The sequence below is a fragment of the Hemitrygon akajei genome, chromosome 2 (assembly GCF_048418815.1).
Source record: "Hemitrygon akajei chromosome 2, sHemAka1.3, whole genome shotgun sequence".
NCBI classification, from domain to species: domain Eukaryota; kingdom Metazoa; phylum Chordata; class Chondrichthyes; order Myliobatiformes; family Dasyatidae; genus Hemitrygon; species Hemitrygon akajei.
Genome location: NC_133125.1, coordinates 194472886 through 194594781, shown reverse-complemented (window position 1 = coordinate 194594781; position 121896 = coordinate 194472886). Strand labels below are relative to the sequence as shown.

The window sequence follows — 121896 nt, the reverse complement described above, 5'->3', positions numbered from 1 at the left end:
CTTGATGGCTAGCAGACTGGTGGGCTGAATGGCCTCTTTCTAGGTTGTACACTCAAATGTGAATTGAGGTCTCTATTGAAACATAGAAAGCATCAACGTCCAGCCTGCAAGATACAATCACATACAAAACTCCCAGCATAATCATGAAGTGGGTCCTGTAACCTGTTGGAAAGGTCTTTGAGTTTAGTGTTTGACTCATCAGTCAAGTACTCAGACATCAAAGGAGGAGCTGAAGGAGCCTAGACATTCCTCTCAGCCAGTAGCATGCTGAACACCATCTGGGAATGCTCCATGCTCCTGCCCGTCACCAGTAGGAGGCAAGGTTGATCAAAATCTTCAGAGCCATGGAGAAGCAGGGTATTTGTCCGATGGTGTAGGCCAGTGACCTGGTGGGAGCCTTCAGGGCGAACAGGTAGGCTACACTGTGGACCGCCCTGGCCAGGAAGAAAATGCGGAAGTGGATCCTCGCAATGGATGGGCTGGGTTCCAACAGGCAGTACATGACACCCAGGAAAAGGAACGGGTAGATGCACTCCATGTCATTACGGTGAGCTCTGTGGGAATTACAAATGGGTGAGTTAGTCATCAGAGAGGTTAAGGTACTTGTTCCAAGGCCCTGGCAAGAAGGGAATGTGTCGGTATGAATTAAACCATAAGATTATAAGATGTAGCAGCAAATTAGGCCATTCAGCCCTTCAAGTTTGCTGATTTATCATGGATGATTTATATTCTCTATCAACCCCATTCTCCTGTCTTCTCCCCATAAACTTCAACCAAGAACCTATCAACCTCTGCTTTAAATATACCTTATGATGGCCTCCACAGCCACCTGTGGCAATTAATTTAACAGATTCACAACCATATTTCATTTCATTTTCATTTGGAAAGAGGTGAAATCATCGGACAAAGTCAGTATGGACTTGTGAAAGGAAAGTCATGTCTGACGAATCTAATAGAATTTTTTGAAGATGCAACTAGTAGAGTGGATAGGGGAGAGCCAGTGGATGTGGTATATTTAGATTTTCAAAAGGCTTTTGACAAGGTCCCACACAGGAGATTAGTGTGCAAACTTAAAGCAGACGGTATTGGGGGTATGGTATTGATTGGCAGACAGGAAGCAAAGAGTGGGAGTAAACGGGACCTTTTCAGAATGGCAGGCAGTGACTAGTGGGGTACCGCAAGGCTCAGTGCTGGGACCCCAGTTGTTTACAATATATATTAATGATTTAGACGAGGGAATTAAATGCAGCATCTCCAAGTTTGCGGATGACAAGAAGCTGGGCGGTGGTGTTAGCTGTGAGGAGGATGCTAAAAGGATGCAGGGTGACTTGGATAGGTTAGGTGAGTGGGCAAATTCATGGCAAATGCAATTTAATGTGGATAAATGTGAGGTTATCCACTTTGGTTGCAAGAACAGGAAAACAGATTATTATCTGAACGGTGGCCGATTAGGAAAGGGGAGATGCAACGAGACCTGGGTGTCATTGTACACCAGTCATTGAAGGTGGGCATGCAGGTACAGCAGGCGGTGAAAAAGGCAAATGGTATGTTGGCATTCATAGCAAAAGGATTTGAGTACAGGAGCAGGGAGGTTCTACTGCAGTTGTACAAGGCCTTGGTGAGACCGCACCTAGGATATTGTGTGCAGTTTTGGTCCCCTAATCTGAGGAAAGACATTCTTGCCATAGAGGGAGTACAGAGAAGGTTCACCAGATTGATTCCTGGGATGTCAGGACTTTCATATGAAGAAAGACTGGATCGACTAGGCTTATATTCACTGGAATTTAGAAGATTGAGGGGGGATCTTATTGAAACGTATAAAATTCTAAAGCGATTGGACAGGCTAGATGCAGGAAGATTGTTTCCGATGTTGGGGAAGTCCAGAACGAGGGGTCACAGTTTAAGGATAAAGAGGAAGCCTTTTAGGACCGAGATGAGGAAAAACTTCTTCACATAGAGAGTGGTGAAACTGTGGAATTCTCTGCCACAGGAAACAGTTGAGGCCGGTTCATTGGCTATATTTAAGAGGAAGTTAGATATGGCCCTTGTGGCTAAAGGGATCGGGGGTATGGAGAGAAAGCAGGTACAGGGTTTTGAGTTGGATGATCAGCCATGATCATACTGAATGGCGGTGCAGGCTCGAAGGGCCGAATGGCCTACTCCTGCACCTATTTTCTATGTTTCTATGTGGCTAAAAATCTCCTGCTAATATCTGGTTTTAAAAAGATGTTGTATTCTGAGGCTGTGCCTCTGGTCCTGGACTCTTGCACTATAGGAAACTTTTCTCCACATGCACTCTACATAGGCCTTTCAATATTTGACAAGCTTTTCAACCCTATTCTCCTGTCTTCTCCCAGTATCCATTAACCCAGTTTCTAAGCAAGAACCTGTCAATGTCTGCCTTAAATACACTCAACAATTTCGCCTTCGTAGCCTTCTGCAGCAAAGAATTCCACAGATTCACCACCATCTGGTTGAAGAATTTCCTCATCTCCCTTTATTTTGACACTGTGCCATCAGATCCTAGTCTCTTGCACCAAAGGAAAAACGCCCTCTATGGATTCGATGAAGGTTCTTAGCTGTCTATTCCTTTCCATAGATGCTCCCTGATTAGTTGAGTTCCTCCAGCACTTTGCTCAGGATTTTCAGCATCTGCAAAACCTCCAATGTTTATCCTCTCCATGTCCAGTTCTATTTCAAACCTTGAGATTCCAGTAGGATTCAATGACACACCCCACCCTCCCCTACTCTTTCTGATCTCTATGAAGCACAGGTCCAGAGACATCAAAAGCTCCACAGTCCACAACTTCTGATACAACTGAAGTTATATAAGACATTGCTGAGGCCTAATTTGGAGTACTGTGTGAAGTTTTGGACATCTACCTATAGGAAAGATGTAAATAAGATTGATAGAGTACAGCAAAATTTTCCAATGAGGAACTGAGTTATAAGAAAAAAATTGAATAGGTTAGAACTTTATTTCCCGTAACGTAGAACAGTGAGGGGAGATCTGACCGAGGTTTACAAAATTATGAGGGGTATAGACAGGGTAAATGCAAGCAGGCTTTTTTCACTGAAGTTGGGTGGGATCATGAGTTAAGGGTGAAAGGTGAAATATTTAAGGGGAAGATCACACTCCCGACCCTCTGAACTTACTTGCTCAGAGGGTCGTGGGAGTCTGGAATGAGCTGCCAACACAAGTTGTGGAAGCACTTTCGATTTCAACATTTATGAAATGTTTGGATAGGTACATTGATGGTAGGGGTGTGGGTCAATGTGAGCATGCATTTAAAGTGGTTCAGTGTAGACTAAATGGGCTGAAGGTCCTGTTTCTCTGCTGTAGTTTTCCATGACTCTATATCTGAGAATGAAAAGTTTAAAGTATTACTCTAGTCTCGGGTGAAACACAGCAGAACACAAGGTCGGGAGTGTGTGGACACATCCTGCCACTGTGTTCATTAGTTCCCCTGGGGAACACTGGAATAATGCCATTAGCATTGCCCTTGAACTGCTGGGTGACAGCTGAACTAGTTCTGGAGCTATGTAGAGGCCCAAGCTGGCAAACTTCAAAGCAGTGTCAGAGCATTAAGCACACTACCACGGCCACCACGCCCTCGCACCTCACCTCCGACAGCGCTCCACGTTTGCATCGGTCCGGCAGAACTTCAAGCCTCCGTGTCTCAAGGAGTCTTCGGGATTGGCAAAAGCCTGCGGGAGAGAGTGGGGATAATTCGGTCAGATATGAGGCTGTGCCCTTCCAAAGGTAACTGACCCCTCTCTCCTCTCCACTTCTGGAGGTCAACACAGTTGGAGCAGTGCTGAGATCCAGGAATCAAGTCACAGCGAGGACACCGAGTGGACAGTTTCAACAAACATTAACCGCAAATAACAGTAACCACCCAGTTGAAGTGTTCATTAATGTGCATGATACGGGAATTTTCCGGGAACACACTTGTCAAGAAACAGCATACATTGTTTGAATGCAGTTCCTATGAGGTACAAAGGAAACACCTAATTGTGAAATTGAGATCTTTGGGACAGACACAATTTAACATGGAAGGTTTGTTAGGAGGTCACCCCTATTGTAATATATATAAACGTGTATTTGACTTTCTGAAAAGCATTAGAGTTTTTCATATTATTTCAATTTTTAGGTGGAATTTAGTGGGTATACTTCCTGTCTCTTTGCTCCACACTCTGACTCAGTACATGGGGGTAGTGCACCTTATGTTGGTCTCCCTCCCACCATAAAAATTTACAGCAAGAACAACCCATTTCAGGGGTGGGTGCACTTCCTTGTGAGAGGGGCAGCAGTGTGGGAGGGCCGCACCGCAGGAGAAGTACTGAATGAGTGTTACTGTGAGAGGGGCGGACCGAAGAAGTGCCACAGAGAGGGCAGTACTGAGGGAGAGCCACTGGGAGAGGGGTTACCATTGGTGCGCTGCCCTGTAACAGGGGCAGTACTGAGGGTACATCACCCTGTGGGAGAGGCAGTACTGAGGGTACATCACCCTATGGGAGGGGCATTACTGAGGGTACGTCACCCTGTGGGAGAGGCAGTTCTGAGGGCACACCGCCCTGTGGGAGAGGCAGTTCTGAGGGTACACCACCCTGTGGAAGGGGCATTACTGAGGGTACATCACCCTGTGGGAGAGGCAGTTCTGAGGGTAGGCCGCCCTTTGGCAGGAGCAATATTGAGGGTATGACGTTCCAAAGTTTGGTGTAACTGTGATGCCGTCTGCAAGAGGTTCGTACAGTCTCCCCGTGTAGGGTTGTCTGGGTGCCCTGATTTCCTCGCACAATCCAGTGCGTAGCGGTTAGTAAATTGCCCTGCAATTAGGCTGGTGTTATATCACTGGGGTGCTGGCTGGTGTGGTTCGTTGGGCTGGAAGAGCCTGTTCTATATGTTTCTCTGAATCAAATAAGACAAATAATTAGAAAGTAAGTCAGCGTCGAACCAGTGACCAGGGCCCAGCACCGGCCAAGACACTGAGGAATCTGTTCTGTCCTAGTACGGCTCACCGAGAGACCCACCTAACAGGAGGCAGCACTGACGATGGAGGTCTCTCTCAGCTGGGTGCTGCCCCTGACGATGGATGCCCGGCGCTCTTGCCTGGGGCACGAATTTACAAATTTCTGACGTGCAGGAACTAAGGGGTTAGCAATTTGTGCCCGAGCGCCCATGGAGAGAGATGTTCTGGGACTGCTAGGCACCACGGGAGTTAAATTGTAACTTAGATGAGGCTGGGGATATTTCAATTCAGGAACAAATGCGATTCTGCAGATGCCTGAAATCCAAAGTAACGCACACAAAATGCTGGAGGAACTCAGCAGTTCAGGCGGCGTCCATGGATATGAATAAACTGTCTATGTTTTGGGCTGAGTCCCCTCATCAGGATGGGAAAGGGAGAGGGATGATGCATCACTGACATGCTGGAACTAAGGGGCTAGAAATTCGGCCGTGCTAGGCAGCACTCAGTGCACAACTCAGTTCTCGCCTAGCCGCCTGCACCGGAAATTAGATCCTAGCAAAATCACCGGGACCAGAACGTTTAACCACTCATGACAGACACCAGGGATAATATTTAGGCGTGAAAACATTCCCGTTACAAAGAGTTATTCCCTTTTTGCGAAGCCTGAGCTGCCCCGTGAGTATCGCCACGGCGAACATCTTCAGGAGCAGGAGCACGGAGTAGAAAACGTAAGAACAAAAGGCTTCATTCTGCGTTCAGAATCATCTTGGCTGAAGATTGCTGGGGGTATGGAGAGAATGCAGGTACAGGGTTCTAAGTTGGATGTTCAGCCATGATCATACTGAATGGCGGTGCAGGCTTGAAGGGCCAAATGGCCTACTCCTGCATCTGTTTTCTATGTTTCTAATCTCCATTCTAAAAGGACACCACTCTATTCTGAGGCTCTGTCCTCTGGTCCTAGGCTATCACACCATTGGAAACATCCACTCTATCAAGTCCTTTGACCATTCAATAGATTTCTATTAGGTTACCCCTCATTCATCTGAATTCCAGTGAACACAGGCTCTTCATATGACAAGCAGTATAATCCCGGAATCATTTTCATAAACCTCCTTTGGACCCTCTCCAATTTCAGCACATTTTTTTCTAGGATAAGGACCCCAAAACTGCTCACAATACTCCAGGCAAGGCCTCGCCAATTCTTGATAAAGTCTCAACATTACATCTTTGCTTTTATAATCTAGTCCTCTTGAAATGAATGCTAACATTGCATTTGCCTTCCTCACTACAGACTCATTGCATGACCCTTTGCACCTCAGTAATTTCTATTTTCTCTCTATTTAGAAAATAGTCAGCCCTTTAATTTCTTCTACCAGAGTGCATGACCATACACTTTGTGACACTGTATTCCATCCACCATTTCGTTGCTCATTCTCCTTATCTGTCTAAGTCCTTCTGCAGCCTCTCTACTGCCTCAAAATTACCTGCCCCTCCACCTATCTTCATTCATTGTAAACAGCCATCAATTCCATCATCCTAATCATTGACATATAACATAAGAAGAACCGATCCCAACACAGATCCCCGTGGAGCAGCACTAGCCACCAGCAACCAGGCAGGAAAGGTTCCCTTTATTCCCACTCTTTGCCTCCTGCCAATGAGCCACTGCTTTATCCATGCTAGAATCGGGGATATATGTACTTGGTCCTCAAGATCCCATTGCATGTTGATGCTATTGAGGTGCCAGTCATTAACTGTATACTTTCCCTTTGCATTTGATGTCCCAAAGCACAATTCCACACACTTTACTGGATTTAACTCCTTCTTCCATTTTTATCCTCCACTGTCTGTCTCTGCTATATCCTTTGGCAATTTTGTACACTGTCCACAATGGCGTCTTTTTCCAATCCCATCCTAAACTTCTTGCCACCTTCTCTGCGGTGAAAATAGCCACAGCCTCTCCAGATCAACCCATTATCCATGCAATCATTCCTCCTGTGCCTAATAAAGTGACAACTGAGTATGTGTTCAGGGTCTTCTGCTGCTGTAGCCCATCCAGCTCAAGCTTTGATGTGCTGTGCATTCAGAGACACTCTTCTGCACGTTATTGTTGTAACATGTGGTTATTTGAGTTACTGTTGCCTTCCTCTCAGCTTGAACCGGTCTGGCCATTTATTCGGACCTCTCTTATTCACAAGACGTTTTCACGGACAGAACTGTTGGTCACTGGATGTTTTTGTTTGTTCTTTGAACCATCTTCTGTAAACTCTAGAGGCTGGTGCATGTGAAAATCCCAGGGGACTAGCAATTTCTGAGATACTCAAACCACCCCATCTGACACCAACAATCATTCCACGGTCTAAGTCACTTAGATCACATTTCTTCCCCATTCTGATGTTTGGTTTGAATAACAACTGAACCTTTTAACCATGTCTGCATGTTTTTATGCACTGAGCTACTGCCACATGATTGGCTTATTAGATACTTACATTAACAGGCAGGTGTACAAGTGTACCTAATAAAATGGCCACAGAGTTTATCTTTCTGGGACCTAAACACCCTTCTAAAAATGTTGGGCCCAGCACTGAATACCAGCAGCAATGAAACAAGTGGTCAATAGTTTCCAAAACTTAATTTATTAATCATTAAAACATAATAATACAATCTTACATTTTATAGTCAACCTTTGCTAATACATATTAATAACAATAAATAATATCAAATATTTCTGGAATGACACAGAGACAATGTGTTTATCAAAAAGTCAATAACATAATAACATTAGCTGAATACAGTTGAAACACAGTGACTGCGGTGCCTGTCGTGACTACAAGTGAACTTATTTCCTGCTGGGCTGGAAAGAACCAATTTACTAGGTTTTTTGGTGCTAATTCCACCCAGCTCTTGTGTTACTATCTTTAGGAATCAGGAAACATTAAAGTTGTTGACTAAAACAGCTCCATTGTTTCTTTTTTCCAGATTATCTGGGATTCCCAGTTCAGGTTCCTGTGGGCTGTGCTACAACGGGGCGTGATCTCCATTGAGTTGGACAGCCATATCAAGAAAATAAACTATGAAACCAAAGGGGGAGGGTTAAATATCCACTTATTTAGATTCTCCTATTGCCCAGTATGTATCAACTGCCCCGCGTCTTCAGCTAGTTGCTCATCGAGATTTATAAATCCTCCTTAAACTTCTCCACCTCTGAGAAAACAGCAAAAATGTGCGCTTATTTTTTTGAAGGTAAAAGGTTATATAAAAATATCCTTGCTACCCAGAACCCCAAGAAGTAGCTGCACTGGAGATCCAGTAGAAGTTGCCAGCGATGGAATCTTACAGTTACGAGGACAGACGGGGTTGGCTGGGAGGAGGCAGTAGTGAGAGAAGCAGTTAACATTTCCGATGGGTACCTTCATCAAAACCCAGCACGATCAATCTGAAACATTGACACTGTTTCTCTTCCCACAGATGCAGCCTAACCTGCTGAGTATTTTCCAGCATTTTCTGATTCTGCTCCAGATTTCCAGCATCCACAGCCTTCGTTTAGACTTTCACCGGCTAGGTTGTGTTTGTTTTTTTTCCCTCCTCAGGGTGGAAGAGACAGGTGGTTGGGATTTGTTGGACGGATGAACATTTATCAGGGTTATGGACAGGATGGTGAGGACTATTTCCCTGAGCTGCGGCCTTTATCATCAGAAGTCATTGGTTTAGGGCAAGGAGGCATAGAGAGGACCTTGAAGATGAATATAGAACAGTACGGGATAGGAACAATGTTGTGCTGAGCCTAATAAATATATAGCCAAATGGTCAACTAAACTAATCCCTCCTGCCTACACAATTTTCATATCCCTCCATTCTCACTCGCTTTCAGGTGCCTATCTATACATTTTTTAAAAGTCCCTAATGTATCTGGCTATACCACCACCCCAAGCAGTGCATTCCAAGCACCCACCTCATCCTGTGTAAAAAAAACTTGCCTCTAACAACTCGTTTAAAATTATCCCCTCTCGCCTTAAACACAGTTCAACCTTGGGAAAAGATGCTGTCTGACTACTCTTGAAGAAAACCTTTGCCACCTGCAGGGTGGTTGAATTCTGGATCACACCAACTGAGGGGAGATTAAGGCAGAGATGCCCTCAAAGTTTAGATAAACACCTGAAACAGCAAGCTGATAACTGGAAAATGGACTACTTGGGTACTTGATGGCTAGCAGACTGGTGGGCTGAATGGCCTGTTTCTAGGTTGTACACTCAAATGTGAATTGAGGTCTCTATTGAAACATAGAAAGCATCAACGTCCAGCCTGCAAGATACAATCACATACAAAACTCCCAGCATAATCATGAAGTGGGTCCTGCAACCTGTTGGAAAAGTCTTTGAGTTTAGTGTTTGACTCATCAGTCAAGTACTCAGACATCAAAGGAGGAGCTGAAGGAGCCTAGACATTCCTCTCAGCCAGTAGCATGCTGAACACCATCTGGGAATGCTCCATGCTCCTGCCTGTCACCAGTAGGAGGCAAGGTTGATCAAAATCTTCAGAGCCATAGAGAAGCAGGGTATTTGTCCGATGGTGTAGGCCAGTGACCTGGTGGGAGCCTTCAGGGCGAACAGGTAGGCCACACTGTGGACCGCCCTGGCCAGGAAGAAAATGCGGAAGTGGATCCTCGCAATGGATGGGCTGGGTTCCAACAGGCAGTACATGACACCCAGGAAAAGGAACGGGTAGATGCACTCCATGTCATTACGGTGAGCTCTGTGGGAATTACAAATGGGTGAGTTAGTCATCAGATAGGTTAAGGTACTTGTTCCAAGGCCCTGGCAAGAAGGGAATGTGTCAGTATGAATTAAACCATAAGATCATAAGATATAGCAGCAAATTAGGCCATTCAGCCCTTCAAGTTTGCTGATTTATCATGGATGATTTATATTCTCTATCAACCCCATTCTCCTGTCTTCTCCCCATAAACTTCAACCAAGAACCTATCAACCTCTGCTTTAAATATACCTTATGATGGCCTCCACAGCCACCTGTGGCAATTAATTTAACAGATTCACAACCATATTTCATTTCATTTTCATTTGGAAAGAGGTGAAATCATCGGACAAAGTCAGTATGGACTTGTGAAAGGAAAGTCATGTCTGACGAATCTAATAGAATTTTTTGAAGATGCAACTAGTAGAGTGGATAGGGGAGAGCCAGTGGATGTGGTATATTTAGATTTTCAAAAGGCTTTTGACAAGGTCCCACACAGGAGATTAGTGTGCAAACTTAAAGCAGACAGTATTCGGGGTATGGTATTGACGTGGATAGAGAATTGGTTGGCAGCCAGGAAGCAAAGAGTGGGAGTAAACGGGACCTTTTCAGAATGGCAGGCAGTGACTAGTGGGGTACCGCAAGGCTCAGTGCTGGGACCCCAGTTGTTTACAATATATATTAATGATTTAGACGAGGGAATTAAATGCAGCATCTCCAAGTTTGCGGATGACAAGAAGCTGGGCGGTGGTGTTAGCTGTGAGGAGGATGCTAAAAGGATGCAGGGTGACTTGGATAGGTTAGTTGAGTGGGCAAATTCTTGGCAGATGCAATTTAATGTGGATAAATGTGAAGTTATCCACTTTGGTTGCAAGAACAGGAAAACAGATTATTATCTGAACGGTGGCCGATTAGGAAAAGGGGAGATGCAACGAGACCTGGGTGTCATTGTACACCAGTTATTGAAGGTGGGCATGCAGGTACAGCAGGCGGTGAAAAAGGCAAATGGTATGTTGGCATTCATAGCAAAAGGATTTGAGTACAGGAGCAGGGAGGTTCTACTGCAGTTGTACAAGGCCTTGGTGAGACCGCACCTAGGATATTGTGTGCAGTTTTGGTCCCCTAATCTGAGGAAAGACATTCTTGCCATAGAGGGAATACAGAGAAGGTTCACCAGATTGATTCCTGGGATGTCAGGACTTTCATATGAAGAAAGACTGGATCGACTAGGCTTATACTCACTGGAATTTAGAAGATTGAGGGGGGATCTTATTGAAACGTATAAAATTCTAAAGCGATTGGACAGGCTAGATGCAGGAAGATTGTTTCCGATGTTGGGGAAGTCCAGAACAAGGGGTCACAGTTTAAGGATAAAGGGGAAGCCTTTTAGGACCGAAATGAGGAAAAACTTCTTCACACAGAGAGTGGTGAATCTGTGGAATTCTCTGCCACAGGAAACAGTTGAGGCCGGTTCATTGGCTATATTTAAGAGGAAGTTAGATATGGCCCTTGTGGCTAAAGGGATCAGGGGGTATGGAGAGAAAGCAGGTACAGGGTTTTGAGTTGGATGATCAGCCATGATCATACTGAATGGCGGTGCAGGCTCGACGGGCCGAATGGCCTACTCCTGCACCTATTTTCGATGTTTCTATGTTTCTATATGGCTAAAAATCTCCTGCTAATATCTGGTTTTAAAAAGATGTTGTATTCTGAGGCTGTGCCTCTGGTCCTGGACTCTTGCACTATAGGAAACTTTTCTCCACATGCACTCTACATAGGCCTTTCAATATTTGACAAGCTTTTCAACCCTATTCTCCTGTCTTCTCCCAGTATCCATTAACCCAGTTTCTAAGCAAGAACCTGTCAATGTCTGCCTTAAATACACTCAACAGTTTCGCCTTCATACTCTTCTGCAGCAAAGAATTCCACAGATTCACCACCATCTGGTTGAAGAATTTCCTCATCTCCCTTTATTTTGACACTGTGTCATCAGATCCTAGTCTCTTGCACCAAAGGAAAAACGCCCTCTATGGATTTGATGAAGGTTCTTAGCTGTCTATTCCTTTCCATAGATGCTCCCTGATTAGTTGAGTTCCTCCAGCACTTTGCTCAGGATTTTCAGCATCTGCAAAACCTCCAATGTTCATCCTCTCCCTGTCCAGTTCTATTTCAAACCTTGAGATTCCAGTAGGATTCAATGACACACCCCACCCTCCCCTACTCTTTCTGATCTCTATGAAACACAGGTCCAGAGACATCAAAAGCTCCACAGTCCACAACTTCTGATACAACTGAAGTTATATAAGACATTGCTGAGGCCTAATTTGGAGTACTGTGTGAAGTTTTGGACATCTACCTATAGGAAAGATGTAAATAAGATTGATAGAGTACAGCAAAATTTTCCAATGAGGAACTGAGTTATAAGAAAAAAATTGAATAGGTTAGAACTTTATTTCCCGTAACGTAGAACAGTGAGGGGAGATCTGACCGAGGTTTACAAAATTATGAGGGGTATAGACAGGGTAAATGCAAGCAGGCTTTTTTCACTGAAGTTGGGTGGGATCATGAGTTAAGGGTAAAAGGTGAAATATTTAAGGGGAAGATCACACTCCCAACCCTCTGAACTTACTTGCTCAGAGGGTCGTGGGAATCTGGAATGAGCTGCCAACACAAGTTGTGGAAGCACTTTCGATTTCAACATTTATGAAATGTTTGGATAGGTACATTGATGGTAGGGGTGTGGGTCAATGTGAGCATGCATTTAAAGTGGTTCAGTGTAGACTAAGTGGGCTGAAGGTCCTGTTTCTCTGCTGTAGTTTTCCATGACTCTGTATCTGGGAATGAAAAGTTTAAAGTATTACTCTAGTCTCGGGTGAAACACAGCAGAACACAAGGTCGGGAGTGTGTGGACACATCCTGCCACTGTGTTCATTAGTTCCCCTGGGGAACACTGGAATAACGCCATTAGCATTGCCCTTGAACTGCCGGGTGACAGCTGAACTAGTTCTGGAGCTATGTAGAGGCCCAAGCTGGCAAACTTCAAAGCAGTGTCAGAGCATTAAGCACACTACCACGGCCACCACGCCCTCGCACCTCACCTCCGACAGCGCTCCACGTTTGCATCGGTCCGGCAGAACTTCAAGCCTCCGTGTCTCAAGGAGTCTTCGGGATTGGCAAAAGCCTGCGGGAGAGAGTGGGGATAATTCGGTCAGATATGAGGCTGTGCCCTTCCAAAGGTAACTGACCCCTCTCTCCTCTCCACTTCTGGAGGTCAACACAGTTGGAGCAGTGCTGAGATCCAGGAATCAAGTCACAGCGAGGACACCGAGTGGACAGTTTCAACAAACATTAACCGCAAATAACAGTAACCACCCAGTTGAAGTGTTCATTAATGTGCATGATACGGGCATTTTCAGGCAACGCACTTGTCAAGAAACAGCATACATTGTTTGAATGCAGTTCCTATGAGGTACAAAGGAAACACCTAATTGTGAAATTGAGATCTTTGGGACAGACACAATTTAACATGGAAGGTTTGTTAGGAGGTCACCCCTATTGTAATATATATAAATGTGTATTTGACTTTCTGAAAAGCATTAGAGTTTTTCATATTATTTCAATTTTTAGGTGGAATTTAGTGGGTATACTTCCTGTCTCTTTGCTCCACACTCTGACTCAGTACATGGGGGTAGTGCACCTTATGTTGGTCTCCCTCCCACCATAAAAATTTACAGCAAGAACAACCCATTTCAGGGGTGGGTGCACTTCCTTGTGAGAGGGGCAGCAGTGTGGGAGGGCTGCACCGCAGGAGAAGTACTGAATGAGTGTTACTGTGAGAGGGGCGGACCGAAGAAGTGCCACAGAGAGGGCAGTACTGAGGGAGAGCCACTGGGAGAGGGGTTACCATTGGTGCGCTGCCCTGTAACTGGGGCAGTACTGAGGGTACATCACCCTGTGGGAGAGGCAGTTCTGAGGGCACACCGCCCTGTGGGAGAGGCAGTTCTGAGGGTACACCACCCTGTGGAAGGGGCATTACTGAGGGTATACCACCCTGTGGGAGAGGCAGTTCTGAGGGTAGGCCGCCCTTTGGCAGGAGCAATATTGAGGGTATGACGTTCCAAAGTTTGGTGTAACTGTGACGCCGTCTGCAAGAGGTTCGTACAGTCTCCCCGTGTAGGGTTGTCTGGGTGCCCTGATTTCCTCGCACAATCCAGTGCGTAGCGGTTAGTAAATTGCCCTGCGATTAGGCTGGTGTTATATCACTGGGGTGCTGGCCGGTGTGGTTCGTTGGGCTGGAAGAGCCTGTTCTATATGTTTCTCTAAATCAAATAAGACAAATAATTAGAAAGTAAGTCAGCGTCGAACCAGTGACCAGGGCCCAGCACCGGCCAAGACACTGAGAAATCTGTTCTGTCCTAGTACGGCTCACCGAGAGACCCACCTAACAGGAGGCAGCACTGACGATGGAGGTCTCTCTCAGCTGGGTGCTGCCCCTGACGATGGATGCCCGGCGCTCTTGCCTGGGGCACGAACTTATGAATTTCTGACGTGCAGGAACTAAAGGGTTAGCAATTCGTGCCCGAGCGCCCATGGAGAGAGATGTTCTGGGACTGCTAGGCACCACGGGAGTTAAATTGTAGCTTAGATGAGGCTGGGGATATTTCAATTCAGGAACAAATGCGATTCTGCAGATGCCTGAAATCCAAAGTAACGCACACAAAATGCTGGAGGAACTCAGCAGTTCAGGCGGCGTCCATGGATATGAATAAACTGTCTATGTTTTGGGCTGAGTCCCCTCATCAGGATGGGAAAGGGAGAGGGATGATGCATCACTGACATGCTGGAACTAAGGGGCTAGAAATTCGGCCGTGCTAGGCAGCACTCAGTGCACGCCTCAGTTCTCGCCTAGCCGCCTGCACCGGAAATTAGATCCTAGCAAAATCACCGGGACCAGAACGTTTAACCCCTCATGACTGACACCGGGGATAATATTTAGGCGTGAAAACATTCCCATTACAAAGAGTTATTACCTTTTTGCGAAGCCTGAGCTGCCCCGTGAGTATCGCCACGGCGAACATCTTCAGGAGCAGGAGCACGGAGTAGAAAACGTAAGAACAAAAGGCTTCATTCTGCGTTCAGAATCGTCTTGGCTGAAGATTGCTGGGGGTATGGAGAGAATGCAGGTACAAGGTTCTAAGTTGGATGTTCAGCCATGATCATACTGAATGGCGGTGCAGGCTTGAAGGGCCAAATGGCCTACTCCTGCATCTGTTTTCTATGTTTCTAATCTCCATTCTAAAAGGACACCACTCTATTCTGAGGCTCTGTCCTCTGGTCCTAGGCTATCCCACCATTGGAAACATCCACTCTATCAAGTCCTTTGACCATTCAATAGATTTCTATTAGGTTACCCCTCATTCATCTGAATTCCAGTGAACACAGGCTCTTCATATGACAAGCTGTATAATCCCGGAATCATTTTCATAAACCTCCTTTGGACCCTCGCCAGTTTCAGCACATTTTTTCTAGGATAAGGACCCCAAAACTGCTCACAATACTCCAGGCAAGGCCTCGCCAATTCTTGATAAAGTCTCAACATTACATCTTTGCTTTTATAATCTAGTCCTCTTGAAATGAATGCTAACATTGCATTTGCCTTCCTCACTACAGACTCATTGCATGTCCCATTGCACCTCAGTAATTTCTATTTTCTCTCTATTTAGAAAATAGTCAGCCCTTTAATTTCTTCTACCAGAGTGCATGACCATACACTTTGTGACACTGTATTCCATCCACCATTTCGTTGCTCATTCTCCTTATCTGTCTAAGTCCTTCTGGAGCCTCTGTACTACCTCAAAATTACCTGCCCCTCCACCTATCTTCATTCATTGTAAACAGCCATCAATTCCATCATCCTAATCATTGACATATAACATAAGAAGAACCGATCCCAACACAGATCCCTGTGGAGCAGCACTAGCCACCAGCAACCGGGCAGGAAAGGTTCCCTTCATTCCCACTCTTTGCCTCCTGCCAATGAGCCACTGCTTTATCCATGCTAGAATCGGGGATATATGTGCTTGGTCCTCAAGATCCCATTGCATGTTGATGCTATAGAGGTGCCAGTATACTTTATACTTTATACACTGTATACTTTCCCTTTGCATTTGATGTCCCAAAGCACAATTCCACACACTTTACTGGATTCAACTCCTTCTTCCATTTTTATCCTCCACTGTCTGTCTCTGCTATATCCTTTGGCAATTTTGTACACTGTCCACAATGGCGTCTTTTTCCAATCCCATCCTGAACTTCTTGCCACCTTCTCTGTGGTGAAAATAGCCACAGCCTCTCCAGATCAACCCATTATCCATGCAATCATTCCTCCTGTGCCTAATAAAGTGACAACTAAGTATGTGTTCAGGGTCTTCTGCTGCTGTAGCCCATCCACCTCAAGCTTTGATGTGCTGTGCATTTAGAGACACTCTTCTGCACATTATTGTTGTAACATGTGGTTATTTGAGTTACTGTTGCCTTCCTCTCAGCTTGAACCAGTCTGGCCATTTATTCAGACCTCTCTTATTCACAAGACGTTTTCATTGTCAGAACTGCTGGTCACTGGATGTTTTTGTTTGTTCTTTGAACCATCTTCTGTAAACTCTAGAGGCTGGTGCATGTGAAAATCCCAGGGGACTAGCAATTTCTGAGATACTCAAACCACCCCATCTGACACCAACAATCATTCCACGGTCTAAGTCACTTAGATCACATTTCTTCCCCATTCTGATGTTTGGTTTGAATAACAACTGAACCTTTTAACCATGTCTGCATGTTTTTATGCACTGAGTTACTGCCACATGATTGGCTTATTAGATACTTACATTAACAGGCAGGTGTACAAGTGTACCTAATAAAATGGCCACAGAGTTTATCTTTCTGGGACCTAAACACCCTTCTAAAAATGTTGGGCCCAGCACTGAATACCAGCAGCAATGAAACAAGTGGTCAATAGTTTCCAAAACTTAATTTATTAATCATTAAAACATAATAATACAATCTTACATTTTATAGTCAACCTTTGCTAATACATATTAATAACAATAAATAATATCAAATATTTCTGGAATGACACAGAGACAATGTGTTTATCAAAAAGTCAATAACATAATAACATTAACTGAATACAGTTGAAATACAGTGACTGCGGTGCCTGTCGTGACTACAAGTGAACTTAATTCCTGCTGGGCTAGAAAGAACCAATTTACTAGGTTTTTTTGGTGCTAATTCCACCCAGCTCTTGTGTTACTATCTTTAGGAATCAGGAAACATTAAAGTTGTTGACTAAAACAGCTCCATTGTTTCTTTTTTCCAGATTATCTGGGATTCCCAGTTCAGGTTCCTGTGGGCTGTGCTACAACGGGGCGTGATCTCCATTGAGTTGGACAGCCATATCAAGAAAATAAACTATGAAACCAAAGGGGGAGGGTTAAATATCCACTTATTTAGATTCTCCTGTTGCCCGCGTCTTCAGCTAGTTGCTCACCGAGATTTATAAATCCTCCTTAAACTTCTCCACCTCTGAGAAAACAGCAAAAATGTGCGCTTATTTTTTTGAAGGTAAAAGGTTATATAAAAATATCCTTGCTACCCAGAACCCCAAGAAGTAGCTGCACTGGAGATCCAGTAGAAGTTGTCAGCGATGGAATCTTACAGTTACGAGGACAGACGGGGTTGGCTGGGAGGAGGCAGTAGTGAGAGAAGCAGTTAACATTTCCGATGGGTACCTTCATCAAAACCCAGCACGATCAATCTGAAACATTGACACTGTTACTCTTCCCACAGATGCAGCCTAACCTGCTGAGTATTTTCCAGCATTTTCTGATTCTGCTCCAGATTTCCAGCATCCACAGCCTTCGTTTAGACTTTCACCGGCTAGGTTGTGTTTGTTTTTTTTCCCTCCTCAGGGTGGAAGAGACAGGTGGTTGGGATTTGTTGGACGGATGAACATTTATCAGGGTTATGGACAGGATGGTGAGGACTATTTCCCTGAGCTGCGGCCTTTATCACCAGGTCATTGGTTTAGGGCAAGGAGGCATAGAGAGGACCTTGAAGATGAATATAGAACAGTACGGGATAGGAACAATGTTGTGCTGAGCCTAATAAATATATAGCCAAATGGTCAACTAAACTAATCCCTCCTGCCTACACAGTTTTCATATCCCTCCATTCTCACTTGCTTTCAGGTGCCTATCTATACATTTTTTAAACATCCCTAATGTATCTGGCTATACCAGCACCCCAAGCAGTGCATTCCAAGCACCCACCTCATCCTGTGTAAAAAAAACTTGCCTCTAACAACTCGTTTAAAATTATCCCCTCTCGCCTTAAACACAGTTCAACCTTGGGAAAAGATGCTGTCTGACTACTCTTGAAGAAAACCTTTGCCACCTGCAGGGTGGTTGAATTCTGGAGCACACCAACTGAGGGGAGATGAAGGCAGAGATGCCCTCAAAGTTTAGATAAACACCTGAAACAGCAAGCTGATAACTGGAAAATGGACTACTTGGGTACTTGATGGCTAGCAGACTGGTGGGCTGAATGGCCTGTTTCTAGGTTGTACACTCAAATGTGAATTGAGGTCTCTATTGAAACATAGAAAGCATCAACGTCCAGCCTGCAAGATACAATCACATACAAAACTCCCAGCATAATCATGAAGTGGGTCCTGTAACCTGTTGGAAAGGTCTTTGAGTTTAGTGTTTGATTCATCAGTCAAGTACTCAGACATCAAAGGAGGAGCTGAAGGAGCCTAGACATTCCTCTCAGCCAGTAGCATGCTGAATACCATCTGGGAATGCTCCATGCTCCTGCCTGTCACCAGTAGGAGGCAAGGTTGATCAAAATCTTCAGAGCCATGGAGAAGCAGGGTATTTGTCCGATGGTGTAGGCCAGTGACCTGGTGGGAGCCTTCAGGGCGAACAGGTAGGCCACACTGTGGACCGCCCTGGCCAGGAAGAAAATGCGGAAGTGGATCCTCGCAATGGATGGGCTGGGTTCCAACAGGCAGTACATGACACCCAGGAAAAGGAACGGGTAGATGCACTCCATGTCATTACGGTGAGCTCTGTGGGAATTACAAATGGGTGAGTTAGTCATCAGAGAGGTTAAGGTACTTGTTCCAAGGCCCTGGCAAGAAGGGAATGTGTCAGTATGAATTAAACCATAAGATCATAAGATATAGCAGCAAATTAGGCCATTCAGCCCTTCAAGTTTGCTGATTTATCATGGATGATTTATATTCTCTATCAACCCCATTCTCCTGTCTTCTCCCCATAAACTTCAACCAAGAACCTATCAACCTCTGCTTTAAATATACCTTATGATGGCCTCCACAGCCACCTGTGGCAATTAATTTAACAGATTCACAACCATATTTCATTTCATTTTCATTTGGAAAGAGGTGAAATCATCGGACAAAGTCAGTATGGACTTGTGAAAGGAAAGTCATGTCTGACGAATCTAATAGAATTTTTTGAAGATGCAACTAGTAGAGTGGATAGGGGAGAGCCAGTGGATGTGGTATATTTAGATTTTAAAAAGGCTTTTGACAAGGTCCCACACAGGAGATTAGTGTGCAAACTTAAAGCACACAGTATTTGGGGTATGGTATTGACGTGGATAGAGAATTGGTTGGCAGACAGGAAGCAAAGAGTGGGAGTAAACGGGACCTTTTCAGAATGGCAGGCAGTGACTAGTGGGGTACCGCAAGGCTCAGTGCTGGGACCCCAGTTGTTTACAATACATATTAATGATTTAGACGAGGGAATTAAATGCAGCATCTCCAAGTTTGCAGATGACACGAAGCTGGGCGGTGGTGTTAGCTGTGAGGAGGATGCTAAAAGGATGCAGGGTGACTTGGATAGGTTAGTTGAGTGGGCAAATTCTTGGCAGATGCAATTTAATGTGGATAAATGTGAAGTTATCCACTTTGGTTGCAAGAACAGGAAAACAGATTATTATCTGAATGGTGGCCGATTAGGAAAAGGGGAGATGCAACGAGACCTGGGTGTCATTGTACACCAGTTATTGAAGGTGGGCATGCAGGTACAGCAGGCGGTGAAAAAGGCAAATGGTATGTTGGCATTCATAGCAAAAGGATTTGAGTACAGGAGCAGAGAGGTTCTACTGCAGTTGTACAAGGCCTTGGTGAGACCGCACCTAGGATATTGTGTGCAGTTTTGGTCCCCTAATCTGAGGAAAGACATTCTTGCCATAGAGGGAGTACAGAGAAGGTTCACCAGATTGATTCCTGGGATGTCAGGACTTTCATATGAAGAAAGACTGGATTGACTAGGCTTATACTCACTGGAATTTAGAAGATTGAGGGGGGATCTTATTGAAACGTATAAAATTCTAAAGCGATTGGACAGGCTAGATGCAGGAAGATTGTTTCCGATGTTGGGGAAGTCCAGAACAAGGGGTCACAGTTTAAGGATAAAGGGGAAGCCTTTTAGGACCGAGATGAGGAAAAACTTCTTCACACAGAGAGTGGTGAAACTGTGGAATTCTCTGCCACAGGAAACAGTTGAGGCCGGTTCATTGGCTATATTTAAGAGGAAGTTAGATATGGCCCTTGTGGCTAAAGGGATCAGGGGGTATGGAGAGAAAGCAGGTACAGGGTTTTGAGTTGGATGATCAGCCATGATCATACTGAATGGCGGTGCAGGCTCGACGGGCCGAATGGCCTACTCCTGCACCTATTTTCTATGTTTCTATGTTTCTATATGGCTAAAAATCTCCTGCTAATATCTGGTTTTAAAAAGATGTTGTATTCTGAGGCTGTGCCTCTGGTCCTGGACTCTTGCACTATAGGAAACTTTTCTCCACATGCACTCTACATAGGCCTTTCAATATTTGACAAGCTTTTCAACCCTATTCTCCTGTCTTCTCCCAGTATCCATTAACCCAGTTTCTAAGCAAGAACCTGTCAATGTCTGCCTTAAATACACTCAACAGTTTCGCCTTCATAGCCTTCTGCAGCAAATAATTCCACAGATTCACCACCATCTGGTTGAAGAATTTCCTCATCTCCCTTTATTTTGACACTGTGCCATCAGATCCTAGTCTCTTGCACCAAAGGAAAAACGCCCTCTATGGATTTGATGAAGGTTCTTAGCTGTCTATTCCTTTCCATAGATGCTCCCTGATTAGTTGAGTTCCTCCAGCACTTTGCTCAGGATTTTCAGCATCTGCAAAACCTCCAATGTTCATCCTCTCCCTGTCCAGTTCTATTTCAAACCTTGAGATTCCAGTAGGATTCAATGACACACCCCACCCTCCCCTACTCTTTCTGATCTCTATGAAGCACAGGTCCAGAGACATCAAAAGTTCCACAGTCCACAACTTCTGATACAACTGAAGTTATATAAGACATTGCTGAGGCCTAATTTGGAGTACTGTGTGAAGTTTTGGACATCTACCTATAGGAAAGATGTAAATAAGATTGATAGAGTACAGCAAAATTTTCCAATGAGGAACTGAGTTATAAGAAAAAAATTGAATAGGTTAGAACTTTATTTCCCGTAACGTAGAACAGTGAGGGGAGATCTGACCGAGGTTTACAAAATTATGAGGGGTATAGACAGGGTAAATGCAAGCAGGCTTTTTTCACTGAAGTTGGGTGGGATCATGAGTTAAGGGTGAAAGGTGAAATATTTAAGGGGAAGATCACACTCCCGACCCTCTGAACTTACTTGCTCAGAGGGTCGTGGGAGTCTGGAATGAGCTGCCAACACAAGTTGTGGAAGCACTTTCAATTTCAACATTTATGAAATGTTTGGATAGGTACATTGATGGTAGGGGTGTGGGTCAATGTGAGCATGCATTTAAAGTGGTTCAGTGTAGACTAAATGGGCTGAAGGTCCTGTTTCTCTGCTGTAGTTTTCCATGACTCTATATCTGGGAATGAAAAGTTTAAAGTATTACTCTAGTCTCGGGTGAAACACAGCAGAACACAAGGTCGGGAGTGTGTGGACACATCCTGCCACTGTGTTCATTAGTTCCCCTGGGGAACACTGGAATAACGCCATTAGCATTGCCCTTGAACTGCCGGGTGACAGCTGAACTAGTTCTGGAGCTATGTAGAGGCCCAAGCTGGCAAACTTCAAAGCAGTGTCAGAGCATTAAGCACACTACCACGGCCACCACGCCCTCGCACCTCACCTCCGACAGCGCTCCACGTTTGCATCGGTCCGGCAGAACTTCAAGCCTCCGTGTCTCAAGGAGTCTTCGGGATTGGCAAAAGCCTGCGGGAGAGAGTGGGGATAATTCGGTCAGATATGAGGCTGTGCCCTTCCAAAGGTAACTGACCCCTCTCTCCTCTCCACTTCTGGAGGTCAACACAGTTGGAGCAGTGCTGAGATCCAGGAATCAAGTCACAGCGAGGACACCGAGTGGACAGTTTCAACAAACATTAACCGCAAATAACAGTAACCACCCAGTTGAAGTGTTCATTAATGTGCAAGATAGGGGAATTTTCCGGGAACACACTTGTCAAGAAACAGCATACATTGTTTGAATGCAGTTCCTATGAGGTACAAAGGAAACACCTAATTGTGAAATTGAGATCTTTGGGACAGACACAATTTAACATGGAAGGTTTGTTAGGAGGTCACCCCTATTGTAATATATATAAACGTGTATTTGACTTTCTGAAAAGCATTAGAGTTTTTCATATTATTTCAATTTTTAGGTGGAATTTAGTGGGTATACTTCCTGTCTCTTTGCTCCACACTCTGACTCAGTACATGGGGGTAGTGCACCTTATGTTGGTCTCCCTCCCACCATAAAAATTTACAGCAAGAACAACCCATTTCAGGGGTGGGTGCACTTCCTTGTGAGAGGGGCAGCAGTGTGGGAGGGCCACACCGCAGGAGAAGTACTGAATGAGTGTTACTGTGAGAGGGGCGGACCGAAGAAGTGCCACAGAGAGGGCAGTACTGAGGGTACATCACCCTGTGGGAGAGGCAGTACTGAGGGTACATCACCCTATGGGAGGGGCATTACTGAGGGTACGTCACCCTGTGGGAGAGGCAGTTCTGAGGGCACACCGCCCTGTGGGAGAGGCAGTTCTGAGGGTACACCACCCTGTGGAAGGGGCATTACTGAGGGTACATCACCCTGTGGGAGAGGCAGTTCTGAGGGTAGGCCGCCCTTTGGCAGGAGCAATATTGAGGGTATGACGTTCCAAAGTTTGGTGTAACTGTGACGCCGTCTGCAAGAGGTTCGTACAGTCTCCCCGTGTAGGGTTGTCTGGGTGCCCTGATTTCCTCGCACAATCCAATGCATAGTGGTTAGTAAATTGCCCTGCGATTAGGCTGGTGTTATATCACTGGGGTGCTGGCTGGTGTGGTTCGTTGGGCTGGAAGAGCCTGTTCTATATGTTTCTCTAAATCAAATAAGACAAATAATTAGAAAGTAAGTCAGCGTCGAACCAGTGACCAGGGCCCAGCACCGGCCAAAACACTGAGGAATCTGTTCTGTCCTAGTACGGCTCACCGAGAGACCCACCTAACAGGAGGCAGCACTGACGATGGAGGTCTCTCTCAGCTGGGTGCTGCCCCTGACGATGGATGCCCGGCGCTCTTGCCTGGGGCACGAATTTACAAATTTCTGACGTGCAGGAACTAAGGGGTTAGCAATTTGTGCCCGAGCGCCCATGGAGAGAGATGTTCTGGGACTGCTAGGCACCACGGGAGTTAAATTGTAACTTAGATGAGGCTGGGGATATTTCAATTCAGGAACAAATGCGATTCTGCAGATGCCTGAAATCCAAAGTAACGCACACAAAATGCTGGAGGAACTCAGCAGTTCAGGCGGCGTCCATGGATATGAATAAACTGTCTATGTTTTGGGCTGAGTCCCCTCATCAGGATGGGAAAGGGAGAGGGATGATGCATCACTGACATGCTGGAACTAAGGGGCTAGAAATTCGGCCGTGCTAGGCAGCACTCAGTGCACAACTCAGTTCTCGCCTAGCCGCCTGCACCGGAAATTAGATCCTAGCAAAATCACCGGGACCAGAACGTTTAACCACTCATGACAGACACCAGGGATAATATTTAGGCGTGAAAACATTCCCGTTACAAAGAGTTATTCCCTTTTTGCGAAGCCTGAGCTGCCCCGTGAGTATCGCCACGGCGAACATCTTCAGGAGCAGGAGCACGGAGTAGAAAACGTAAGAACAAAAGGCTTCATTCTGCGTTCAGAATCATCTTGGCTGAAGATTGCTGGGGGTATGGAGAGAATGCAGGTACAGGGTTCTAAGTTGGATGTTCAGCCATGATCATACTGAATGGCGGTGCAGGCTTGAAGGGCCGAATGGCCTACTCCTGCACCTGTTTTCTATGTTTCTAATCTCCATTCTAAAAGGACACCACTCTATTCTGAGGCTCTGTCCTCTGGTCCTAGGCTATCCCACCATTGGAAACATCCACTCTATCAAGTCCTTTGACCATTCAATAGATTTCTATTAGGTTACCCCTCATTCATCTGAATTCCAGTGAACACAGGCTCTTCATATGACAAGCAGTATAATCCCGGAATCATTTTCATAAACCTCCTTTGGACCCTCTCCAATTTCAGCACATTTTTTCTAGGATAAGGACCCCAAAACTGCTCTCAATACTCCAGGCAAGGCCTCGCCAATTCTTGATAAAGTCTCAACATTACATCTTTGCTTTTATAATCTAGTCCTCTTGAAATGAATGCTAACATTGCATTTGCCTTCCTCACTACAGACTCATTGCATGTCCCATTGCACCTCAGTAATTTCTATTTTCTCTCTATTTAGAAAATAGTCAGCCCTTTAATTTCTTCTACCAGAGTGCATGACCATACACTTTGTGACACTGTATTCCATCCACCATTTCGTTGCTCATTCTCCTTATCTGTCTAAGTCCTTCTGCAGCCTCTCTACTGCCTCAAAATTACCTGCCCCTCCACCTATCTTCATTCATTGTAAACAGCCATCAATTCCATCATCCTAATCATTGACATTTAACATAAGAAGAACCGATCCCAACACAGATCCCTGTGGAGCAGCACTAGCCACCAGCAACCAGGCAGGAAAGGTTCCCTTTATTCCCACTCTTTGCCTCCTGCCAATGAGCCACTGCTTTATCCATGCTAGATTCGGGGATATATGTACTTGGTCCTCAAGATCCCATTGCATGTTGATGCTATTGAGGTGCCAGTCATTAACTGTGTACTTTCCCTTTGCATTTGATGTCCCAAAGCACAATTCCACACACTTTACTGGATTCAACTCCTTCTTCCATTTTTATCCTCCACTGTCTGTCTCTGCTATATCCTTTGGCAATTTTGTACACTGTCCACAATGGCGTCTTTTTCCAATCCCATCCTAAACTTCTTGCCACCTTCTCTGCGGTGAAAATAGCCACAGCCTCTCCAGATCAACCCATTATCCATGCAATCATTCCTCCTGTGCATTGGTAGCTGAGCGAAGGGCGCTGAGTAGGCTACGGTCAATTATGGATAACTCTGAACATCCTCTACATAGCACCATCCAGAGACAGAGAAGCAGTTTCAGCGACAGGTTACTATCGATACAATGCTCCTCAGACAGGATGAAGAGGTCAATACTCCCCAATGCCATTAGGCTTTACAATTCTACCGCCAGGACTTAAGAACTTTTTAAAAGCTATTATTAATGCTTTTTGAGATAGTGATTTAGATGCATATCATATTTTTTACTGAGTTAAGTATTGTATGTAATTAGTTTTGCTACAACAAGTGTATGGGACATTGGAAAAAAGTTGAATTTCCCCATGGGGATGAATAAAGTATCTATCTATCTATCTATCTAATAAAGTGACAACTGAGTATGTGTTCAGGGTCTTCTGCTGCTGTAGCCCATCCAGCTCAAGCTTTGATGTGCTGTGCATTCAGAGACACTCTTCTGCACGTTATTGTTGTAACATGTGGTTATTTGAGTTACTGTTGCTTTCCTCTCAGCTTGAACCAGTCTGGCCATTTATTCAGACCTCTCTTATTCACAAGACGTTTTCACGGACAGAACTGCTGGTCACTGGATGTTTTTGTTTGTTCTTTGAACCATCTTCTGTAAACTCTAGAGGCTGGTGCATGTGAAAATCCCAGGGGACTAGCAATTTCTGAGATACTCAAACCACCCCATCTGACACCAACAATCATTCCACGGTCTAAGTCACTTAGATCACATTTCTTCCCCATTCTGATGTTTGGTTTGAATAACAACTGAACCTTTTAACCATGTCTGCATGTTTTTATGCACTGAGCTACTGCCACATGATTGGCTTATTAGATACTTACATTAACAGGCAGGTGTACAAGTGTACCTAATAAAATGGCCACAGAGTTTATCTTTCTGGGACCTAAACACCCTTCTAAAAATGTTGGGCCCAGCACTGAATACCAGCAGCAATGAAACAAGTGGTCAATAGTTTCCAAAACTTAATTTATTAATCATTAAAACATAATAATACAATCTTACATTTTATAGTCAACCTTTGCTAATACATATTAATAACAATAAATAATATCAAATATTTCTGGAATGACACAGAGACAATGTGTTTATCAAAAAGTCAATAACATAATAACATTAGCTGAATACAGTTGAAACACAGTGACTGCGGTGCCTGTCGTGACTACAAGTGAACTTATTTCCTGCTGGGCTGGAAAGAACCAATTTACTAGGTTTTTTGGTGCTAATTCCACCCAGCTCTTGTGTTACTATCTTTAGGAATCAGGAAACATTAAAGTTGTTGACTAAAACAGCTCCATTGTTTCTTTTTTCCAGATTATCTGGGATTCCCAGTTCAGGTTCCTGTGGGCTGTGCTACAACGGGGCGTGATCTCCATTGAGTTGGACAGCCATATCAAGAAAATAAACTATGAAACCAAAGTGGGAGGGTTAAATATCCACTTATTTAGATTCTCCTATTGCCCAGTATGTATCAACTGCCCCGCGTCTTCAGCTAGTTGCTCACCGAGATTTATAAATCCTCCTTAAACTTCTCCACCTCTGAGAAAACAGCAAAAATGTGCACTTATTTTTTTGAAGGTAAAAGGTTATATAAAAATATCCTTGCTACCCAGAACCCCAAGAAGTAGCTGCACTGGAGATCCAGTAGAAGTTGCCAGCGATGGAATCTTACAGTTACGAGGACAGACGGGGTTGGCTGGGAGGAGGCAGTAGTGAGAGAAGCAGTTAACATTTCCGATGGGTACCTTCATCAAAACCCAGCACGATCAATCTGAAACATTGACACTGTTTCTCTTCCCACAGATGCAGCCTAACCTGCTGAGTATTTTCCAGCATTTTCTGATTCTGCTCCAGATTTCCAGCATCCACAGCCTTCGTTTAGACTTTCACCGGCTAGGTTGTGTTTGTTTTTTTTCCCTCCTCAGGGTGGAAGAGACAGGTGGTTGGGATTTGTTGGACGGATGAACATTTATCAGGGTTATGGACAGGATGGTGAGGACTATTTCCCTGAGCTGCGGCCTTTATCACCAGGTCATTGGTTTAGGGCAAGGAGGCATAGAGAGGACCTTGAAGATGAATATAGAACAGTACGGGATAGGAACAATGTTGTGCTGAGCCTAATAAATATATAGCCAAATGGTCAACTAAACTAATCCCTCCTGCCTACACAGTTTTCATATCCCTCCATTCTCACTTGCTTTCAGGTGCCTATCTATACATTTTTTAAACATCCCTAATGTATCTGGCTATACCAGCACCCCAAGCAGTGCATTCCAAGCACCCACCTCATCCTGTGTAAAAAAAACTTGCCTCTAACAACTCGTTTAAAATTATCCCCTCTCGCCTTAAACACAGTTCAACCTTGGGAAAAGATGCTGTCTGACTACTCTTGAAGAAAACCTTTGCCACCTGCAGGGTGGTTGAATTCTGGAGCACACCAACTGAGGGGAGATGAAGGCAGAGATGCCCTCAAAGTTTAGATAAACACCTGAAACAGCAAGCTGATAACTGGAAAATGGACTACTTGGGTACTTGATGCCTAGCAGACTGGTGGGCTGAATGGCCTCTTTCTAGGTTGTACACTCAAATGTGAATTGAGGTCTCTATTGAAACATAGAAAGCATCAACGTCCAGCCTGCAAGATACAATCACATACAAAACTCCCAGCATAATCATGAAGTGGGTCCTGTAACCTGTTGGAAAGGTCTTTGAGTTTAGTGTTTGACTCATCAGTCAAGTACTCAGACATCAAAGGAGGAGCTGAAGGAGCCTAGACATTCCTCTCAGCATGCTGAACACCATCTGGGAATGCTCCATGCTCCTGCCTGTCACCAGTAGGAGGCAAGGTTGATCAAAATCTTCAGAGCCATGGAGAAGCAGGGTATTTGTCCAATGGTGTAGGCCAGTGACCTGGTGGGAGCCTTCAGGGCGAACAGGTAGGCCACACTGTGGACCGCCCTGGCCAGGAAGAAAATGCGGAAGTGGATCCTCGCAATGGATGGGCTGGGTTCCAACAGGCAGTACATGACACCCAGGAAAAGGAACGGGTAGATGCACTCCATGTCATTACGGTGAGCTCTGTGGGAATTACAAATGGGTGAGTTAGTCATCAGAGAGGTTAGGGTACTTGTTCCAAGGCCCTGGCAAGAAGGGAATGTGTCAGTATGAATTAAACCATAAGATCATAAGATATAGCAGCAAATTAGGCCATTCAGCCCTTCAAGTTTGCTGATTTATCATGGATGATTTATATTCTCTATCAACCCCATTCTCCTGTCTTCTCCCCATAAACTTCAACCAAGAACCTATCAACTTCTGCTTTAAATATACCTTATGATGGCCTCCACAGCCACCTGTGGCAATTAATTTAACAGATTCACAACCATATTTCATTTCATTTTCATTTGGAAAGAGGTGAAATCATCGGACAAAGTCAGTATGGACTTGTGAAAGGAAAGTCATGTCTGACGAATCTAATAGAATTTTTTGAAGATGCAACTAGTAGAGTGGATAGGGGAGAGCCAGTGGATGTGGTATATTTAGATTTTCAAAAGGCTTTTGACAAGGTCCCACACAGGAGATTAGTGTGCAAACTTAAAGCACACAGTATTCGGGGTATGGTATTGACGTGGATAGAGAATTGGTTGGCAGACAGGAAGCAAAGAGTGGGAGTAAACGGGACCTTTTCAGAATGGCAGGCAGTGACTAGTGGGGTACCGCAAGGCTCAGTGCTGGGACCCCAGTTGTTTACAATATATATTAATGATTTAGACGAGGGAATTAAATGCAGCATCTCCAAGTTTGTGGATGACAAGAAGCTGGGCGGTGGTGTTAGCTGTGAGGAGGATGCTAAAAGGATGCAGGGTGACTTGGATAGGTTAGTTGAGTGGGCAAATTCTTGGCAGATGCAATTTAATGTGGATAAATGTGAAGTTATCCACTTTGGTTGCAAGAACAGGAAAACAGATTATTATCTGAACGGTGGCCGATTAGGAAAAGGGGAGATGCAACGAGACCTGGGTGTCATTGTACACCAGTTATTGAAGGTGGGCATACAGGTACAGCAGGTGGTGAAAAAGGCAAATGGTATGTTGGCATTCATAGCAAAAGGATTTGAGTACAGGAGCAGGGAGGTTCTGCTGCAGTTGTACAAGGCCTTGGTGAGACCGCACCTAGGATATTGTGTGCAGTTTTGGTCCCCTAATCTGAGGAAAGACATTCTTGCCATAGAGGGAGTACAGAGAAGGTTCACCAGATTGATTCCTGGGATGTCAGGACTTTCATATGAAGAAAGACTGGATCGACTAGGCTTATACTCACTGGAATTTAGAAGATTGAGGGGGGATCTTATTGAAACGTATAAAATTCTAAAGCGATTGGACAGGCTAGATGCAGGAAGATTGTTTCCGATGTTGGGGAAGTCCAGAACAAGGGGTCACAGTTTAAGGATAAAGGGGAAGCCTTTTAGGACCGAGATGAGGAAAAACTTCTTCACACAGAGAGTGGTGAAACTGTGGAATTCTCTGCCACAGGAAACAGTTGAGGCCGGTTCATTGGCTATATTTAAGAGGAAGTTAGATATGGCCCTTGTGGCTAAAGGGATCAGGGGGTATGGAGAGAAAGCAGGTACAGGGTTTTGAGTTGGATGATCAGCCATGATCATACTGAATGGCGGTGCAGGCTCGAAGGGTCTGCACCTATTTTCTATGTTTCTATGTTTCTATATGGCTAAAAATCTCCTGCTAATATCTGGTTTTAAAAAGATGTTGTATTCTGAGGCTGTGCCTCTGGTCCTGGACTCTTGCACTATAGGAAACTTTTCTCCACATGCACTCTACATAGGCCTTTCAATATTTGACAAGCTTTTCAACACTATTCTCCTGTCTTCTCCCAGTATCCATTAACCCAGTTTCTAAGCAAGAACCTGTCAATGTCTGCCTTAAATACACTCAACAATTTCGCCTTCATAGCCTTCTGCAGCAAAGAATTCCACAGATTCACCACCATCTGGTTGAAGAATTTCCTCATCTCCCTTTATTTTGATACTGTGCCATCAGATCCTAGTCTCTTGCACCAAAGGAAAAACGCCCTCTATGGATTCGATGAAGGTTCTTAGCTGTCAATTCCTTTCCATAGATGCTCCCTGATTAGTTGAGTTCCTCCAGCACTTTGCTCAGGATTTTCAGCATCTGCAAAACCTCCAATGTTCATCCTCTCCCTGTCCAGTTCTATTTCAAACCTTGAGATTCCAGTAGGATTCAATGACACACCCCACCCTCCCCTACTCTTTCTGATCTCTATGAAGCACAGGTCCAGAGACATCAAAAGCTCCACAGTCCACAACTTCTGATACAACTGAAGTTATATAAGACATTGCTGAGGCCTAATTTGGAGTACTGTGTGAAGTTTTGGACATCTACCTATAGGAAAGATGTAAATAAGATTGATAGAGTACAGCAAAATTTTCCAATGAGGAACTGAGTTATAAGAAAAAAATTGAATAGGTTAGAACTTTATTTCCCGTAACGTAGAACAGTGAGGGGAGATCTGACCGAGGTTTACAAAATTATGAGGGGTATAGACAGGGTAAATGCAAGCAGGCTTTTTTCACTGAAGTTGGGTGGGATCATGAGTTAAGGGTGAAAGGTGAAATATTTAAGGGGAAGATCACACTCCCGACCCTCTGAACTTACTTGCTCAGAGGGTCGTGGGAGTCTGGAATGAGCTGCCAACACAAGTTGTGGAAGCACTTTCGATTTCAACATTTATGAAATGTTTGGATAGGTACATTGATGGTAGGGGTGTGGGTCAATGTGAGCATGCATTTAAAGTGGTTCAGTGTAGACTAAATGGGCTGAAGGTCCTGTTTCTCTGCTGTAGTTTTCCATGACTCTATATCTGGGAATGAAAAGTTTAAAGTATTACTCTAGTCTCGGGTGAAACACAGCAGAACACAAGGTCGGAAGTGTGTGGACACATCCTGCCACTGTGTTCATTAGTTCCCCTGGGGAACACTGGAATAACGCCATTAGCATTGCCCTTGAACTGCTGGGTGACAGCTGAACTAGTTCTGGAGCTATGTAGAGGCCCAAGCTGGCAAACTTCAAAGCAGTGTCAGAGCATTAAGCACACTACCACGGCCACCACGCCCTCGCACCTCACCTCCGACAGCGCTCCACGTTTGCATCGGTCCGGCAGAACTTCAAGCCTCCGTGTCTCAAGGAGTCTTCGGGATTGGCAAAAGCCTGCGGGAGAGAGTGGGGATAATTCGGTCAGATATGAGGCTGTGCCCTTCCAAAGGTAACTGACCCCTCTCTCCTCTCCACTTCTGGAGGTCAACACAGTTGGAGCAGTGCTGAGATCCAGGAATCAAGTCACAGCGAGGACACCGAGTGGACAGTTTCAACAAACATTAACCGCAAATAACAGTAACCACCCAGTTGAAGTGTTCATTAATGTGCATGATACGGGCATTTTCAGGCAACGCACTTGTCAAGAAACAGCATACATTGTTTGAATGCAGTTCCTATGAGGTACAAAGGAAACACCTAATTGTGAAATTGAGATCTTTGGGACAGACACAATTTAACATGGAAGGTTTGTTAGGAGGTCACCCCTATTGTAATATATATAAACGTGTATTTGACTTTCTGAAAAGCATTAGAGTTTTTCATATTATTTCAATTTTTAGGTGGAATTTAGTGGGTATACCTCCTGTCTCTTTTCTGGCTCAGTACATGGGGGTAATGCACCTTATGTTGGTCTCCCTCCCACCATAAAAATTTACAGCAAGAACAACCCATTTCAGGGGTGGGTGCACTTCCTTGCAAGAGGGGCAGCAGTGTGGGAGGGCCGCACCGCAGGAGAAGTACTGAATGAGTGTTACTGTGAGAGGGGCAGACCGAAGAAGTGCCACAGAGAGGGCAGTACTGAGGGATAGCCACTGGGAGAGGGGTTACCATTGGTGCGCTGCTCTGTAACAGGGGCAGTACTGAGGGTACATCATCCTGTGGGAGAGGCAGTACTGAGGGTACATCACCCTATGGGAGGGGCATTACTGAGGGTACGTCACCCTGTGGGAGAGGCAGTTCTATGGGCACACCGCCCTGTGGGAGAGGCAGTTCTGAGGGTAGGCCGCCCTTTGGCAGGAGCAATATTGAGGGTATGACGTTCCAAAGTTTGGTGTAACTGTGACGCCGTCCGCAAGACGTTCGTACAGTCTCCCCATGTAGGGTTGTCTGGGTGCCCTGATTTCCTCGCACAATCCAGTGCGTAGCGGTTAGTAAATTGCCCTGCGATTAGGCTGGTGTTATATCACTGGGATGCTGGCTGGTGTGGTTCGTTGGGCTGGAAGAGCCTGTTCTATATGTTTCTCTAAATCAAATAAGACAAATAATTAGAAAGTAAGTCAGCGTCGAACCAGTGACCAGGGCCCAGCACCGGCCAAGACACTGAGGAATCTGTTCTGTCCTAGTACGGCTCACCGAGAGACCCACCTAACAGGAGGCAACACTGACGATGGAGGTCTCTCTCAGCTGGGTGCTGCCCCTGACGATGGATGCCCGGCGCTCTTGCCTGGGGCACGAACTTACGAATTTCTGACGTGCAGGAACTAAAGGGTTAGCAATTCGTGCCCGAGCGCCCATGGAGAGAGATGTTCTGGGACTGCTAGGCACCACGGGAGTTAAATTGTAGCTTAGATGAGGCTGGGGATATTTCAATTCAGGAACAAATGCGATTTTGCAGATGCCTGAAATCCAAAGTAACGCACACAAAATGCTGGAGGAACTCAGCAGTTCAGGCGGCGTCCATGGATATGAATAAACTGTCTATGTTTTGGGCTGAGTCCCCTCATCAGGATGGGAAAGGGAGAGGGATGATGCATCACTGACATGCTGGATCTAAGGGGCTAGAAATTCGGCCGTGCTAGGCAGCACTCGGTGCACACCTCAGTTCTCGCCTAGCCGCCTGCACCGGAAATTAGATCCTAGCAAAATCACCGGGACCAGAACGTTTAACCACTCATGACTGACACCAGGGATAATATTTAGGCGCGAAAACATTCCCGTTACAAAGAGTTATTACCTTTTTGCGAAGCCTGAGCTGCCCCGTGAGTATCGCCACGGCGAACATCTTCAGGAGCAGGAGCACGGAGTAGAAAACGTAAGAACAAAAGGCTTCATTCTGCAAGTTCAGAATCATCTTGGCTGAAGATTGCTGTAGTGGCTCTGCCTCCAGGGACATCTTCTTCCATATTTATAACTGTAGTAGAGGAAGAGGGTGGGTGTTAACGCTGAATGATGAAAAACCTGCTAACCTGCTGGGACTTGTGTAAGAGATCGGATCTGGGCGGATATGACAAAGTATTAGTGCTAAGCCGGGAGAAGAACAGAAGGTACAATTTCTCTACCCTCCGGCACCAACTGAAGCAAGACATTATTATTCAGAGCGGAAGTTTCAAATGGATGGTTGCAACAAATCTTGTTGCTGCAACGGCTGTGACGTAGCAGCTTGCTTCATTAGATAATCACAGATCTCACGTCTGAATGTAATTGCTGTTCTTTCTCCAACACTCTACAATTTTCACTGAAACCGTATCCAAATCTGATTCTCCAGAATCGCACTATACTCTCTCCTCGCTGCTAACCAGAGCAATAACTTGACTCAACTTTAGTCGCCCCATCATTGAACTGTTCCCAAACTGAAGGACTCAGTTTCAGGGACTCCTCATCTCATGTTCTCGATATTTATTGCTTTTATAATTAATCATTGATTCGATTGTGTTTCTTAGTATTAACAGTGAATGTCCAAAATAAAAATGAATCTCAGGGTTGTATAAGGTGACATATGTGTAGTTTGGTAATAAATTTACTTTGAACTTTGAACAGTCTCTTCTTAATGAATTCACCGTGAAAGCTCTGGTTCAAGCAACACACACAAAATGCTGAAGGAACCCAGCAGGCCAGGCAGCATCTATGGAAAAAAAGTACAGTTAATGCTTTGGGTCGAACATCAACTGTACTTTTTTCCACAGACGCTGCCTGGCCTGCTGAGTCCCTCCAGCACTTTGTGTGTGTTGCTCGAATTTCCAGCATCTGCAGAATTTCTCCTGTTTAAGATCTGGTTGGAAATGTGACTCTATCGAAATGCAAATGTTTAGAAGGATATGGTACTAGCTCAGATACGCAGCTTGGTAAGCAAGGATCAGATGGGCCAAATGGCCTATTCCCATGCTGTATAACTCCATGAATATGACTCTATGAACTTTCCCCTTAACTCTGAAAATCAAGATTATGTGTGGCTGATGGCCTGCATAGACTCGACAACATGCAGGATTGAAAGATTGAAAGAGGCTTCAGAAGGTTGTAGACTCAGTCAACTTCGTCAAAGTTCAAGGTAACTTTATTAGCAAAGTATGTATTTGTCAGCATATACTACCTTGAGATTTATTTTCTTGTAGGCATTCACAGTAGAACAAAGACCAAGGAATTGATTGTAGACTTCAGGAGAGGGAAACAAGAGGTCCATGAGGCAGACCTCATTGAAGGATCATAGGTGGAGAGCATCAGTAAATTTAAATTCCTGAATGCCACTATCTCAGTGGACCAGTCCAGGACCCATCATATTAATGTAGTTGCAAAGAACATACAACAGTGCCTCTACTTCCTTTGAATGCTGTGGAGGTTTGGCATGACATCAAAAACCTTGACAAACTTTTATTAATGTGTGGTGGAAAGTGCATTGATTGGCTGCATTATGGCCTGATTTGGTAACCCAAATGCCTTTGAATGAAAAATCCTACAAAAGCTAGTGGCTATGGCCCAGTATATAATGGGTAAAGCCCTCCCAACCATTGAGCACATCTACATAAAATCTGTCGTAGGAAAGCAGCATCCATCAAAGATCCTCACCACCCAGGCCAAGCTCTTTCCTCATTGCTGCCATCAGGTCAAAGGTACAAGTGCCTCAGGACTAACATCAACAGGTTCAAAAACAGTTACCACCCCTCATCCATCAGGCTCTTGAACAAAAGAGTTAAATTACACTTATCTATTATATGTTCCCACAACTGATTATCTCACTTTAAAGACTCCATATCTTGTTATTTCATGCTCTTGTTAATTTTTCCTGTTTACTTATAGATGTGTTTCAACAGTTTGTTGACTTCCATGCTTTTAAAATGTCATTCATCTTGTTTACATTTACTGTTTTATAGAGTTGCTGAGTATACCAGCTGGAAAATGAATCTCAGGGTTGTATGTAGTGACGTGTATGTACTCTGATAATACAGAACATAGAACATAGAATAGTACAGCACGTTACAGGCCCTTTGGCCCACAATGTTGTGCTGACCCTCAAACCCTGCCTCCCATATAACGCCCCACCTTAAATTCCTCCATATACCTATCTAGTAATCTCTTAAACTTCACCAGTGTATCTGCCTCCACTACTGACTCAGGCAGTGCATTCCACGCACCAACCACTCTCTGAGTGAAAAACCTTCCTCTAGTATCCCCCTTGAACTTCCCTCCCATTACCTTAAAGCCATGTCCTCTTGTACTGAGCAGTGGTGACCTGGGGAAGAGGCGCTGGCTGTCCACTCTGTCTATTCCTCTTAATATCTTGTCTCCTCTCATCCTCCTTCTCTCCAAAGAGTAAAGCCCTAGCTCCCTTAATCTCTGATCATAATCCATACTCTCTAAACCAGGCAGCATCCTGGTAAATCTCCTCTGTACCCTTTCCAATGCTTCCACATCCTTCCTATAGTGAAGCGACCAGAACTGGACACAGTACTCTAAGTGTGGCCTAACTAGAGTTTTATAGAGCTGCATCATTACATCGCGACTCTTAAACTCTATCCCTCGACTTATGAAAGCTAACACCCCATAAGCTTTCTTAACTACCCTATCTACCTGTGAGGCATGTGCCCCCAGATCCCTCTGCTCCTCCACACTACCAAGTATCCTGCCATTTACTTTGTACTCTGCCTTGGAGTTTGTCCTTCCAAAGTGTACCACCTCACACTTCTCTGGGTTGAACTCCGCCTGCCACTTCTCAGCCCACTTCTGCATCCTATCAATGTCTCTCTGCAATCTTCGACAATCCTCTACACTATCTACAACACCACCAACCTTTGTGTCGTCTGCAAACTTGCCAACCCATCCTTCTACCCCCACATCCAGGTTGTTAATAAAAATCACAAAAAGTAGAGGTCCCAGAACAGATCCTTGTGGGACACCACTAGTCACAACCCTCCAATCTGAATGTACTCCCTCCGCCATGACCCCCTGCCTTCTGCAGGCAAGCCAATTCTGAATCCACCTGGCCAAACCTCCCTGGATCCCATGCCTTCTGAGTTTCTGACCTTCTGACTATATTTTACTTTGAACTTTGCTACCATCAGACCCACACTCAATGATTCAGGAACAGCTTCTCCTCCATCATCAGATTTCTGGATAGTCCCTGAACAGCTGAGCATTATTTCATTATCCCCTCTTTTTGTGCTATGTATTTATTGTTGGGATTTGTAGTAATTTTATGTCTTTGCATTACACTGCAACTTTCATGCCACCTACGTCAATGGTAATTAACCTGATCTGACTTTGACAGAATCTCATTGGATGGCAATATTGGTCCACAACTGCTCTTTCTACCTTACAGAGAGGAAGAAATCATCCACGCCCTGTGTATTTTCCCATTCTCCTGATCCTGGATTAAAAAGAGGAATGATTGCAGAATGCATGCACTAACTTCTGTTGAAAGATGAGTGTATATGTTCAAGGGTGTAACTTCAGGCTCTGAGAAACAAGTGCGTGAACAAGTCAGGGCCCAACACCACTCTGGCTTCACCAGAGTCTCTTTGCTGAATATAGCTGTTTTGTCTAGAGAGGGAGAGCTTGCTTCTCATTTCCCAAATGTTAACACCTGACAACATTCTCAGCACTCTCTCCAGCCCAGTGCAAATGGTAATTTATGTGTATTTCTCCAAATGTGTCGAATTTCTGTGGGAATTGAGAATTCTGTGGGAATGGAGGAAGAACAAAATGGAGATTAGAGTAAGTGGGTGATTGATGGTCAGTGGGTTCAGTGGGACAAAGGGTCTACTATGCTATGTGAGTCCTTTAACAACGCCACCAAAGAGCTTGGGAGCCATCAGGCTGAAAACAGAACCACAAGAGATTCTGGAGATGCTGGAAATCCAGAGTAACACACACAACGTGCTGGCAAAACTCAGCAGGTCAGGAAAAAGCTATGGAAATGAAAGAACGGTCGACATTTTGGGTCAAGACTCTTCATCAGGACTAGAAAGGAAGATGCCAGAATAAGAAGGTGGGAGGGTATGGAAGGAGTACAAGCTAGAAGGTGATAGGTGAAGCTAGTTGGGTGGGGGAGGGGCGATGATGTAAGAAGCTGAAAGTTCAAGGTACGTTTATTATCAAAGTACGTATGCAGTATACAACCCCAAGATTTGTCTTCCCCACAGACAGCCACGAAACAAAAAAAAAAACATGGAACCTGTTCAATGAAAAACATCAAGACCACCCCCCCCCGCGCAAAAACACATGCAAATAGCAGCGCGCAAAATGAGCAAATACCAGAGAATATGAAACATAGTATTGAAAGAGTCCAGGGATAATTCATTTCAGCAGTGAGGTCACCCTGTTTCAAAGTTGCCACAGAGAAAGGAGCGACCAGAAACACTTCATAATGTGAACTATAGTCCAACCCACCAACTGCAGGCCCAGAACTTCAGTACTATCCTCCAAAAGCATAGAGAGAGAGAGAGAGAGAGACTTCAGTACTATCCTCCAAAAGCATAGAGAGAGAGAGAGAGAGAGAGAGAGAGAGAGAGAGAGAGAGAGAGAGAGAGAGAGAGAGAGAGAGAGACCATTCGAATGCAGAGGTTTTCTTCTGGCAGCAGTGAGCAAGAGGCTGGGAAACTGCACTGAACTGTCTCTCGCCTGAATGCATTCAATCTTGCTTGACACTTTACTCAGCAAGATTGGTGAGAAATAGAGTCAACCATGGACTTTTCAAGCTTCTTGGCCTTGAGGCCGCTCACCTCCCAGAACCCTCTCGGAGACAGTAAATTGCCAGATTGCTGAATTGGCCCAAAACTAGACCATCAAATGGTGGATTAGTGGCTCCAATAGTACAGAACCACAGTGAAAAGAATAGAAATCATAAAAGAGGTTAAAAGTGGTAGTTTCATAAAATGTCACACTTGGTATCTTTGTTCGGTTGGGCCATCTCCTTCTGGAGGAGACCGCTGCGAGATGATGGGTAGACAGGTTAGAGAAGAAAGAGTCTCATAGGAGAGGAGAGTGGACTATGGGGAAAGGGGAGGGGGCACTAGGAAGAGGTGATGGACAGGTAAGGAGAAGAGATAAGAGTGCAGAAGTGAAGAACAGAGAGGGGGAGGGGGAAATTACCGGAAGCTGGACCCACATATTCCAGCATTTGTAGTCACGTGTGTCTCCTTAGATTAGGCATCCTGATGAATGGCAGGGCAGAGTGAAAAGCATAAATGGCTCACTCTTACTCCAACTTCTTACATGTCCCATCACTAATTGCCCTTGAGAAGGTGGGGGTTAGTGGCCTCTTTGTTTCCTGCTGATAAAGGTGCTGTTGGGATGGGAGTTCCAGGACTTATACTCAATGACACTGAAGGGTGGGTGACTTATTTTCAAGTCAGCATGGTCTGTGCCTTGGAGGGGAATGTACAGGTAGTGATGGTCCCAAGTACCTTTAGGTACTTGCTGGTTGTGATCACAGATTCGGAAGATGCTGGATGCTGGAATGAATGAATATTTGGGGTGGTCAACAGCATACAAATCGAACGGGCTGGTTTGTCCTGCTTCATGTCAAGCTCTTTCAGGAAGGTAGGGCCACTCTCTCCTCAACTGCAATACAAATAACCATATAACCATACAACAATTACAGCGCAGAAACAGGCCATCTTGGCCCTTCCAGTCCGTGCTGAATGCTTACTCTCACCTAGTCCCACCAACCTGCACTCAGCCCATAACCCTCCATTCCTTTCCTGTCCATATACCTATCCAATTTTACTTTAAATGACAATATCGAACCTGTTTCCCTGTAACTTAGGTGCTGAAACCCAGGTAACATTCTGGTAAATCTTCTCTGTACTCTCTATTTTGTTGACATTTTTCCTATAATTTGGTGACCAGAACTGTACACAATACTCCAAATTTGGCCTCGTACAATTTCAACATTACATCCCAACTCCTATTCTCAATGCCCTGATTTATAAAGGTCAGCATAACAAAAGCTTTCTTCACCACCCTATCCACATGAGATTCCACCGTCAGGGAACTATACACCATTATTCCTAGGTCACTCTGTTCTACTGCATTCTTCAATACCCTACCATTTACCATTTACCATTTCCTATTGTGATTGTAGCACCAAAATGTAGCACCTCACACTTATCAACATTAAGCTCCATCTGCCATCTTTCAGCCCACTCTTCCAACTGGCCTAAATCTCTCTGCAAGCTTTGAAAACCTACTTCATTATCCACAACACCACCTACCTTAGTATTATCTGCATACTTACTAATCCAATTTACCACCCCATCATTCAGATCATTAATGTATATGCCAAACAGCTTTGGACCCAGTAGAGATTCCTGAGGCACACCACTAGTCACCAGCCTCCAACTTGACAAACAGTTATCCACCACTACTCTCTGGCATCTCCCATCCAGCCACTGTTGAATCCATTTTACTATTTCAATATTAATACCTAATGATTGAACCTTCCTAACTAACCTTCCATGTGGAACCTTGTCAAAGGCCTTACTGAAGACAATATAGACTACATCCACTGCTTTACCCTCATCAACTTTCCTTGTAACCTCTTCAAAAAATTCAATAAAAATTGTCAAGCATGACCTTGCACGCACAAATCCATGTTGACTGTTCCTGTTCAGACCCTGTCTATCCAGATAATTATATATATCATCTCTAAGAATACTTTCCATTAATTTACCCACCACTGATGTCAAACTTACAGGCCTATAATTGATAGGTTTATGCTTAGAACCCTTTTTAAACAATGGAACAACATGAGCAATATGCCAATCCTCCGGCACCATCCCCGTTTCTAATGACATTTGAAATATTTCTGTCAGAGCCCCTGCTATTTCTACACTAACTTCCCTCGAGGTCCTAGGGAATATCCTGTCAGGACTCAGAGGTTAATCCACTTTTATATTCCTTAAAAGCGCCAGTACTTCTGCCTCTTTAATTGTCATAGTTTCCATAACTTCCCTACTTGTTTCCCTTACCTTACACAATTCAACAACTGTCTCCTTAGTGAATACCAAAGAAAAGAAATTGTTCAAAATCTCCCCCCATCTCTTTCGGCTCCACACATAGCTGTCCACTCTGATTCTCTAAGGGACCAATTTTATCCCTCACTATCCTTTTGCTATTAATGTAACTGTAGAAACCCTTTGGATTTATTTTCACCTTACTTGCCAAAGCAAACTCATATCTTCTTTTAGCTAGGTTTTTATCTTCTAATTTCTTTCTTAAGATTCTTTTTACATTTTTTATATTCCTTGAGCACCTCATTTACTCCATGCTGCCTATATTTATTGTAGATCTCTCTCTGTTTCTGAACCAAGTTTCCAATATCCCTTGAAAACCTTGGCGCTCTCAAACTTTTAACCTTTCCTTTCAACCTAACAGGAAGATGAAGATTCTGTACCCTCAAAATTTCACCCATAAGTGACTTCCATTTCTCTATTACATCCTTCCCATAAAACAAATTATCCCAATCCACTCTTTCTAAATCCTTTGGCATCCTTTCTCCAATCAAAAATCTCAACCCTGGGTCCAGTCCTATCCTTCTCCATAATTATATTGAAAACTAATGGCATTGTGATCACTGAACCCGAAGTGCTCCCCTACACATACCTCTGTCACCTGACCTATCTCATTCCCTAACAAGAGATCCAACATTGCCCCTTCTCTAGTCGGTACCTCTATGTATTGCTGCAAAAAACTATCCTGCACACATTTTACAAACTCCAAACCATCCAGCCCTTTTACAGTATGGGCTTCCCAGTCTATGTGTGGAAAATTAAAATCTCCCACAATCACAACCCTGTGCTCACTACAAATACCTGCTATCTCCTTACAAATTTCCTCCTCCAATTCTCGCTCCCCATTAGGTGGTCTATAATACACCCCTATAAGTGTTACTACACCTTTCCCATTCCTCAATTCCACCCAAATACGTAACATTACCTTAAATTGCAGACAATTTGTGCAGAAATAATTACAAAGAAAAATGTAGGAAGTTAGTGCTACATACACAACATGCTGGAGAATCTCAGCAGGTCAGGCACATCTATGGAGAGGAATAACCAGCTGACGTTTGCAGTTCTGATTGTCACAACCAGGGATCACTTAAAAAAAGGTTTTGTCGGTTAGCATGTGGAATGTATTCCCTCAGTGTCACTTCATGAACCTGCATTGTCCTTGGTTTGGTTTCCTTTCTTGTCTAATCATTTGTCTTTGCACCAGCTCTGGTTTTTCATTTTAGTTTGCATTTGGGATCATTACAATTGTAAACTCTTTGTTCAATTTTATTTATTCAATTTGGGATAATTTGATTAGTATGGTACTGTCTGTGCCTGTAATTCCTATATGCTCCAGGGTGCATTTCAGGTGGACATGCCAATCCCTCTTTGCTGGGATGTTGTAGTTCCCTGTGGGATGAAACTCAGACCGAGTCCTTGTGTGTATCCTCAGTGATTTCTGTCCGTCAAGATCACGTATAGTTTGGCTGAGCTTTTGTTAGGTTTTCTAGTAATACTAATTTATGTAATAAATCCTTAGTATTGTTTGACTTGCCAAAATCTGTGATTATTGCACTTGAATTTGCAAGTGTTCCTCACACTGATAGAGGGTGCCAGTCCAAAACGTTGACTGTTTATCCTCTCTGTAGATGCCACCTGACCTGCTGAATTCCTGCAGCATTTTGTGTGAGAATCTCTTGTGTTTATGAGGTAGCGCTCATAGGTCCATGGACAATTTGGATGGTAGAACGGTGGAAATTGTTTCTGAATTGTTAACAATAGTAACACTCCCAGAGATTGGGGAAAACAGTGATGATAACACCATTGAATGTGCAGGATACTCAGGGGAAGGGAGTATGTTGTTCTTACTAGTTTTCCTATACCTGACTCCAGACTGATCAGCTCACAATGCAGAATACCCGGGTTGGTTGCATCATGGCCTTTTTGGAAAATCAAATGCCCTTGAATCGAAAAGCCTAGAAAAAGTGGTGGATACGGCCAAGTCCATAAAAAGAAAAGCCATCCCCACCATTGCTGCAAGTAATCTATGAGAAGCGCTGGCACAAGAAAGACCCACACCATGCTCTCTTCTCATTGCTATAATCAGGAAGCAGGTACAGGAACTTTAGTTCCCACAAGGTTCATCAACAGATATCACCCACAACCACCAGGCTCCTGAGCCAGTTTGGAAAACTTCACTCACCTCAACACTGGACTCACTTACAAGGAGGACACTGCAATTCACGTTCTCAGTATTATCCCCAATACTGTGCAAAAGTCTTAGACACATACTGTATATATAGCTAGGGTGCCTAAGACTTTTGCACAGTATTGTAGTAATTATATGTATTGCACTGTACTGTTGCTGCAAATAAAAAAAACATTGTGGACTGATAGTGGGAGGGGGCAGGAAGAGGGAAATCATGGTGGCAAAAAGGGGAAGGGAGGTGGGAGGGAACAGCAAGCACCAGAGCGACATTCTGTAATAATCAGTAATTGTTTGGAATGAAATGACCTTGCCTGGTGTCTCAGGGGCTGGTTGTATCTGCACCCGTTCCACCCCATGCCCGGGCACCTCCTTCTCTGCCACCGATCCCCTGCCCCGCCTGTGGGACTCCACCCTCACCAGATCCTGCAGATGTACAAACCCGCCGTCCGCTTCACATTGACAAACACAGAACTGTACAAAATTCAGAAACAAATATATATCTAGGGTGCCTAAGATTTTCGTACAGTTCTGTAGTTGTCAACGTTGAGTGGGGAGTGAATTTGTAAATCTGGCAGGAGCAGACAATTCATTTACCTATAATAATAATTATTATTAGAGCTACATAGATAAATAGGTAGATTGTTGTTAATTACTATTATTTGATATTCTTTGTATTTGCATAATTTGTCTTTTACACGTTGCTTGTTTGTAAGGCTCAATGCTTCTGTTGTACGTCTTTGATCTACTGTGAATGCCTGCAAGAAAATGAATCTCAGGGTGGTATCTGGTGATATATAGGTACTTTGATAATACATTTACTTTGAACTCAGTGTCATCAGCTAAAGTTGTCTGCGGTGTTCTTTAGAATTGCATAAAGGATGTGCTTAATATCCTTCTTTGAATGAATCAGCCGTGGTCAGTTACGTCACTGGTAGTAACTGTGTGGCGGAGACATCTGTCAGGGAAAACCCGAGTCTCAGACCTTCCTGTTGAGTTGCTTCGCGCAGGCGACGTTGTGCCAACCGGGAAGTTACCAGCTGGAGAAAAGTGTGTGTGCAGCACAAAACCCAGAGGCTGGTGTATGCAAAGCAGCAGCTCCAAGGTGGGGTTTGAAGGAAGGGTTGTATTTGCATGATCGCGTTTACAGCCAACGCAACCTCAGGACGTGCTGGGGCAGGTCGCAAGTGTAGTCAAACAACCCACCTACCTCTGCACAAGATCCCACACCGCCTGTCTCTGCCTGTGGCGCCGCTTTCGCTGTTAGTCAGCGCCTGAGGAACTTTGCGCCCGTCTCTGCATTCGGGAAGGATTTCAGGTTCACGCAGATGGAGTGAACCGAAGTCGGGGTTCTCTGAGAGTCGGACTCCGACAATCACTGACCTGCCTTGCGCAGCCCTCTCGTGTAGACTGTCCGAAGTAACCACCGTGTCTGTCCCGCTGCTGACGAGAGCTGACCTTCCTGAGTCGAGCTGCTCAATCCTAACGCTACCCGGCAGCGGACCGCCATGGACTTGTCCCTGATTGCACTTCTCCTTGCATTCACATTGTGTTTTGCAGTCTTTTCCTTCACTTTCTTCTGTAGAATATCGTAACTTGTTGCCTGTACTGACGTAATTGCTGAAGTATTTTCCCCGCCCCCTCCACCAGTAACAGACTAATGGACGTTAACTAAGCATCTCAACACTCTTTAAAGTAAATATTTTTAAGTTAGAAATACAGCAAGCCTTCTCGCCTAACGAGCCGGTGCTGTCCAAGTAACTCATTAACTAACAATTAAATATTTGGAATGTGAGACCATAAGACATAGGAGCAGAATTAGGTAGGCCATCTGGCCCATGGAGTCTGCTCCACCACTCAATCATAGCTGAGCCTTTTTTTTGCTCCACCTCAACCCCAGTTCCCGGCCTCCTCGTAACCTTTGATGCCATGTCCAATCAAGAACCTATCAATCTCTGCCTTAAATACACTCAACCTGGCCTCCGCAGCTGTGTGTGGCAACAAATTCCACAAATTCACCACCCTTTGGCTAAAGAAATTTCTCAGCACCTCTGTTTTGAAAGGACACCCCCCCCCCCATCCTGAGGCTGTGCCCTCTTGTCCTAGACTCTCCCACCATGGGGAACATCCTTTCCACATCTACTCTGTCTAGGCCTTCCAACATTTGAAAGGTTTCAATGAGATCCCCCCTCATCCTTCTCAATTCCGGCGAGTAGAGACCCAGAGCCATCAAGCATTTCTCGTATGCTAACCCTTTCATTCCTGGAATCATCCTTGTGAATCTCATCTGGACCCTCTCCAATGCCAGCACATCTTTTCTAAGATGAGGAGCCCAAAAGTGTTCACAAAACTCGGTAGTTATCTCTTCAGCGGTTTGAATGGGACACGACAGCACAAGCACGTGGAGGTCGGCCAGTGAGAACAGCGGGAAGAGTTTAAAAAGAAGACAGATTTACAGAGCGGGCGACAGAGTAGGAAGGCTTTGGCTCAACGGGGCTTAGGCAATAAGGGTCGAGGCGAGGTAGGTTATCTGTTTAGAATACAGACAGAAAGTATGTGTGTGAGGCCAGCTTTCTGTGCTCGGTGTCAGATGTGAGAGGTTCTGGAGACTCCCAGCCTCCCGGATGGCCGCATCTGCACCAGTTATGTCGAGCAGCAGCTCCTTAGGGGCCACGTTAGGGAACTGGAGATGCAGCTCGATGACCTTCATCTGGTCAGGGAGAGTGAGGAGATAATAGAGAGGAGCTAAAGGCAGGTAGTCACTCCGGGGTCTGGGGAGACAAATAAGTGGGTAACAGTCAGGAGAGGGAAGGGCAAGAATCAGATGCTAGAGAGTATCCCAGTGGCTGCCCCCTCCTGTTTGAGTACTGTTGGGGGAGATGACCTACCTGCAGGAAGCAACTGCGGTCGCACCTCTGGCACAGAGTCTGGCCCTGTGGCTCAGAAGGGTAGGGAAAGGAGGAGGATGGCAGCCATGATAGGGAACTCTATAGTTAGGGGGTCAGACAGGTGATTCTGTGGATGCAGGAAAGAGGCGCGGATGGTAGTTTGCCTCAAAGGTGCCAGGGTCCGGGATGTTTCCAATCACATCCACAATATCCTGAAGTGGGAAGGTGAACAGCCAGAGGTCATGGCACATATGAGAGGTGATTGATAAGTTCATGGCCTAAGGTAGAAGGAGACCATTTTAGAAAACCTAGCACATTTATTTTTCAACATAGTCCCCTCCTACATGTACACACTTAGTCCAGCGGTCGTGGAGCATACGAATCCCTTCTTTGGAGAAGTGGTCCACAGCAGGGGTGATTTATAAGTTCATTGCCTAAGGTAGAAGGAGGTGAGTTATACAGCTCTCGTTACATGCACATGCAGTTCAACTCTTTGAGTGAAAATGCAGAAAGTTTGAAATTAAAAACTCATCTCCTTCTACCTTAGGACACGAACTTATCAATCACCCCATGCTGTGGACCACTTCGAGAGGTCCAAGACGCTGACTTCTAAAAAGAAGGGATCCTTATGCTCTACGACTGCTGGACTAAGTGTGTAAATGTAGAAAAAATAAATGTGCAAGATTTTCTAAAATTGATTCTTTCTACCTTAGGCCATGAACTTATCAATCACCTCTTATATTGCTACCAATGACATAGGTAGGAAAAGGAAGGAGGTTCTGAAAACAGACTACAGGGTGGTATGAAGGAAGTTGAGAAACAGGATTCAAAGGTAGTAATCTCAGGATTACTGCCTGTGCCACATGACAGTAAGTACTGTATAGGAATAGAATGAGGTGGAGGATAAATGTGTGGCCGAGGGATTGGAGCAGGGGGCAGGGTTTTGGATTTCTGGTTCATTGGGACCTCTTCTGGAGCAGTAGTGACCTGTACAAAAAGGACGGGTTGCACTTATATCTGAAGGGGACCAGTATCCTGGTGGGGAGGTTTGGAAAGGCTACTGGGGAGAGTTTAAACTAGAATTACTGAGGGGTGGGAACCAAACAGAAGTGACCGAGGAAAGGGAGGTTGGCTTACAAATACAGAAAGCTTGGAGACAGTGCGAAAGGGAGGATAGGCAGGTGATAGAGAAGAGATGCGCTCAGACTGATGGTTTGAGATGTGTCTATTTTAATGCAAGTGTCATGGTCCTGTCTGGCAATTCCCCATTACCTCTTTAATTGGGCCCTAACACCCTTGCCTGATTTCCAATCATTCCCAGTTCAGCAAATTACACACAATTGCTTTCCAGTAACTGCAGGACAAAAGCCCTGTGATCACAACAAGGAGCTGCCAGCTCGTTGGTTGACTCTGGTGTGAGTAACCTTGTTTCCTGGTTCACAGGACTGCCAATTCTAAGTCTAGCATTGCTCCTGGATACCGATTCCACGCTCGCTATGTCGATAATGCCTCCCGACTCTGCCTCCGCACCCGTGTTCTGCACTTGGGTTCGTCCACTGCCATGTTTGTGTAACAGCGTGAGGAGTAAAAGTGGATGAGCTTAGAGTGTGGATCAGTACTTGGACCTATGATGTTGTGGCCATTACAGAGACTTGGATGGTGCAGGGGCAAGAATGGCTACTTCAAGTGCCAGGCTTTAGATGTTTCAGAAAGGACAGGGAGAGGGGCAAAAGAGCTGCGGGTGTGTCACTGCTGATCAGAGATAGTGTCACAACTGCAGAAAAAGAGGAAGTCATGGAGGCATTGTCTACTGAGACTCTGTGGTGAAAGTTAGGAATAGGAAGGGGTCAATAACTCTACTGGGTGTTTTTTATAAACCACCCAATAGTAACAGGGACATCGAGGAGCAGATAGGGAGACAGATTCTGGAAAGTTGTAATAATAACAGGGTTGTTGTGGTGGGAGATTTTAATTTCCCAAATATCTATTGGCATCTCCCTAGAGTGAGGGAAATAGATGGGATAGAGTTTGTTAGGTGTGTTCAGGAAGGTTTCCTGACACAATATGTAGATAAGCCTACAAGAGGAGAGGCTGTATTTGATCTGGTATTGGGAAATGAACCTGGTCAGGTGTCAGGTGTCTCAGTGGGAGAGCATTTTGGAGATAGTGATCACAATTCTATCTCCTTTACCATCGCATTGGAAAGGGATAGGAACAGACAAGTTAGGGAAATGTTTAATTGGAGTAACGGGAAATATGAGGCTATCAGGCAGGAACTTAGAAGCATAAATTGGAAACAGATGTGCTCAGGAACACGTATAGAAGAAATGTGGCAAATGTTCAGGGGATATTTGCATGAGGTTCTGCATAGATAGGTTCCAATGAGACGGGGAAAGGATGGTAGGATACAAGAACAGTGGTGTACAAAGGGTGATGTAAATCTAGTCAAGAAGAGAAGAGCTTATGAAAGGTTCAAAAAACTATTTTATGATAGAGATCTGGAAGATTATATGGCTAGCAGGAAAAAGCTTAAGACTGAAATTAGGAGAGTGACAATGAGCCATGAGAAGGCCTTGGTGGACAGGATTAAGGAAAACCCCAAAGCATTCTACAAGGATGTGAAGAGCAAGAGGATAAGGTGTGAAAGAATATGACCAATCATGTGTGACAGTGGAAAAGTGTGTATGGAACTGGAGGAGATGGCAGAGGTACTTAATGAATACTTTGTTTCAGTATTCACTACAGAAAAGGTTCTTGGTGATTGTAGGGATGACTTGCAGCGGACTGAAAAGCTTGAGCATGTAGATATTAAGGAAGAGAATGTGCTGCAGCTTTTGGACAGAAATCAAGTTGGATGAGTCACAGGGACTGGAGAGGTTGTACCCCAGGCTATTGTGGGAAGTGAGGGAGGAGATTGCGGAGGCTTTGGCAATGATCTTTGCATCAACAATGAGGATGAAAGTGGTTCTGGAGGATTGGAGGGTTGCGGATGTTGTTCCCTTATTCAAGAAAGGGAGTAGAGATAGCCCAGGAAATTATAAACCAGTGATTTTTTGAGGATGTAAACAAGTTGATGAGGGCAGAGCCATAGTTGTACTGTATATAGATTTTAGCAAGGCATTTGATAAGGTACCCCATGCAAGGCTTATTGAGAAAGTAAGGAGGCATGGGATCCAAGGGGACATTGCTTTGTGGATCCAGAACTGGCTTACCCACAGAAGGCAAAGAGTGGTTGTAGACAGGTCATATTCTGCATGGAGGTCGGTGACCAATGGTGTGCCTCAGGGATCTGTTCTGGGACCCCTACTGTTTGTGATTTTTATGAATGACCTGGATGAGGAAGTGGAGGGATGGGTTAGTAAATTTGCTGATGACACAAAGGTTGGGGGTGTTGTGGATAGTGTGGAAAGCTCTCAGAGGTTACAGTGGAACAGTGATAGGATGCAAAACAGGGCTGAGAAATGGCAGATGGAGTTCAATCCAGGTAAGTGTGAAGTGGTTCAATTTGGTAGGTCAAATATGATGGTAGAATATAGTATTAATGGCAAGTCTCTTGGCTGTGTGGAAGATCAGAGGGATCTTGGGGTCCGAGTCCATAGGACAATCAAAGCTGCTATGCAGGTTGACCCTGTGGTTAAGAAGGCATACGGAGTATTGGCCTTCAGAATTGTGGCATTGAGTTTAAGAGCCGAGAGGTAATGTTGCAGCTATATAGGACCCTGGTCAGACCCCACTTGGAGTACTGTGCTCAGTTCTGGTCACCTCACTACAGGAAGGATATGGAAACCATAGAAAGAGTGCAGAGGAAGTTGGAAGCCCAGGCTAACAAGAGGGATGCCAGTAGACTATGGCAGGGTCTAAATGAGATCACTGGGTGCAAAGAAAAGGCTGGGAATATCAATAACTGTAGTGCTTCCCTTCCTGATGAACTTAATGTATTCTACGCAAGATTCAAACAGAAGAGGAGCGTCCCGCCCCCTCTGGATGAACTGGACCTGGTGGCATCGAGATTCATCGTCACCGAGGAAGACGTTAGAAGAGCCTTCCTGAAGATAAATCCAAGGAAGGCGACGGGCCCAGATGGCGTCCTGGGACGGGTTCTCTGGGCCTGTGCAAGTGAGCTAGCTGGAGTGTTTACTGACATCTTCAACTGCTCCCTGCTTCAGTCTAAGATTCCCTCATGTTTTAAGAAGGCAACGATAATCCCGGTGCTGAAGAAAAGCAAGGTGGCATGCCTGAATGACTACCAACCTGTGGCTATGACATCAATTGCTATGAAGTGCTTCAAGCGATTGGTTATGGCACACATCAACCGTAACCTACCGGTCAACCTCGATGCTTTGCAATTCACCTACAGGAGCAACAGGTCAATGGCAGATGCCATCTCTCTGGCACTACATTCCTCCTTAGAATACCTGGAGAATAAAGACGCATACGTAAGGCTCCTTTTCATCGACTACAGCTCTGCCTTTAATACCATCATTTCAAATAAACTGATTCCTAATCTCCGGAACCTGGGTCTTAGCACTCAGATCTGCAGCTGGATCTTCAACTTCCTCACAGACAGAACCCAGGCTGTAAAAATAGGGGACAAGCTCTCCTCTACAATCACTCTGAGCACTGGTGCCCCACAAGGCTGTGTACTCAGCCCCCTGCTGTACTCACTGTACACCCATGATTGTGTAGCCAAGTTTCCATCGGACTCAATATATAAGTTTGCTGATGACACCATAATTGTAGGCCGCATCTTGGGTAATGATGAGTCTGAGTACAGAGAGGAAATTAAGAACCTGGTGACATGGTGCAAAGACGTTAACCTATCTCTCAACGTCAGCAAGACAAAGGAATTGGTTGTTGACTTCAGAAGGAGTAACGGACCGCATGACCCCATCTACATCGGTGGTGCACAGGTGGAACAGGTCAAAAGCTTTAAGTTCCTCATGGTGAATATCACAAGTGACCTGACTTGGTCTAACCAAGCAGAGTCCACTGGCAAGAAGGCCCACCAGCACCTTTACTTCCTGAGAAAGCTGAGGAAATTTGGCCTGTCCCCTAAAACCCTCACTAATTTTTATAGGTGCACCGTAGAAAGCATTCTTCTAGGGTGCATCACAACCTGGTATGGAAGTTGTCCTGTCCAAGACCGGAAGAAGCTGAAGAAGACAGTGAACCTAGCCCAGCACATCATACAAACCAATCTTCCATCCATGGACTCACTTTACACCACACGCTGTCGGAGCAGTGCTGCCAGGATAATCAAGGTTAGGTCCCACCCAGCCAACACACTTTTTGCCCCACTTCCCTCCGGGAGAAGGTTCAGGAACATGAAGATACGTACGGCCAGATTTGGGAACAGCTTCTTTCCAACTGTGATAAGACTGCTGAACAGATCCTGACCCGGATCTGGGCCGTACCTTCCAAATATCCGGACCTGACTTACACTACCTTACTTTCCCTTTTCTATTTTCTAATTATGATTTATAATTTAAATTTTTATTATATTTACTTCGATTTGTACTTCAGGGAGCGCAAAGCGCAGAAACAAATATCGCTGTGATGATTGTACACTCTAGTATCAATTGTTTGGTGACAATAAAGTATTTGGTTTTTTTTGTATTTTTGAGGAGATTTATAAGGATGTTGCCTGGATTGGGGAGCATGCCTTATGAGAATAGGTTGAGTGAACTCAGCCTTGGTGTGGTGGAGGATGAGAGGTGACCTGATAGAGGTGTACAAGGTAATAAGAGGCATTGATCATATGGATAGTCAGAGGCTTTTTCCCCAGGGCTGTCTAGCATGAGAGGGCATAGTTTTAAGGTGTTTGGAAGTAGGTACAGAGGAGATGTCAGGGGTAAGTTTTTTACGCAGAGTGGTGAGTGTGTGGAATGGGCTGCTGGCGGCGGTGGTGGGGGCGGAAATGATAGGGTCTTTTAAGAGACTCCTGGATGGATACATGGAGTTTTGAAAAATAAAGGACTATCTGTAAACCTAGGTAGTTCTGCACAGCTTTGTGGGCCGAAGGGCCTGTATTGTGCTGTAGGCTTTCTATGTTTCTATACTCAAGGTGAGGCCTCACCAGTGCCTTACAAAGCCACAGCATCATTTCCTTCCTCTTGTCGACCATGTTTAAGAGACACTGCAAGGCAGTGTAATAGAACATGGATACAGGCCATTCAGCCTAGCTAGTCCATGCCCAACCAGCATGTCCCAATTTCCCTTAATTGACCCATATTCTACAAGCCCCACCCCCAAGTACCTATCCAAGTGTTTCTTAAATGACACGACTGCACCTGCCTTTCCCACTTCCTCTGAGAACCTGTTGGAATTCTTTGAGGAGATTACAAGTAGGATAGATAAAGGGGATGCAGTGGATGTTGTATATTTGGACTTTCAGAAGCCTTTGACAAGGTGCCACACATGAGTCTGCTCACCAAGTTAAGGGCGCATGGTATTACAGGCAAATTACTGGCATGGTTAGAGCATTGACTGATTGGTAGTGTTAAGGAAACAGGTAGGCTACAAAAGGACTTACACAGATTAGGAGAATGGGCAAGAAAGTTGTAAATGGAATACAATTTTGAAAAATGCCTGGTCATATACTTTGGTAGGAGAAATAAATGTGAAGACTATTTTCTAAACAAGGTGATAATCGAAAAATCTGAAATGCAAAGGGACTTGGGAGTTCTTGTACAGACCATGCTAAAGGTTAACTTGCAAGTAGAGTTGGTAGTGAGGAAAGTAAATGCAATGTTAGCATTCATTTCCAGAGACCAAGAGTACACAGTCAGGGATGTGATGCTGACGCTTTATAAGGCACTGCTGAGGCCTCACGTTGAGTATCATGTACAGTTTTGGGCCCCTCATTTTAGATAAGATGTGCTGGCATTGGAGAGGGTCCAGAGGAGGTTCACAAGGACGATTCCAGGAATGAAAGGGTTATGATACAAGAAACGTTTGATGACTCTGGGTCTGAACTCACTGGAATTCAGAAGGATGAGGAGGGATCTCATTGAAAGCTTTCAAATATTGAAAGGCCTAGACAGCGTAAATGTGGAAAGGATGTTTCCCATGGTGTGTGAGTGTAGAACAAGAGGGCACAGATAGAGGGGTACTCATTTAAAACAGAGGACACAGATAGAGGGGTACTCATTTAAAACAGAGATGCCGGAAGTTTTCTTTAGTCAAAGGGTGATGAATTTGTGGAATTTATTGCCACATGCGCTGTGGAAGCCAGGTTGTTGGGTGTATTTAAAGCAGAGCTTGATAGGTTCTTGATTGGACACGACATCAAAGGTTACCAGAGAAGGTTGGGGAGTGGGGCTGAGGAGGGGAATAAAGAATCAGCCATGATTGAATGGCAGAGCAGACTCAATGGGCCAAACAGCCTAATTCTGCTCCTATGTATTATGATCTTATTTCCAGCATCTGCAGAGCACCTTTTGTTGACGGTCAAAAGATTTATTGATGGAGAGGATTAGGTAAGGGGTTACGGCGCATAGGATTAATGGTAATTTTTCACAAAAATAAAAGGTAGACTTTATTCCTGATAAAAATATATGCCAACAAAGAAACAGTATAAATACAGCAAATTACATTTGTAGTGTGTAAGCATTAAAGAGAAAATGATGAGTAAACAGTTGGGATTAAAGGAGCTCACAGGTTGTGGGGAGTGGAGTTTACAGATGAACGATTAGATTTGCCACATATACATTTGAATATACCATGCATTGCGTCATTTGTATTAAATCAGATCAAAGTGAGGATTGTGCTGGGCCAATCAAGTTTCGCCATGCTCCCTGTACCAACATAGCATGCCCACTACCTAACCCTTTGGAGTATGAGAGGAAACTTGAGCACCTGGAGGAAACCGAATTGGTCAAGGTGGAGAATGTACAATTTAACCCCGATCGTTGATCGCTAGCAGGCGCTAACCGCTCCACGCCTCAGGTGAGGTTACAGATTCCCCTCAGCTTCTCTGTGAGGTGACTGTGCTGGCTGCTGTCTGCTTGGAGTGCACTCAGCAAAGAGTCAACATGAATCAGAGGGCAAGTCAAAACATCAACACCTGAATATGTCAGTGCACATCAAATTGCCGCAATTTACCAGTGAAAAATACTATCACTGATGTGCCTTTGGCAAGTGTCCAAAGACACTAAGGGCAGATTTAATTAGACCATGAATTCAGCCTCCCTTTGTATCAACATTCACAGTGGAGGGTGCCAGTAATGTGCTGGACATTCAGGACAGTCGGCGACAGAGGTGAGTGTAGTGGTCATCACTAAGGAGAAGGTGCTGGGGAAGCTGGATAAATCACCTGGAGAAGATGGACAACAACACTCAGTTCAGAAAGTGGCAGCTGAAGAGATTGTCGAGGCATTAAAGGTGATCTTTCAATTATTACTGGAGTGACCAGAGGATTCAATTATCACTCTGTTGCAGAATGGTGACAGACAAAAGACAGGAAATTATAGGACGATTAGCGTGACTTCAGTGGTTGGTAAGACTTTGGAGTCCATTATTTAGGATTAAGCACCTGACAAACCAGGGCAAAGTTCAGGGGAGATCTTGCCTGACAAACCTGTTGAAACTCTTTAAGGTGGTAATAAGCGGCAGACACAGGAGTGTCAGTGGATGTTACCTACTTGGATTTGCAGATGACCTTTGACAAGCTGATGCACAGGACGCTGCTAACCAGGAGCGTACATAGAAGATCGGTTGACTGGCAGAAGGCAGAGAGTAGGGATAAAGGGATCCTTTACAGGGTGGCTGCCAGTAATTAGTGGACTTCCATGGGAGTCAGTGTGCTTCTCACTTTAAATGTTAATGACCGGGATGAAGGAAATGATGGCATTGTTTTGTGGAGGGGCAGGTAATGTTCAGGAAGCACGGAGTCTTCAGAAAGACTTGTACAGGTTGGGAGAATGAGCAGATGGAATACAGTGTAGGGAAGTATGGGGATACTGTGAGCAGCTTTGGGCCCTTTGTATAAGAAAGGATGTACCAGCATTACAGAGTCCGTGGATGGGCGCCACCATACATTACAGGGTGCCAACACAACACCTCTACAGCTCAGCCATTCCAGGGTTCATAGTTCAATTCTGGTGCTATCTGCAAAGAGTCTTGCCCCATAAACCATAAGGATTTCCTTTGGGTCTTCCAGTTTCCTCCCACAGTCCAAATGTGTATCAGCTGGTAGGTTAGTTATAGTTTGGTAGTTCATCGTAAGTTGTCCTCTGATTAGCCTAGTTTGAAACAGAAGTGTTGTTAGGTGGTGTGGCTCGTTGGGTCGGAAGGGCTTGTTCCATGATTGATTTCTAAATAAAAAATAAATAATACAATGTTCACGAGAATTATTGTGGGAATGAAAGGCTTAATGGTGGTGGTTGCCAATGCTTTTTTTTGCTGGGGTGGGGGGGGGGGGTCGTGCTTGCTGCCGCTTATGTGTAGGGAGCGGGTAACTGGGAAGGGGACTTTGGGGTTCTAACATTTATCTGTTGTTCATACTTGGGGCACTCCTCTGTTTTCGTGAATGTTTGTGAAGAAAAAGCATTTCAGGATGTATATAGTAAACATTTCTCTGACATTAAATGTACCTTTGAGCCTTTGAATGTATGAGGAGCATTTGAAGGCTCTGGGACTGTACTCGTTAGAGTTTAGAAGAACAAGAAGGGAGCTCCATGAAACCTGTTGAATATTGAAAGCCCTAGATAGAGTGGACAAGGAGAGGGTGTTTCCTTTTTAAGGAAAGCGTATATTCGAAGGGCACAACCTCAGTAGAAAGGGATGTCCCTTTGAAACTGACATGAAGGGGAATTTCTACAGCTAGAGGGTGGTGAAGCTGTGGAATTCATTGCCACAGAGGACCGTGTAGGTCCAGTCATTGGGTATATTGGGTATATAGGTCCTTGATTGGTAAAGGTGTTAAGGATTAAAGAACCTTGAAGTTCTTAGAGAAATCACAAATTTTCAAGGTGGTGGAAGGAGGAGAAAAAAAGGATCAGCCATGATTGAATGGTGCAGCAGGCTCGTTGGGCCAGATGGCCTAATTCTGCTCCAATATCTAATGGTTTATGATCCAAGAACTAGCTTATCAAATATACCTCTGAATAGTCTCATTGAAGAGCTCAAGAAAGTGGGAGAATGGGTTTGAGAAACAGAAAAATCAGTGATCATTGAAGCGAATTTGATGTACCAAATGGCCTAATTCTTCCCCTTTCTCTTATTCTCTGTGTCAAAAGCTCTTTGTTCACTGTCACTAAAGGAAATCTCCTGCCTCAACAGCACTGTTACTCAATAGCTGGTGAATTCCCCACAAGCTCCCAAAGACTTAGAAATACATGCACACACAGGCACAGGTCCCAACAGCTAACATCAGGAGTATTTCACAACTCTGCCACCCTCACTGAGAAAGGGACGTAGAGGCAGGTTCTGTGAAAGCTATTACTCATCAGCAGGTAGTGGGAAGGATGGGAAATGGTATCCAGGCTCAGAGCTGGAGGTGAGAGCAGGTTCTGGGGAGCTAAGGAGTTTGTACCTGATCACTTTTGTACCTGGGTCCTTTTCATAGAAGCTCCTTTTATGTCAACACCTGCCTCCCAACAAGAAGATTCATGGGTTCAAATCCTGGCCCAGAAACAAACTCTATATTTCTCTATGACAGAGAAGGAGGCCATTTAATCCACTGTCTGGCTTACAGATCTATTCCCTCATTTTTCCCGTAATTATTCTCCCCATGTTTCCCAGAAAATGCAGCTCACCAAAACACCAAAAGTTAGGTACACCACCAACCTGCAGTGAGACTAGGAGCAGACTAATCATGCTCTTTGGCAAGCACCTGCACTCTACCTACCATGGCTCTCTGGAATTCTTGATTGCCAGCCATTTCAATTCCCCTCCCCAGTTTCCACACCAATCTGTGTCCTCGATCTCTTCCATTGCCAGGAGGAAGTCAGTTTATAAACTATTAGCTCCTCATATCCAACCTGGGGGTTGAGGGGAGGTGTCTAATGCCTGACAGCATAACCTCTCCATTTTCAATAGAATTCCCCCCCCATCCATTTTCTCTTCTCCTGATCTACTCAGTTCTTTCTTTACCTTTACACCCTATTTCCCTAGCCCTCTCCATCTTCCTACAACCCACATATTCCTCCCACTCTTCCCCTCTGCCCTCTCCACCCTCCTTCCTCCACCTTCCTCTCCTGTTGCCCCTTGTCATGGTAAACACTCCTCTTCCCACTCCTGCACCAAAGTTAATCTCAGCGTTAAGGAACACACAGAAGGAATGCAGTAGGTTAGGCAGCATGTGACAATTAAGGCTTGAGTCAAGACCTTTCATCAAGTGTGAGAGAGGGGAGATATCCCGTATAAAAGTTCCAAAATCCCTTCCAATCAGATTCCATATCTGCAGCCCTGAATCACTTCCCACCCTCTGTCACCCCATTCCCATCCTTCCCTCTCCCACCTGCCTATCACTCCTCTAGAGTCATAGAGCACTTCCGAACAGAAAGAGGCCCATGCTGCACTGCTAATCTGCCTAGTCCCATCAATACCTGGACCATAGCCCTCTATCCTCTTCCCATCCATGTACCTAACCAAACTTTGAGCATCTCACATGCAGTTCCCCCCAGATTCCCCTTCAATATTTCACCTTTCACTCTTAACCCATGACCTCTAGTTCTAGTCTCACCCAACCCCAGTGGAAAAAGCCTGCTTGCATTTACTCTATCTATATCCCTCATAATTTTGTATATCTCTATCAAGTCTCTCTTCATTTGTCTACACTCTCCAGGGAATAAAGTCCTAACCTATTTGACCTTTCCCTGTAACTCATGTCTTCAATTCCTGGCAAAATCCTTGTAATAGAACAATGTACTCTTTCAACCTTATTGATATCTTTCCTGTAGGTAGCTGAACAGAATTGTATGCAATACTCCAAATTAGTTCTTACCACCACCTTATACAACTTCAACATAACATCCCAACTCAGTACACTGATTTATGAAGGCCAATGTGCTGAAAGCTCTCTTTATTTTTTTTTATTGATTTTTAATGCATTTTCTACAACACTACAAATAAAAAACACCCAAACCAAAATAAAAAAAATAATACAGTGCAAAATAAACATACAATAATAATATAATACAAAAAAGATAATTGAGAAAGCACCCAAATTGAAGTCATGTAAAGTTAATATCCTCCCCAAGCCCCACAGCAAAAAAAACTCCAGACCAACCACAACACAATATAGAGAATATAAATCAGGACATTCAAACCCCCAAAACTGTAAATACACTTGAAAACAGAAGATAATAATGCCTACTACCAAAAAAAAAGAGCTGAAAGTAAGGGACCGAAAAAAAACCTTAATTAAGAGGAAAGTTATGAAAGTACTCAATAAAAGGTCCCCAGACCTTATGAAGCTTTATATCCGAATCAAGAATTGAATAATGAATTTTTCAAGGTCTAAACAGGACATCATATCATTAAGCCATTGAGCATGCATGGGTTGGGCAACATCTCTCCGTCTAAGGAGGATTAGACATCTAGCCAGGAGGGAAGCAAAAGATAATATTCGACACTTAGTCGAACTCAAACATATATCTGTCTCACCCAAAAAACCAAACAGAGCAGTTAAAGGGTTAGGTTCTAAGTGGAGATTCAGAATACAAGATAAAGTTATAAAAACATCTTTCCAAAATTTCTCTAAACTAGGACAGGACCAGTACATATGAATAAGAGAAGCCTCGCCCCTTTTGCATTTATCACAAAGAGGACTAATATTAGGGTAAAATCGAGATAATTTAGATTTGGACATATAGGCTCTATGAACAATCTTAAACTGTAAAAGGCAATGGCGAGCACAAAGAGAGGTTGAATTAACTGATTTGAGAATCGAGTCCCAAATCTCATCAGATAAAGAGATATTTAAATCATGCTCCCAAGCTATTCTAATTTTATCCACAGGGGCACGCCGTAAGAATGCTAATTTATCACGAATAAATGATATTAAACCTTTACCCAGTGGATTAATAGAAAGAAAGAAATCCATAACATTTTTCTCAGGCATTTCATGGAAGTTAGGAATTAAAGGATTGATAAAGTGTCTAATTTGGAGATATCTAAAAAAATGGGCATTAGGCAGATTGAACTTAGCAGAGAGCTGTTGAAAGGATGCGAAGCGATTATCGATAAAAAGATCTTCAAAATGTCTAATGCCCTTCCTATACCAATCATAGAATGTTGAGTCATACGTAGTAGGTAAAAAAAGGTGATTATGTAAGATAGGACTAGAAAGGGAAAAGCCATAATAACCATAAAATTTCCTAAACTGGGCCCATATTCGCAAAGTGTGTCTGACAAGAGGATTAACAATTAGTCTAGACAAACTACTAGGGAGTGCAGAGCCAAGAAGTGCAGAGATAGATAAATCTTTAGTGGAATTCAACTCCATTGCCACCCAATTAGGGCACTCAGGTTGGCTATGAAAAAAAGACCAAAAGGTAGTACAATGTGTGTTAGCTGCCCAGTAATATAAACGAAAGTTAGGTAAGGCCATGCCACCCTCTTTTTTAGATTTTTGAAGATAAACTTTATTAATTCTAGAACGCTTATTCTTCCACAGATATGACAAAATAATAGAGTCTAAGGAATCAAAAAAGGTTTTAGGAATAAAAATTGGGATAGATTGAAATAATTATAAAAATTTAGGGAGAACATACATTTTAACAACATTAATACGACCTACCAAGGACATAGATAGAGGTGACCATTGTGACAGACTCTGTTTTGTAGTATATAAAAGATTGGCAAAATTTTCATGAAAAAGATCTTTAAATTTCTTTGTAACTGTAATCCCAAGGTAAGTAAATTGATTATCAACTACTTTAAAGGGGAGGTCATGAAATGCTAATTCTTGAGCTTCTTTATTAATTGGGAAAAGTTCACTCTTATGTAAATTAAGTTTATAGCCAGAAAACTGGCTAAACTGATCAAGAAGTGAAAACATGGGAGGTAAGGATGTGGACGGATTTGAAAGAAAAAGTAATAAATCATCAGCATAAAGAGAAACTTTATGCTCAACACCCCCCCTCCAGATCCCGGTCAGTTCAGGACAGCTTCGGAATGCTATCGCCAGAGGTTCTATAGCCAAATCAAAGAGAAAGGGACTTAAAGGGCATCCTTGACGGGTGCCATGTTTGAGGTTAAATAACTGGGATTGCTGAAAATTAGTCAAAACAGAGGCGGTAGGACACAGATACAGCAATTTGATCCAAGAGATAAAACTTTGACCAAAGTCAAATTTTTCTAAAACTGCAAAGAGGTAGTTTCACTCTATACAATCAAATGCTTTCTCCGCATCAAGAGAAATAACGCATTCAGGAATCCCAGTTGAAGGTGAATATAAAATGTTAAATAAATGCCGAATGTTAAAAAAAGGGAGACGGTTTTTAATAAAACCAGTTTGATCATCGGAAATAATAGAGGGAATAACAGTTTCTAATCTATGAGCCAAAACTTTGGCCAAGATTTTAACATCAACGTTAAGCAAAGAAATCGGCCTGTACGAGGAACACTCTGTTGGGTCTTTACCCTTTTTTAATAAAAGAATAATAGATACCTCATTAAAAGAGGGTGGCAATTTACCGTAATTAAACAAGTCAGATAATACTGAGAGTAACTGAGGAGAGAGAAGTGAAGAGAATGATTTATAAAATTGTATGGGGAACCCATCAGGTCCAGGAGATTTCCCTGAAGACAATGCAGAAATTGCAAAAGATATTTCTTCTGATGATATAGGCTCATTAAGTTTTGCTTTAAAATCTGATGAAAGTGAAGGAATATTCAGATTATTTAAGAAAAGATCAACAGAAATATTCTCATGCAGAGATTCAGAGGAATAAAGCCGAGAGTAAAAATTTTTAAATACGTCATTGATTTCTAAGTGACCCGATATAAAATCCCCATTCTCCTTCCGGATCTTTGTAATATGTTGTTTAGCTTTAGAACACCTCAGCTGATTAACTAGAATTTTACCAGATTTGTCACCATGAATATAAAAGCGACTCTTACTTTCAAGAAGTTGGCGTTCAACAGGTTGAGTAGACAGAAGATCAAATTTAGTTTGAAGTTCTACACGCTTCTTGTATATTTCAGGATTCTTAGTTTGAGCATACAATTGATCTAATTCTTTAATCTGATTAAATAGGTCTAATCGATCTATATGGGACTTTCTATTAAGATTTGCTGTATATGAGATTATTTGACCCCTTAAATATGCTTTCATGGCATCCCAGACAATCTGGGATGACATTTCAGATAATGTATTAGTGTTAAAATAAAAAGTTATCTGATCCTTAATAAATTTTAGAAAATCATCATCCGATAATAAGTCGAGTTAAAACACCAGTGTTTATTCCTCTGAGGGAGACCAGGAAAGTTTAAAGACAAAGTAATTGGGGCATGATCAGAAATCAGTATACTCTGATAATCGAATGGAATAGACAAATGGAATAAGTTGATTATCAAGTAAAAAATAATCAATTCTAGTAAAGGTATGGTGAACATGTGAAAAAAAAGAATAATCTCTCTCAGTAGGATGAAGGAAACGCCATATATCTGAGATTCCATAATTAGAAAGAAAAGAGTGAATAGCTAAAGCAGATTTAGTAGGTGATCTAGTAACAGAGGACGATCGATCCAAATTAGGATCTAACCAACAATTAAAGTCGCCACCCAGTATAAGAGAATATGAATTTAAATCTGGTAGTGAGGAGAAAAAAACGTTCAAAAAAATTAACATCATCAAAATTGGGAGCATACAGGTTTGCTAGTACTACTTTAGTATTATATAATTTTCCAGAAATGATAATAAAACGGCCATTTGTATCAGATATCTTATTATGGAGTTCAAAAGTTCTCTTTATGATCCTATCTACCCAAGACACCTCTTTCAAGGAAACATGGACCTGAATTCCATTTGTTCTACTGCACTCTTCACCTGTATCCAGCCATCAACCAGCAGCTCTTGCCCCATTCCCTACCCCTCACATTTCTATAGCATCTATCTCCCCTCTTCCCTTTCCGTTCAGATAAAGGTTCTCAACCCAAAAAAAGTCACTTGTCCATTCCCCTCAACAGATGTTGCTTGAACCCACGCCTTTGGATGCAGTGGAACCTAGGAAGAGAAGTTCTAAACTCAACAGTGATGAGGATTGAACCTGGGTGTCTGGTTCTCTTAAGTGAGCCACCTTGTCTTCCCCCACCAACGGGATGACAAACGGCCTAGACTAAACCGTTGTCAAGTAGAGTGGGAGAAAGATATTAGTCCCAGCAAGCCAAAGTAAAATAGGCTGTTTTAGAAAAATTTTCATCCTAAAATTACCTCACATCATGGACTAGTAATCTTTATGATCCTAGAACTGGAATTCAGAGGACTGGGCTGAATTGGAAAGGCCGAATCGAGGTGGGGGTTCTGGGCCTAAGAGCATATTAATGAGCAGAGCCTGGACCGAAAGCAAGCATCAACCTGCTGATTTAAGTGCTGGTCCATATTGTAAAGAGAGTGTGACACTGGCAGAGGCGAGAGACGGGCTGGAGCTGAGCTCACTGCTCTGCGAGGATTACTTGTCTCTGGGCTGAACGGAGGCTGTGGCCTGCAACTTCTGGTCTGGATCAGCTGCGTGATGATTGGCTTCGTGGCTATAGACTCACTCCCGTGATCTTCAGTTCTGAATGTTATTCGCTTAGTTTATTGTTTGCAGGATTTGATTTTCTTCTCCTGCACATGGACTGTTTGATTTTTTTTAAATGGGTTTCTTTGTTTTGTGGCTGCCTGCAGGGAGACGAACCTGTATATAGTGTATATATAGTGTATGTAGTTGTATATAGTGTACATACTTTGATAATAAATGTACTTTGAACTTTGAATAAGGAAGGAAGAAGCCTTTGTGTGAACTGATGAACACTCATCAAAATTAAAATCAGGTGATGCATATTTCACAACATATTCTAATGTATGTGATGTGAAACAGGTTGCTTTGTGATAGCAATGAAATAAAATTACTATAACTACAAAATAAACAGTGCAGATATCCAGGAATAACAGTTCAGAATTCTGATGGCAGAAAGAAAAGCTGTTCCTGAATCAATGAGTGTGTGTCTTCAAACCCCGGACCTCCTCCCTGAGGGTAGTAATAAGAAGAGGGCATATTCTGGATGGAGAGGGATGAGTGTGGCCTTCTTAAGGCATCACCTTGCAGATGTGCTCAGTGTTGGTGAGGGATTTACCTGTGTTGGAGCTGCCTGAGTTTATAACATACTACAGCATATTACAGGCCCTTCGGCCCACAATGTTGTGCTGACCATGTAACCTACATGGTTTACAACGCTCAGCAGCTCTGTACCTGAAGTGGTGTGAGCATATAAAACAGAAAATGGTGCCAAACCTTTGAAGGCCAGTCACAGAAGAGGAGCAGAGTGAGTGCCGTCCCACAGACACGCCAGCAATTCCCTCAGTGCTTTTCTGCAACGTGGGAGCAACCAACCTTCCAACCATTCACTTGCAGACATCAGGAATTGCTGGGAGGACAGAGGTGCTGATTGACAATTACCGATCAGTTTCACTTCTGACACAGCATGATTCTTCTCTGGTGCGATGGAGGCCGAAGAGAGATCTGTCAGAGGTTTATTAGATTATGAGAGGCACAGAGAGAGTAGGTGGTCAGTCCCCTTTCCCCAGAGTTGAAATTTCTAATACCAGAGGGAATGTATTTAAGGTGAGAGGTGGAAAGTTCAAAGGAAATATGAGAGGCAAGTTTTTTTTTACACAGAGTTGGGTGGCTGGGGGTGCCTGGAAAGTGCTCCCTGTGGTGATGTAGAGGCAGAAATATTAGAGGCTTTTAAGAGACGTTTGAGATAGGAATATGAATGTGGGGGAAATTGAAGGATGTGTAGCCCAAAGAGATTAGTTTAGTTGGCCATTAATTTAATTGGATTGGTACAAGATTGTGCTCCAAAAGGGCTGTTCCTGTGCTGTAGCTTTCAATGAGGGCAAACCACTAGTCGCACCCGTGGTCCTGCACTAATACCCGTACCCTCAGTGTGAGATCAGGGACGATTCAGCTCCCGGATTCTATTCGGGGGTCAGGTAGGGGAAGTGGATTGTCTGAAATGTCAGTGAGCCTATTCTCTTGAGCAGTGGCTGGGTGGATTCCAGCTGAGCTGGAGAGGCAGCACCTCTGCCGTGGCAAGCTCCGGTGTACCTGTGTGCCGGCACGTACCCCTCTGACGCCAGGCTCGGCTGGTGGCAGACGTGTTGCTGTGAAAGTGAAGCGATGCTCTTCAGCTGACGTCTCGCCAGGTGTAGTGGCAGGGAGACGGCGACGCCTTAAGCTACCGAGAGCACCACTACTTCACTTTCTGCTTCTGGCGCGGGTCCACCGCTACAGCTGTAGAGGAACGGGACCAAAATATCAGGGGCGCCAGTGGAGGGTGTAGGCGGAATGGAATCAGTCAGTGCATCAGGCACACAAAGACACACACAGACACAGACAGACACACACGCACACACAGATATACAATAGATAAACACAAAAACATAGAGATACACCCAGAAAGACACAACCAGACTCCGATAAACACACAGCAACACAAGGCACATCTATAGATATATAAACCCACAGAAACAGAATACACATTGGCCCGATACAAAGGGACACGCACTTTAGCGCACGCTGTCACAACAGCCACCGACGTTCACGCAATGTACCTTCATTCTCGTTTCTCTGTCATGGGGAATTGGGTTTGCTTTTACTGTGGATTCTGGAGTGGCTGATGAATCTGATGTGGAGCCCATGGACCCTCCCAGCAGGAGCTGACTGATGAGGTGAATGAGGTGGTTTAGTAGGGTTTGCTCCTTCCACTCGTTACAAGAAGCTCTGGGTATGCGGATTGAGATTCTCAGCACCATTCCAAATCTTCCTTCCCCGCTCAGCTGTCGTGGCTCAGAGATTCCCAGTACACAGACAGCTGCTCATCCTTACCAAAGCTTTGAACACGTCCCCAAATCTTTATCTCCATCAGCCTGGCCGTGCCCTTTTCGTGCTGCTGCCATCAGGTAGAAAGTACCGGTGCTCAGGACATGCAGCACTAGGTCCAAGAACAGCTACTACCCCTCAACCATCAGGCTCTTGATCAAAAATGAATAACCATACTCATTCGATTTCTGGTATTCCCACAACTGTAAGGACTTTTTATCTTGTTATTTCATGTGCTCCTTATTTATTGCTATTGATTTATATGTACATTTGCAATACTTTGTTGTCCATTGATCCAATTACAGTCACTGTTCTATAGGTTTGACAAGTATGTCTGCAGAAAAAGAATCTCAGGGTTGTATGTGCTCTGATATAGATAGATAGATAGATAGATAGATAGATAGATAGATAGATAGATAGATAGATAGATAGATAGATAGATAGATAGATAGATAGATAGATAGATAGATACTTTATTCATCCCCATGGGGAAATTCAACTTTTTTTCCAATGTCCCATACACTTGTTGTAGCAAAACTAATTACATACAATACTTAACTCAGTAAAAAATATGATATGCATCTAAATCACTATCTCAAAAAGCATTAATAATAGCTTTTAAAAAGTTCTTAAGTCCTGGCGGTAGAATTGTAAAGTCTAATGGCATTGGGGATTATTGACCTCTTCATCCTGTCTGAGGAGCATTGTATCGATATGTACTCTGATATTAAATTTTACTTTGAACATTAAATTTTGATTTTTTCCTGGTACCTGCTTAGAGCCTGTTTCAGGGGTCTAGTGTTGTACGTGCAGGGGGCAGGGACTGCCTCTCACAGTACACACCCACATACACAGATGAAGTCAAAGAGAAACAAAGAGACACATACTGACACACATATATAGACAGACATGCAGTTACAACTTCCAACTGCACATCAGCTTCTTCACAGCCCATCTCCTGCATATTCCACCAGTTACCCCCTCCAACCTCCTCTGCCCCCCATTGGGAGCTCCTTGCATACTTCCATCAGCCTCCATATAAAAGATCTCCTCCTTTGTCAGCAATATCGGTGACTACTATACATTTCTGGCCCAGGTGCTTGTTCCCCGCCCTCTCTCGTCTCCCAGTAAGTGTGACTACCTTTTCCTAAACACGAGGGATTCCGCAGAAGTTGGAAGTCTAGAGCAACACACACAAAATGGTGAATGAATTGAGCAGGTCAGGCAGTTTCTATGAAAATAAATAAAGAATTGATGTTTTGGGCTGAGACGCTTCATCAGGACTGGAGAGGAAGAAGGTAGATCACTGGAATCTTAACCCAGCATGTAAGAGCAATTACAATGAAAGGACAACGGTGCCTAGACTTCCATAGGAGTTTGGAAATTCTCAAAATGACAACAAAACTTTGACAGACCTCTGTAGATGTTTGGTGGAGAGAATATTGACTGGGTGCATATGGAAACACCAATGCCCTTGAGTGGAAAATCCTATAAAAAGTGGTGGACACAGCCCAGTCCATCATTGAACACATCTACATGAAACACTGTGGCAGAAAAGCTCATCTGTCATCAAGGATTCCGTGACCCAGGACATGCTCTCTTCTTGCTGCTGACATCAGGCAGGAGCCTAACCCTAATGCGAGGGCTCACACCACCAGGTTCAGCAACAGTTATTGCCCCTCATCAGGCTCTTGAACCAGTGGGGATAACCACTCAGCTTCACTTGCCTCATAACTGAAATGTTCTCACACAGCCTATGGACACTTACCAGGACTCTTCATCTCATGTTCTTGATATTTATTGCTTATTTATTTATTCTTATTATTTCTTTCCTTTTGTAGTTGCAAAGTCTTGTGCACACTGATTGAATGCCTGTTTGATCCAGCCTCTCATTGATTCTATTATGGTTATTATTCTATTTATTGAGTATTCTCACAAGAAAGGAAGATATGGTGACAATAAATTTAATTTTGATAATAAATTTACTTTGAACTTCAGAATTTGCTGCCAAGTGTGATGCGGAAGGCAGGGGAGACATCCATGAGGGTCTTAAACAGGGGCATGAACGTGAGGGAAATGGAAAAATATGGGCATCATGTAGGCAGAAGGGATCAGTTAAGTTGGGCATTTGATTACTAATTTGTTTAGCACAACATCATGGTTCTATAAACAGAAGTGATTCTGCAAATGCTGGAAATCCAGAGCTACACACATAGAACGGTGAAGGAACTCAGCAAGTCAGGCACGTCTGTAGAAATGAATAAACAATTGATGTTCTTGTCTGAGACCCTTCACCAGGACTAGAAAGGAAGAAGGAGGAAGGTGGGGGGAGGGGAAGGAGTACAAGCTTGAAGCTCGGTGGGTGGGGATGGTGGGGGGGGAAGAAGTAAGAAGCAGTGAGGTGATAGGTGGAAAAGGCAAAAGGCTGGAGAAGAAGGAATCTGATAGGAGAGGATAATGGACCATGGAAGAAAGGGAAGGAGGAGGGGTACCATGGGGTGGAGATAAGCAGGTGAGGAGAAGAGTTAAGAGGGCTGATTGGAGAATTGAAGAAGAGGGAAGGGTGAGGGGCAAGTACCTTCTCCCTCTCGATCAAGCATCAGCAGCAGTCTCTCTTTCAGGAGAGATGGGGGAGACCTGATGGGAAATGTTCCCAGACCTTGTATCTTGCCAATAAATCCCATTGAGTGTTTTCCCCAAGACATATACCATATGCCCAGCTCCCCAGGAGCAGTCAAGCTAGGTGTTCAAGGCAAAGTGCCAGAGCCGACAGGCCAGCATTTTAAGTGGCAGTGAGTACAGGGCTCAGCATCACCACAGCGACAGAACGAGGACGCAGCAGTCTTTCCAAAAGTCGAGAAGTTTGGGACTTTCAAATAGTTCTCACGTAAGAACACGGACTGTCCAGGCAGTGTCCAGATTTCCTATTAGCTGGCCTGGGTAGAGTGGGAAGCCTTACGCTGATGCAAAATAATGTAAAAGATCTGAGATCTCTGAGACTGAGGCAGGCAAGGCTCCCCACCCCCATTCTAATGACCTTCTACAGGAGCTCCATCGAGAGTGCCCTTCCTGGCTACGTCAGTGTGTGGTATAGAAGCTGCAAGGCATCGGGTGTCAAGAGCCTGAGGAGGATAATAAAAACTGCCAAGGCGATCACTGGGGTCTCCCTCGCTCCTACTTGTGACATCACTGGGAGCAAAGGGCTGAGGCATTGTTGTGGATCCTTATCACCCTGACCACAATCTCTTTTCCCCACTACCGTCATGAAGAAGCTACAGAATCAACAGGTCGAAGACTACCAGACTGGGTAACAGCTTCTTCCCTCTGGCAATGAGACTAATGAATACCCTGCTACCACTGAGGTCTCGTCACTAGGACAGCGAGCTGTTCACTGTTTACCTGTGCTACATACAACATACAGTTTGAATTATATTTTAATTAACTTATTTATGGTAACATTTTGGTTTATGTGATAAATGCTTTGTGGGTACATTGTGGTCCAAAGAAATATTGTTTTGTTTTTTGTATCTATGTACTGTCAAACTACAAGCTTGAATTCGAATTTCAAAAGCTTGAAAATGCCTTCTGGACAAATTACTGTGATGCCACATTTGCAGTTTTTGATGTAGATCATGAAGCTGGGAAAATCAGGCTCCCGGCTGCTGATCAGGAAACACAGCCCTGTGTGTGTGACACCCAGGAAATTTGCAGATGATGAAACTCTGAAATATCATCAGGAAATAATAAACACAAAAGATTCTATAGATGTTGGAAATGTTGAGCAACACACACAAAAGACTGAGTAAGCTTAACAGGTCAGGAAGCATCTCTGGGAGGGAATAAACAGTCAAGAGCAGCACTTCTCAACCAGGGGTCCATGGACCCGTTGCTAAATGGTATTGGTCCATGGCAGAGAAAAGGTTGAGGACCTCTGGTCTGCAGATTGAAGATGAATGTTGGCCTGAAATGTTGACCGTTCATTCGCCTCCATAAAAACAGGAAAAACTTGCAACACCTACAACTGGACAGCCTGTGACAGGAGAGAAATAGAGGACAACTTTGACAAGAGTTCAGTGATGGCCAAGTGCCGAGGGAAAGACATACACATGGAATGAACATTTCAATGATAAACACTAGGCCAATAGAGCAGCTAAATTAAGTCTCTCAAACTAACTAAAAACTGACACGAGAACATCTGTAAATAGAAACATAGAAAACATTCAGCACAACACAAGCCCTTCAGCCCACAAAGCTGTGCCAAACATGTCCCTACCTTAGAACTACCTAGGCTTTACCCACACCCTCTATTTTACTAAGCTCTGTGTAGCCATTCAGGAGTCTCTTAAAAGACCCTATCGTTTCCACCTCCACCACCATCGCTGGCAGCCCATTCCACGCACTCACCACTCTGCGTAAAAAACATACCCGACATCTCTGTACCTACTTCCAAGCATCTTAAAACTGTGCCCTCTCTTGTGGCAACCATTTCAGCCCTGGGGAAAAGCCTCTGACTCTCCACACGATCAATGCCTCTCATCATCTTGTACACCTCGATCAGGTCACCTCTCATCCTCCGTCACTCCAAAGAGAAAAGGCCGAGTTCACTCAACCTTTTCTCATAAGGCATGCAGCCCAATCCAGGCAATATCCTTGTAAATCTCCTCTGCACCCTTTCCATGGTTTCCACATTCTTCCTGTAGTGAGGCAACCAGAATTGAGCACAGTCCACCAAGCGGGGTCCTATATTGCTACAACATTACCTCTCGGCTCTTGAACTCACTCCCATGATTGATGAAGGCCAATGCACTGTATGCCTTCTTAACCACAGAGTCAACCTGCATAGCAGTTTTGAGTGTCCTATGGACTCAAACCCCAAGATCCCTCTAATCCTCTACACTGCCAAGAGTCTTACCATTAATGTTATATTCTGCCATCATAATTGACCTTCCAAAATGAACCACCTCATACTTATCTGGGTTGAACTCCATCTGCCACTTCTCAGCCCAGTTTGCATCCTATCAATGTTCTGTTGTAATCTCTGACAGCCCTCCACACTATCCACAACACCCCCAACCTTTGTGCCATCAGCAAGTTTACTAACCCATCCCTCCACTTCCTCATCCAGGTCATTTATAAGAATCACGAAGGGTAGAGGTCCCAGCACAGATCCCTGAGACACTCCACTGGTGACTGACCTCCATGCAGAATCTGATCCATCTACCACCAGTCTTCGCCTTCTGTGGACAAGCCAATTCTGGATCCACAAAGCAATGTCCCCTTGGATCTCATGCCTCCTTGCTTTCTCAATAAGCCTTGCATGGGGTAACATCAAACGCTTTGCTAAGATCCACATAGACTACATCTACTGCTCTACCTTCATCAATATGTTTAGTCACATCCTTAGAAAATTCAATCAGGCTTAAAAGGGATGACCTGCATTTCAGAAAACAATGCTGACTATTCCTAATCATATTATGCCTCTCCAAATGTTCATAAATCCTGCCTCTCAGGATCTTCTCCATCAACTTACCAACCACTGAAGTAAGACTCACTGGCCTCTAATTTCCTGGGCTATCTCTACTCCCTTTCTTGAATAAGGGAACAACATCCACAACCCTCCAATCCTCCAGAACCTCTCCTGTCCTCATTGATGATGCAAACATCATTGTCAGAGGCTCAGCAATCTCCTCCCTCGCTTCCCAGAGTAGCCTGGGGTACATCCTGTCTGGTCCTGGTGACTTATCCAACTTGATGCTTTCCAAAAGCTCTAGCACATCCTTAATATCTACATGCTCAAGCTTTTCAGTCCACTGCAAATCATCCCTACAATAGCCAAGATCCTTTTCCATAGTGAATACTGAAGCAAAATATTCATTAAATTCCTCTGCTATCTTCCACAGTTCTATACACACTTTTCCACAGTCACACTTGATTGGTCCTATTCTCACATGTCTTATCCTCTTGCTCTTCACATATTTGTAGAATGCCTAGGGGTTTTCCTTAATCCTGTCCACCAAGGCCTTCTCATGGTCCCTTCTTGCTCTACTAATTTCATTCTTAAATACCTTCCTGATAGCCGTATAATCTTTCTAGATTCAAAAGTTTTTTGAACCTTTTGTAAGCTCTTCTTTTCTTCTTGACTAGATTTACAACAGCCTTTGTACACCATGGATCTTGTGCCTTACCATCTTTTCCATGTCTCATTGGAACGTATCTACTCAGAACCCCACACAAATATCCCCTGAATATTTGCCACATTTCTTCTATACGTTTCCCTGAGAACATCTGTTTCCAATTTAAGCTTCCAAGTTCCTGCATGATAGCCTCATATTTCCCCTTACTCCAATTAACTGTTTCCCTAGCTTGTCTGTTCCTATCCCTCTCCAATGCTATGGTAAAGGAGATAGAATTGTGATCACTATCTCCAAAATGCTCTCCCACTGAGAGACCTGACACCCGACCAGGTTCATTTCCCAATACCAGGTCAAATACTGCCTCTCCTCTTGTAGGTTTATGTACATATTGTGTCAGGAAACGTTCCTGAACACACCTAACAGACTCTACCCTATCTATACCCCTCACTCTAGGGAGATGCCAATAGATAACCATATAACAATCACAGCACGGAAACAGGCCATTCCGGCCCTCCTAGTCTGTGCCGAACTCTTAATTTCACCTAGTCCCACCTACCCGCACTCAGCCCATAACCCTCCACTCCTTTCCTGTCCATATACCTATCCAATTTTACCTTAAATGACACAACTGAACTGGCCTCTACTACTTCTACAGGAAGCTCATTCCACACAGCTATCACTCTCTGAGTAAAGAAATACCCCCTCGTGTTTCCCTTAAACTTTTGCCCCCTAACTCTCAAAGCATGTCCTCTCATTTGAATCTCCCCTACTCTCAATGGAAACAGCCTATTCACGTCAACTCTATCTATCCCTCTCAACATTTTAAATACCTTGATCAAATCCCCCCTCAACCTTCTACGCTCCAATGAATAGAGACCTAACTTGTTCAACCTTTCTCTGTAACTTAAGTGCTGAAACCCAGGTAACATCCTAGTAAATCGTCTCTGCACTCTCTCTAATTTATTGATATCTTTCCTATAATTCGGTGACCAGAACTGTACACAATATTCCAAATTTGGCCTTACCAATGCCTTGTACAATTTTAACATTACATCCCAACTTCTGTACTCAATGCTCTGATTTATAAAGGCCAGCGTTCCAAAAGCCTTCTTCACCACCCTATCTACATGAGACTCCACCTTCAGGGAACTATGCACTGTTATTTCTAGATCTCTCTGTTCCACTGCATTCCTCAATGCCCTACCATTTACCCTGTATGTTCTATTTGGATTATTCCTGCCAAAATGTAGAACCTCACACTTCTCAGCATTAAACTCCATCTGCCAACGTTCAGCCCATTCTTCTAACCGGCATAAATCTCCCTGCAAGCTTTGAAAACCCTCCTCATTATCCACAACACCTCCTACCTTAGTATCATCAGCATACTTACTAATCCAATTTACCACCCCATCATCCAGATAATTTATGTATATTACAAACAACATTGGGCCCAAAACAGATCCCTGAGGCACCCTGCTAGTCACCGGCCTCCATCCCGATAAACAATTATCCACCACTACTCTCTGGCATCTCCCATCTAGCCACTGTTGAATCCATTTTATTACTCCAGCATTAATACCTAACGACTGAACCTTCTTAACTAACCTTCCATGTGGAACTTTGTCAAAGGCCTTGCTGAAGACCATATAGACTACATCCACTGCCTTACCCTCGTCAACATTCCTCGTAACTACTTCAAAAAATTCAATGAGGTTTGTCAAACATGACCTTCCACGCACAAATCCATGCTGGCTACTCCTAATCAGATCCTGTCTATCCAGATATTTGAGAAATTAAAATCACGCACCACAACGATCCTGTTATTATTACACCTTTCCAGAATCTGTCTGCCTATCTGTTCCTCGATGTCCCTGTTACTATTGGGTGGTCTATAAAAATCACCCTTCCTATACCCACAAAGACTCCGTAGGCAGCCCCCCATGACTACCTCCTTTTCTGCAGCCGTGTCACTATCTCTGATCAAGAGGCTTAAGAGGCTTTTAAGATGCTTTTAGAAAGGTACATGGAGTTTAGTAAAATAGAGGGCTATAGGTAAGCCTAGTAATTTCTAAGGTAGGGACATGTTCGGCACAACTTTGTGGGCCAAAGGGCCTGTATTGTGCTGTAGGTTTTCTATGTTTCTATGTTTCTAACAGTGCCCTGCCCCCACCTCTTTTGCCTCCCTCCCTGTCCTTTCTGAGACATCTAAAGCCTGGCACTTGAAGTAGCCATTCCTGACCCTGCACCATCCAATTCTCTGTAGTGGCCACAGCATCATAGCTCCAAGTGCTGATCTATGCTCTAAGCTCATCCGCTTTATTCATAACACTCCTTGTATTAAAATAGACACAACTCAAACTATCGGTCTGAATGCGTTCCTTCTCTGTCACCTCCCTTTTGCACTGTTTCCAAGCTTTCTCTATTTGTGAGCCAACCTCCCTTTCCTCCGTCTCTTCAGTTTGGTTCCCACCCCCCAGCAATTCTAGTTTAAACTCTCCCCAATGCCCTTAGAAAACCTTCCAGCCCTCGGATTCAAGTGCAACCTGTTCTTTTTGTACAGGTTACACCTGCCCCAGAAGAGGTCCCAATAATCCAGAAATCTGAAACCCTGCCCCCTGCTCCATTCCCACAGCCACACATTTATCCTCCACCTCACTCTATTCCTATACTCACTGTCACGTGGCACAGGCAGTAATCCCGAGATTACTACCTTTGAGGTCCTGCTTCTCAACATCTTTCCTAACTCCCTGTAGTCTGTTTTCAGGACCTCTTCCCTTTTCCTACCTATTTCCTCCTTTTTAAAAAAGGAGGGAGAGAGAAACCGGGGAATTATAGACCGGTTAGTTTGACGTCGGTGGTGGGGAAAATGCTAGAGTCGGTTATCAAAGATGTGATAACAGCATATTTGGAAAGAGGTGAAATCATTGGACAAAGTCAGCATGGATTTGTGAAAGGAAAATCATGTCTGACGAATCTTATAGAATTTTTTGAAGATGTAACTAGTAGAGTGGATAGGGGAGAGCCAGTGGATGTGGTATATTTAGATTTTCAAAAGGCTTTTGACAAGGTCCCACACAGGAGATTAGTGTGCAAACTTAAAGCACACGGTATTGGGGGTATGGTATTGACGTGGATAGAGAATTGGTTGGCAGATAGGAAGCAAAGAGTGGGAGTAAACAGGACCTTTTCAGAATGGCAGGCATTGACTAGTGGGGTAACACAAGGCTCAGTGCTGGGACCCCAGTTGTTTACAATATATTTTAATGATTTAGATGAGGGAATTAAATGCAGCATCTCCAAGTTTGTGGATGCCGCGAAGCTGGGCGGCGGTGTTAGCTGTGAGGAGGATGCTAAGAGGATGCAGGGTGACTTGGATAGGTTAGGTGAGTGGGCAAATTCATGTCAGATGCAATTTAATGTGGATAAATGTGAGGTTATCCACTTTGGTTGCAAGAACAGGGAAACAGATTATTATCTGAACGGTGGCTGATTAGGAAACGGGGAGATGCAGCTGCATGTGCATTGTACACCAGTCATTGAAGGTGGGCATGCAGGTACAGCAGGCGATGAAAAAGGCAAATGGTATGTTGGCATTCATAGCAAAAGGATTTGAGTACAGGAGCAGGGAGGTTCTACTGTTGTTGTACAAGGCCTTGGTAAGACTGCACCTAGAATATTGTGTGCAGTTTTGGTCCACTAATCTGAGGAAAGACATTCTTGCCATAGAGGGAGTACAGAGAAGGTTCACCAGATTGATTCCTGGGATGGCAGGACTTTCATATGAAGAAAGACTGGATCGACTAGGCTTATACTCACTGGAATTTAGAAGATTGAGGGGGGATCTTATTGAAACATATAAAATTCTAAAGGGATTCGACAGACTAGATGCAGGAAGATTGTTCCCGATGTTGGGGAAGTCCAGAATGAGGGGCCACAGTTTAAGGATAAAGGGGAAGCCTTTTAGGATGGAGATGAGGAAAAACTTCTTCACACAGAGAGTGGTGAATCGGTGGAATTCTCTGCCACAGGAAACAGTTGAGGCTGGTTCATTGGCTATATTTAAGAGGAAGTTAGATATGGCCCTTGTGGCTAAAGGGATCAGTGGGTATGGAGAGAAAGCAGGTACAGGGTTCTGAGTTGGATGATCAGCCATGATCATACTGAATGGTGGTGCAGGCTTGAAGGGCCGAATGGCTTACTCCTGGACCTATTTTCTATGTTTCTATGTTTCTATGTCGTTGGTACCAATATGTACCACGATGTCTGGCTGTTCTCTTACCCACTTCAAGATATCATGGACGTGAACAGAAACATTGGGGTCCCTGGCCTCTTGGAGGCAAACTATCATCTGCGTCTCTTTCCTGCATCCACAGGATCGCCTGTCTGACCCCCTAACTATAGAGTTCCCTATCACTGCTGCCATCCTCCTCCTTTCCCTACCCTTCTGATCAACAGGGCCAGACTCTGTGACAGAGGCATGACCACTGTTGCTTCCCCCAGGTAGGCCGTCTGCCTCAACAGTACTCAAGCAAGAATACTTATTGTTAAGGGGGGCAGCCACTGGGGTACTCTCTAATACCTGCTGCTTGGCCTTCCCTCTGCTGAATGCTACCCACTTCTCTGTCTTCTGTTGTCCGGTATGACCACCTGCCTTTAGCTCCTCTCTATCACCTCCCCTCTCTCTCCCTGACCAGACAAAGGTCATCGAGCTGCATCTCTAGTTCCCTAACTCGGTCTCTAAGGAGCTGCAGCTCCACACACCTGGTGAAGATGTAGTCATCCGGGAGGCAGTGAGTCTCCAGGACCTCCAATATCTGACACCGATCACAGAAAACCGGCCTCGCACACATACTCTCTGTCTTTATTTTAAACAGATAACCTAACTGGCCTTGACTCTTTATCGCCTAAGCCCCATTGAGCCAAAGCCATCTTACTCTGTCTCCCACTACTATGACACCCATTCCTCTGATGCCCAATCTGTAAATCTGTCTTCCTTTTAAACTCTTCCCACTGTTCTCACTGGCCGACCACCACATGCTTGCTCCATCGTGTCCCATTCAAACTGCTGAAGAAATAACCTGGATGCTGGAAATTCAAGCAGTACGTACAAAATGTACGAGGAAATCAGCAGGTCTATGGAAAAGAGGAAAAACAGTCAGCAGTTTACAGTCATTTGAGGTGATGAAGGTGAGGGTGTGTGTGTGTGTGTGTGTGTGTGTGTGTGTGTGTGTGTGTGTGTGTGTGTGTGTGTGTGTGTGTGTGTGTGTGTGTGTGTGTGTGTGTTGTGTGTGTGTGGTGATGCACGTGGTGTGTATGTGTGTTTGGGTGATGGTGGTGTGTGTGTATGCATGTATGCGTGTGGGTGTGTGTGTTATGTTTGTGTGTTTGTGGTGATGGACATGGTGTGTATGTGTGCATGTGTGTGTTTCAGGTGGAGGTTATGGGTAAGTGTTTGGAGTGATGGTGCCTTTGTGTGTGTGTTTGTGGTGCTGGAGATTGTGTGTGTTTATGTGTGTCTTTGGGTTAATGGCTGTGTTGTGTTTGTGTGAGTATGTTTAGGGTGATGGATGTGGTATGTGTATTTGCGTGTGTGTTTGTTTGTGAGTGTCTATATTTCTGTGTGTGAATGAGTGTGTGTATGGGAGTGCATTTGCAATAAGAGGTGGTGTGTGTGCATGCTCATGTGTGTTTCAGGTGAAGGTTGTGTGTATGTCTGTGTTTCTGTGTCTGAGTGAATGTGTGTGTACATTTCCAGTAGTAGAGATGGTTTGTGTGTCTGTCTGTCTGGGGTGATGGTGTGTTAGTGTGTGTCTGTGTGAGTGAGTGTGTGCATGTTTGCGGTAATAGAGGTGATGTGTGTGTGTGTGTGTGCACACATGTGTGTGTTTCAGGGGAAGGTTGTGTGTATGTGTGTTTGGAATGATGGAGGCCTACTTTGTGAGTGTGTTATGGGTGATGGAAGCTGCGTGTGTGTCTGTGAGATTGTGTTTGGATTGATGTAGATGCTGTGTGTACATGCACATGTGTGTGTTTGTGGTGATGGAGATTGTGTGTGTTTGTGTTTGTTTGGAGTGATGGTGTGTTTGTGGTATTGGAGGTGGTGTTTGTGCTAATGGAAGTGCTGTGTGTGTCTGTGTTTGGATTGATATAGGTGGTGTGTGTACATACACGTGTGTTTGTGGTGCTGGAGATTGTGTGTGTTTGTGTGTGTCTTTGGGGTGATGGCTGTGGTGTGTGTCTATGTCTGTGTTTGGGGTGATGGTGTATGTGTGTTTCTGTGTGTGAATGAGTGTGTGTGTGTGTTTGTTGTGATGGAGATGGTGTGCTAGTGTGGATGTGTGTGTTTCAGGTGGGGTTGTGTGTATATGTGATGGAGGTCTGTGTGTTTGGGGTGATGGAGGTGGTGTATGTTTGTGTGCGCGCGCACGTTTGTTTCAGGTGGAGGTTTGTGTGTGAGTTTGGAGTGATGGAGATGGTGTGTGTGGGGTGGAGTTGTGTATGTGTGTGTTTGGTGTGATGGAGTTTGTGTCTGTATGTGTTTGTGCTGTTGGAGGTGGTGTGTGTGTGTATATGAGTTTGGGGTGATGGAGGTGGTGTGTGTGGGGTGGAGTTGTATATGTGTATGTTTGTGTTTGGGGTGATGGAGTTTGCGTATGGGGTGATGGAGTTTGTGTCTGTATGTGTTTGTGCTGTTGGAGGTGGTATGTGTGTATATGAGTTTGGGGTGATGGAGGTGGTGTGTGTGGGGGTGGAGTTGTGTATGTGTATGTTTGGGGTGATGGAGGTGGTGTGTGTGGGGGTGGAGTTGTGTATGTGTATGTTTGGGGTGATGGAGGTGGTGTGTGTGGGGGTGGAGTTGTGTATGTGTATGTTTGGGGTGATGGAGGTGGTGTGTGTGGGGGTGGAGTTGTGTATGTGTATGTTTGGGGTGATGGAGGTGGTGTGTGTGGGGGTGGAGTTGTGTATGTGTATGTTTGGGGTGATGGAGGTGGTGTGTGTGGGGGTGGAGTTGTGTATGTGTATGTTTGGGGTGATGGAGGTTGATGCATGCATGCATTTGGGGTCATGTCGATGAGTGAGGCTTTGGATGTGGGTTAGTTGGTTGGGTGGTGGTAGGTCAGTGGAGGTACCACAGTTGTAATCCATTCGCGGAACACTATGAAAGCAGTGGTGATCACTGATCAGGTTTCAATTCCCACCACTGTCTGCAAGGCATCTGGAGGGTCACCCTGGGACCACCCGAGTTTCCTTCAGCATTCCTCCAACATTCTAAGGACGTTCAGGTCAGAGATGTTAAGTTGTGGGCATGCTATGTTGAAACCTTAGGGTGGATGATACCTTTGGGCTGTCCCCAGTGCAGTTATTGAAATGTGTTGGTCGTTGACGCAGAAGAAAAGACTTGTGTTTCGATGCATGAATGACAAATGAGGCCAATCCTAAAAAAGAATCATTCCCTCCGGAGAGAACATTGTTTCCATTCAAAATCCAGGGTGCAGAGTTAATTGTCCAGCCTCAGCTGTTGTGTCACTCAAGAGGATGTTTAAATGTGCAGTTCTGGTGTCGAGCACGGGGTACACATTAGCATTTTTGTCCATGAGTGTCTGTCAGCACCAGTCTGACCACTTTGCAATCTCTGGGTATTTATTCATGATTTATTTCATCAGCTGCATTGTTGGTCCCCAGCTACCATTGTGAGATTTTCTCACTCACTCTGAATTATCCTCTGAACCATCAGGTGTTTAGCATTCTGATATTTAACATGCAGGTGAAACAAACAATGACTTGCAGCATTACAAATTAAATCCTTCAGCCTATCAGTAGTTGGTTTCTATGCTGCATCTGGTCTGATTTCAGAAGCACATTCCCTGGCGAATTCATTTCAAAGCCTCCTAATACAAACCATTGTGTAATGCTTTGTAATTGCGTGCGCTGGCTTTCTGACCTGTTGGTATAATTTATTCCAAAGCCTGCTATTACAAACCATCATGTAAGCTATGTCATTGCGTGTGCTGGCTTCCTCACCCATTGGTATAATTCATTCCAAAGCCTGCTATTACAAACCATCATGTAATGCTATGTCATTGCGTGTGCTGGCTTCCTCACCCATTGGTATAATTCATTCCAAAGCCTGCTATTACAAACCATCATGTAATGCTTTGTCATTGCATGTGCTGGCTTCCTCACCCATTGGTATAATTCATTCCAAAGCCTGCTATTACAAACCATCATGTAATGCTTTGTCATTGTGTGTGCTGGCTTCCTCACCCATTGGTATAATTCATTCCAAAGCCTGCTATTACAAACCATCATGTAATTCTTTGTCATTTTGTGTGCTGGCTTTCTGACCCATTGGTATAATTCATAAATAAATAAATAGGCAAAAATGTTATTGATTTATTTGAAGCTTGCAGGATCTGAAAGGACACTTTGGGGTTTTTTATTCAAAAGGCCAACAGTTCAATAAGCATACGTGCCTGCTTTTAATTAACAGAATATTGGTAGATCAAAGAGGGATAACTGTGTTTATTACTTCTCGATCAGGACTGGAAAGGTAACTTCTTGAGGCAAGTACAAATATCACTCCGGTTGGGTCAGTTCAGTCCGGTGGGAATTCCAGGCAATTAGAAAATCTGCCCTTGGGATCCTCAGCTGAAAGAGAGAGTGACTTCAAAAGATCAGACAGGAAGCAAGCTCACAAACACAAGACTGAATGACATTGTCCCTGTGTTACAAATGACTGATTTACGAATAGTAGCATGATCCCCCTTAAATTTAAGGCACTGTCTCGCTCTCTCGCTGTGTGTGTGTGTCTCTCTCTCTCCCCCTCTCCTTTCTCTCTTTCTACCCCTCTCTCCCCCCCTCTCTCTACACCTTTCTCGAAAATTAGAAGCAATTCTGAGATCTTTTCAATGAAGGCCTAACCCCTGGGGAAGGTGTGAAGGAGCAGGACTGGAATCAGAGCTCTGAGAGGGGAACAAACTGTTTTCTCCAGAGCAGGGAAGGCTAATGAGAGCTCTTCAGAAACATACTGGTGCTCTCTTGGTTGCAAAGGCAGAGGAACAACAGAAGGCTGAGAGATCAGGTGGAAAATTGTGTCAGAGAGCCCAAGAGTCATAGAACTATGAAGCATGGAATTCATCCATGGCAAATTTGCGAGGAGCCTAACTAATCTGCACAGACGGAATAAACAGCCGGTACTTCAGGCTGAGACTCTTCATCAGGCTGAGTGTTTTTGTCTGTTTGTTTATTCTTCTCCATAGTTGCTTCCTGGCCTGCTGAGTTCCTCCAGCACGCTGTGTTTGTTGCTCTAGACTGCCAGCCTTTGCAGAAACTCTAGCATTTATGTCCAACTAATTGCCAGCCTTCAGCCCATATCCCTCCAAACGTTCCCAATCCCCGTGACTGTCTGAATTCCTAATGATTTCCTCCATCAATTCCTCTGGCATCTTGTTCTGTATACTCATGCTCTGTGTGAAAAGGTTTTCACCTCTGATCTTAAATCGAAATAGAGATATTTTAGTCATGGAGTTATACAGCATGGAGACAGGCCATTTGGCCCAATGGGGCCATGCTGACCACAGCATTCTCCCTGCTTGTCCTGGTTGCCCTTCTTCAGCCCATAACCATTCAGGCCCTTCCCTCCATTTAGGTATTCAAATATCTTTAAATGTTGCAACCATACATGTTGCCACTTGCTCTAGCAGCGCATTCCAGGTACCCAATGTAAATAAGTTACTTCTCTCATCTAATATCTGTGTCCTCTAGTCTTCAACTCCCCCAACCCTGAGAAAAATTATCAATATTCTTCATAAGTTTAAAACTTCTTGGAAGTCACTTCTCATCCGCCTATGACCCAAGGAATTAAAGATTCAGTATGGCCATGTTCTCCCTACATCTCATTTGCTCTAGTCTAGGTGGTATCCTTTTATATTCCTTCTACACCCTCTGTGGCTTGACAATATCATTGCTATAGCAGGGTGACAAAAACTGTACATGATACTCCAAGTGGGGTCGCATAATGATGTATAATTGCAACATAAAGCCCCTGCTCCTAAAGTTAATGCCCTGACTGATGAAGGCTAGCTTGCTAAATGCCTTATTCACCAACCTGTCACTGTGCGCGGCCACTTTTATCACACTGTGTACTTGTCCCTCTGCTCCACAATACTCGTCAGTGCCCTGTATAGGACATACCCTGGTTTGAATGCCCAAGGAACATTATCTCGCAATTAAAATCAATTTGCCACTTTTAGCCCATCTTCATATCTGATCAGCCTCTCTTTACAACTTGCTTCACAATCAACAAAACCCCCAACACAGTGTCACCAGCAAACTTGCTAATGGTGCCATGTACTGTACATTTGCATTGAAATCCAAGCAAAGAATAACAAAGGTCCTAACAATACCCCACTAGTCACAGGCCTCCAGCTGGAGAATCAACCATCAAGCATTCCCCTCCGCTTCCGACCATTCAACCAATTTTAGGGAGTAAGTTAGAAAGCTGAAAATCAGGACCTCCAGGGTAGTAACCTCTGGATTACTGCCCCTGCCATGTGACAGTGAGGGTAAGACTAGGATGATTTGGCAGATGAATGTATGGCTGAGAAACTGCTGCAGGGGGCAGGGTTTCTGATTTCTGAATCCTTGGGATCTTTACTGGGGAAAATTATGACTTGTACAAAAGTGAACTGTTACACCTGAACCCAAGGGAGACCAATATCTCTGAGGGCAAGTTTGCTAGAGTTTTTCGGGAGGGTTGATGCTAGTTTGGTAGGGGTATGAGAACCAGAATGACAGTGCTGAGTATAGAGTAGTTGGCTTACAAACAGAGGCAGTGTGTAGTGAAACTTCTACTAAGGAGAGGCTGACAATAGGGCAAAATTGCAGTCAACAGGATAAGTTGTGGTGGACAAAGTCAAAAGGGGTGAATTCAGGAATGAAGATTTTATATTTAAATGTGCACAGTGTATGGAATAAGGTAGATGAACTTGTTGCAGAATTGCAGGTATGATGTTGTGGCCATCATGGAATCATGGCTGAAGGAAGATTATAGCTGGGAGATTAACATCCAAGGATACACATTGTATTGAAAGCACAGGCAAGTAAGCAAAGAGGGTGGCTCACTCTGTTGGTTAAAAAAAAGAAATTACATCATTCGAAAGAGGTGACATAGGGTTGGAAGGCACCGAATTGTTGTGGGTAGAGCTAAGGAACTGCAAGGGTAAAAATACCCTGATGGGAGTAATATACAGTCCCCAAACAGTCATAAGGAGATGATCTACAAATTACAATGGGAGCTAGAAAATGTATATCAGAAGGGAAATGTTAAAATAGTCATGGGGGATTTTAATAGGAGGTAGATTGGGAGGATCAGGTTGGTGCTGGATCGCAAGAGGGATCTTTGAATCCCTCTTGGTTCCTTGAATGCCTACAAGATGGCTTTTTAGAGCCCACAAGGGCATCACCTATTCTAGATTGATTGTTGTGCAATGAATTGGAATTGATTGGAAAGCTTAAGGCAAAGGGACCCCTTAGGGGCAAGAGATCATAATATGATACAATTCACCCAGAAAACTGAGAAGTAGAAGCTAAAGTCAGATATATCAGTATTACGTGAAGTAAAGGGAATTACAGAAGCATGAGAGAGGAGCTAGCTAAAATTGATTGGAAAAGGATATCTGACACGGGTGACAGTAGAACAACAATGGCTGAAATTTCTGCAGCAATTTGGAAGCTGCAGGATATATACATCCCTAAGAGGAGGAAGTATTCTAAGGGAAAGATGACACAACAGTGGCTAACAAGGAAAGTCAATGCCAACATAAATTCAAAGAGAGGTCATATAATAGAGTGAAAAGTAATGGGAAGTTAGAGGATTGGGAAGGTCTTAAAAACCAACAGAAGACAACTAAAAAGTTAAGATGAAAAAAATGAAATGCGAAAGTAAGCTAGCCAATAATATTAAAGAGGATAACAAAAGATTCTTCAGATTCAAAAAGTGCAAAAGAGAGACGATAGTGGATATCAGAATTCTGGGGAGGTAGTAATGGGAGACAAAGAAATGGCAGATGAACTACAGAAGTATTTTGCAACAGTGTGCTGGAAGTTCAAAAGTTCAAGAAGGATGAAGTGTATGAAGTTGCCATTATAAGGTAGAAGGTTCTTGTGAAACCAAAAGGTCTGAAGGTAGATATATCAACTGGACCAGATGGTGTACACAACAGGGTTTTGAAAGAGGTGGCTGAAGAGATTGCACGGGGATTAGAAAAGATCTTTCAAGATTGAGGGATTGTTCTGGAAAACTGGAAAATTGCAAATATCATTCCAATCTTCAAGAAGGGAGAAAGGCAGCAGAAAGGACATCATAGGCCAATCTGACCTGGAGTTGATTGTTAAGGATGTAGTATCATGGTACTTAGAGGCACGTGATAAAATAGGGTGTAGTCAGCATGGATTCCTTGAGGGAAATCCTGCTTGACAAATATGAAGGAATTCTTTGAAAAAATATTAAGCGGGATAGACAATGGATAATTGGTGGATGTCGTGTACTTGGATTTTCAGAAGGCCTTTGACAAAATATCACACATGGGGCTGCTTAACAAGTGTGGCCTTTTATATACTGGTGAGACCCGACGCAGACTGGGAGACCGTTTTGCTGAACACCTACCCTCGGTCCGCCAGAGAAAGCAGGATCTCCCAGTGGCCACACATTTTAATTCCACGTCCCATTCCCATTCTGATATGTCTATCCATGGCCTCCTCTACTGTCAAAATGAATCCAAACTCAGGTTGGAGGAACAACACCTTATATACCGGCTGGGTAGCCTCCAACCTGATTGCATGAACATTGACTTCTCTAACTTCCATTAATGCCCCTCCTCCCCTTCTTACCCCATCCCTGACATATTTAGTCGTTTGTCTGTTCTCCATCTCCCTCTGGTGCTTCCCCCCCCCCCCCACCCCTTCCTTCTCCTGAGGCCCCCCGTCCCATGATCCTTTCCCTTCTCCAGCTCTGTATCACTTTCGCCAATCACCTTTCCAGCTCTTAGCTGCATCCCACCCCCTCCGGTATTGTCCTATCATTTCGCATTTCCCCCTCCCCCCACTACTTTCAAATCTCTTACTATCTTTCCTTTCGGTTAGTCCTGACAAAGGGTCTTGGCCCGAAATGTCGACGGTGCTTCTCCTATAGATGCTGCCTGGCCTGCTGTGTTCCACCAGCATTTTGTGTGTGTTGTTGTTGGAACGGCTTTGCTAGTTTGGATGCCGTGAGGATGTTTCCTATGGTGGAAGAATCTAAGACCAGAGTCTAAGAATAGATGAGTGTCCTTTTATAATGGAGAGGAGGACGAATTTCCTCAGCCACAGAAGGGTGAATCTCTGGAATTCATTGCCACAGGTGGCTGTGTAGGCCAAGTCATTGGGTATATTTAAGGCAGAGGTTGATAATTTTGTCAGGGTGTGAAAGAATATGGGGAGAAAGTGAGAGGTTGGGGCTGAGAGGGAAAATGGATCAGTCATGATGAAATGCTGGAGCAGACTCAATGGGCCAAATGGCTTAATTTTGCTACTATACCTTCTGGTCTTATGGTCCAGTTCTGAATCTACCCCTGCTCATAATGGGAGATGTTGTTCTAGCCTGACCCCTCCGTTTGCTAAATAGGTTCTTTTTATTTATTGAATTGGGTCTGTTTGTTGCACTTTTTGACACTAACTCACTGGCAGATAATATTGGAAGTAAAGGCACTAAATGACTTTAACACAACAATAATATGATAAAATAGGCCAAAGTCAGCACGAGTTACTTCCAAGAAAATCGGTGGAAGTTGACTCATTAGATTTGCAGAAAGACTTTGAGCATGTGCCACCCATGAGGCTGCTTAACAAGATAAGAACCAATGTATTTCAGGGCAGATACTGGCATGGCTAGAAGATTGGCTGACTGACAGCAGGAAGAACGTGGGAATAAATGGGGCCTTTTTTTTTGGTTGGCTGCTGGTAACAAGTGAGCCCGCAGGGATCGGGGTTGGGACAGCTTATTTTCACATCATACATGATTTGGATGCCAGAATTGAAGGCTTTGTGGACAAGTTTGCATACTATATGTGCAGTTAGTGTTGTGGCAGCAGAGAGTTGGCAGAAGAACTTAGACAGACTGGGAGAATGGGCAAAGAGTGTATGGAGGTGTATGTTCATGCCTTTTGACAGGAAGAATAAAGGTGTTGACTGTTTTCTAAACATGGAACAATTTAGAAATCAGAGCAGGAAAGGGACTTGGGAATGCCTGAAGATTAACTTGCAGGTCGAGTCAGTGGTGAGGAGGGCAAATTCAATTTTAGCATTCCTTTCGAGAATATAAAATATAGAAGCAATTGTGTAATGCTGAGGCTTTATAAGACAGTTGTTAGACTGTAGTAGTAGTAGTAGTAGGCCTCCGTTAGACTCGATAGACCATGGATTTGCACCTTGGAAAGTCTCCAGGGCGCAAGCCTGGGCAGGGTTGTATGGGAGACCGGCAGTTGTCCAAGCTGCAAGTCCCCCCCCCTCCACGCCACCGATGTTGTCCAAGGGAAGGGCATTAGGACCCAAACAGCTTGGCACAAGTGTTAGACTATATGGGGTATTTTGAGCAGTTTTGGGCCCCATATCTAAAGTAGAATGTGCTGGCATTGCAGACGGTCCAGAGAAGATTCATGAGAATGATCCCAAAAATGAATGGGTTAACCTGGGAATGTTCTGGGCCTGTACTCGCTATAACTTAAGAGACAAATGAGGAATCTCATTGAAACCAATCGAATATTGAAACGGCTAGACATGGTGGACTTGCAGAGGATGTTTCTTGTAGTGACAGAGTCTAGGGCCAGACGGAACAGACTCAAAATACAAGGCTTCCTCTTTAGAATAAGATGAGCAGAAGTTTCTTTAGTTAGAGGGCGACAAATCTGTGGAATTCATAGTCACACACAGCTGTGGAGATTGATGGATTCTCGATTAGTCATGACTGTAATTTGCGAGGGAGAAGCATAACGCACATGTATCTGTTACAAAACCATAGCTTTCGTTTGCTGTGGACTGTCTCTTTAAGCGAGTGCCGAAAGGAGGTGGGACTATGACGTCAGTCACAGGCTGACAGAGTTAACTGTGAACTTAACCATAAGAGAGAGAGCGATCTGCAGTCAGTCAGTCAGTCTAGAGAGAGAGAGCGATCTGCATTCAGTCAGTCTAGAGAGAGAGCGATCTGCATTCAGTCAGTCAGTCTAGAGAGAGGAGAGAGAGAGAGAGAGCGATCTGCAGTCAGTCAGTCAGTCTAGAGAGAGAGGGCGATGTGCAGTCAGTCAGTCAGTCAGTCTAGAGAGAGAGAGAGAGAGAGCGATCTGCAGTCAGTCAGTCTAGAGAGAGAGGGCGATGTGCAGTCAGTCAGTTTAGGGAGAGAGAGCGATCAGCAGTCAGTCAGTCTAGAGAGAGCGCGATCTGCATTCAGTCAGTCTAGAGAGAGAGAGCGATCTGCAGTCAGTCAGTCAGTCAGTCTAGAGGGAGAGAGAGTGATCTGCAGTCAGTCAGTCAGTCTAGAGAGAGAGCGCGATCTGCATTCAGTCAGTCTAGAGAGAGAGATCTGCAGTCAGTCAGTCAGTCTAGAGAGAGAGAGCGATCTGCAGTCAGTCAGTCAGTCTAGAGAGAGAGCGATGTGCAGTCCGTCAGTCTAGAGAGAGAGAGAGAGAGAGAGAACTGCAGTCAGTCAGTCAGTCTAGAGAGAGAGGGCGATGTGCAGTCAGTCAGTCAGTCAGTCAGTCTAGAGAGAGAGAGAGAGAGAGAGAGAGCGATCTGCAGTCAGTCAGTCAGTCTAGAGAGAGAGGGCGATGTGCAGTCAGTCAGTTTAGAGAGAGAGAGATCTGCATTCAGTCAGTCTAGAGAGAGAGCGATCTGCATTCAGTCAGTCTAGAGAGAGAGCGATCTGCATTCAGTCAGTCTAGAGAGCGATCTGCAGTCAGTCAGTCAGTCTAGAGAGCGATCTGCAGTCAGTCAGTCAGTCTAGAGGGAGAGAGAGTGATCTGCAGTCAGTCAGTCAGTCTAGAGAGAGAGCGCGATCTGCATTCAGTCAGTCTAGAGAGAGAGATCTGCAGTCAGTCAGTCAGTCTAGAGAGAGAGAGATCTGCAGTCAGTCAGTCAGTCTAGAGAGAGAGAGCGATGTGCAGTCCGTCAGTCTAGAGAGAGAGAGAGAGAGAGAACTGCAGTCAGTCAGTCAGTCTAGAGGGAGAGAGAGTGATCTGCAGTCAGTCAGTCAGTCTAGAGAGAGAGCGCGATCTGCATTCAGTCAGTCTAGAGAGAGAGATCTGCAGTCAGTCAGTCAGTCTAGAGAGAGAGAGAGATCTGCAGTCAGTCAGTCTAGAGAGAGAGAGAGCGATGTGCAGTCCGTCAGTCTAGAGAGAGAGAGAGAGAGAGAACTGCAGTCAGTCAGTCAGTCTAGAGGGAGAGAGAGTGATCTGCAGTCAGTCAGTCAGTCTAGAGAGAGAGCGCGATCTGCATTCAGTCAGTCTAGAGAGAGAGATCTGCAGTCAGTCAGTCAGTCTAGAGAGAGAGAGATCTGCAGTCAGTCAGTCAGTCTAGAGAGAGAGAGCGATGTGCAGTCCGTCAGTCTAGAGAGAGAGAGAGAGAGAGAACTGCAGTCAGTCAGTCAGTCTAGAGGGAGAGAGAGTGATCTGCAGTCAGTCAGTCAGTCTAGAGAGAGAGCGCGATCTGCATTCAGTCAGTCTAGAGAGAGAGATCTGCAGTCAGTCAGTCAGTCTAGAGAGAGAGAGAGATCTGCAGTCAGTCAGTCAGTCTAGAGAGAGAGAGCGATGTGCAGTCCGTCAGTCTAGAGAGAGAGAGAGAGAGATCTGCAGTCAGTCAGTCAGTCTAAAGAGAGAGAGAGATCTGCAGTCAGTCAGTCAGTCTAAAGAGAGAGAGAGAGCGATCTGCAGTCAGTCAGTCTATAGAGAGAGAGATCTGCAGTCAGTCAGTCTATAGAAAGAGAGAGAGCGATCTGCAGTCAGTCAGTCAGTCTAGAGAGAGAGAGAGCGATCTGCAGTCAGTCAGTCAGTCTATAGAGAGAGAGAGAGATCTGCAGTCAGTCAGTCAGTCTAGAGAGAGAGCGATGTGCAGTCCGTCAGTCAGTCTAGAGAGAGAGCGATGTGCAGTCCGTCAGTCTAGAGAGAGAGAGAGAGAACTGCAGTCAGTCAGTCAGTCTAGAGAGAGAGCGCGATCTGCAGTCAGTCAGTCAGTCTAGAGAGAGAGCGATGTGCAGTCCGTCAGTCTAGAGAGAGAGAGAGAGAACTGCAGTCAGTCAGTCAGTCTAGAGAGAGAGAGAGCGATCTGCAGTCCGTCAGTCTAGAGAGAGAGCGATCTGCATTCAGTCAGTCAGTCTAGAGAGAGAGAGAGAGAACGATCTGCAGTCAGTTAGTCTAGAGAGAGAGATCTGCAGTCAGTCAGTCAGTCTAAAGAGAGAGATCTGCAGTCAGTCAGTCAGTCTAAAGAGAGAGAGAGAGCGATCTGCAGTCAGTCAGTCTATAGAGAGAGAGATCTGCAGTCAGTCAGTCTATAGAAAGAGAGAGAGAGCGATCTGCAGTCAGTCAGTCAGTCTAGAGAGAGAGAGCGATCTGCAGTCAGTCAGTCAGTCTATAGAGAGAGAGAGAGAGAGAGAGAGAGAGAGAGAGAGAGAGAGAGAGAGAGGAGAGAGAGAGAGAGAGAGAGAGAGAGAGAGAGAGAGGGAGGGAGGGAGACTGCAAAAGCCGATAGCTTCAGTTTGTCGCAGCTGAGGCTTGGAACTCTCCTTTGCCCACAAGGGCGGGTTGATCATCGGCACACGGAACCACAACGTGTGTGTGGCTGTCTCTTTGTATAATCCATAGGAGTGGATTTTTTTCGGGACATCCTGTGGACACCACTTATGTGTTAACCCTTGCCTGGGTATGTGGTGTGGTTATTCACTTGAAGATGATATCTCTGTGACTAGTCACTTTCGCATGTATGCGAATTAGTTTAAACCCTTCCTAACAGCTCTATCAAATGTGCCCCAGTGATCCAGGAATCTGAAGCCCCCCCCCCCTACACCAGTCCCTCAGCCACACATTAATACGCCTGATGATGCTGTTCTTGCACTCGCTTGCACGTTTCACAGGCTACAATCCTGGCATTACTATCCTTGAAGTCCTGCCCGTCAGCTCCCTACCCAACTCCCTGAATTCTCTCTTCAGGGCCTCCTCCCTTTTTCTACCAGTGTCATTGGTACGAACGTGTACCAAGACTTCTGGCTGGTCACCCTCTCCCTTCAGAATACTCTGCACCCGATCCGAGACATCCCGTACACTGGCAGCTGGGAGACAACACACCATGCGGGTATCTCTATCAGGCTGACAGAGCCTCCTGTCTGTTCCCCTCACTGTGGAATCCCCTCTGACTACCGCATTCCTCATCTTCTTCTCTCCCTTCTACACCACAGAACCAGGCTCAGTGCCAGAGACCCGATCACTGTGGTCGTCCTCTGTCAGGGTCACCCCCCTCAGCAGCATCCAAAACAAGATAACGATGACTGAGGGGGATGGCCGCAGGGGTGTTCTCTACTATCTGAGCTCTTCCCATCCCTAACCGTCACCCACTTATCTAACTCCTGCAGCCTCGGGGTGACTAATTCCCCGTGGCTCCTCTCTATCTCCTGTTCACTCTCCCTAATAAACTGTAGGTAATCGAGCCGCAGATCCAGATATTTAACACGGTCCCTCTTTCCAAATAACTCGGGTCCTCCGCCTGGTAATTTTTTTCTGCACTCCCTTCAACCTTGTTTACATCCTTTCTGTAGGTAGTTCACCAAAACTGTACACAATACTCCGAATTCGGTCCCACAACTTCAACATAACATCCCCTCCTCTGCACTCAGTACTTTGATTTACGAAGGGCAATGTGCCAAAAGCTTTTCTTTATGCCCTCTTTGTCCGACAGAACTGACAGAAGGCCGGGCCTGTCTTACTTTCTCACGGCCAACACCAGCTTCAGTAGGGGTGTCCACTTACGTCAGATGGAAGCGCCTCTCTCCAGGATAGGAGAGGGACTCGTGTCCCACCACGCAGACGTACGTGCGCGAACGGCTCACATTCGACAAGGGTATGCTCATCTGACTCGCCGTGCTGTAGGTCCCGCTCGCGTCCGACACCACCGGGAAGTTGGTGACCCCGCCCCGCTCCGGCACACCACGGTCCGTCCTCCAGCTCACGTAGATATCGGCCGGGAAGAAGCCGGACACGTAACAGACGAGTGTCACTTTCTGCTCCGACTCCACTTTGAAAGAGGAGATTGTTGGCGTCCGCCGTTTCTGCTCTGTTGGCGACGGAAATAAAACAGTTAATGCATTGGAGCCGGAGGTCCGATTCGTGCGGAGATTTACTCATCAATCTGACAATTAAACCTGTGAAAACTTGGTCAGTCCTCACTGTCGCCTACCTTTTGCGACGCAGTTCTGCCCTTTGCTACCATGCGCACTATTTTACCGGTTGAAGTGAATAGAAGACGGACTTGCCTCGTGTAAAACTTTGGCAGTCTCCAGGAGTGAAACAGGGCAGCCTAATTCTAATGAAAGGTCATTATCCTGAAACAGCAACCGTTTCTCTCTCCACATGCGCTGCCTGTCTAGCTAGGCGTATATTTCCTAGGTACACCAGTACACCTGTTCGTTAATGCTAATGTCTACTCAGCCAATCATATGGCAGCAATTCAGCGCATAAAAACATCCCGACATGGTCAAGAGGTTCAGTTACAAACAAGAGAAAATCTGCAGATGCTGGAAAATCCAGGCAACACACACAAAAAGCTGGAGGAACTCAGCAGATAGATAGATACTTTATTCATCCCCATGGGGAAATTCAACTTTTTTCCAATGTCCCATACACTTGTTGTAGCAAAACTAATTACATACAATACTTAACTCAGTAAAAAATATGATATGCATCTAAATCACTATCTCAAAAGCATTAATAATAGCTTTTAAAAAGTTCTTAAGTCCTGGCGGTAGAATTGTAAAGCCTAATGGCATTGGAGAGTATTGACCTCTTCATCCTGTCTGAGGAGCATTGCTACCGATGTTAAACTCTCCAGTACTTTGCCCACGACAGAGCCCGCCTTCCTTACCAGCTTATTAAGACGTGAGGCGTCCCTCTTCTTAATGCTTCCTCCCCAACACGCCACCACAAAGAAGAGGGCGCTCTCCACAACTGACCTATAGAACATCTTCAGCATCTCACTACAGACATTGAATGACGCCAACCTTCTAAGGAAGTACAGTCGACTCTGTGCCTTCCTGCACAAGGCATCTGTGTTGGCAGTCCAGTCTAGCTTCTCGTCTAACTGTACTCCCAGATACTTGTAGGTCTTAACCTGCTCCACACGTTCTCCATTAATGATCACTGGCTCCATATGGGGCCTAGATCTCCTAAAGTCCACCACCATCTCCTTGGTCTTGGTGATATTGAGACGCAGGTAGTTTGAGTTGCACCATATCACAAAGTCCTGTATCAGTTTCCTATACTCCTCCTCCTGTCCATTCCTGACACACCCCACTATGGCCGTGTCATCAGCGAACTTCTGCACATGGCAGGACTCTGAGTTATATTGGAAGTCTGATGTGTACAGGGTGAACAGGACCGGAGAGAGTACGGTTCCCTGTGGCGCCCCTGTGCTGCTGACCACCGTGTCAGACCTACAGTCTCCCAACCGCACATACTGAGGTCTATCTGTCAAGTAGTCCACTATCCAATCCACCATGTGAGAGTCTACTTCCATCTCCGTTAGTTTGTGCCTTAAGATCTTGGGCTGGATGGTGTTAAAGGCACTAGAGAAGTCAAGGAATGTAATCCTCACAGCAGGCCAGGGTTTCAGCCCAAAACGTCGACTGTACATTTTTTGTCCTAGATGCTGCTGCTCTGTGAGTTTCTCTAGCATTTTGTGTGTGTTGCTAAGAGCTGCAGTTGTCGTTCAGACCAAACAACAGAATGAGGAAGAAGAATGATCAAGTGACATTGATCTTGGAATGAATGTTGGTGTCAGACGGGGCGTTTTAATATCTCAGGAACTGCTGATCTCCCGGGGATTTTCTCACACAAGTCTCTAGAGTTTCCAGAGTTGCAACTACTGCACAGAGTCTTACCATCTTCAGAAGTTTTCTGATGACTCTGCCATAGTTGGATGCATCAGCAAGGGAGATGAGGCTGAGTACAGGGCTTTGTCACATGTGAAACTTTGTCACATGGTGCGAGCAGAGTCATCTGCAGCTTAATGTGAAAAAGTCTAAGGAGCTGGTGGTGGACCTGAGGAGGGCTAAGGCACCGGTGACCCCTGTTTCCATCCAAGGGGTCAGTGTGGACATGGTGGAGGATTACAAATACCTGGGGATATGAATTGACAACAAACTGGACTGGTCAAAGAACACTGAGGCTGTCTACAAGAAGGGTCAGAGCCATCTCTATTTCCTGAGGAGACTGAGGTCCTTTAACATCTGCCAGACGATGCTAAGGATGTTCTACGAGGCTCTGGTAGCCAGTACTATCATGTTTGCTGTTGTGTGCTGGGGCAGCAGGCTGAGGGTAGCAGACACCAACAGAATCAACAAACTTATTTGTAAGGTCAGTGATGTTGTTGGGGTGGAACTGGACTCTCTGACGGTGGTGTCTGAAAAGAGGATGCTGTCTAAGTTGCATGCCATCTTGGACAATGACTCCCATCCACTCCATAATGTACTGGTTAGGCACAGGAGTACATTCAGCCAGAGACTCATTCCACTGAGATGTAACACTAAGCGGCATAGGAAGTCATTCCTGCCTGTGGCCATCAAACTTTACAACTCCTCCCTAGGAGTATCAGACACCCTGAGCCAATAGGCTGGTCCTGGACTTATTTCCACTTGGCATGATTAACTTATTATTATTTAATTATTTATGGTTTTATATTGCTATATTTCTTGATTGGTGCGGCTGTAACGAACCCCAATTTCCCTCGGGATCAATAAAGTATGTCTGTCTGTCTGTCAAAGAATTGCATGGAAAAACATAAATAAAATCCGGTGAGCAGCATTTCTGTGGCCAATTATGCCTTGTTAGTGAGAGAGGTCAGAGGAGAATGGCCAGGCTGGTTCAAGCTGGCAGGAAGGAAACTCAGATAATCACATTTACAACAGTGATGTGCAGAGGAGCATCTCTGAACTCAGAAGATGCTGAAACTTGAAGTCTATGGGCTACAGCAGCAGAAGGCTACACATATACACTTGTGGTAACTTTATGAGTATTAGGTATTGGAGTAAATTGGCCAGTGAGTATATGTATAGATAGGTATAATATAAACCGCTTTGGTTTATGTGTGTGTGTGAGAATAGAGTAAATGTGCGAGATCTGGTATCTAGAGCAGGACCACACCACACAAGCCTTTTCAACCTGTTCATGCGTGTCAGTCACAATGGGTAGTTAAGTAGCCATATCAGAGCAGAAATAAGCCACTTCACCCCTGTAATCCTGTTTCCGTGTCCAGTAAAATTCTGTGGATCTGTGTTCCTGTTTCATCCCTAACTTCGCAGGTTCTGTTTCTACAGGTAGAAGCGATACGGTAGTGTAGCAGTTAAAGTAATGCTGTTACTGTGCCAGCGACCCAAATTCAGTTCCTGTCACTCTTTGTAAGGAGTTCGTACTTTCTCCCTGTGACCATATGAACTTCCTCCGGGTATTCCGGTTTCTTCCACATTCCAAAGATGTATGGGTAATCACTCACATGGGTTTAAATGGACAACAGAGTCTTGTTCTACCAGATATGCTTATTTCAAATTAAAATTAAATAGAGTCTACGGATCCATCCTAACTTATGGCCTAGCGATACACCAGGTTTCAGAATAATAAGAATTAATGTTAATTTTAAATACTACAGAACACTAGGCAGTTCAAGCAGCATTTTTGGAGAATGAGAAAGAGCTGACGCTTTAGTTTCTGAAGTTTCATCATTAACATGTTTACCCATTTTCACTGACAGTCACAAACACCTGGTTAGAAGTCAAACTGCAAAAGATTGCAGTTTGGAAAATACAAACAGTGGATGGTTCTACATTGACCCAGTCTCAGGTATTTGGTTGTGGCAAAAAAATGGTCTAATTAGCTCCCCTATTCAGAGTCACACAGTCATAAAACATGACAGTACAGGAACAGGCCATTTGGCCTATCTAGTCCATGCTGAACTATTAATCTGCTCAGTCGCATCCACCTGCACCCGGACCATAGTGTTTCATACCCCTCTCATTCTTATGCCTATACAAAGTTCTCTTAAATGTTGAAATCAAACCCGTATTCACCACTTCCGCTGGCACCCTTTTCCACACACCCACCACCCTCTGAGTGACAAAGTTCTCCTCATATTCTCTTTAAACATTTCACCCTTCACCCTTACCTATGACCTCTTATTCTCACCTCACCCAACCTCAGTGAAAAAGAAGCCTTCTTGCATTTACCCTATTTATACATTGCATAATTTTGTATACCTCTATCAAGGGTTTGGGGACTGGTTACACTTCAATCTGAGGGGCAGCAATATTTTTGTGGGCAGGTTTACTAGAGATGTCGGAAGTAGTTTAAACTAATATGACCGGGGGATGGGAAGCAGTATGATGGAGCTGAGGATGAGCTAGCAGGTTTACCAGTAGATGCTAGGTGTAACATGAATGTAAGGAAGGACACAACAATGATTTGGTACATCTGCAGACAGCAAAGACTTAAATTGTACCATAGAGGCAAAATTCAAATGAGCGAAGAATGCAGGACTGAAGATGCTGTATTTAAATATGAATAGTGTTCGGAATAAGGTGGACAAACTCGTGGTCGGTTGGTCTGATGTTCTGGGCATCACGGAGTCACGGCTAAAGGAAGGCTATAGTTGAGGACATAACCTCAAAGGATATACTTTGTATCAAAAGGACAGGCAGGAAGGCATAGGTGGTGGTGTGGCTCTGCTGGTAAGAGATGGAATTACATCTTTAGAAAGAGGTGTCATAGGGTCAGAGAATGTCGAAACTTTGTGAGTGGAGTTAAGAAACTGCAGGTGTAAAAAACAATTATGGGACTCATATACAGGCCTCCAAATAGTAGTCAAGATGTGGGATTGAGATTGCAAAGGGAGATGGAAAGAGCAAGTAATAAGGGTAATGTTTCAATTGTAATGGGGGACCTCTATATGCAAGGGGATTCGGCAAATCAAGTTGCTGTCGGATCGCAAGAGAAAGAATTTGTTGAATAAGATGGCTTTTTAGAGCAGCTTCTGCTTGAGCCTACCGGGGAAAGGCCAACTTAGATTGGTATTCTGTAATACCCCTGATCTTATTAGGGAGCTTAATGTAAAGGAACCCTTTGCAGACAGTGATCATAATATGATTGAATTCATACTGCAATTTGAGAGGGAAAACATGTCACATGTATCAGTATCACATTGGAATAAAGCGAATTACAGAGGCATGAGAGAGGAGCTTGCCCAGGTGGATTGGAGGAGGATACTCATGGAGATGACGGCAGAGCAGAGACGGCTGAAGCTTCTGGGGATAGTTCACAAGGCACAAGATAGATATGTCCCAGGTAGAAATTATCAAATAGCAACCGTGGCTGACAAGGGAAGTAAAGGACAACATAAAAGCCAAGGTAATATAGGGTAGTAAAAGTGAGTGGGAAGTTGGATGATTGGTAGGCTTTTAAAATCCAACAAAAGGTAACTAAAAAGCAAAAGCTGAAATATGAGGGCAAGCTAGCCAATAATATAAAGCAGGATACCAAAAGATCTTTCAGGTATGTAAGAGTAATAAGGTGGTGAGAGTTGATATTGGACCAGTGGAAAATGATGCTGGTGGGGTAGTAATGGGGGAGGGGAACAAAGAAATGGCAGATGAACTTAATAAGTACTTTGCATCAGTCTTCACTGTGGAAGGCACCAGCGTGCCAGAGTTTCAGGGAGCAGGAGTAAGTGCCAATGCCATTACAAAGGAAAAGTGCTCGGCAAACTCGAAGGTCTTAAGGCGGTTAAGTCATGTGGACCAGATAGAATCCTGAGAGAGGTTGCTGAAGAGATAACGGATGCATCGGTCTTGATCGTTCAAGAATCACTTGATTCTGGCATGGTCCCAGAGGACTGGAAAATTGCAAATGTCACTCCACTCTTTAAGAAGGGAAGAAGGCAAAAGAAAGGTAATTACAAGCCAGTTAGCCTAACTTCAATGGTTGGGAAATAATTGTTTGAGTCTATTATTAAGGAGTGCTTTTGGGGTACTTGGAGACTCATGATAAAATAAGTCAAAGTCAGCATGGTTTCTGTAAAGGGAAATCTTGCCTGCCAAATCTGTTAGAGTTATTCGATGAAGTAACAAGCAGGGTGGACAAAGGGGAGGCAGTGGATGTCATTCACTTGTATTTTCGGAAGGTATTTGATAAGGTGTCACACATGAAGCCGCTTAGCTAGATTAAATCCTATGGCGTTACATGAAAGATAGTGGCATGGATAGAGAAATGGCTGACAGACAGGAGGCAGTGAGTGGGAATAAAGGGGCCTTTTCTGGTTGGCTGCCAGTTACTAGTGGTGTTTCTCAGGGGTAATTATTAGGACTGCTACCTTTCACATTGTTTGTCAGTTATTTGGATAATGGAATTGATGGCTTTGTGGCAAAGTTTATGGATGATATGAAGATAGGTGGAAGGGTTGGAAGGGTTGGAAGGGTTGGGAGTGCTGAGGAAGCAATACGATTTAGTAAAAGGAACAATAGCACAGACAATTATCTAAACAGAGAGAAGATGTAAACATTACAGGTGCAATGTTACTTAGGAGTCCTTGTGCGAGATTCCCAGAAGGTTAATTTACAGGTTGAGATGTTTTTAAAGCCAGAGAGTAGCAGATCTGTGCAAAGCTTTGAGACAGACTGTGGTGGAGGCCAAGTCTGAGCGTATATTTAAGGCAGAAGTTGATCATTTCCTGATCAGTCAGGGCATCAATGGGCATGGTGAGAAGGCAGGTGTATGGGGTTGAATGCAATTCCGGGATCAACCATGATGGAATGTTGGCGCTCCTATGTTTCATGGTCTTATGCTCTGAACCTCTTCACAATTTTTTAAACTCTGTGGAATAAAGTCTGGATTTAGTTTTCACGTTATGGCCAAGGCCAATAGAAGCACAGAGTCTTCTTACCTTCTGTGTCCTTCCTCTTAATGCTTTGTAACATCCCACTTGGCAGTGAAATGTGTTGAACGCTGCATGAGTACACTGAGCCTTGGTTCCAGTTCTCTGGAGATGTCACCAATTCGCTCTGGGAGCTATAGGTACCGTTGTCATTCAGAACGGATGCATAGCTTTTTATGTCTGTGAGCACCGGATTGCCATCAGCAAACCAGCGGAAGGAGATTTCAGCGGGGTAATAGCCCGTTGCCTGGCAGGTGATGGTAGCCTGCTCCTTAATGTCCATTTCTTCAAGGGTCGGTGGTAAAAGATGAATCCTGGGCGCCATCGGGTATTGTCCTGTCGCAATCAGAACTACAAATGCTTAATGTGCAAGTGTTACTCATGTTCAAGCTCAAGTTGAGTCATCATTAAATCATACACATTCATACAGATAAACAGTATTCCTCCAGGGCCAAGGTGCAAAATACCATACATACAGCCACACACAGCGCACATGGCATATTGATACAATAGCATATGCTGACAGAATCAGAATGAGGTTTAATATCACTGGCATACTTAGTGAAATATGTTGTTTTGTGGCAGATGTGCATTGAAATGCATAATAAGAGAAAGCTATAAATGACAGTAAGAAGTATATGTAAACTAAATAAGCAGTGCTAAATGAGAGGAAAAATAACAAACACAAGAGTGAAAAAGGAGGCTGCGCTCATGGGTTCATTGTCCATTCAGTAAGTTGATGGTGGAGAGGAAAATGCTCTTCCTGTATCAGTGAGTGGGTGTCTCAGAAATTATCACAAAAAATCATATCAGCACAAATCGCTGATTGGCGTGGCCTGAAGATTAATGGTGTACGGGATGTTGCCCTGGAGCCATGCTTCATGTTACCTTCTAAGGAGGCAACGGAGCTAATGTGGGAAAATGGGAATAGAATAGATATATAGATATCTATATATACAGTGGAGGGATATATATAGTGAACCGATGGAATACACAAGGGACAGCAAACATGCAGATGCTGGAATTACGAGCAACACACACAAAATTAAGACTGAGAAAGCTTAATGGTCTGATGGTAGATAAATCTCCTGGACCTGACGGAAATCACCCTTGGGTTCTGAAGGAAGTAGCTAGAGAGATTGTGGAGGTGTTAACGATGATCTTTCAAGAACTGATAGATTCTGACAGTGTACCGGATGAATAGAAATTGCAAATGTTACTCCACTATTTAAGAAGGGTGGGAGGCAGCAGAAAAGATACTATAGACCTGTTAGCCTGATATCAGTGGTTGGGAAGTTGTTAGAATTGATTGTTAGGGATGAGAGACACATGACAAGATAGGCCAAAGCCAGCATGGTTTCCTGAAAGGAAAATCCTGCCTGACAAACCTACTACAATATTTTGAGCAAATTACAAGCAGGGTAGACAAAGGAGATGCAGTAGATGTGGTGTACTTGGATTTGACAAGGTGCCGCACATGACGCTGTTTAGTAAGATAAGAGCCCATGGAATTACAGGAAAGTTACTAGCGTGGGTAGAGCATTTGCTGGTCGGCAGAAAAGAAAGAGTGGGAATAAAGGGATCCTATTCTGCCTGGCTGCCGGTTACCAGTGGAGTTCCACAGGATTGGTGTTGGGGCCACTGCTTTTTACGAAGTATGTCAATGATTTGGACTACAGCATTAATGGATTTGTGGATAAATTTGCCCATGGTACAAAGATAGGTGGATGAGCGGATAGTGTTCAGGAAACAGAGAACCTGCAGAGAGATTTAGATAGATTAGGGGAATGGGCAAAGAAGTGGCAAATGAAACACAATGTTGGAAAGTGTATGGTTATGCACTTCGGAGGAAGAAATAAATGTGCAGACTATTATTTAGATGGGGAGAGAATTCAGAATGCAGAGGTGCAAACCGACCTGGGAGTCCTTGTGCAAGATACCCTAAAGATTAACCTCCAGGTTGAGTGGGTTATGAAGAAGGTGAATGCAAAGTGAATAGGCAAATATAGAGGTATAGAATATAAGAGCAGGGATGTGATGTTGAGGCTCTATAAGGCACTCGTGAGACCACACTTGGAGTATTGTGTGCATTTTTGGGCTCCTCATTTTAGAAAGGAGATACTGACATTGGAGAGGGTTCAGCGATGATTCACAAGAATGTTTCCAGGAATGAAAGGTTTACCATAATAGGAACGTCAGGCAGCTCGTGGGCTGTATTCTGTGGAGTTCAGGAGAATAAGGGGGGGATCGCACAGAAACATTCCTAATGTTAAAAGGCCTGAACAGATTAGATAAGGCAAAGTTATTTCCCATGGTAGGGGATTCTAGGACAAGAGGACACGACTTCAGGATTGAAGGACGTCCATTTAGAACTGAGATGCGGAGAAATTAACTTAGTCAGAAGGTGGTAAATCTGTGGAATTTGTTGCCACGAGCTGCTGTGGAGGCCAAGTTGTTGGGTGTATTTAAGGCAGAGATAGATAGGTTCTTGATTAGCCAGGGCATCAAAGGGTATGGGGGATGACTGGAAGAATTGGATCAGCCCATGATTGAATGGCAGAGCAGACTTAATGGGCTGAATGGCCTATTTCTGCTACTGTATCTTATGGTCTTGTAGTCTTAAAATGCTGGAGGGCCTCAGCAGACCGGATAAAGAGTCTCGGCCCGAAGTGTTGCTGTTTACTCTTTTCCATAGATGCTGCCTGGCCTGCTGAGTTTTCCCGCATTTTGTGTGTATCACAAGAGACAGCGCAAGGGACACCAGTTTCAAGCCTATCTGCACACCATATTATACCCCACAGTAAGTCAAAATCTGCACTTACCGGCACTGCTGACTTGTTTGGTGATGGGTGAGGGAAGAGTGTCATGAGAAACGTGGCAGGCGTAGACGGAACCCTTGATCCACTGGGACGTGCTGGTCGTCAGCTTGCTAATCTTGGTGTAGGTTGCGTTGGGCCCCAGCAGCGAAACTGAATGTGAAACCCTTGCGTCCACCTCTTCTCCATCTAGCCACCAGGAAATGGAGATGGGCTCGGGGTAAAAGTCCTCAGCCACGCAGAGCAAAGTTATTTCCTGATGCTCGAGAACATCCTTGGGGCTCGGATGGTTCAAGTATACCTCTGGTGGGGACTGGGGAGGGGCTAGAATAAAAGACACAATGTTAACCTGTCCCGAGGACTTTAACCCACGCAGGGCAAGTAGGCCTAACTCATAAATAATTACACCTACCAGTTTACATGAACAGCTATAAAAATAGCTCGCGGTGGCTAGATATCTGAAATTCAGCATAAAACCAGGAGAAACACATGACAGGTCAGTCAGAACCCGCCCCCCCCCCCTCCAGTGAGAAGAGCCAAGTTTCAGTTGAGGTTGAACGAGAAGGTTCGAAGTGCAAAATGTTTTACGATGCAGTGAAAGAGGGAAAGAAAGGTGAATATACGAGGCAGACCGAGATACTAGAGAATGTCAATGCTGAAATCTGCAGGAACAATCTACTGCCAGGGAATTTTAGGAATGCTTACTATTCCTTTCCTCCCACAGATGCTGATTAACCCGCTGAACTTCACCGGCAGATTCCCTCTTGCTGTAGGAGGCTCAGTCGGTCCTGGCATCGAGCTGGAACACTAATTCTGTTTCTTTCTACGCAGACGCCGCCAGGCTAGCTGAGTATTCCTTGCTTTTCGTGTAAAATCTGCAAACCCATTAGACTGTTTTAATTCAGTTTTCTTTCCTTCGGGTAACTTCAGCTTCCTCTGCGTTGTCCCACCACCATTAGACCATAAGACATATGAGCAGAATAAGGCCACTCAGCCCATCGTCTTCTCGGTCATTCCAACATGACTAATTTATTTTCCTTCTTAGACCAATTCTCCAGCATCTCCCGCAGCCTTAGACACCCTTACTAATAAAGAGCCTGCACACCTCCTCCTTAAATATTCTCAATGACTTGGCCATCCTTGTGTCTGTGCAAAGAATTCCACAGATTCGCCACTCTCTGGCGATAGAAATTTCTCTTTGTCTCTGTTCTAAAGGGAGTTTCTTCTCTCCTAAGGCTGTACTCTCTGTTCCCAAAAATATTACAACATTCGTTATTCTAATTTTCCCATTCTCTTTCATCTTTGTTTAATAATTCTACCATTTCCCCTCGCTTGGCCAAATCCGCCATATTTCCTATAGATAAGGTTATCCAAATATCTTTTCAATGTCGCCATTGTACCTGGCTCAACCACTTCCTCAGCAGTGTGCTCCACATACAGAATGCTCTCTGCATGGGGAAGTTGCTGTCCATGTCCTTCCACAAAGCTGAAAACTATGCCCTTGACTTAGGGATAAAGACTGAGTGTATTCAAAAAGTTCAAAATTCAAAGTAGGTTTATAAATGTCACCATATACAACTGCGCGATTATTTCTCATCCTCCATCTACCCTTCATGATTTTATACACCTCTTCGAGGTTGCCCCCCCCCCCCCAACCTCCTACAATCCATGGTACAAAGTTCTAGATCTCTCAACCTAGATCTCAGTCCCACAGGTCGAAGCAAATTTCTCGTAACGATTCTTTCCACCCTTCCTACAACAAGGTAACCCAAACCATGCACTAGGCTAGAAAGAGACAGAGAACAAATCATGAGCAGTATCTTCAGTCGCCGTATACACTGAGTGGCTACTTTATTTGCTGCCTCCTGTATCGAATAAAGTGGCCACTAAGTGTATGTTAACTAATTAATTCTAATAATATAAGACTAATGTCTGGTCCTAAAGAAGGCTCATGGATGGTCGAGATCCTTCACTCGGTCTACTGCAACAGTTTGAATATCCCAGTGGCCAACCATTTGAATTCTACTTCCCATTCCCAGTCTGACATGTCAGTTCATGGCCTCCTCTGCTGTCAAGATGTGGCTACTTTCAGTTTGGAACAACACCACCTCATATTTCATCTAGGCCACCTCCAAACTGACGGCAAGAATATCGATTTCTCGAACATCCAATATCCCCCTTCTCCCTTTCTTCATGTCCTATAATGGCTGCCCTCTTACCCCTTCCCTTCTCCTCTCCCGCCCATCACCTTCCTCTGGTGCTTCTCCTCCTTCTCCTTCTCCCATGGTCCTTATCAAATTCCTTCTTCAGCCTCGTGCTCATTCCACCTGTCACATCCCAGCTTCTCACTTCATCGCTACCTACCCCCACCCCCCCCCCCAGCCCACCCACCATCTCCACATCCGGTCTCTTCTGTCACCTGCCAGCTTGTACTCCTTCACCTTCCCATTTAATTCTGGCTTCTGCTCTCCCTTCCTTTCCAATCCAGATGGTGGGTCTTGGCCTGAAACGTTCACTCTTTACTTCCATAGATGCTGCCTCACATGTTGAAATCCTTTAGCATTCTGAGTGTGTTTTGCTGGGTGGATTATTGTGGTGAACTACATATACCTGTCTGGACACGCCCCCCCCCTGACTTCTCCTGTGGCTCCTCCCACTGACCCCCGCTGACTGCTCCTGTGGCTCCTCCCACAGACTCCGGTATAAAGGCGATTGGAGCCTGGGCCCTGCCCTCAATCTCCAGGATGTAGTATGGTGGTCAATTGCTGTTTGTTCTTTCTTCCAGCCAATAAAGCCGATATCTCGCCTCATGTCTCCGAGAGTTATTGATGGTGCATCAATTATGTTATAGGATTTAAGAATTATAGCTATTGTAGGATGTAGGAGTTGTAGATATTATAAGATGTAAGACATAGGTGTTTTCAGATGGAAGAGTTGTAAATATTATACTGTTTGATATTACAGGATGTTATGGATATTTTAGATATAAGAGCCATAGGATTAGTGCAAGAAAACTGATGTGCGGATGGCCGATGTTATTAAATTACAGGACAGATACTAGGTGCCGATTGGCCAGATCTGGTCTCTTATGTTCTACATTCATATTAACTCCACTACCCTTTGTTTTGAGTTCAGCGGACTCTGTTGAAGTTGAGTCAAGAGAACCTCTTCTTGCCTCTCAAAACGGATTCCATGATCTCTGAGAGTACAGCATTTTCTCGCCACGGCACTGTGGCCCCACCCTAGGGCAGATGCCGACAAACAGAAAGAGAGGGCACTTACCAGCGTCTACAGTAAGCGTAACTCCGCACCCGCTCCAGTCGGTGCTCAAGGAAAAGTAGGAGTTGGAGGTTCCACAGTAATACCTGGCGGAATCCTCCCGCTGCAGGTCCTGAATAGTGAGGGAGAACTTCTTGCTCGTCCAGTCTTTGGAACCAATGAATCTGCTTGACCTCGGTTCCGAGTACACCGGCTCGGTGAAACCCGGAGTCCAGAACAGGATCCACGAGATCAACTGGTCCGTGGGCTTTGCGGACCCCCAGAAGAAGAAGTGGTCATCTAGATTCCTGGAAGTGAAGCAATCCAGCGTCACAGTTTCATTTTCGCGACGGCTTGTGGATATCGGGGATATGTACAGAGTGTCATCAGCCAGAACGAGGCCTGCAGTTAAAGCCAGAGGCACAAGCATTTAGAGCGAAGCAGAGCGGGCGGAAAACAACAGACAGAAAGAAAAGCAAAGATCATTTTCCTTAATGCATGGAGTAGTGATCTGGATGGCCGGTTGAACTGTAATTCACAAAGGGAGCTGGATAATTATTGAAGTGGGCTGGAATCTGGAGAGTTAACATGGAGAGAGTAATGGAGCTCGGAACAAAGATCCAACCCAAGCCGAAAGGGCTGATTCGCCTCCTTCTGCGCTTAAATCTGACCTCGTTGGTGAATAGCTGTCAGTTTCTCGTACTCGGGTTGTGCTAACTTTCAACAGAATATATATTGCCTCCCACCGCCACCAATCCAGACTCACTTTCACGGGGGTAAGCATACTGGAGGGGTCCTGTAGTGCAGAACCGGTCACCTGATCTGATATTCACCTAACACTTTCGTCAGAGGTTACTGAGAGAAAGCAAGAGAATGGGGGCGAGAGGAATAACAAGGCACCACGCCAGCGTTACCGTTAGGGCGACGCTATTACAGCTCGGGTTTCGAAGTTCTGAGCTCAACTCCGGCGTCCTATGTAAGAAAAATTGCACGTTCTTCACATGTATTCGTGGGTTTCTTCCGGGTGCTCCGGTTTCCAACGCACAGTCAAAATAATTAGTAGGTTAGTTGGTCATTGTAAATTGTCCTGTGATTAAACAGGATCAAAACGGCAGGGTGCTGGGCGTTCCAGCGCGTTCCGTAGGCCCGAAGGAGCTGTTCCGTGCTATATCTCTAAATAAACAACAATGAATGAATGAATGAATGAATGAATAAATAAATCAGCTAGGTTGGAACGTCGGGCCGAATGGCGGAGATGGCAGACCTAAGGCCGCGATTGGACTGCCATGGAGGTTATACCTGGTTGAATAACGGGCAGTATCAAAAGCCACCACATCTTCTGAGCACCGCCACTGGCTGGAGTGGCTGAGGGCTTCTGGGGTTCCGGGGTGAGCAGGGACAGTATACTCAACTGGATCCGCTTCAATTCCCACAGCCAAGGCAGGTGATTGTATCCCGACCTCCTCAGAATGGAGCTGTGGCTCCTGGCTAGGGTCCAATGTACGAATTAATGGCTCACTTATAAAGAATGACAGAAACACTAAAGTTGCATTGCTGCGTTTCTCTCGTAGCCGACCCATTTATTAACTCACCGAAGGCATCGGCCAGGTGCATATGTTAAAGTGGTAAAAGAAAAATACCACAACAATTGTCACAACGATTCACTACACCATACGCACAGCTTGTGGTTTGAGAGTAGGGGTGAGAGGCGGTGCTATCCCTGAGCCAAAAACTCCTTGGTTCAAGCGCTAACAGAGAGCACGGGCGTGAAAGGGTTGCATTGTGGAGCAGCAGCTGCTGCCTCCGAGTTTCAGATACTCAGGATCGATCCTGACCTTGGGCTCTGAGGTTTGTGGGGGTTTATGCATACCCTCTCCCCCCTCCCACTGAATGTGTGGAGCGGCTCCCCCTGGGTACTTCGGTTTCCTATCACGTTCTAATAACGAGCGATTGATTGGCGATTGTTTGATTGTAAGTAAGTTCAAAATAATGGAATGGATGTTGATCAGTGCGCGAAAACTGGTGTGCGTGCAAAGCAGAGAGACGGGTTGGTAAAGCGGGATCGTCAGAAAGTGTGTGTGTGTGTGTGTGTGTGTGTGTGTGTGTGTGTGTGTGTGTGTGTGTGTGTGTGTGTGTGTGTGTGTGTGTGTGTGTGTGTGTGTGTGTGTGTGTGTGAGAGAGAGAGAGAGAGAAAGAGAAATAGAAAGCGGGTGGGGTGTCGGTGGAGAAAGACTGTGCGTGTCTGTGCGTTTGTGTGTGAGAGAAAGATAGAGAAATGGAGAGAGAGAAATAGAGAGAATAGAGAGAGAGAGAAAGATAGAGAAATAAAGAGAGAGAAAATGGAGAGAGAAATAGAGATAGAGAAAGAGAGAGAGAGTGGGAGAGGGAGAGAGAGAGAAATGAAGACAGACAGAGAGAAAAAGAGAGAGAGGGAGGCATAATTTGCGGGCACAGAGGAATGGGATTGCGTTTTGGGAGCTAACCTGGGCCTAAAGCAAAATTCCAGGCAAATAATCCAACAATCTTCTGCTGTGATCTAATTTATCTGCCCACAAAATCTGGGGCATTATTGGAAGTGCCAGCATTTACCTCATCTATAATGCCTTCCTGAATCTCAATGCCTCAGCAAGCTTTTTCAACGGTGGTTATCACACAGGTGGGAGTGGCCCGCAGGGAAGGCCTGACCGGGAGAAGATGGCTGACCTCATTCCCTGGAGGGCGCCAACGAACTAGATGGCTATTGCGTCAACCTCAATCAAAATCGCTGCTTTCAAACACAGATCCTCCACGTTCTTGTGTATGCCATCTAAAACGTTGGCTAATAACTGCAGATGCACAGTTGAGTGTACCCCGCAGGTTGCATCACGGCCTGATGTGGAAACACCAATGCTCAAGAATGAAATGCCTACAATAATGGTGAACTCAGCTCAGAGCATTACAGGCAAAACACTCCCCACCACTGAGTTTACCTACAAAGAGCGCATCCACAAGAAAGCAGCATCTATCATCAATGATTCCTATCATCCGGGCAAGGCTCTTTTCATGCTGTTACCAACTATAGTGAGGCGACCAGAGCTGAGCACAGTACTCCAAGTGGGGTCTGACCAGGGTCCTATATAGCTGCAACTTTACCTCTCGGCTCCTAAATTCAATTCCACGATTCATGAAGGCCAATGCACCGAATTGCCTTCTTAACCACAGCGTCAACCTGCGTAGCATCTTTGATTGTCCTATGGACTCGGATCCCAAGATCCCTCTGATCCTCCGCACTGCCAAGAGTCTTACCATTAATACTATATCCTGTCATCATATTTGACCTACCAAACTGAACCACCTCACACTTACCTGGGCTGAACTCTACCTGCCACTTCTCGGCCCAGTTTTGCTTCCTATCTGCCAGCCCTCCACACTATCCACGACACCTCCAACCTTTGTATCATCAGCAAATTTACTAATCAATCCCTCCACTTGCTCATCCAGGTCATTTATAAAAATCACGAAAATTAGGGGTCCCAGAACAGATCCCTGAGGCACACCACTGGTCACTGACTTCAATGCAGAATATGACCCATTTACAACCACTCTTTGCCTTCCGTGGACAAGCCATTTCTAGATCCACAAAGCAAATTTCCCTTGGATCCCATGCATCCTTATTTTCTCAATAAGTCTTGTATGGGATACCTTATCAAATGCCTTGCTGAAATCCATATACACTGCATCTACTGCTCTACTTTCATCATGTGTTTAGTCACTTCCTCAAAAAATTCAATCAGGCTCGTAAGGCGCGACCTGCCTTTGAGAAGCCATGCTGACTATTCCTAATCATATTATGCCTCTCCAAATGTTCATAAATCCTGCCTCTCAGGATCTTCTCCATCAACTTACCAACCACTGAAGTAAGACTCACTGGTCTATAATTTCCTGGGCTATTTCTACTCCCTTTCTTGAATAAGGGAACAACATCCACAACCCTCCAATCCTCCGGAACCTCTCCCGTCCCCATTGATGATGCAAAGATCATCGTCAGAGGCTCAGCAATTTCCTCCCACGCCTCCCACAGTAGCCTGAGGTACATCTCCTCTGGTCCCGGTGACTCACCCAACTTGATGCTTTCCGTAAGCTCCAGCACATCCACTTTCTTAATATCTATATGCACAAGCTTTTCAGTCCACTGTAAGTCATCCCTACAATCACCAAGATCCTTTTCCGTAGTGAATACTGAAGCAAAGTAACTCATTAAGTACCTCTGCTATCTCCTCAGATTCCATACACACTTTTCTACTGTCGCACTTGATTGGTCCTATTTTCGCACGTCTTATCCTCTTGCTCTTCACATACTTGTAGAATGCCTTGGAGTTTTCCTTAATTCTGCCCACCAAGGCCTTCTCATGGCCGTTTCTGGCTTTCCTAATTTCATTTTAAACTCCTTCCTGCTAGCTTTATAATCTTCTAGATCTCTATCATTACCTAGTTTTTTTTTCAAGATTTACATGGATACTACTGCGTTGCATTATTACTATTATTATATTTTTACTTGCACAGGCTGTCGTCTTTTGCACATTTGATGTTTGTCAGTCTGTATTTTTGTGTAGTCAGTATGCTGATGGTGGAACATTTCTGTTGATGGGGATCAAGGGAAGGTGGCGCTGAGATGCAAAACCGCCATGAGCTGGTGTAGAGGAGGAATGGACACGAAGGGATGAATTCACTCTACAGTGAGATGAACTGTAGCCGTATAAACATTTAAATTTAACCTTTGGCTGAAGAGCTACCCTGTGTTGCAAACTACATTTCGGTACTCGATGTGATCCTCCAGATAACGTGGTGAAAGTGAGGATTGCACGACTCAATGGCTCGAATTTAATATTTTGAGTGCATGGACTCAGGGCAAAGTATGCTGTAATTCAGTAGTATTTCACTGCAGTTTTCGCAAGTGGTGCGGTTTGAAAAAAAAAGCCACTTCGTTAAAAAAAAGCAAAGAATGTACTGACGCAAACAGATTATTGACAAATCTGGTTGAACGCCCAATGAAAGATGAGCAAAATTTGTTTGCTTATGAACTTGGGGAGATAGAGCCTGCCCTGAATCTGTGCTGTAAGTGATACGTATAGGACAAGCTGTTCGTTCTTGTTTCACTGCTGTCAATATCCCTGAGTATGTCCTTTGCATATGAACTCGGGTTCAACCGATCAAAGTAAAACGGTAATGAACTTATAAATAACGCTGACACCAACATTAGCTGCTCGTGCCGCTATAAAAGGCATTCAAGACACTCAATATTATTTAAAATTGAGGCCCATAAATGTTGCCTGACCTGCTGACTTCATCTAGTTGTATGTGTTTAATATCATATTCAGTACACAAGTGTAAGAGGAATGGAATAATTGTTACTTCAGATCTAGTAGAGCTCGAAATTCCAATGAGATTTGGCGCTCTGGCAGCACGACGTTATAAAGTTCGTGGCATCGGATTTCGGGGTCCCGGCGTCCTCTGTAAGGAGTCTGTACATCCTCACTATGGAATGCATGGTATTTTTTTCCAGGTGATCCAGTTTCTCCCCACAGTCCAATTTTACTGGTTAGTGGCTAATTGATCATTGTAAATTATCCCATGACTAGGTTAGGGTTAAATCGAGAATTGCCGGGAGTTACTGTGCGGCATAGCTCGAAGAGCTGAAAGGGTCTATTCCGCACTGTATCTCTAAATAAATGAATACGATAAAGAGCCCAATAACAACAAAAATAATAATACAATAAAACTTTATAAATATATAAGATGTCTTTTATACATAGATCGATAAGGTGACGCTAGGCATAGGAGTGAGTGTATGTACATAAGGAGAGTGACAGGAAATAATAAAGTAGTGGTGATTGGGGGTGTAGAAGGGTGGGTTCATGGTGGAAGTGTTAATCTGTCTTACCACTTGGAGAAAGTATCTGTTTTTGTGTCTGGTGGTCCTGGCGTGACGTAACCTCCTTCCAGACTGGAGAGGGACGAACAGTCGGGAGGGGGTGATCCGTCATTATGTTACTGGTACATTTCGTGCATCTTTCTGAGGGTACAGTATATTCTTAGTGGCAGGTAGGGTGCTGACATGATAGAACCACAGAAACATAGAAAATAGGTGCAGGAGTAGGCCATTCGGCCCTTCTAGCCTGAACCGCCATTCAGTATGATCATGACTGATCATCCAACTCAGAACCCTGTACCTGCTTTCTCTCCATACCCCCGATCCCTTTAGCCGCAAGGGCCATATCTAACTTCCTCTTAAATATAGCCAATGAACCATCCTCAACTGTTTCCTGTGGCAGAGAATTCCACAGATTCACCACTCTCTGTGTGAAGAAGTTTTTCCTCATCTCAGTCCTAAAAGGCTTCCCCTTTATCCTTAAACTGTGACCCCTTGTTCTGGACTTCCCCAACATCGGAAACTATCTTCCTGCATCTAGCCTGTCCAATCCCTTTAGAATTTTATATGTTTCAATAAGATCCCCCCTCAATCTTCTAAATTCCAATGAGTATAAGCCTAGTCGATCCAATCTTTTTTCATATGAAAGTCCTGCCATCCCAGGAATCAATCTGGTGAACCTTCTTTGTACTCTCTCTATGGCAAGAATGTCTTTCCTCAGATTAGGGGACCAAAACTGCACGCAATACTCTAGGTGCGGTCTCACCAAGGCCTTGTACAACTGCAGTAGAACCTCCCTGCTCCTGTACTCAAATTCTTTTGCTATGAATGCCTTTTGTACTCAAATCCTTTTGCTATGGGGTTGCACCTCCCCTTTTCCTAATCGGCCACCATTCAGGTAATAATCTGTTTTCCTGTTCTTGCAACCAAAGTGGATAACCTCACATTTATCCACATTAAATTGCACCTGCCATGAATTTGCCCACTCACCTAACCTATCCAAGTCACCCTGCATCCTCCTCACAGCTAACACCGCCGCCCAGCTTCGTGTCATCCGCAAACTTGGAGATGCTGCATTTAATTCCCTCATCTAAATCATTAATATATATTGTAAACAACTGGGGTCCCAGCACTGAGTCTTGCGGTACACCACTAGTCACTGCCTGACATTCTGAAAAGGTGTGTTGGGCAGTTTTGACTACCCCTCGTGGGGCTTCCTGACCGAACTTACTTGCTTGTGAACTGTTCTCTTACACATGGCACTTATCCTTGCAAACAGGACAAATGCCGCACCTACCCCTACATGCCCACCCTCACTACTATTGATGGCCCTAAGCAGTGCCTCCCGCTGAGGTGACACCACGCGTGAGTCTTTTGGGGTCATTTACTGTATCGAGTGCTCCCAGTGTGGCCTCCTATATATCGGTGCCACGCCATAGATTGCAAAAGGCCACTTGAAGGGCACCTACGCTCCTTCTGGCAGAAAAACCGGGATCTCCCGGTAGCCAACACACTGCCGAGACGAGGCCACTCTCACATTGGAGGAACAACATCTTACAATCCGTCTGGATAGCCTACAGCCTGATAACATACACATCGATTTCTCCAAATTCCGGTAACCCCCCCCCTCACTTTATTCCCCCCCCCCCCACCTGCCCATCACTTCCCTCTGATGCTCCTCCTCCTTCCATTTCACCAATGGTCCTCTACACTCTCCTATCAGATTCCCCCTTTTACAGCAATATATAAGACCATAAGACTATAAGACATGGCAGCAAAATTAAGGCATTTGGCCCATCGAGTCTGCTCCGCCATTCAATCATGGCTGATCCTGTCTCCCCTTCCTCAGCCCCACTCCCTGACCTTCTCCCTGTAAAGATTGATGCCGTGGCTAATCAAGAGCCTTTCAATCTCCCTTTAAATACACCAATGACCTGGCCTCCATCGCTGCCTGTGATAAGAAATTCCAGATATCTACTACCCTCTGGCTAAAGGATTTTCCTATGCATTTCTGTTTTAAAAGGAGGCCGCTCAGAAATAGAGGCTGTGCCTTCTTGTCCTGGACTCTCCCACAATGGGAAACACCCTTTTCATATTCAACTTTCAACTTTTGAAAGGTTTCAATGAGATCCCCTCATCCTTCTGAATTCCAATGAAACAGACCCAAAGCCATCAAACGTTGTTCGTATGATAACCCTTTCATTCCTGGAATCATCCCTGTGAACCTTCTCTGAACCCCTTCCAACGCCAGCAAAGAGCCCAAAACTGCTCACAATACTCAAAGTGAGGCTTCGCCAGTGCCTTATAAAGCCTCAGCATCACATTCCTGCTCTTGTATTCTAGACCTCTTGAAATGAATGCTAACATTGCATTTGCCTTTCTCACCACCGACGCTACCTGCAAGTTATAACCTTTAAGGTGTTCTGCAGAAGGACTCTCAAGTTCCTTTGATCTCAGATTTTTGCATATTCTCCCCATTTAAAAAACATTCCGCACATTTATTTCAACTACGAAAGTGCAAGATCATGCATTTTCCAGCATCGTATTTCATTTGCCACTTTTTTGCCCATTGACCTAATCCAGGTCCTTCTGCTGCCTACCTGCTTCCTCAACACTACCTGCCCCTCCATCAATCTTTGTGTCATCTACAAACTTGGCAACAAAGCCATCTAATCCATCATCTAAGTCATTGGTATGTAGCATAAAAAGAAGCGGTTCCAACCCCTGAGGAACACCACTAGTCACTGGCATCCAACCAGAAAAGGACCCTTTAATTCCCACTCACTGTTTCTTACAAGTCAGCCAATGTTCTAACTATGCCAGCAATTTGCTTGTAATACCATGGACACTTAACTTGGTAAGCAGTATCATGCATGGCACCCTGTCAGAGGTCTTCTGAAAGTCCAAATACACAACATCCACTGCATCCTCTTAATCTATCCTACTTGTAATCTCCTTAAAGCATTCCATCAAGTTTGTTAGGCCTGGTTTCACTCAGGGAAACCACGCTGATTTGGTTCTGTGTCACCAAGTACTCCATAACCTCAGGCTTAAAAAATGACTCCCACATCCTCCCACATCCCACAGTCTAAATGGCCTATAATTTCTTTTCTGCTGCCCCCCTCCTTTCTTAAAGAGTGGAGTGACATTCCGCACAGCAGTATTTCTTTCGCTAATCGACTTCCTAGCCCGTTACTTCACCACCACCCTACTCCCGGTTTCACTTATCATCCACTACCTTGTACTTCTTCCTCTCCTCCCACGACCTTTTTACACTGACTTCTAATCTTTTTATTCTAGTCAGGCAGAAGTGTCTGGACCCAAAGCGTCGACTATTTACTCTTTTCCATAATTGCTGCCTGCCTTGCTGAGTTCCTCCAGTATTTTCTGTATTACTTTGATTTGCAATATCTGCAGATTTTCTCTTGTTTATGATTCGCCTCTTACACATGCCTAACATTTCCACCCACCCCCGACAATGATATATACTATGCAGAGTTTACAGTAAGCAATTAATCGAGTTCTCAGTATTCTCAAGAGGGAGGGTGAGCAGCCGGATGTCGTGGTCCATTTAGGGACCAATGACATGGGTAGGAAGAGTGAGGAGGTCCTAAAAGGTGAGTTTAGGGAGCTAGGTGCCAAGTTAAAGGACAGGACTTCCAGGATAGCAATCTCAGGATTGCTACCAGTGCCACTTGCAGGTGGGTTTAGAAATAGTAAGATAGTGCAGATCAACACGTGGCTGAAGACATGGTGCAGGAGGGAGGGCTTCAGATTTATAGATAATTGGGCAGTTTTCCAGGGAAGGTGGGACCTGTTCCAGTTCCATCTGAACTAGAGGGGGACAAATATTCTTGCAGGTAGGTTTGCTAGAGAGGCTCCAGTGGATTTAAACTAGACACGAGGAGGGAGGGGAACCAGAGTGTAGGAACAGATGTATGGGAGAAGGAAGAAAAAGAAGACAGTAAAGTTCTTTGTACTGTTAGAGATAAACAGAGAGGAAGAGGTGGATAATTTCTTAAGTTCATTTATTTTAATGCTAGGAGCATTGTAAGAAAGGTGGATGAGCTTAGAGCACGGATTGATACCTGGAAATATGATATTGTAGCTATTAGTGAAACATGGTTGCAGCAGGGGTGTGATTGGCAACTAAATATTCCTGGATTTCGTTGCTTCAGGTGTGATAGAATCGGAAGGACAAGAGGGGGAGGTGTTGCGTTGCTTGTCAGAGAAAATATTACAGCAGTGCTCTGGCAGGATAGATTAGAGGGCTCGTCTAAGGGGACCCTTTGGGTGGAATTGAGGAATGGGAAAGGTAACGCTTTCCACTATAATACACACTTATAGGAGTGTATTATAAACCACCTAATGGGGAGCGAGAATTGGAAGAGCAAATTTGCAAGTAGATAGCAGATATTTGTTTTAAGCACAGGGTTGTGATTGTGGGAGATTTTAATTTTCCACACATAGACTGGGAAGCCCATACTGTAAAAGGGCTGGATGGTTTGGGGTTTATAAGATGTGTGCAGGATAGTTTTTTGCAGCAATACATAAAGGTACCGACTAGAGAAGGGGCAGTGTTGGATCTTCAGTTAGGGAATGAAATAGGTCAGGTGATGAAGGTATATGTTGGGGAGCACTTCGGGTCCAGTGATCACAATGCCATTAGTTTCAATATACTTATGGAGAAGGATAGGACTGGACCCAGGTTTGAGGTTTTTGATTGGAGAAAGGCTAACTTTGAGGAGATGCGAAAGGATTTAGAAGGAGTGGATTGGAACAATTTGTTTTATGGGAAGGATGTAATAGAGAATTGGCGGTCATTTAAAGGTGAAATTTTGAGGGTACAGAATCCTTATGTTCCTGTTAGGTTGAAAGGAAAGGTTAAAAGTTTTCAAGGGATATTGGAAACATGGTTAGGAAAAAGAAAGATATCTACAATAAATATAGGCAGCATGGTGTAAATGAGGTGCTCGAGGAATATAAAGAATGTAAGAAGAATCTTAAGAAAGAAGTTAGAAAAGCTAAAAGGTACAAGGTTGCTTTGGCAAGTAAGGTGAAAATAAATCCAAAGAGTTTCTACAATTATATTAATAGCAGAAGGATAGTGAGGGATAAAATTGGTCCCCTAGAGAATCGGAGTGGACAGCTATGTGTGGAGCCGAAAGAGATGGGGAAGATTTTGAACAATTTCTTTTCTTTGGTATTCACTAAGGAGAAGGATGTTGAATTGTGTAAGGTAAGGGAAACAAGTAGGGAAGTTATGGAAACTATGACGATTAAAGAGGAGGAAGTACTGGTGCTTTTAAGGAATATAAAAGTGGATAAATCTCTGGATCCTGACAGGATATTCCCTAGAACCTTGAGGGAGGTTAGTGTAGAAATAGCAGGGGCTCTGACAGAAATATTTCAAATGTCATTAGAAACGAGGATGGTGCCGGAGAACTGGCGTATTGTTCATGTGGTTCCATTATTTAAAAAGGGTTCTAAGAGTAAACCTAGCAATTATAGGCCTGTCAGTTTGACGTCAGTGGTGGGTAAATTAATGGAAAGTATTCTTAGAGATGGTGTAAACAATTATCTGGATAGACAGGGTCTGATTAGGAACAGTCAACATGGATTTGTGCGTGGAAGTTCATGTTTGACAAATCTTGTTGAATTTTTTGAAGAGGTTACGAGGAAAGTTGACGAGGGTAAAGCAGTGGATGTTGTCTATATGGACTTCAGTAAGGCCTTTGACAAGGTTCCGCCTGGAAAGTTAGTTAGGAAGGTTCAATCCTTAGGTATTAATATTGAAGTAGTAAAATGGATTCAACAGTGGCTGGATGAGAGATGCCAGAGAGTAGTGGTGGATAACTGTTGGTCAGGTTGGAGGCCGGTGACTAGTGGGGTGCCTCAGGGATCTGTATTGGGTCCAATGTTGTTTGTCATATACATTAATGATCTGGATGATGGGGTGGTAATTTGGATTAGTAAGTATGCAGATGATACTAAGGTAGGTGGTGTTGTGTATAATGAAGTAGGTTTTCAAAGCTTGCAGAGAGATTTAGGCCAGTTAGAAGAGTGTGCTGAATGATGGCAAATGGCGTTTAATGCTGATAGGTGTGAGGTGCTACATTTTGGTAGGAATAATCCAAATAGGACATACATGGTAAATGGTAGGGCATTGAAGAATGCAATAGAACAGAGTGATCTAGGAATAATGGTGCATAGTTCCCTGACGGTGGAATCTCATGTAGATAGGGTGTTGAAGAAAGCTTTTGGTATGTTGGCCTTTATAACTCACATCATTGAGTATAGGAGTTGGGATGTAATGTTAAAATTGTACAAGGCATTGGTAAGGCTGAATTTGGAGTATTGTGTACAGTTCTGGTCAGCAAATTATAGGAATGATGTCAGCAAAATAGAGAGAGTACAGAGAAGATTTACTAGAATGTTACCTGGGTTTCAGCACCTAAGTTACAGGGAAAGGTTGAACAAGTTAGGTCTTTATTCTTTGGAGCATAGAAGGTTGAGGGGAGACTTGATAGAGGTATTTAAAATTATGAGGGGGATAGATAGAGTTGACGTGGATAGGCTTCTTCCATTGAGGCTGGGGGAGATTCAAACAAGAGGACATGAGTTGAGATTTTGGGGGCAAAAGTTTAAGGGTAACATAAGGGGGAATTTCTTTACTCAGAGAGTGGTAGCTGTGTGGAATGAGCTTCCAGTAGAAGTGGTCGAGGCAGGTTCGGTATTGTTATTTAATGCAAAATTGGATAGGTATGTGGACAGGAAAGGAATGGAGGGTTATGGGCTGAGTGCGGGTCAGTGGGATTAGGTGAGAGTAAGAGCTTGGCATGGACTAGAAGGGCCAAGATGGCCTGTTTCCATGCTGTAATTGTTATATGGTTATTGAGTTATACTGAGTTTTTATCCACCTTTGAATTTCCTGTGACTCCAAAAACATTTGCTGCTGTTATGGATGCAATTCCCTCTGGTGTAATTATGTTGTTTAGAAATACATCATATTTGGTAGTTGAATTACCCAACTTGGATCCATCCAGTACAACTGTAGGAAAGATTTCTTTTCCTCCGTCTTTTAAAAAAAATAATAGAGGTATTAGAAGTTTGTTTCAAAAAGCCATTACTTCTATTCCTAAGGCTGTTAGTTTTTGGAATTGTCGCTTGGGGAATCTGAGGTGGAGGAGTATTTGGGGCTTATTAAATACATTTTTATTGGGGAATAAAATTAAAGAAATTTCATTTTAAACTATACATAGATATTATCCAACCAATGTTTATTTATCAAAGTTTAATTCTGATATTAAAACTAACTGTTCCTTTTGTGGTTTATATCCAGAGAATTTATTTCATCTGTTTTGGGATTGTGATTGCGTTAACACATTTTGGGTTGATGTTTGTCAATGTATAGATCAATATTTTAATGTGGATTTTACTTTTTGTTTTGAAAATGTTTTATTTGTGTTTACTAATAATACCAATCATTTTTTTATCATAAGTCTTTTGTTAATCTACAGTAAATTTTATATCCATAAATGTGAATACAGCAATAAGAAGCCTTCCTTTATATTTTTACGTGAGAATTCAAACTATATATTAATACACTACTCTGAAAACTTCCCATAACCAGAGAGTTGTAAAGACTGTACAAATTTGTCAATGTTTCGGGTTATTTCTGCAGATGTTTTTGTTTTGTGATTCCTTTTAGATATAGTTCCTTCTGTCCAACAGTATTTAAAGTAGATTTTCTTGTTTATTTGTTTATTTAAATTTAATAGTTATATATTTGTTGCTGCTTATGTGTGTTTCCCTGGCTTTGTTAGCATAGTTCAGTATTTTGTTTTTGTTTTTGTTTGTGTTTAATAAAAATTAATAATTTAAAAAAATATATATATATATATACGGGAAGCGTATATCCACAAGGCCGAGTAAGAGATGAAGTTTCCCCGTGAATTTACTCAGTGAAGGTGCGGAGATGATTCTGGGCTTCGGCGTTTAAAATAAAGCTGTCCTGGACTCGAAACTGAAGCTCCCGCCCTCCCGAGAATGAAGTTGGTAGAAAGTGGGGGTGAAATTGAAACTCACCACATAAAGCTTGTCATCCTTTTTTTGACCGATGTCCAGTCGCCGTCTCCATAGTCTCTGAGGCGACTCCCGGTCTGCAGCCCCGATTCCACGGTACCCTCCACCTCCCAGTAATATCTCCCCGATATGACCCGGTATACCCCGAGGGGGTGTTCTGTAAGTATCCTCTCTACACTCCGGGCAGGCGATTCCCTTCCTTTCTCTGTCATCGTTGTGCGATGCAAGGGCAACAGAAGTGGTATCGGTGCTAAATGTCGGACAAATGTGACTAACAGACCGGTAAATTTTCAAACAGCTGTTTTAAGAGCCAGTTTAACTCCGTCAATCTCTGTCTCAGCATGCTAAATCATAAGACATGCGAGCAGAGTTAGGCCATTCGGCCCAATGAATCAGCTCCGTCATTTCCTCATGTTTATTTACCCACTTAACTCCATTTTCCTGCTTTCTCCCCATTACTTTTGACGCCATTACTAATCAAGATCATGTCGACTTCCGCTTGAAATATGCCCAATGCCCTAGCTTCCACAGCTTCATCACCCTCTCGGTGAAGAAACTCTTCCACATCTCTGTGCTAAAGAGACATCCTTGTATTCTGAGCTTGTGCCTTTTTGGTCCGAGACTTACCCACGATAGGAAACATTCTCTACACTTCCAGTCTATCTAGGTCTTTCAATATTCGGTACGTTTGAATGAGACTACCCCCAGACCCCAGTGAGTACAGGCCACGAGTCACCAAGAGTTCCTCACACGTTAAGCCTTTCATTCTCGGGATCATGCCCTTGGTAGTTGTGTTAACGAACTGAAACGAATAGGTGGACAATTTAATTTCCAATACTGTTCGTACGGTTTCGTTTTATTCAGAGATTATTTATGGTTTTACAATGCAAAATTCGGGTATTGAATGGACCCGTTCCGCGCCAACATGTTACAAAATTCGGTTTGTAATGCACAGACTCAGTGCTCCCTACTGACACTGGTCCCGGTTAACACCCCTTTTTTTTACAGTTGCGGAGAGAAACTGAACTATGTTCTCATCCAGTTTCCATCCACTGTCCCGAAGAAAGGATAAATCTTCCCCTCGAATTTCCCATTGAAAGTATAAAGATGGGAGTTATCCACTCTGCAAAATGAAATTGACCCGGACTCATAACTGAGATAAACTCTCACCCTCCCGGGCATCTGATCGACAGGGAGATAGAGTAAATTGGCACTCTTTGCAAAAAGCTTGTCATCTTTCCGCGTGATGCTCCAGACTCCAGTGGCTGGTCTATGTCTCGCTGATCCCTTCCTCGACACAGACTCTGCAGCGACTCCCAGAGTCCAACGCCGATTCGCCGTCACGTCCACGTCCCAGTAATGTCTTCCTGTCGTGAATCCCTCCGACCCCAGAACGCACACCTGGTTTTCAAACCTTTTCGTGTTAACAGGGAGATTTCTCGCGATCCGGGTCCATTTTACACCCCTCAGATCGTCAGACACCTCGAGGCGCGAAGCTGCTGTTTCCACATCGAGCTTCACAAAAACTGAGTGTTGGTGGGGAGAAGAAGCAGAGAATTAAAGCGTCCCTGGGATTACGGACCTAATCAGGCGGCATGTGCCCAGGAACGGTACGTGAAAAAAGCTCCATTCCAAGAATAATCAGGCGGCTAACAGAAATCGAATTCCCCGATGGCCACCCGATTTACTTCTGCTCCCGTTCCCATCCTGACACATCGGTACACGGCCTCCTCTACTGCCACGATGAAGCCACATTCAGATTGGAGGACCAACGCTTCATATTCCGTCTAGCTAGTCTCCAACCTGACTGAATGAACATTAATTTCTTTAACTTTCTGTAATTTCTGCCCCCCCCTCCTTTTTTCCATTTCCCTTCTCACACCTTGTCTTCTCCCGACCTGCCCACCTCCTCCCCTTTGGTGCCCCTCCTCCTCCCATAGTCTATACTCTTCTGCTCTCCTTCTTCCGAAGCCTTATACCTTTTCCACCTATCAGCTCAACTCATCCTCTTCACACTCCCCCCCCCCCCCGCCCCCCACAACCTCACTTGGCATCACTTATCACAGGCAAGTTTGTGTTGTCCCGTCACTCCTCCCCCGCCACCACCAACTTCTTATTCTGTCTTCTTCCCCCTTCCTTTTCAGTCACGATAAAAGGCCTTGCTCCGAAATGTCGAGCCTGTATTGCTTTCCTTGATGATCCCTGACCTGCTGAGCTCCTCCAGCATTTTGTGTGCCTTACTCTGGATTTGCAGCCTCTGCAGTCTTTTGTGCTTTTCCTAAAGCAGGGGTTCCCAACCTTTTTATGCTAACAAAACCCCTACATTTAACTGAGGGCTCCCTGATCTAAAGTGCGTTACGCATTAGGAAAGAGATTTTTGATTTGCTTTTTAGTTGGCTCGGCTCAACATTACGCCAAAGGATCTGTTCCTGTGCCATGCCGTTCTATGTTCTATGTGCCAGAAATTGTGATTGTATGGACTCAGTTGTAGCACTTAAAGCCATCTAGATAAGTGTCTCTACAGGGGAGGATTAGAGAGCTTGTTATTAGAAGACGTGATATATCAGGAGAGTTTGGACCAATCTGAACCTTTTCTCTCTCTCTCTAGAACAACGCCTGGTACATTCCTGTCTCTCTGGACGTCTGTATGTTGGAGTCTGGTTATGCATATGGTGGAGTTAATAGTGGTGTTTAAAAATGTCCATCTATTCCCCAAGGACTGAAATAGATCGGAACGAATATCATAGAACATAAAATACTACAGCACAGAAACAGGCCCTTCAGCCCACCCAGCGAATGCTGTACTGTTATTCTGACTAGTCCCATTGGCCTACCCCGGAGCACAGCACTCCAAACCGCTCCCAACCATGCATACATCCAGCTCTTACTTATATATTGAAATAGAATCTGCACCCACCACTTCCACTGTCAGCTCATTCGACACGCTCACCACTCTCCGAGTGAAGAAGTTACCGCTTATGTTCCATTTAAACATTTCACCTTTCACCCTTAACCCATAACCTAGTCTTAACCAGCCTCAGCGGATTTCTGTATATTATTTGGAAAACTGGATATTTAGAGTGGGTGTATCCGCCCTCTGTTATCCCTAAAATACACTAGCGTTTCATTGAATCGGATCGCGTCTTGAAAATTATATTTGTGTCATGAGCAATCCGTTAGAGGAACTAAGCGTCCCAAGCAACATTTCTGATGATTCGTGTCGAACCTGAAATCAATGCTGTAGTTTTGAGGATACCTAGCATGGTGTTAGAGGCTGGCATGCGACAAACCCTGATAGAAGATCGATAAAATCAGTTGTCACGGGGATGAAGGGAAGTGGGAGACACGCGTGGAAAGGGTAACGTGGAGGCAGTGACTTAAAGGTGATAGTCGAATTATGTGCATCGGGGTGGGGTGGGGATGGCGGCCAGATTAAACTATTTTGGAAAAGATGATAGACCTCGCTAAAGGCACACCAGCTGTCAATGTAAAATAGCCCAAAAGAATAGAACAATATTGAGGAATGGTAATAGTACACAAGGTTTCAAGTTAACTACAATAAATTGGAACATTCATGTTGAGATATCACTGAGTCTTGGTTGACCCAAGTAGAACATAAGCCATCTTTTCCAACAGGAGCAATTGCTGCTGGAATATAAAACGCCCATTATCATCCAATGCTTTACCTAATCAATTCTCAAAAGAATTTAATAACTTGGAAAACAGCTAACCGAGTTTTACCTTGTTTGAAGAAATTAAACTCTTCACTCAATACTTCTTTCAACAAACTTGCGTGACTGAATTGCTTAACCGGCAGGGCACCATCCAAAATTGAAAACGTATGTTCTTCCTCACTTATCCTGTCAGTATTAAGCAGTAGGTGATAAAATAAACATAAGAAAAATTTTTCCTAAATAGTTTATAATAGTTGCAGCTGTTCATTACGTTGCAAATCCTACCTTCCTTTCCGAGAATATTCCTCCTGTAATAAACAAAATGTTTTAATGTTAATATGATGGTAGATGTCAGCCCCCATCCTGTCCATAGAAGTTTCATCTAAGTCCAAGGGAAAGAATTTCTGGAGGGATTCAAAGGGTTTGGCAGCATGTGCAACGTTTCAAATCGATACTCCCGTGTCAAGAGCTGTAACTGTTCCAATTCAAAGTAAATTTATTATCAAACGCATCATATAATAACTCTAAATCCATTTTCTTGCGAGCATACTCCATAAATCCATATAATAATAATCACAATAGAATCACTGAAAGGACCACACCAACTTGAGCATTGTGCAGATACAAAAAAAGAAAGAATTAATAATATTAAATAAATAAGCAATAAATATTGAGAACATGAGATGAAGAGTCCTTGGAAGTGAGTCCAGATGTTATGGGAACATTTCAGTGATGGGAAAATTGACGTTAAGTGAAGTTTTCCACTTTGGTTCAAGAACTCGATAGTTGAGGGGTAATAACTGTTCCTGAACCTGGTGGTGTACCTTCTTCCAGATGGCAGCAGCGCGAAGAAAGCATGTCTCAAGTGGTGGGCGTCCCTAACGATGGATGCTGCTCGTGTCGATTTGCTCAACGGCCGGGAGGGCTCAGCATGTAGCGTGGACAATTTCTCTCTTCCACTGATGCTCTCCAGCTGCTGAGTTCCTTTAATATTGAATCTCCCTGCCGCAGACTATCGCAACAGCAGACCTTTTCATTTGCATTTCATCTAGATTGTTAGAAACAGCCGAATATTCCGCAAA

At 44.3% G+C, this 121896-nt stretch overlaps 5 protein-coding genes and 1 gene segment (V, D, J or C); all 6 read right to left on the bottom strand.

Annotated features, from left to right (window-relative positions):
- Positions 1-268: 268 nt before the first annotated feature.
- On the bottom strand, positions 269-6955 carry LOC140721857 (prostaglandin E synthase-like). Its single transcript, XM_073036680.1, has 4 exons — positions 6854-6955; positions 5600-5722; positions 3626-3708; positions 269-554 (listed from the first exon to the last, which is right to left on the bottom strand). The coding sequence occupies exons 1-4, from the start codon at positions 6953-6955 to the stop codon at positions 305-307; spliced, it is 558 nt and encodes a 185-aa protein (XP_072892781.1). The 3' UTR covers positions 269-304.
- Positions 6956-9438: 2483 nt separating this feature from the next.
- LOC140738182 (prostaglandin E synthase-like) lies at positions 9439-14852 on the bottom strand. The gene is made up of 3 exons (XM_073065301.1): positions 14756-14852; positions 12824-12906; positions 9439-9725 (listed from the first exon to the last, which is right to left on the bottom strand). The coding sequence occupies exons 1-3, from the start codon at positions 14801-14803 to the stop codon at positions 9476-9478; spliced, it is 381 nt and encodes a 126-aa protein (XP_072921402.1). The 5' UTR covers positions 14804-14852; the 3' UTR covers positions 9439-9475.
- A 3715-nt stretch (positions 14853-18567) lies between these two features.
- LOC140738172 (prostaglandin E synthase-like) lies at positions 18568-25779 on the bottom strand. The gene is made up of 4 exons (XM_073065294.1): positions 25762-25779; positions 23860-23982; positions 21948-22030; positions 18568-18849 (listed from the first exon to the last, which is right to left on the bottom strand). The coding sequence occupies exons 1-4, from the start codon at positions 25777-25779 to the stop codon at positions 18600-18602; spliced, it is 474 nt and encodes a 157-aa protein (XP_072921395.1). The 3' UTR covers positions 18568-18599.
- Positions 25780-26224: 445 nt separating this feature from the next.
- On the bottom strand, positions 26225-44367 carry LOC140719638 (prostaglandin E synthase-like). Its single transcript, XM_073034391.1, has 4 exons — positions 44196-44367; positions 33358-33534; positions 31435-31517; positions 26225-28350 (listed from the first exon to the last, which is right to left on the bottom strand). Exons 2-4 carry the CDS (start codon positions 33514-33516, stop codon positions 28101-28103), a joined length of 492 nt encoding a protein of 163 aa, XP_072890492.1. The 5' UTR covers positions 33517-33534; positions 44196-44367; the 3' UTR covers positions 26225-28100.
- Positions 44368-79242: 34875 nt separating this feature from the next.
- LOC140719664 (Ig heavy chain C region-like) lies at positions 79243-104641 on the bottom strand. The segment is given in 6 exon segments: positions 79243-79517; positions 89912-90215; positions 97083-97409; positions 99896-100213; positions 103172-103549; positions 104447-104641. Coding segments are annotated over 6 exon segments (1368 nt in total).
- Positions 104642-117958: 13317 nt separating this feature from the next.
- Positions 117959-121896, bottom strand: part of LOC140719631 (zinc-binding protein A33-like) — a 6389-nt gene continuing 2451 nt past the window's right edge. Inside the window, exons 4-6 of the mRNA XM_073034382.1 lie at positions 121100-121122; positions 120882-121000; positions 117959-118666 (exon numbers count right to left, since the gene is read on the bottom strand). Coding sequence (XP_072890483.1) covers positions 118167-118666; positions 120882-121000; positions 121100-121122 — 642 coding nt within the window. The 3' untranslated portion in view covers positions 117959-118166. The remainder of the gene's footprint in view (positions 118667-120881; positions 121001-121099; positions 121123-121896) is intronic.

Coding starts and splice junctions, on each gene's coding strand:
- LOC140738172 (XM_073065294.1), bottom strand. Junction 22,031..23,859: donor TAACTCTTTGTAACGGGAAT/GTTTTCACGCCT, acceptor TCTCTCCCGCAG/GCTTTTGCCAATCCCGAAGA. Junction 18,850..21,947: donor AACGTGGAGCGCTGTCGGAG/GTGAGGTGCGAG, acceptor TAATTCCCACAG/AGCTCACCGTAATGACATGG.
- LOC140719638 (XM_073034391.1), bottom strand. CDS start 33,516: ATGTCCCTGGAGGCAGAGCCACTACAGCAATCTTCAGCCAAGATGATT. Junction 31,518..33,357: donor AGCTCAGGCTTCGCAAAAAG/GTAATAACTCTT, acceptor TCTCTCCCGCAG/GCTTTTGCCAATCCCGAAGA. Junction 28,351..31,434: donor AACGTGGAGCGCTGTCGGAG/GTGAGGTGCGAG, acceptor TAATTCCCACAG/AGCTCACCGTAATGACATGG.
- LOC140721857 (XM_073036680.1), bottom strand. CDS start 6,955: ATGGATAATGGGTTGATCTGGAGAGGCTGTGGCTATTTTCACCGCAGA. Junction 3,709..5,599: donor TAACTCTTTGTAACGGGAAT/GTTTTCACGCCT, acceptor TCTCTCCCGCAG/GCTTTTGCCAATCCCGAAGA. Junction 555..3,625: donor AACGTGGAGCGCTGTCGGAG/GTGAGGTGCGAG, acceptor TAATTCCCACAG/AGCTCACCGTAATGACATGG.
- LOC140738182 (XM_073065301.1), bottom strand. CDS start 14,803: ATGTTCGCCGTGGCGATACTCACGGGGCAGCTCAGGCTTCGCAAAAAG. Junction 12,907..14,755: donor AGCTCAGGCTTCGCAAAAAG/GTAATAACTCTT, acceptor TCTCTCCCGCAG/GCTTTTGCCAATCCCGAAGA. Junction 9,726..12,823: donor AACGTGGAGCGCTGTCGGAG/GTGAGGTGCGAG, acceptor TAATTCCCACAG/AGCTCACCGTAATGACATGG.